Source organism: Pan troglodytes, chromosome 1 (assembly GCF_028858775.2).
Source record: "Pan troglodytes isolate AG18354 chromosome 1, NHGRI_mPanTro3-v2.0_pri, whole genome shotgun sequence".
Classification (NCBI taxonomy): Eukaryota; Metazoa; Chordata; class Mammalia; order Primates; family Hominidae; genus Pan; species Pan troglodytes.
Window position 1 is genome coordinate 52,384,838 of NC_072398.2, and position 144,179 is coordinate 52,529,016.

Consider the following 144,179-nt stretch of genomic DNA (forward strand, 5'->3'; position numbering starts at 1 on the left):
TCAGAAATGCAAAATTTACTGTCATTTAAAAGTAAGTTAAGTATATAGTCTACTTTTTGATTATATTCATGTTGTGATTTACATGTTGTGATTTACATGTTGCTAATCTTGTTGAAATATTAAGTTCATATTAATGTTAATTCGTTTTAGCAGCTTTCTTAAGGTATTATAGAAATAAAAGAAACTGCAGAATTTAAAATGTATTATTTGATGTTTTGATATATGAATCTATAAAAAATCACCATCTGTAAGATTATGAAAATATCAGTCACTCCCCTTGCATTACAAATAAGAAACTTCTGAACATTTTAAGGTTAGAATCTGTCTAGTGACATGTTTCCTACTTAAAGTTTCATGAGTATATTCACATATCTCCATAATCAATATTAAATGTCTTTTACACTGTAGAACTTATAAAACAAAGAAAATATTATTCATTGTTTAAGTTAAAATGAGATAATTTTTCATAAAATTAATTTCTGTTATAGTCTTACAAAATATGCTATTTCTACTAGCATAGTGAATAAATCCTCTTTGGTTCATAAAAAATTGTAGACATGGAGACATAGGAAGCTACATATTACATGAAGTTACATTTAAGATGGGAGTTGAGTGTTTAGATCTCTTTCAATTTACCTTGTCCATTAACATAGGAAACCCACAAGGTGAGAATGACATTAATTAGTAACAACATGTTAGATATTCTCAGTAGTATAGTAATGCAAAAGTTTCAGTTGTACTGTTTGGAGTTTGAAATCTTTCATTATTAGTTACCAAGGGTGATTCCGAATTTGAGGAAACTATCACGAAGCTAGGCCTTTAAGGTCACTTAGTAAATATCAAAGTTCAGAGAGTTTTGCAAAATGCTTCAATAATTCCAGTTAGTGGTTTCACAACCATCTGTGGAATTGATTCCCTGAAATGTACTTGTAAAATATTATTTAGGGACAGTAATGGACTGAATCCAAAAGTAATATAAAACATTAATTTATTTTATTTCTCATTTTTTGAGTAAAGAGAGTATCAATAAAGGGAACGAAAGGCTTCTGCAACTACTGGAAGAACTGAGGGAACAAAGGTCATAAATGCTATTTCCAGAAAATTCCGAAGTTCTGGAATCTTAGTGATGCCCCACTAATTATCCATTGTACTGCAGTGGATGTTTCTTAGGAAAACTTCCAGAAGCAAGGAAAGCTACTGTTGGTGATCTCAGCTGCTACCAGCAGCTGCTACCAGATAATGCCTTGTCTTTCACTTGGTCCAAGTTTTCTTTAGGTACATCTCATGGGGGAATCTAAGGGAGAAGCAAGCTAAAATACAAATACAGCTACAAATACAAATACAAGCTAAAAATAAAATAGCTTGTAAAATCAAATACAAGCTTAAATAAGAATTACTAATACAGATTGTATTAGGAATAAATAGAAAATCAAAACAAACAAATAATGAGTAAGTTGATTAAATCAGTAATAAAATTCACCTATCAAAAAAGCCCAACACCTGTTATCTTCACTGCTGAATTCAACCAAACAGTATAAAAAACTGGTAGTATTTTTTTTTCAAACTATGCATAAAATAAAGATGAGTAGACATACACAAACCAATAGATGTAACATATCACAATAACAGAATGAACAAAACTATATGATCATTTTCATAGAAGTACTAAAAACATTTGAGAAACTTTGACATTTCTTCATGATAAAGAGTCTCCACAAATTAGGCAGAGCAGAGCCAGATGGTGGAATAGGAGACACCAACCATTCCCCTTCAAAGATACCAAGTTAACAACTATGTACACAGAAAAAAAAAATACCTCATAAAATGTAAACATTAACAGATTAGCACTCATAGTACATGGTTTTAACTTCATATCCCTGAAAGAGGCACGTAAGAGATAGGTAAGACAATCTTGAGTCACTGACACTACCCTTTCCCCTCTCCCCACACTTGCAGCTGTGCCATGGTGTACAGAGCCTTGCTCTAGGCACTGAGGGAGGGAGAACATAGCAATTGTGAGGCATTGAACAAAATGCTGTGCTGTTAGAGCAGAAAGGAAAACCAAACCAAACTGAGCTAACCCCTTCCCATGGAGGGAGTATTTAAACCAATGCTAGCCATGACAGTATTGCTGACCGCAGGGGTCTGAAATCAAGTTCCCACAAATCTTGCCACCTAGGGCTACCTACCATGCATTGTGTCTCTAAATAAACTAGAAAGACAGTCTAGGACATAAGGACTACACACGTATGTGAGTCCTAGTGCTGAACTAGGCTCAGAGACTATGGATTGGGGGAAGACACAGAATATTCAGAGACACCAACTGCACCAGATGAGGCAGCCAAGAGCGTGCTGGCATCACCCAACCCCTAACCCCAGGCTTCACATTTCACAGCTCCAAAAGAAACCCCTTCCTTCTGCTTGAGGAGAGGAGAGGGAAGAACGGGGAAGACTTTGTCTTACATCTTGGATATCAGCTCAGACAAAGCAGGATAGGGCAACTGTCAAAGGAATGAGGCCCCTGCTTTAAGCCCTAGCTCCCAGATGACATTTCTTGACATACCCTGAACCAAAAGGGAACCCAATGCCCTGAAGGAAATGATGCCGTCCTGGCAGCATTCACCCAGCCTAACTGAAGAGCCCTTGGCCCTCAATAACCTGCAGTGATACCCAGATACTATGTTGAGGGCCTTAGGTGAGCCTCTGAGACCTGCTGGCTTCAGGTACCAGCATGGCCACAGGGGGTAGAGAACCACCTGGGCTCCCAGGGTCCCCAGTTCCTGGACTTGACTGGTGGGTGGCATTTTTGGACATACCGTGGACCAGATGGGAGCCCAGTTCCCAGAAGGGTGAATCCTAGGCTAGCCAGCATTCACCACAAACTGACTTAGGAGCACCTAAACCTTAAGGGAACATCAGCAGTTGTCTGGCAGTACTCCTCATGGCCTGGAGTGGTGTTAGACCATAGGGTGAGGCTCATCTGACTTTGGAAAGGGGAGGGAACAGTGAGGAGGATTTTTTTTTATTATTATACTTTAAGGTTTAGGGTACATGTGCACAACGTGCAGGTTAGTTACATATGTATACATGTGCCATGTTGGTGTGCTGAACCCAGTAACTCGTCATTTAACATTAGGTATATCTCCAAATGCTATCCCTCCCCCCTCTCCCCTCCCCCCACCCCACAACATTTTAACTTGCAATATGACTGCCAGCCAAGATACAGTACCATATAATATCAAGCAGACATCTAAGGTTTTTGAAACTGGTCCCCTGGAAACTACCCTGGTCCAGGGGCCCTCATCACCCTGAATTCTCTCAGATCATGTGCAAGAGCATCAATACAGTACCCCTAGAAGTCTGCAAGAACCACTGCATTGCTGGGATTTTGACACCCTGTAAAGAAGTTATAGCTTAGGTCACAACACCCAAGTCCTTTCAAACACGTAGAACATCTTGCCAAGAAGGATGGTTACAATTAAGCCCAGACAGTGACGAAAACAATAAATACCTAACTCTTCAGTGCCCAGACACAGAAGAATATCTGCTAGCATTAACGCCATCCAGGAAAACCCGACCTCACCAAATGAACTAAACAAAGCACCAGGGAACAATCCTAGAGAAACTGAGTTATGTCACCTTTCAAACAACGAATTCAAAATAGTTTTGTTGAAGAAACTCAAAGAAAATCAAGATAACACAGAGAAGGAATTCTGAACTCTATCAGATAAATTGAAGAAAGAGATTGAAATAATTTTAAAAAATCAAGCAGAGATTCTGGAGCCGAAACATGCAATTGACATACTGAAGAAGATATTACACGTGCTATTCTTTAATAGCAGAATAGATCAAGCAGAAGAAAGAATTGTTGAGCTTGAAGACAAGCTATGTGAAAATACACAGTCAGAGGAGACAAAAAAATAAAGAATTAAAAACAATGAAGTATGCCTACAGTATCTAAAAAGTAACCTCCAAAAAGCAAATCTAAGAGTATTCACCTTAAGGAAGAAGTAGAGAACGAGATAGGAGTAGAAAGTTTATTCAAATGGATAATCACAAAGAACTTCCCAAACCTAGAGAATGATATCTATATCAGGTACTAGAAGGTTATAGGATGCCAAGCAGATTTAACCCGAAGAAGACTACCTCAACTCATTTAATAATCAAATTCTCTAAGGTCAAGGATAAAGAGACTATTCTAAAATCAGTAAGAACAAAGAAATAAATAACATACAATGGAGCACCAATACATCTGGTAGCAGGCTTTTTAGAGGAAACATTACAGGAGTGATATGACACATGCTGACAGAAAAATAACGTTTATCCTAGAGTAGAATATCTGGTGAGAATATCCCTTAAACATAAAGAAGAAATAAAGACATTCTCAGATAAGGAAAAGGTGAGGAATTTTATTATGCCAGACCTGTCCTACAAGAAATGCTAAAGGGAATATTTCCATCAAAAAACAAAATTCATGAACAATAAATAATCACCTGAAGACACGAATCTCACTGGTAATAGTAAGTACATAGAAAAATACAGAATATTAAAACACTGCAACTGGGTTGTGTAAGTTAATATCCTAAGTAGAAAGACTAAATAATGAACTAATGAAACATAATAACTACAGATTTTCAAGACATAGTCTGTACAATAAGATAAAAATAGAAACAACAAAAAGTTTGAAAGCAGAAGGGAAAATTAAGGTGGAGAGTATTTATGAGTTTTCTTTGGCTTGTTTGTTTATGCAAACAGTGTTAAGTTGTTTTCTGGTTATAAGATAGTATTTGCAATCCTTATGGTAAGTTGAAACAAAAAAATTAAAGAATCTGGAAATTAAAGAATATGCCCCTGAATGCACAGTGGATCAATGAAGAAATTAAAATATTTTGTGAAACAAATGATAATGGAAACACAAAACCTATGGGATATAGCAGTTTTAGTACCAAGAGAAAAATTTATAGCTATAAGTGACTACATAAAAAAGAAAGGAAAAACTTCAAATAAACAATTTGGTGATTTATGTTAAAGAACTAGAAAAGGAAGGGCAATCCAAATCCAAAATTATTAGAAGAAAATAAATAATAAATATCACAGCAGATAAACTTGAAATTGAAATGAATAAAATACAAAGATCAATGAAACATAAGTTGTTATTTTAAAATATTAAACATGCTGATCAACCTTTATCCAGACTGAGAGAAAAAGAGTGAGAATTCAAATAAATAAAATCAGAAATGAAAAGGAAACATTACATCTGATCCTGGAGAAATTCAAAGAATCATTATTGGCCACTATGTGGAATGATATTCCAATAAATTGGAAAATCTAGAAGAAATGGACAAATTCCTAGACACATAAAACCTACTAAGATTGAAGCAGAAAGAAATCCAAAACCTGAACAGATCAATTATTAATACAAGTAATGAGATCAAAGCCAGAATAAAAAGTCTCATAGTAAAGAAAAGCTCAGGACATATTGGCTTCACTGTTGAATTCTCCCTAACATTTAAAGAAGAACTAGTACCAATTCTACTCTCACTATTTTGAAAAATAGAGGAGGAGGAGGAGCAAATACTTCCAATGTGAGGCTAATATTACCCTGAAAAGAAAATAAGACAAAGACACATGAAAAAAAGAATACTACAGGTCAATATCTCTGACAAAAGTAATTGTAAAAATTCTCAACAAAAGAATAGCAAACAAATTTAACAGCATACTAGAAAGATCATTCAACATGACCAAATGGGATTTATCCTTGAGATGCAAAGATGGCTCAACATACACAACTCAATCAATGTAATACATCATACCAACACAATGAAGGATATAAACCTCATGATTATTTCAATTGATTCCAAAAAGGCATTTGATAAAATTCAAAATCCTTCATGATAAAACACTAAAGAAAACTGAAGATAGAAAGAACACACCCAAACATAATCAAAGCTGCATTTGACAGACACACAGCTACTCTCATACTGAATGGAGAAAGTCTGAAATCATTTCCTCAAAGTACTGGAACATGACGAGGATACCCACTTCACCACTGTTATTCAACATAATACTGGAAGTCCTGGCTACAGCAGTTAGACAAGAGAGGGATATAAAGGTATCCAAACTGAAAAGAAAGAAGCCAAATTATCTTTGTTTGCAGATGGTATAACTTTTTTTTGATAAACGTAAGGTAATCACCAGAAAACTATTAGAACTGATAAACAAATCCAGTAAAGGTGCAAGGTATAATATCAACATAAAAAACCAGTAGCATTTGTATATGTTGACAGCAAACAATCTGAAAAAAATCCTAAAGGTAATCCCATTTACAGTAACCACAGATAAAAATAAATAATTAGATATTAACCAAAGAAGTCAAAGATCTCTATAAGAAAAACAGTAAAACACTAAAAATAGAAGTTGAAGAGGACACCAAAAAAAAAAAAGATATTTCATGATCATGGACTGGAAGGATCAATATTGTTATAATGTCCATACTACCCAAGGCAATCTACAGATTCAAGAAATCACTATGAAAATACCAGGGACATTCTTCACAGTAATAGAGAAAAACAATCCTAAAATTTTTATGGTACCACAAAAGCTAAAGGTACCCAAAATAGCTAAAGCTATCCTAAGCAATAAAAACAAAACTGAAGGAATAACATTACCTGACTTCAAATTATACTACAGAGTTGTAGTCACTAAAACAGTATAGTACTGGCATAAAAACAGACATACAGTCTAATGGAACAGAATAGAGAACACAGAAACAAATGTACACATCTACAGTGAATGCATTTTTGACAAAGGGACGCTGTGGAAAAGACAGTCTCTTCAATGAACACTTCTAGGAAAACTGGATTTTCATATGCAGAAGAATGAAACTAGACCTCTATGTTTCACCATATCCAAAAATCAAATCAAATGGATAAAGACTTAAGTCTAAGACCTCAAACTATGAAACTTCTACCAGAAAACACTGGGGAAAATCTCAAGGACTTTGTTCTGGGTAAAAATTTCTTCAGCAATAACTCACAAGCACAGGCAAGCAAAGCAGAAATGGACAAATGAGATCACATCAAGTTAAAAATGTTCTGCACAGCAAAGGACACAATGAACAAAGTGAAGAAATAACACTGAGTGGGACAAAATATTGCAAACTACCCATCTGACAAGGGATTAATAACCAGAATAATTAAAGAGCTCAAACAACTCTATCAGAAATCATCTAATAATCAGATCAAAAAAGGGCAAAAGATCTGAATATAGATTTCTTAAAAGGATACATTCAAATGGAAAACAGACATGTGAAAAGATGATCAACATAACTGATCATCAGAGAAATGTAAATCAAAACTACAGTGAGATATCATCTCACTCCAGTAAAAATGGCTTATATGGAAAAGAGAGAAAATAACAGACGCTAATGAGGATGTGGAGAATAGGGAAATCTTGTACACTGTTGGTGGGAATGTAAATTAATACAACCACTATGGAGAACAGTTTGGAGGTTTCTTAGAAAACTAAAAATTGAGCTACCTTATGATCCAGCCATCCTAATGCTGTGTATACACCAGCAGTGTACGGAAATCAGTGTATGGAAGCGATATCTGCTCACCTATGTTTGTTGCCTCACTGTATACAATAGCTACGATTTGGAAGCCACCAAAGTGTCCATCAACAGATGAATGAATAAATAAAATGTGGCACACATACACAATGGAGTACTACTTTGCCATAATAAAGAATGAGATCCAATCATTTGCAACAACATGGATGGAACTGGAGATCATTATTTTAAGTGAAATTAGCCAGGCACAGAAATACAAACCTCACATGTTCTCACTTATCTGTGGCATCTAAAAATCAAAACAATTGAACTCTTGGACATAGAAAGTTGAAGGGTGGTTACTAGAGACTGTGAAGGGTGGTATAGGGCTAGAGGGGAGATGGGGATGGTCAATGTGTACGAAAAAAAATAGAAAAAATAAATAAGTCCATCTATTTGACAGCACAATCGGTTGGCTATAGTCAATGATAACTTACTTATACATTTTAAAATAACTTATACAGTATTATTGGATGGTTGGAACTCAAAGGATAGATACTTGAGGGCATGTATACCCCATTCTCCATGATGTGCTTATTTCACATTGTATGCCTGTATCAAAACATTCTAGTACTCCATCAATACATACACCTACTGTACACCTATGATGTGCACATGAAAATTTAAAAACATAGATATAGAAGAAAAGTACCCCAATACCGTAAATAGCATATATGACAAACCCATAGGTAACTTTTATATTCCATGGCTGTCATCACAATGTTTTATTGGCATTGACCAGAGTAGAATAAAACACTACTAGATATGTAAAGAAGCAGAAAATTTGGCCCATATTTGGAAGAAAAAGATCTATCAATAATGCTAAAGACAAACCATATAATAAATATAGTAAAATAAGCAAAACCTCCTCCATAACTATAAAATAACTGCCAAACATAAGACAAAAATCTTCAGGAAAATATATACGTAAATGTTGAAGAGAGGTGGAATTTCAGTTGAATAATGACATTTAGCCAAGTATAACAGGTTACTGAAAACATTTTCAGTTATAATGAAATTTTACTCTATCTGTAAGTAGTGTTTGTAAAAACTTTATAAAAGTATTATAATTTTTAAAACTATTGTTAGTATTTTAAAGATGGTTGTTTTTGAAATTCTATAAAAAAAATAATCTTTTTGAAAATAATTTTATCTTTCCAAGTGTCCCAACCTTTTGCAACATCTGTGATTGGTCAGAAATATGGATAATAATAAACTTTAAAATACAGCACAAGGTGTTTTCAAAGTTCTTTGCATAAAATATAATCAGAAATTACTGACCAAGGACCTTAGTGAAGAACACCAGGAATCCACTAATATTGTTAAGTGTGCTATTAACAAAAAAAGTCAGCCCCTTCATTAATTACTTTTTAAAGTATAGCACAGCAAAAAACCTTGACTATCCAAAATGACACACAAAAGTAAGTAGGTTCCTCAGCGGATATTTAGGAGGTTATATGACTTTATGTATTACTTGATAGTATTTTAATTTTTTCAATATTCAGTGAATACAAAGTGAAATACCCAAACTGAACATGCTTCATACTTTTATCTTTTTTACATAAAATTTCTCCTATGGAATAATTTCAGATTTACATAAAAGTTGTAAAGAGTATTTAGATAAGGTCTTTGTATACATGTGCCATGCTGGTGCGCTGCATGTATACATATGTAACTAACCTGCACAATGTGCACATGTACCCTAAAACTTAAAGTATAATTAAAAAAAATAGATAAGGTCTTTGTTAATCTGAAAATCAATAAAACAAAGATTAGATTTATTACATGAATATCAAATGAACTTATTTTTTGTAAGATAAGCATACTTACAACAGACATTTAGCTGCTCTTTCTGTAGTAGTTAGAAAGGCTAGGCTTAAATATATTAAATAGAATATATGTACTCACAGCAATATTGAAATATATATTGTTATCACTTTTATTATTATTAAGTGTGATCACCATGCTGTGAAATAGATATTAAAATGTATTCCTCTAGTCTAACTGAAAATTTATACCCTTTGACCAACACCTCCTAGAAACACCGCCATCCCTTCAGCTTCTGGTAACAACCACTCTACTCTCACCTTCTGTAAATTTGAATTTTTTAGATTCCACATATCAATAAGATCATGCAGGATTTTTCTTTGTGTTGACTTTATTTTAGATAGCATAATATCCACTAGATTCATCCATGTTTTCCCTATTGACAAAATTGTCTTCTTTTTAGTTTGTATAGTATTCTACTGTGTATCTATACCACATATTCTCTTTTTGTAAACATTTTCATTTATTTTTTATTGGCAAATAAAATTGCATATATTTATTATGTAAAACATATTGTGTTGAAATATGTATACATTAGATAATGGCTAAATCAAGCTAATAAATATATGCTTTACTTCACATACTTCTCATTTTTGTGTGTGGTGGGACTGCTTAAAATCTACACTAAGTAGTTTTCAAGAATACAACATATTATTGTTAACTAAAGTCACCATATTTTACAACGAATTGCACGTATAAGTGCAATCATGTGGTTTTGTCTGTCTTATTCCACCTAACTTAATGTCCTCCCTGTTTATTCTATGTTCTTGAAAATGCAGGATTTCCTTTTTTCAAAGCTGAATAGTATTACATTGTGTATATAGACCACATTTTCTTTATCTATTCATCTGTAATGGATACTTAAGTTGATTCCATATTTTGGCTATTATAAATAATGCTGTAATGAACATGGGAATGCAGATAACTCTTTGACATACTGATTCCTTTTTCTTTGTACATATATTCAGTAGTAGGATTACTGGATTGATTATATGTTCTGTTTTTCATTTTTGACAAACTCTATAGTATTTTCCATAATGGCTGTACTAATATACATTTCCATTAACAATGTGCAAGTGTGTCCTTTTCTCCACGTTTGATAACATTTGATTTTTTTTGTATTGTTGATAATAATACTTGTTGGCCATTGGTACGTCTTCTTTTGAGAAATGTCCATTCAGGTACATTGCCTATTTTTAAATTGGTTAATTCCTTTTTATTAGCCATTGAGTTGAGTTCCTTATATATTTTGAATATTAACGCTGTATCAGATATATGGCTTGCAAATATTTTTCCAACTCATGAGTTGTCTCTTCACTCTGGGCATTGTTTAATTTGCTGTGCAGAAGTTTTTTAGTTTGATGTAATACAATGTGTGTATTTTTCCTTTTGTTGCCTATGCTTGGGGAACCAATCCAAGAAATCATAGCCCAGACCAATGTCATGTATTTTTTTCTCTTTTATTTTCCTCTAGCAGTTTTATAGTTTCAAGCTTTACATGTCAGTCTTACATATATTCTGAGTAGTTTTATGTAGTGTGAAACAGCAGATCAATTACATTCTTCTATGTGTGAATATCCCATTTTCCCAACAAGATGTATTGAAGAGACTATTATTTTCCCTATGTGAGTTCTTGTCATCTTTATTGAAAATATATTGAATTCTATTCTGTTTTATTGGTTTCTTGTTTTATGCCAATATCATGCTATCTTGCCTATAATAGCATTATATCATAATTCAAAATTTAGAAGTGTAATGCCTCCAGCTTTGTTCTTTTTAATGAAAATTACTTTGACCTTCGGGATCTCTTGTCATTTCATACATATTTTTGAACTGTTTTTCATTTTTCTGTGAAAAATGACATTAGAATTTTGATGGGGACTGCATTAAATCCTTACATCTTTTTGTGTAATATGAACATTTTACCCATATTAAATCTTGCAGTCCCTGAACATGGGCTATTTTTCTGTGTATGTGTGTCTTCTTCAATTTGTTTCATCAATATTGTATTGTTTAAAATATATAGATTTTTGAGATCCTTGGTTAAATTTACTCCTAATTTTATTTTTTGGTGTTATCAGAAAAGGAATAGATCTTTAAATTTCTTTTTCAGACAGTTTATTGTTAGTATATAAGAAAGAAAAAAGCAAAATCTAAGAATGAAGAAAACAAGTGAAAATTAATATACAACTCTATGGATTCGGTAATAGGGTGAACCAGAGACAAGAAGTATTTAAATCATTTTTGAAAAGAAGATTCACACTCAGAGTCAACTATCTAGGGGCAAAATAAATACAAAGAAATTTTAATTTTCACTTAGTAGTTTAACTACTAATAGCAATGTTTCATTACACTTTTGACATTTTCATGAATGAGTCAGTAAAGACAAATGAGAGAAGAATATATTTAATGAGCATAAACATATAGTTAGATAGAATAAATAAGATCTAGTATTTGATAGCACAACAGGGTGACTATAGTCAAAAGTAATTTATTGCACATTTTAAAATAAAAGGGATAATTGGATTGTTTGTAACACAAAGAAAGTATAAATGCTAGAGATGATGAATGCCTCATTTACCCTGATGTGATTATTACACTTTGTATGCCTGTATCAAAATATTTTATGTACCTCATACATACATAGACGTACCATATACTCACAAAAACGAAAACATGTATATACTAAAGTTGTTTTCACAGATGTATTATTAAATTTGAATTGTAAAATCCAGTGAGAACAACAAACTTTTATATTTTATTTATATTTCAAAGATTTTACCACCAAAAATCCCTGAAAATAATTATATTTCCAAAGTATTGGACATTCCCATCTATTACCAATACTTCATGGTTCTTGAGTTCTAAATTTTATTCTGCTTTAAAAAAATCAGACTTTCTAGGAAAGGTGTATGATTTTGAATGTTGGGCAGAGGAAATATAAAGTGAACTTAGAACATGTTATGCTGAAAAAAAAGAGAGAAATACTCAGATAAAATTAGGGCACATGAGAAGCAATGAGGAGCCAGTTTCCAGAGATATCCAGATTGAATAAATCAAAATACACGACTCCAAGGTGATACAAACAACTACAACAAACAAAAAACCTTTCTGTTTTTACAAAAAGACAGATTTATATTTCAAAACCTAGAAGTAATATTTTGGTCCGTTAACTTCCATTTTTACTGATTAATGTAATCAATTTTTTCACCTCTATAAAAGTATCATTGGCAAATACAAATTTTTATATTCACGTTATACAACATATTATTTTGATATACATAACATTTTATAATGATTATCATAATGAAGCTAATCAAATATCCAATATCTCACCTTGTTACCTTTTGTATGAATGACCTCAGAACACTTAAGAACTATTGTCTTTGTAATTTCAAATATATATTATTAATAACTATAGTCATCATGCTTTACACTAGGTCTCCAGAAATTATTTGTCTTATACCTTGTATCCTCTGACTGACATCTCTCTATTTCTCCCACTGTGCAACCCCTGGTAACTATACTTCTACTCTCCATATCTATGAGCTCAGGTGTTTTTTAGATTCCAAATATAAATGACATCATGCAGCATTTGTCTTTCTGTGTCTGGTTTACTTCACTTACTTAATATCTGCCATGTTTATCAATGTTGTTAAAAAAGGCAGATTTGCCTTCTTTTTAAAGGCAGAATTTAATGTGTTCCACTGTATATATGCACCACATTTTCTTTATTCAATCATCTTTGACAGAAACATAAGTTGTTTCCATATCATAGCTATTGTGAACAATCCTGCAAAAAACATGAGAGTGCAGATATTTCTTAGACATACTGATTTTGTTTTCTTTGTTTATACACCCAGAAGTGGAATTGCTGAGTCATACGATAGTTCTATGTTTAATATTTTGAGGAACCTCCATATGGTTTTCTACAATGGCTGTAACAATCTACATTCCCACCCATAATGTACAAGTGTTTCCTTTTTTCCACATCCTAACCAACACTTGTCATGGAGCTTCAGTGAAATTATTGAAAAATTTATGGGGACAACACCCCAAAAGAAATCAGCCATTTAGAAACAGATAACTCATTTTAGGCAGAGGCAAGACAATGTTAAGGATGAAGCCCACAGCGGCAGACTAGTCACACTAATTTGTGAGAAAAAAATAATTTTGCTCACATCTGGATTAAAGATGACTGATGACTAAGAGCAGAATCAATAGTCAACACCATAGTTATTTCACCTTACAAATTCTGATGGGAAAATCAATGTTAAAGCAAAATTTCCATTCAATGAGAGCCAAGACCGTTGCATTCAGATCAGGTGTAGTAGACAAGAGAAGAGTGTTTTGTTTTTGAGACTGAGTCTGGCTCCGTTGCCCAGGCTGGAGTGCTGTGGGGCAATCTCAGTTCACTGGAAGCTCCGCCTGCCGGGTTCAGGCCATTCTCCTGCCTCAGCCTCCCCAGTAGCTGGGACTACAGGCGCCCACCACCTCGCCCGCAGATTTTTTTTTATTTTTAGTAGAGACGGGATTTCACCGTGCTAGCCAGGATAGTGTCGATCTCCTGACCTCGTGATCCTCACGCTTCGGCCTCCCAAAGTGCTGGGATTACAGGTGTCAGCCACGGCGCCCGGCCAGCAAGGGAATAGTTTTTAACAGAAAGTGTATTAAACAAGTGGGAATAAGAACCTGAAACATTTCTTCAAAGATTTGTAACAAGAGCTGAAACATGAGTTTATCAGTATGATCCTGAATACAAAACATAATCAAAGCAATGGCATACCAAAGGTGGAAGTGGTCCAATGAAAGCAAAAGCAGGCCAGTCAGGAGAAAACATCATGGCAACAGTTTGTGAGATGGCCAAGGCATTTTACTAGTTGAGTTCTGGAAGGCCAAAGAGTAACATTTGCTTCTTAAGAGAATGTTTTGAGAAAGTTTTCAAAGCTTTAGCAGAGAAATGCCCAGGAAAACTTCATCAGATGGTCCTCCTCCACCAGAACAATGCTCCTGCTCATTCCTCTCAACAGACAGAAACAATTTTGTGAGAATTTTTATGGGAAATCTTTGAGCATTCCTACATTACAGTCCTGATTTGCCTTCTCCTGACTTCTTTCTTTTGCCTAATTTTAAAAAATCTTACAAAGGGTACCCATTGTTTCGGTTAATTATGTGAAAAAGACTGCTTAACATGGCTATATTCCCAGAACCATCGAGTCTTTAGGGATGGACTAAATGGCTTGTATCACTGTTTTCAAAAGTGTGTTGAACTTGATGGAGCTTATGTTAAGAAATAAAGTGTAGCTTTAAAATTTTCTTATTTTAATTCAATTTTCCATGAATATTTGGAAGTGCCTTTATATATGCATGATTTTATTTAGGAGCTTTTAATTCTGTCTATGTATCTTTTTTGTATCAGGACTAAACTGTTCTGATTATTATAGATTTGTAGTGTAATTTGAAACCAGAGAGCATGATAGTGATAGTGCGCTGTCTCTTCCTTTTTTGTCTTGTAAGACTGCTTTTGCTGTTTGGTGTCTCTTGTTCTATATTAATTTTAGAATTTTTTTTCCATTTCTGCGAAAGATGTGTTTAGAGTATTGACAATATTGCATGGAATCTGGAGTTTTAGGTATTGAAGACAATTTTATAATATTGATTCTTTTGATCCTTGAAGACAGGACATCTTTTCATTTATTTGTGTTTTCTTCAATTTCTTTCATCAATATTTTATAGTTTTCAGAGTACAGAACTCTCATCTCCTTGCTTTGATTTAGTCTCAAGTATTTTATTATGTTTGATGCTATTGTAAATTAGATGTTTGTTTTCAATTTCTTATTTCAATAGCTTGCTGTTAGTGTATAGAAATGTAACTGGCTCTGTCTGTAGATCTTGTACCCTGCAACTTTACTGAATTGGTTATTACTTTTAGCAAAGTTTGGTGAAGTCCTTGGGTTTTCCATGTATATGAGATCATGGCATCTGCAAACAGAGACAACTGTCTTCTTTTCCAAATTCCATGCCTAACAGCTCTAGCCAGGATTTCCAGCACTATGTTGAACAGAAGTGGTGAGAGTGAGCCTCCTTGTTTTTTTTTTTTTTTCTGATCATAGACAAAAATGTTTCAACTTTTCACTCTTGAGTATAATGTTAAATGTGGGCCTGTGATATGTAGCCTTTATTGTCTTGGGGTAATTTCTTTTATGGCTAATTTGTTGAGACTTTTTATCATGAAAGGATGTTGATTTTGTTAAATGCTTTTTCTGTATCTATTGAGATGAATATACAATTTTTGCTTTTCATTCTTTTAATTCGGTGTGGAACAGTAATTGATTGGTGTATGTATACTATCTTTACATCCCAGATATACATTACCTTTCATTATGGCGAATGTTTCTTTTAATATGTTGTCTTCACTTTGGAAGTATTTTGTTGAGCATTTTTACGTCTATATTCATGAAGAATATTGACCTATAATTTTTTTTGTAGTGTCCATGTGTGGCTTTGGTGTCGGTATGATTTTTGACCTCATATAATAAAACTGAGAGTTCACTCTTAAATTTTTGACAGAATTTGAGAAGGATTAGTGTTGATTCTTTAAATGTTTGGTAGGATTCCATCCATCATGAAGCCATGAGTTTTTTTTGTTTTGTTTTGTTTTTTTGATGAGAGACTTTTTATTACTTGTTCATTTTTCTTACTTATTACTGTTCTGTATTAATTTTGTATTTCATTATGTTTCAGTAATCTTGGTAGGTTGTAGATGTCTATGAATATATTTGTTTCCATTAGGTTATCCAACAGTTATATGTTGGCATATAACTGTTCATAGCGGTCTCTTCTGTTTTTTTGTATTTCTGTGCTATCAGATACAATGTTTCCTGTTTCATTTCTAATTTTATTTGTTCCTTCTCTCTTTTTTAGTTCAGCTAAAGGTTTGTCAATCTTGTTTATATTTTCAGAAGCCAACTTCTAGTTTTGTGGATCCTCTATTATTTTTCCAGTCTGTTTTATTTATTTCTGTTCTGTACCTTACTATTTTTTTCTTTCCAGTTGCTTTGGGTTAATTTTTTTCTTCATTTTCTAGTTTCCTCAGATACAAAGTTACTTGCTTTATTAGGATCTTCATGGAGTCATTCATATCTCTAAACATCCCTTTATACTGCTTTTGTTGCATACCATATGTTTTTTAGTATGTTGCTTTTCCATTTTTGTTTTTCTCAAGATATTTTTAAATTTCCCTTTGAATTTCTTCATTGCCCCATTGGTTGTTCAGGATCATGTTGTTTAATTTCCATGTATTTGTGAATTTCCTAACATTTCTTCTGCTATTGTTTTCTAGTTTCATATGACAATGTTAAAAAAATTTATGTAATTTCAACCTTTTAAAAATTTTTTAAGACTTGTTTTGTGGCCCAACATATGATCTATATTGGAGATTATATCTTGTGTGCTTGAGAAGAATATTTATTCTACTGTTGTCAAATGGAATGTTCTATATAGGTCTGATAGGTCCATTTGGTCTAACATAGAGCTCAAGTCCAATGTTTTTATTGATTTCTGTATAGACTGTCTATCCATTGTTGAATGTGGGTTATTGAAGTCCCCTACTATTACTGCATTGTTGTCTATTTCTTCCTTTAGATGTATTAATGCTTGCTTTATAAGTTTCATTGCTCCCATGTTGAGTGCATACATATTTGCAATAGTTATAATCTATTTGTGAATTGACTCCTTTGTATAATGACCTTCCTTGTTTCTTTTTACAGATTTGACTTAAAATTCAATTTTAGTTAATGTTAGTATGGCCCCCCTGCTTTTTTTTGGTTTCCATTTACATGGAACATATTTGTTTATCCCTATGCTGTGCTATGGTCTGCATAGTAGTACCCTTTCAAAATATGTATGTTACATCCTCATCACTATGGTGATAGTATCAGGAAGTAAGGACTTTTTAGGTGATTAGGTCATGAGGATTCCACGCTAATACATTGGATTAGTCTTTTTACAAAGAAGAGTCATGGAACTCCCTTGCCCCTTCCACATTGTAAGGACATAGTAGGAAGGCACCATAGTGGGAAGGCACCAAAACAGGGAGCAAGCCCTTACAAGACATCAAATCAGTTGGTATCTTAAGCTGGAAAATCTCAGCCTCTAAAACTGTATGAAATAAATTTCTATTTTTTATAAACTAGCCAGTTTATGGTAAATTTCTTATAGTTGCTCAAATGTACTAAAACAATTTAGGAATAAACGTATATTCCTAAGTGTTAACATTACTATCAACATAACTTGCTAAGTATAACAAATGTCCTTTAGATTTTTGAAATCTGGCTTTCCCGAACTCAAGCAATTTATCTAAATCAGGATCACTAACAAGGAGACAGCCTGAGTATATAAGCCACCTGATTTTATACAGTAAGAAGTAATAAGGTATCATTAAATAATATTTGTGTTGTATTATTGATATCTTTATTTTTCACATAATGGCTTCACCTCCTTTATAAGTTTAAAATGTTCCTAATCAAAAATGATTTTACCTAACTAGTGCTAATTAAAAAGAATGAATATAAAAATTACATTTCAGAACCTTACTATTGAAATTTCCAAAACTCTTCTACTCCAAAAATACTTAAGAGGCTATTTGATGTTAAGATCATTACTGATGAAATCTTTATCATTCTCAACATGCACCACCTTGCTTGTTAGACATCATTATTTTAAAATAAATTGTGCTTTTGTTTCCAAAGTGATATATGTTAAAAGTAGAAAAATCAGAGGATACCGATATATACAAAAGAATTAAACCCTAACTTTTACCCCTAGTATCTCTAAATACACACACACACACACGCACACACTCACATACATATACATGTATATATACACACACACACACACACACACACATTTATCTATAGTTTTGAATTTCCTGGCAATATTTTTTCTATAAACGTTAATTCAGGGCAAAAGTATCGTGTTTCTGTGTTTGCAAGTGAGTGCATGCAAGTGAGTATGTTATAACTGTTACTGTGTTTTTATTTTTTGTATGTTTATGTTGTAATATTTATATACCCAATTACGTTTTAACTCCTCTTTATGATTAGTTTGCATTATCACATGTGCTAGATTGACATCTTGTAGAAGTATCTACATTTCATCAGTTTTGGTGCATTTATGTATTGATATCACTTTTGGTGCATTTATATATTGATAAATAGTAATTACTTATATCTCATTACCAACGTGAGTTAAGACTTGACTTGGTTTTTACATCTTTGTAAAGTGATGTAATTTTGAAATCAGAGACAATGATATGTTTTCCATTTTCTGTAAAACAGTGAGCCTCAAAAGCTGTGGAGAAAGCTTTGGGAGATTTAAGAGTGATGAACAGAAATAAAGTCTGAAAAATTGCGTCTAATTTCTTGCCACAAACATTTTATGAACTGGACACAACCGTTAGTTTTCCAAGTTTTAATATGGTGCTTTTAAGAAGAGAGCCACCGGTCTCAGCTTATAATTACATTTTCACAAATTAATCCAAAATTTTACATATGAATAAAAAGGAGTAAAACAATACTTAAAAAATGAAATTAAGAACTGATTTAATACTAAAGTTCTGAATAAAGGTGTGCATTTTATGATTGATTCTATCTTTTTACACAAGTTGGATACTCCAGTTTCCCATCCCAACATGCTGTTCGCAATGCGTGAGAACTTGGTGAAAGACGATATCCATTTTTACATATAAATTCAACTGATTCACCTGTTCTCGAATAAATCTTCTCTTTGGCTTTCCACCTTAATGCTATGTTATACTTTTCCATAATTTCTCGGGATATTACACACGGATCTGAAAATAAAAAACAGTAAACATAAAACATTAAGTAGTATGCAAATCTTCATAGACTTTCAGGTTTTCAAGTAGAATGTTATATGATGGTTCAGGAATTATTTCTCAAAACACTATCCAAACCAACTATGTAGAAACATCATATTGATTTGAATAAACTTAGAATGGTAATCGATGTGAAAATGAGGTTCGATGTTTAATGTATGAGAATTAGGGGTGTATTATCAATGATTCATTACATCAGTTGTCATTTTAGGATCCCTGCATTTTAGAACTTATCATTGCTGCTTTTGATTAAGATATTGGTCAAAGAGTACAAACTTTCAGCTATAATATGAATAAGAACTTGGAATCAAACATAGAGATCTAGTGATATTTAGAGCTAATAATATTGTATTGTTTATTTGAAAATTGGTAAGAAAGCAGATTTTAAGTGTCCTCACCACAAACACACACACACATACTCACACATCCACCTACACCCAATGGTAAGCATAGGTGATGAAGAATGTGCTAATTAATTTGTGGTAATCATTGTAGCATAAATATATCAAAACAGCATATTGTCAAACATGAAAATATATTTTTATTTGTCAACTAAATGCTTTAAAATAAAATATAAATATAAAGAGAAAAATTACTTTTTTTTGTTGTTTTTATTGAGACGGAGTCTCGCTCTGTCACCCAGGCTGGAGTGCAGTGGCGCGATCTCGGCTCACTGCAAGCTCCACCTCCCGGGTTCCCGACATTTTCCTGCCTCAGATTCCCGACTAGCTGGGACTACAGGTGCCCGTCACCATGCCGGTTATTATTATTATTTTGTATTTTTAGTAGAGACCGGGTTTCACCGTGTTAGCCAGGATGGTCTCAATCTCCTGACCTCGTGATCTGCCCGCCTCGGCCTCCCAAAGTGCTGGGATTACAGGTGTGAGCCACCGCACCCAGCCCTAAAGAGAAAAATTTCTAAACTTTACTTTCTAAAAGAAATTTTTGGTAGGCAGGCATTCAGCAGAATGGTTGTTCAATAATCTGTGATTATTTTGTTACCAACAGCAAAATATCAGACTCATCACACTGATTTTTCCAGCCACGTGAATATTAAAGTACTTACGTAAGCATTTTGGTGGTTCTGACCATTGTCCATTTCTACATGTTATTCGCTTGTTACCCTCAAGTTCATACAAGTTCTGGCATTGGTACTCAACTGTTGAAGCTGGAGCATATACTGACAACGGGAATGAAGTAATGTCCCCATTGTCAATAGGTGGAGGGGGCCCACATTTTCCCGTAGAATCTAAAAAACATCATTTCATCACTTGATTTATTGTGAGAGCAAATCAAAATACAAGTTCAAATAAGGCAAATACAAACACAGCACTTTATATAATATCAACAGTTTTGTGATTTCTGGTAAAAGAAATGAGTCCTGGAAGAAATTTTAACCCTTTAAACTGAAAGTAATATATTTAAGTTCTTTTCTCCTTACTGAAAGAACACATAAAACATTAACAAATATTGCTGCTTATGGTAGATCAGGATTAAGAAATATCTTTCCAAATGAATACATGCTAAACATAGAAAACTATGACAAAGAAAGTTTCTTATTTCATATTCAACATTCTTTGGACTAACACTAAGAGGACACGGGTTTTGAAATTGATGATGGTTCTTAAAAATCCCGTAGGAATTATAAAATGGAAAAGTATGACAAAAATTTTTTAAAAACACTAAATATACTTAATAATACATGGGGAGCTGACAGACAAATAAATCCATGAACTTGAACATACAGCAATATAAATTACCCACTCTGAAAATAGACTGAAAACAAAAAACTGAACTGAGACATTCAGAAAAATACAACAACAAATAATGCAGATGCAGAAAAAGAAGAGAAAGGATATTGGGCTGGAAAAATGAATAAATAAAAGGATGCCTGAAAACTTCCCATTTTGACCATAAGGCATAAACTTATATTTAAGAAGCTGAGTGAACTCCAAAGAGGATAAAAACATTGGAATTTATACCAATATACATTAAAATAAAACTACTTTAAAAAAAGAAAAAAATACCTTGAAAGCAACTAGACAAAAACTATGCTTTTCCTCGAGGGGATCAACAATTCCAGTGATGCTGAGTTTTTCATCTATAACCATGTGGCACAGTTTTCAAGTGTTCAAAGAACTGTCAACTCCAAATTTTATATCCAGTAACACTATCTTTTACAAGTAAGGGGGTAAATACAGACATTCTCAGAGAAAGGGATACCAAGAGAATTTGTCTCCAGTAGACCTATGCCTAAAGATTAACTAAAGGAATTCTTCAAATTAAAATAAGAAAGATAAAAGAAAGAGCTTGAGACTTTAGGATCCTGAAAAAATAGAGAAACAGAATGGATAAACAGAGGAGTCAATATAACAGGATATCTTTTTCCTCATAAGTTTTTTCAATTATGTTTGATATTTGAAGCAAGTGAGTTTAATATTGTGCTCAATGTATGCAGAGAAAAATACTAGTGGCATTTATACTTACAACGTGGAGAGTATAAATGGATCTACATGAAAGTAAGGTTTCCATATTCCAGCTGTAGATTTAAATGTCAGTGCCAGTAGACAGTAATATATTATTACATATATATAGTATTAGCTAGAGCAACAACTTTTTAAAAGGAGGAGAAAAGCTATACAAAGAGATACAATGGAAAACAATACATATGAATCGAAATTAATCTCCTTAATAATTTTCCCTACAGGGAATGGAGGAATAGGGAAATAGGACTGAAACCCAGAGGAAACAGGCAGAAACAAATAAATGACAGAGATTTAAGTCCTATATATCAGTAATTATTTTAAGTGTAAATGGTCCAAGTGCACCAGTTAACAGGCCATGAAAAGATGAATGGATATGTAAACATGACCCAACTATACGCTGTCTACAAAAACTCACTTCAATAATAAACATAGGTAGAGTCTAAGTAAAATAGTGAAAAAAAAAGAACCACAGAAAAACATTAATTTTAAAACATAAAGGTGAGTAAGATACAATTTCCTTTTTTGGTTTCCCTTACTTCATCTCTTTATATTAGAATGACCCAGGACTATGTGCTCGGACTTCTTTTTATAAATACAGTCAGTCACACACCTTTAAATATAATCTATATACTGAAGATGCCCACATTTATATCACAATCTATGACCTCTCTTCAACTGCCTATTCCATATCTTAGAATGCACATCACTTATGGCTGTCAAATGCACATAATGTATCTTTTATTACACGTATTCCTGAGAAGGAACTAAGTGTTGTAATGCTTAAAAAGTATTTTTTTTCAGGTTCCAACTCTTAATTTGGTCGAATCTTTCTCGAAAATAATATACCCTATTACTTGTGTTCTGTTCACAGGAAGAATTGAATTTTAAGCACCGTCAGTCATTTTATTTGCATTTGAAAAATCTATTAATAAAAATGACTTCATTTTATTTAAATCAACATATTTTAACCCTGCTATACTCCCCCAAAATGTTAAAAGAAATATAATACTCTACCTTTGCATTGAGGTGGTTCTGTCCAGTTTCCATTTAAACACATCACTTCTTCATCCCCAAACATTTCATAAGGGCTCCTACATTGATAACGTACTCTCTCACCAGATGGATATTTACTCATCTGTCTCGACACTATATAAGCATTTTGTACTGTGGGCGGATTCACACAGGAAGTGTCTGAATAGAAAAAAAAGAAGTGGTTCCACCTAGTGTTCATTTTGAGTAGCAAATCAACTGATAACAGTTACAAATATATTTCAAGACGAATTTAAAATAAGTAGACAATCTCATCAAATATTTTGTTGATTTTAATAAATTTAAATGTAATATTGAGGAAAAGACATGAAACTATTTTTTGTCAGGTACAAGCGTTGATGTTTTAAATTTCTTCTTCATCCTTCGCTAGAACACTGATAGACCTTTTTTTGTTTTCCCTTCTGGAAGCCAGTGTAAACGAAAGTTTTCCTGGATATCTCTCTTTGAGTTTGAGTAAACAAATATTACTAGTTCTATTTATTTAACATTAATTTATAAAATACAAAAAGTCAGCATAGATTATGTGATATCAAATTTTTGTTTGCAATCATCCTGCTTATACATTTTAGCCTCTTAAAAATAAACACAAATAGGCATTTTCTTAGCGAATAAGCAAAGAATTAAAAACACGTTTTGAAAATTACCCAAGTTAAAAGAGAGGAAGAAGGGTTAATCAAAGGATCCAAATTGGAGATGTGAAAAAATTTTTTTAAAAAGCCTCTAATAATAAAAATAACCTCAGATAATTTAATTGCCAATGATTAAGGATATTATGCTGAACAATGCAAAATTCATCAGAGAGTTTCATATCCATGTGTAGTGAATAGACTATAGCAATGCTTCTCACTCAGAAGTGTAAATAGAATTCCCTGGAGGTGTTGGTAAAACAGTTTCAGGGTTCTACTTTGAGACTTTTGATTCTGTATGTCTAGAATGAGCTTATGGAATTTTATTTTCATTTCAAACAATCTCCAAGAAGATGATGATGCTACCGGTTTAGCGACCACACTTTGAGAACTATTGAGCTAAGATTAATCATCAAATACTCAGTTCCATCTTTTTATTTTTAGGCATACGACTACTTTGTCCTGCCGTAAAAACTTAATTTATGTCCATTTTAATGATGTTAGAGACAATTCTATATTTTATTCCCAAAACACTCTATATAAATAAATTGTACTTATATATTCATTTATTTTAGGTTTATTTATTTTTTTGAGACGGAATCTCATTCTGTCACCCTGGGTGGACTGCAGTGGCATGATCTTGGCCCACTTCAATCTTCATCTCCCTGGTTCAAGCGATTCTCCTGCCTCAGTCTCCCGAGTAGCTGGGACTTCAGATGCATGTCACCATGCCCCACTATTTTTTTGTGTTTTTAGTAGAGACGGGTTTTCACCATGTTGGCCAGGCTGGTCTCGAACTCCTGACCTCAAGTCATCCGCCCACCTCGGCCTCCCAAAGTGCTGGGATTACAGGCGCCAGCCACTGGGCTGGGCCCACACATTATATAAATAAATTTTAAAAATTCACCAAAGTACCTCTGCATGTTGGCCTTCCTGTCCATCTGCTATTAATGCATGTTACATTACTGGCTCCATCCATTTTGTAATATGTTGCACAAGTGTAAGTCACTTGCTCACCCGCCTTATACAAATCCTTCTTCTCTCCCATGGGTATGGCATTTTCAAAGCTAGGTAAACTGAGACAATCTGTTTCTGAAATAGGAAAAATATGTATTTGTTCAGCAAATCTTTAAAAATAGGTTACATACAATACATGTAATGGATTCTAAAATAGCGATATATAGAATCAATGAATACTGTACAACATTTTTCTTATAACTTGAGAAAATATATTAGCCATTTTGTCTTAATTACATTAAATTCTTCTAAATCTATTAAAAATACAAGATAGAAATGATATTAGAAGCCTGAAGAGATATTGGTAGCCGTAGCAATTGAGATTACACATTTTTTTGTTCACATTATTTTTTGTCCATACTTGCCACCTGATATGGTTAGGCTTTGTGTCCTCACCCAAATCTCATCTTGAATAATAATCTCCAGGTGTTGAGAGAGAGACCTGGTGGGAAGTGATTGGATCATGGTGGCAGTTTCCCACATGCTGTTCTCATGATGGTGAGTGAGTTCTCACAAGATATGATGATTTAATAACTGTTTAGAAGTTCCTCCTTCACTCACTCCTCTCTCTCCTGCCACCTTGTGAAGAAGGTGCCTGCTTCCCCTTCAGCGGTAATGGTAAGTTTCATGACACCTCCTCAGTCATGAGGAACTGTGATCAATTAAAATTTTTTCTTTTATAAATTACCCAGTCTCAGGAAGGTCTTTACAGCAGTGTGAAAACAGAATAATACACCACCTATATTGTGTGTGTATTTCCAAATTTTTTGCTTCTATCAAATGTGAAATACTTATAATGATTTTTTTAAATATTTCAGAAAATGTACTTATAGGGAGATTGTTGATAAACTGACAGAAGATTGAATAATGTGGAGATTGATGAGTAGAGGCAGCTGTGCCCTAAGAACAGAGATGAGAAGTCTGAGAATATACATCAGAGGATGCTTAAAGTTCACACAAGATGATGCGAAAATGAACTAATTTGGCTTATAATGTCAAATTTTTAAATTACTACAGCTATAATTTCCCACAACAGTCCAGAATATTCAAGAAAACCTTATGAATTTCTAGAGTCCCTGTTTACTTTCTTATTGGTACCACTTACACTTTGAATGAAGAATATTTATCATACATATAATAAAATTCAATGCACCATACTTATGCATGATGGAGGGTGAGACCATTTTTCTCCTAAGCATTTTGCAATTGCAGGCCCATCAATTCCAAAACCTTCAAAACATTTGTACGTAACTTCTTCTCCATACTGATAACTGTCTGACATGTGAGCTACAACACCATGAGAAATCTCAGGTGGAGATTTACAAGGAAGGCCTAAAAAAAAAAGAATGAATTCAGGTTTCACTAACTCAGAAATTTAATTTTATATGCCTGTTTTAATATTAAGTAGTTTTATTTGAAAATAAACAATACAGGAGCTACTATGACATCACAGAGAAGTAACACAAATGTTTCCTAAAACCAGCCTTCTGGTGTCTGTCTGTCTATCGGACTGTCACCAACTGAAGAAGGACTTGAAACTAAAAATAGCAATACATTTCAGAAAGAGATCATCTATGCCTGGTAAGCAATGCCTCTGTAAACTTACTAGTGATAATAAGATACACATTGAGAGTTAACGATTCCAGGTAAAACATAATATATTGTAGGAAATCAGAAGGGGCATTGTGGGAAGAATGTAAAAGAAGTTTTAAAACATAGTGGCAAAGCAAACATGACAACTTGCAGAACAGGTTTAGCTGTGTCCCCACCCAAATCTCATCGTGAATTGCAATTGCCATAATCCTCACGTGTTGTGGATGGGACCTGGTGGGAGAAAATTGAATCATGAGGGCGGTTATTCCTCTGCTGCTGTTCTCATGATACTGCATGAGTTCTCCTGAGATCTGATGGTTTTATAAGGAGCTTTTCTGTCTTTGCTTTGCACTTCCCCTTCCTGTCATCATGTGAAGAAGGACATGTTTGCTTACCCTTCCACCAGGGTTGTAAGTTTCCTGAGGCCTCCCAGCCATGTGGAATTGTGAGTCAATTACACCTCTTTCCTTTATAAATTATGCAGTCTTGGGTAGTTCTTTATAGCAGCATGATAACAGACTAATACAGTAAATTGGTACTGCAGAGAGTAGGGTGCTGCTGTAAAGATAACCAAAAATGTGGAAGCAGCTTTGGAACTGGGTAACAGGCAGGGGTTAGAACCATTTGGAGGGGTCAGAAGAAGACAGGAGAATGTTAAAATGTTTGGAACTTCCTAGGGAGTTTGACAGCTCAGAAGACAAGGTGTGGGAAAGTTTGGCACTTCCTAGAGGCTTGTTGAATGGCTTTGACGAAAATCTCACAGTGATATGGACAATGAAGTCCAGGATGGGGTGGTCTCAGATGAAGATGAGGTGAGGAACTTGTTGGAAACTGGAGTAAAGGTCACTCCTGCTATGCAAAGAGACTGGTGGCATATTGCCCTGCCTTAGAGATCTGTGGAACTTTGAACTTGAGAGAGATGATTTAGGGTATCAGGCAGAATAAACTTGTAAGTGGGAAAGAGCTCAAGAGGAAGCAGAGCATAAAAGTTTGGAAAATGTGCAGCTTGTAAATGCAGTAGAAAATAAAACTTCGTTTTTCTGGGGAGAAATTCAAGCCTGCTGCAGAAATTTGCAAAAATAATAAGGAGCCAAAGTTAATCACCAAGACAATGGGGAATATATCTCCGGGGCATGTCAGAGGCCTTCATGACACCCCCACCCATCACAGGCCCAGAAGCCCAGGAGGGAAAAATGGTTTGATGGACCTGGATCAGGTCCCTGCTGCTCTATGCAGCCTCAGGACATGGTGTCCTGTATCCCAGCTGCTTCAGCTCCAGCTGTGGCTAAAAGGGGCCAACATACAGCTTGGTCCATTGCCTCAAAGGGTGAAACCCCAAGCCTTGGTGGATTACACGTAGTCTTGGGCCTATGGGTGCACACAAGTCAAGAATTGAGGTTTGGGAACCTACAACTAGGTTGCAGAGGATATATGAAAATACCTGGATGTCCAGGCAGAAGTTTGCTGCAGGGGGGAGCCCACATGGAGAACCTCTGCTAGGCCATTGAGGAAAGGAAATGTGGGGTCAGAGCCCTCACATAGAGTCCCCACTGGGGCACTGCCTTGTGGAGCTGTGAGAACAGGACCACAATCATTGAAGCCCCAGAATGGTAGATCCATCAATAGCTTGCACTATGTTCCTGGAAAAGCCACAGACACTCAATGCCAGCCCATGAAAGCAACCAGGAGGGGGACAAAGCCACATCTGCCCAAGGCTGTGGGAGCCCATCTCTTGCATCAGCATGACCTGAATGTGAGACATGGAGTCAAAGGAGATAATCTTGGAAGTTTAAGGTTTAATGACTGCCCTATTAAATTTCAGACTTCCATCAGGCATATAGCCACTTTGTTTCAGCCATTTCCTCCCTTTTGGAATGGAAACATTTACCCAATCCCTGTACCCCCACTGTGTCTAGGAAATAACCAACTTGCTTTTGATTTTACAGGCTCACAAGCAGAGAGGACTTGCCTTGTCTCAGATGAGACATGAACTTGGATATGAACTTTTGAGTTAATGCTGGAATAAGTTAAGATTTGGAGGACTGTTGGGAAGGCATGATTGTGTTTTGAATTGTGAGGACATAGACTTGGGATAGGCCATGGTGGAATGATAGGATTTGACTGTATCTCCAACCAAATAACAATTTGAATTGTACTTCCCATAATCTCCACATTTTGTGGGAGGGTCTCAGTAGGAAGTAATTGAATAATGGGGGCAGTTATCCCCATGCTTCTGTTCTCAGGATAGTGAGTGTGTTTTCATGAGATCTAATGGTTTTATAAGGGCCTTTTCCCTCTTTGGTCAGAACTTCTTCTTCCTGCCATCATGCGTTTGCTTCTCCCTCCACCATGATTGTAAGTTTCCTAAGAACTCCTCAGCCATGCAGAACAGTGAGCCAATTAAACTTTTTTTTGTATGTATAAATTATCCAGTATTGGGCAGTTCTTTATGGCAGCATGAGAATAATACGGATAGGTTTAATTTCACTAGATATTATTTTTTAATGCCGGAATACAAAGTGACTCTATCATGAACAAATAAAATTAACATAAATAGAATAGATTCAATCGTGCAAAAAGTATTTTAATGGTATAATATATAAATTATTTTATATATGCAGTAATCTCAATTATTCTTTCCCTTCACTTTGATAACAAGAGATTATTTTTATGAATTCTACTATAAACAGAAATTGAGTATTCATATTGGCCTAACCTTCACACTGAGGTGGAGAACTCCATTTTCCCATGTAGCATGTTGTTTCATTTTCTTCAGATAGCCTGAAACCACCCTCACAAGTATAACTCAATTTAGTCCCATGTGCATAACTTTCTTGTGAAGACCTGGATGAATTAATGGTTCCGTGTTCTATCTGAGGTGGTTGTGAACATGGAATTTTTTCTAAATGAGGAATGAAAATCAAAGGGTCAAAAACAAATAAAATACTTAAATTGAAATATAAAACTAAATACTATTTCGGATTTTAAAGTGAGTATAATTTGAACAAATAAAATTATTTAAAAACAAAAACATATTAGAAACTCGCAAAGATATATTCCTCCACCATATCTATGTTACCATCCTCTTGTTCAATAATCATCTTCATTCATGTCTTGTTCATCATAAGGATTAAAATATGCATGAATGGAAATGTTATCTGACATTTACATAATATTCCAAAGATTTTGGCTGTATTTTGTTCAAAAAACTGAAAGAGCGGTGATTGATTAATGTGCCTAGGTCCTAATTTATTTTGTCAGGATAAAGTAATAGACATAGAGAAAGAACTTCTCTCTTGTTTACACGAAGCACAAGAGAATATTAACCTCATTTGAAAGAATTATGTAAAACAAATTATACACTACTGACCAACACAGAGTGGTATTGACTGCCATCTTCCATCTTTGCATGCAATTTCTTCTCCTTCCTGAATTAGAAAATTTTCTTGGCAAAGAACAGATACTTTCTCTCCATCCCGATAATTCAGTGTGGTTGTCATATTGTGAGAATTGGGAATCTGAGGTGGAGGTGGGCATAATTGTATTTGTGCCACTAAAAAATATTAAAAATATAATTAATTTTATAATAAAAAATAAAAATATTAAAATTAGGCTTTTTGATGAAAAATAATTTATATGATTAAAATAGAATAAATAGAAAGCTCAATAACTGTTTCATAAATTATCACATTAATTATGATGTTTTTGTATGCAAATATTATACTTTTCAGCTGTGTAACAGTTACATTAAACAATAGAACTTTTGGCTTGTATTCTCATAGACTTTCTTGTAGTTTTTTCATATATTCTTTGTTTAATAAATTTGCATAATTTATGTAATATTGATTTTAATTATTTTGAGCCTTTAGAATGTTTTAATGGAATTACACACTCTTAATTACATGCATTAAATAAAAATTGATATCTATAATCAAATGTATCAGGATTGGATTAAAACACTCACAAATTTTCTGCCAATGGAATCTGATTAGCCAGAAGTAGAATTATATGTAGTTAATAATCAATTTGGTACTGACACTTGACCAATATAAGCATTAAATATAATCACTAGTGATTTATAGTGTGCTATTTAAAACTTGAAACTCCGCTAGAGCTTTTATTTACTAGCTTACCTGTACTGTTTAGGGATATTTAAATGGATGTTATGCACCCAGTTTAATGCATTGCACAGCCTGGCTTTAGTTGTATAATCACATATAAAGACACCTTTGTAAACTCACAGCTAAGCTCCTGTTAAACTGCGATACATCAGAAATATCTCATTTTTTCATAATATGAAAATGAAGCATGTCCTGTTTGACTGATGGGGGAGTTTAGAAGCATCTGGGAGCATTCAGCATTCTATAATCCCTTGATTTTCCTTTCTCCTATCATAGTGTACGCTCTACTTCACCTAAAGCTTTATGTAATCATACTATAGGAAATCATGGCAATGATTTTAAGTGTCTGACATTTTGTTATCAATTCAGGGAGACGTTTGGGTGAATAAAACTTCATTAAAGGTTATTGATAATGTCGAGTTTTCTTTTTTCGCTTATGATAAAGTATTTCATATTTATCAAAAGTATTCTGCTTATTTCTGTTTTTCAATATTTTGACATGTTTTTAACATCCTCATCAATTTATTTTTCTTAAGATTAATGGTCAACTATTTATGCTTGAATGATTCTTTCCTTCTATTTTTGTTGGGTGTACATTCCTGTCTACCTTCTAGATTGTAGTACCTGTTGCTTTTATTTTTTTATTTGTTTTTTCTGATGCATGTTATAATGCTAAATACATCTCTGTTTCAGCTGTATCCCATTGATTTTAATGTGTACCACAATCATTATTATTTAATTTAAAGTATTTTCTGATAGTAAACAATTAAGAAAGAGATTATTTAACATTTTGTGACATGGCAAATAAATTTAAAGAACATTGTGACCCAGTATAGCCTAATTCTACATTTAGTGTTATGCATATTTTTATTTGTAAATAGAACCATCAGCAAGGTAGACTATGTGCTGAGCAATTAAAAAACTGAGTGTTTCAAAATATTGAAATTTTCCCAGTATTCTTAGAAACCAGCAAAAATCACTTATCTAGAAAAAAAACAAATATTTTGAAATTAAACAATAAACTTCCATATAATTAATCATCAACAGACAAACCGCAAGACAAATGAGAAAATATTTCAAATCAAATAAAAATGAACTCTCTCTCTCTGTCTCCCGACACATAAAACATACACACACACACGTGTGTAACATTTTTGGACACAGCTAAAGCAGTGCTTAAAAGAATAGAGCTTTAAAGTTTTATATTTTCAAAGTATGATAGTTTATGACCATGTTTTCATTTTTCACCCTAAGATTGAGAAAAGTGAAATTAAAACTGAAGTCATCAGAAGGAAGAAAACAGTAAAATCAGTGAAGAAGAGAAAACGGACAAAGAAACACAGAGATGGGAGAAAATTAGCAAAGCTAAAATCAGTAAAATATAAGAAAACTAAAAAATACAGAGCAAATGGAGAAAATTTAAAGGCATTACAATTGGTTTTTGAAAATATTAATAAAATTGAGGACAAAGTAAAAACAGTGATCAACATTTAAAAAATGATCAATATTGAGGATGAAAGAGGGCAGTGACATCAGCACGATGCCAGTATAGGAAGCCACCACTCTCCCTTCCCCCTACAGGCACACTGATTCAATGACGATACTGGAAACAATTCCCTTTATGAGAAATCAAGAAACCAGTTCAAAGCCTCCTGCAATCCCCTAAAGTAAACAGAGACCAATATATTTTGACTGCTTCTCCCTCAGAGAGGAAGGATAAGAGTGAACTAAGCATCTATCATCCTAGCTTTTGGGGGAGCATCCTAAAGTACTGGTTTCTCTCTTGCTTGTGTAGGAGCACTTAACGATACCTGCAATACTCTAGTTTCCTGGGAGTAAAATAAAGAGCTAGGTAGGGGGTGATGTCAGCAAAATGGCAGAAGTGGAAGCTCCTGACTCTTCTTCCACCCAAGAATGTCCTAAACAAACATCTATTCATGAATGAACTCCTCCTGAAAGAAAATGAAAGACCAGTAAAGGGACTCCTACTTACCAGGCAACAAAGACAACCTTCACATTGAACAAGTAAGAAAAGTTGCAACACAATGGAGCATGGACCCCAGCCTTGTTCACTGCACCACACAATTAGAAAAGGAATCTCAAAAACCCAGTTTCTCCTTGTGGAGAAGTTTTTGGATCTCACATAAAGCATCCTGTGTTTTGGCCTTTAATTCACTAATTTTGGAAGCAGAGGAGATTAAACACATGAGAGTCTCTCTAGATCACATGAAAAATGGTGGTATGATACAAGTGCTGAAGAGCTTCCAGAAACTTCATTCCTTAATAGCAGTTCAGAGAAGGGGCTGAAAAAACAGTCCCCTGTTTCTCCCGAGAAGGAGTTTTATGATATATTCTTCCTGTGGCTACTTGGAGGTCTGAATTCTAAAAAACTTGCAGTCTGGATTCTAATGAACTTGCATCAGGCACTTCTCTAGCCGGTTCCCGTGGCTCACCCCAGTGATACATCCAGGTACATTAATCACTCTTAGAACAAGTTTGTCCACACAAACTTGAGTGCCCTAACTTTTACAACTTTCATTCAGGGACTGTATTCTAAAGCTCTTAGTTCTGGGAGTAGAGGGCACAAAATATATCCAGAGTCTATCTAGACCACTGAAAAAAGAAATGGCGTTTTATATGGGTGTGTAAGCACTTCCAGGAGCTTCATTGCCCAAGAGCAGTGCAGAGAAAAGGTTTTTAAAATGCAGCTCCCCTGTTTATCCTCAAAAAGGTTTGTGTCATCCATCAAGTGCTACAACCTTTACAGTTACCTCCAAAAGGACTCCTCTTAAAACTCTTAACTGTCACAGCAGATATTAGAAAAATACCAGTCTCCATAGATCATAAAGCAAATAGATGGTCTTAAAATGCTATGTAAAAACTCCAGGCGCTATGCCAAATTGGAGCAGTGCAGAAAAGGAAAGAGAAAGTTCAATTTCCATTTCTCTGTCGAAAGGGCTTAGGGCACATACTTCCACTGGCTACTTAATGAACTGGCCTCTATCGAGCTTGCACAGGGTATCTAATGATGCAAACAAACAATAATCTTCCCGCAGCCAAAGCCAAAGTTTGGCACTTCATGAGTCTCGCCCCAATGATAAATTCAGATTTATCCATTCTTCCTGGACCAAGTTTAGCCATGCATTCAAAGGTCATCACTTCTATAGCTCCAACTCAAGAGATCATCTCCTTAACAAACTCACACTGGGAGATGATAGAGATCTGCATTCCTGAAAGGCCCTACATCACAGAATACAAAAAGCTGGTAATACAATGGACTCATTTCAAGCAGATACCTCTTCAGGATCAGAGCATGCAGCCTGAATATTAGTACAGTATTAGCCACAGATTCTTTACTTGGTGTAATACAGAGAGAGAGTGGGAGATAAACACGCACATTCACTTTCACTATGAAAATAGAAGTAAGTAAATACACAGCCAAGTCTTCAATATTTTCAGCTACATCTAGACCTCCTGGCTCCTAACTTGTTGGTCCCAGGTCCTGAAAAGATGTGGCACATTCTAACCTCCAGGGGGCCACAAAAAATAAGAGACAGCAGTCCGCACAAAGACTTGAGAGGCACATGAAAATCTCTGGCTGGAAAAATTAGTGAGGTCTTTCTCCTATATGAAGCCAGTCTGATAAGACTGAGAAAGGCCATTGTCTTATCTATTGCATAGAAACACTGTGAGTTAAAGAAAATAAAGAAACAAGATATCATAACTCCAAACAAAAGAACAAGATGAGTCTCCAGAAATTGACCTGAGGGAAGTGGATATAGGTGTTTTACTCAAGAAGGAATTCAAAATAATGGTCATAAAGATACTCACTGAGACCAAGAGAGCAATGCAAAAACAAATTAACTACTTCAACAAAGAGGTAGAAAGTATTTTAAAAATACCAAACAAAAATCACAAATTTGAGAATACTATAACTGAACGGAAAAGTTTTAAAGAGGTATTCATCAGCAGACTAGATGAAGGAGAAGAAGGAATTAGTGAACTTGAAGTCAAATTACTGAAAATCACCAAATCTGAGAACCAAAATAAACACATAAATAAATAAAAGTGAAGATAGCTTAACATCCAGATGGAATACTACCATGTGGAATAACGTATGCATTATCACCATGTTAAAAACAGAAAGAAACACAACGATACAGAAAATATATTCAAAAAAATAATGACAGAAAACTTTCAACAACTGGGAAAGAAATAGAAACCCACACCCAGAAATCTCAAAGGAAATCAAATAAGTTTAATGAAAGATAGTCACTTTAAGACATAACACAATCAAATTATCAAAAGTTATAGACGAAGTATTGAAAAAAGCCAATGAAAAGTGAATGGTTACATAAAATGGAATTTCCACAAGACTATCAGTGGATTACTCAACAGAAACCTTGCAGGCCATAAGGAAGTGGAATGATATACTCAACATTCTGAAAGAAAATAACTGCCAAGGAATAATTCTAGATTCCACTATTCTGTCTTAAAAACAAAGGAGTGATAAAGGCTTTCTGAGATTGAAAAAAAGCTGAGAGAGCATAAGGACACTTTCCTGCCTTACAAGAAATGTTAAAGGGAGTTCTTGAAGGTGAAAGAAGAGGATGCTAATTAGTAACATGAAGATGTTAAAGTATAAAACTTACTAGTAAAAGTAAGCACAATATGAAATTCAAACACTCTAATACTGTAATAGTGATGGGTAAATACAGCTAGCATAAAGGTTAAAAGGCAAAAGTGCTAAGAACAACTGAAGCTACAAACTTTGTTAAGAGATACGAATTATTGAAAGATGCAAAGCATGTGATCAAAGAGAAAACATGGGAGGAGCAGAGTAAAATTTAGATATTTTATATGTAATCAAAATTCAGTATCAGCTTAAAATAGCCTGTTATAAGATATGTTATGCAAGCCTAAGGATAACTACAACTTCAAATAGCCTTTTATAAGGTGTGCTATGCAAGCCTAAGGATAGCCAAAAGCAAAACATCTAATAGATACACAAAAGATTAAAAGAAAAAATCCTAAGCATATGGCTACAGAAAGTCATCAAACTATGAATAAAGCAAGCAAGAAAGAAACAAAGAATTTAAAAAACAACCAGAACACAATTAACAAATTACCACTATAAATCCTTACCTAAAATTACTGTAAATGGAAATGGAATATATTCTACAATCAAAAGGCATAGAATGACTACATAAATCAAAAATTAATACCCAATTATAAACTGCTTACAATTGACTTACTTCACTGTAACGTAAATTCACAGATTGCAGTGAAGGCATGGAAAAAAAACCTATAAAAATAAAAACTAAAAGAGAACAGGGGTAGTTATACTCATTTCAGACAAAATAGACAAGGGAAAAATTGTATAAAGGTACAAAGAAGGTTATTATATAGTGATAACGGGGTCAATTTGTCAAGATAATACAACTATTATAAACCTATATATGCACCCAACATCAAAGCAACTAAATATATAAAGGAAACATTTAGGAATCTGAATGGAGATGTGGACTGCAACACAGTAATAGTAGGGGATATCAATATTTTACTTTCAACATTGAGACAGATCATCCAGACAGAATATCAATAAGGAAACATTAAACTTAAACAATAATTTATACCAAATAGATTGGACAGACATATAAAGAACATTCCACATAACAAAAAAACACATATTCTTCTCAAATGCACACAGAATATTCCCCAGAATATGTTATATGTTAGGCCACAAAACAAGTCTTATCAAATTCAAGAAGACTGAAATCATATCAAGTCACTTTTCTGACAACAAAGGTATGAAATGAGAAATCAATAATAGGAGGAACTATGGAAAATTTTAAATTAGGTGAAAATTAGACAATATGCTCTGAAACAATCATAGGGTCAAACCATTTTAAATAAATTTAAAAATATTTTCAGAAAAGGAGAATGGAAACAAAACATAGCAAAACTTATGGGATGCAGCAAAAGTAGTTCTAAGATGGATGTTTTTAGGAATAATTGCCTATATCAAGAAAGCGGAAAGAACTCAAATAAACAGTCTAGTAGTACACCTCAAAGAAGCAGAAAAACATGAACAAACTAGTCAATTCCAAAATTAGTAGAAGGATGGAAATCATAAAGATCAGAGTAAAAGTAAGTAAAATAGAGCCCCCAAAGCAGTACAAAATATCAATGAAAATAGTTTTTTTTTTAGATAATCAAAAATTGACAAAGCTTTAACCAGAATAACTAAAAAAGAGAGATACGGCTTAAAGAAACACACAATCGGAGATGAAAAGGGTGATATTACAACTGATATCACAAAAATACAAAGTATAATGAGAGACCGTTATTAGCAATTATATGCCAACAAATTGGATAACCTAGAAGAAATGGATAAATTTCTAGACACACTGCCTATGACAATTAATTCAGAGGAAATAGAAAATCTGAACAGAGTAATCATGAGGCAAGAGATTAAGTCAGTAATAAAATGTTTCCCATCAAAGAAAATCCAAGACCTGATGGCTTCATTGCTGAATTATAACAACATTTTAGAAAGAACTAATACCAATTCTTCTAAAACGACTCCAAAAATTTGAAGAGGAGATCATTTTTTCTAACTCATTCTAGTGGCCCAACATTACTCTGGAACCAAAACCAGGCAAGGACACAACGCAAAAAGAAAACTACAGGCAAAATCCCCTGATGAACATAGGTACAAAACCCCTCAACACTATACTAGGAAAACAAATCCTACAGCACATTAAAAATATCATTCACTATGATCAAATGGGTTTAATCCAAGAAATGTAAAGGTCGTTTAACATAGGCAAATTAGTAAAGGTGATGCATCCCATTAACAGAAAGGACGATAACTATACGATCATTTTAATAAATCTATGTAGAATGGCTAAAACTATAAAACTTCAAGAAAAAACTGTAGAACATGTACACTTCACTGCATATATATATAATTTGCTTCTTTAAGGACTCTAAACATATTGAAATGTTGATAGCAGATTAGTTTTTGTATTGGTTGTCAATGCTTTCTGTATATCCTAGACTGCAGACATTGGTAAAAATATTGAAGCTAGTGAGGCAAGGAAACCCACAATTGGATAGCAAAATACAGATATAAAATATGAGAAGACTGGAATAAAACCTACACTATTCAAGTGAAACTGTATGTGTCAATATGACTAACTTTTCAAGATAGATAAACAATAAATTAATAGATAAATAGATGATTAGGTAGATGAACAGATAGAAGAATAGACAGAGAGATAGATTAAATAAATGAATCAACAGAAATAGATATAGATACATACATACATGCATACAGACATATACAAGCAGATACATAGTAGTTATTGGCTTAGACAGAGGTATAGGCACAGGAACATTGTTGACAAGAAAAGGAATGAGAAGCACTGGTCCTCCAACAGTAATGATGGCATGTAGTGCCTGGTTTATGTGTGTGTGTGTGTGTGTGTGTGTGTGTGTGTGTGTGTGTGTGTGTGTGTGTGTTTATACTAAAGGTAACTAATTCACAGGGCACAGTTAATATTAGGAACAGTGTTTTCATTAGTTTCTAGTTTACCTGCCTTATTCAGGAGCATTTGTAATAATAAATAGCTAAAGTTTTTAAAAGACACACATACCTATTACTTTTCCAAATGAGAAATAGAATACATTTCTGAAAACAAAATAAGAGCTTACTTGAGCAGTTCACTTCTGGATCCCATCTTCCATTTATGCAGACTGTGTGTATCCATCCTTCTTTTCCTCTACATCTGTACCTTATGTTAGAATTATGATCGAATTCCTTCTTGTTTTTTAAATGTTCCTCAAGTATAATTAAATTTGATGATTTGCACTTCTTAAGTTTATCTATTGCTATAAAATAAATATATTTTTATGAAAATTCAAATGATAAGAATCAAACCAACTATTACATAAAAATAGTTATAAAGTAAATAGTATTAGCATGGTAAAATTATGACTTAATCATTATAAATTTCACCAACCAAGTTATTCCTGATCACATTGCATCAAAATGCTATTACGTCAAAATATAAGCCCTGTATTCTGTCGCTGAAATGTTAGAGATACCTATCAGAAGACATTTTATTCTTTGGGAAATACAAAATATCATTGGATATTTCATTGGAAAAATAAGTATGATTGGACATTAGGACTCTTAGAATTCAGGACCCAGGAAAACTTTAGGAAAAATCTCAGTTTAGAGAAAAGTGAATGAGGGTCCCCAAGATCCTCCCGGTTAGTCATCAAAGAGGCAAAATGATTTTAAAGATTGTACATCTCAAGTCACACTGTAAGTGAATCACCTTGCCTTCTTGCTGATCAAGACATGAGATTTACAGTGTGAAGTCCGTCAATGAGATTTACGTCCTGACTCAGTCCCTGACTACCTCATGTCACTCAGCTATACCACTGACGTAGAGGGCCTGTGGCCCACCAACCCTGCAGCACATTAACTTATTTTGGCTGATATGGAACAAACTGAAAAATTATCACTTTTGGAAGCTTTAAGAGAGAAAAGAATCCTATGGGAGAGTAGTAAGTAGGTATTTTGTCAACTTTGTTTCTTTGCTTCTCAGGCCTAAAAAGGAGTACCATATAATAACAGTAATATTTATATTTTATATAAAACTGTTATAATTTCTCAGTAATTAGTACTCATATTTAATCATATGATAATTGTTTAATATTTTTGTTTTTTAAAGAAAGAGTCTTACTCTGTTGCCCAGGCTGGAATGCACAATAGAGCTCACTGCAATCTCAAATTCCTGGCCTTAAGCAATCATTCCTCCTCAGCCTCCCAAGTAGCTGGATTACAGGCATGCACCACCACACCTTAACTAATTACAAAATTTTTTTTATAGAGATGGGCTTTTGCTATATTGCCCACACTAGTGTCTAGCTCCTGGCCTCAAGCAATCTTCTTGCCTTGGCCTCCTGAAGTGTTGAGGTTATAGGCGTGAGCAACCACCCTGGCCTCACATGACAATTTTATAAGTAAAATGTTGCTTCACACTTTTAAATATAAACAATACTGTTATCAGACGCAGAAAGATTCATAAAATTATATTACTGGCTTTGTTTTTTCTTTCTAGACACATATTGAATTATAAGCAATATGCAAAAGATTGGTCTCATATTGAAGACTGGACATGTTGAGGCATATCTGTAAATTTCAAAAATATAGTTGCAATTATTGTTTTTACAATAAAAATATTAAACTTTGTTAAATGTTGATTTAAGAAGGGTATTCTCACCCACACACTGAGGAAGTTGGGTCCATACTCCATGAATACACGTAATTGATCTGTGCCCAATCATTGTAAATGATTCTGAGCAATTGAACTCCACTGAATCTCCATAGTAATAAGGAGGGGAAGAAAGCTGGGCCCAGCCATGTTCAAGTTCAGGTATATCTCCACAGGTACTCTCCTCCACTATGTAAATTTTACAAAAAAAGTTTATTGTGAAAACATGATGTATGTGTTTTAGATACAAAATACAAAAGTTTTGACAAGTTTAAATATTAATATTTTATACATTACCAATACACACTGGTAAAGTTGTCCACTCTCCATCAACACATTGAATTTTATTAGGTCCCTTCATTAGAAATCTAGGATTGCAATAATATTCCACCACTTCACTGTGTCCATATTCTTCTTTCGTTTTCTCCTTAACATCCCCATTGAGGAGTTCAGGAGGTGGACCACATGATTGTACTTGCTCTATAGTAGAAATACTATGTAAATAATGGTTAAATTGTCTGTTTTACAATATAAAAATTCAGTAAAATGGAAAGATTTTCTTCTTTTATTCATGTATTCTTCATTATGTAACTTATTATAGCATCCTAAACAATCAAGAATGGTGTTCATATTGTATTACTTATACTAAATTGTCATATTGAAGGTATATTAAAATGTTAAAATATGTTCAGACTTCTAGATATCTTAAAGATGCAAGAAAACCAATTAGCAAATGTGGTTATGAAAATCATGTTAATTTTTACATTTCGTGGAAACATTTTATCATAACATTTTGGAAAAATATCATAACTGAGGCAAGCATTTGATCAACATACTTTAAGTTTGACTAATCAATACAAGCAACTGAATTGAATATAAGCTGCTTAAATATTGTTTAGACACATCCGGTGAAACTTAAGTTACAGCCCACACTATATAAAATGTCCAGAATGGATGTTGACATTTCAAGCAAAATGAAAATTAACAAAGAAATCCCTCCATTGTCAGCCACTAGTATGGTTTAAATGTTTGTCACCTCCAACCCCATGTTGAAACTTCATCCCCAGTGTTTCAGGTGGGGCCTAATGGGAGATGTTTGGATCATGGGTATGGATCTCTCATGAACAGAGATCCCCCTCTCAGGTGGGATCACCTGAGATCACCCTCTCAGGGTGAGTTCTCACTCTATTAGCTCCTGGAAGAGCTGGTTCTTAAAAAGAGCCTGTCACTGCCCTGCTCTCTCTCTTGCTTCCTCTCTCATCATGTGTTCTCTGGACACAGTGGCTCCTCTTCCCTTTCTACCAGTATTCTGTGGCTCTCACCGAATGCAGATGCCCGATCTTGAATTTTATAGTCATGAGTATAGTGAGCCAAATAAAACATTTTTATAAATCATCCAGACTCAGTTATTCCTTTATAGAAACATAAACCTAAAGTAGACTAAGACCGACAACACCTGTGTGTCTGGGAATACTTCCAGCACATCGTTCAAGAAACAGTGGAGATTAACTTAAGTGACTGAATCTCAGGTATTCAGTACTCAATACATGTCCTTCACAGGCAAATATTTGACTTAATTCATTAGATTACAGGCAATGGGAGCCCAAACAAAATTAAGAAAAAAAAAGTTGGTATTCAAAGTTCTAATTCTTATTTCAGCAATTGTAAGATAAGCATTCACCTTTACATATTGGGAGGTCAGGAGACAATCCAAAGTGGTAGCACTGAACGGAATTAGGTCCAACTATTGTAAATCCTGGTTTGCAGGAGAATTTCAACACCTCTCCAACTTTATACTGGTCTTTCTTGCGATCAGGAACTAAGTGTACATCTATTTTAGGAAGTTCGCATTCTCTTTCTTAAAAAAGGTAAAATAATTTCATGAGAATATATAATTAATCTTTGCCAAAGTTAATTTTACATATGCCACAATAAAGTGAGGTTGATATTGGGTCATACAGAGGGGCATCAGATAAATCCTTTTCCCTGTAAAGAATGCTACATATTATGTTTTATATGCTGTCTAAATTGAAATGGAACTTTATTATAAATGTTATGGTATTGAAATATATCTGTTCTAAAAATTAATTTGTAAATTCAACTTATTTACAATGAATCTAGTTTTAATCACTGACATTAATGAAATTTAATATTACTTTTTTTACTCAAAACATGAAATTACCCTCTCATATTAAAAAAGAAAAGTGCATATAGACCAGAATTGGGGCTTTTTGAAAACAAGATGACTGACTAAGGAGTTTGGACACCAGTTCTCCTCAGAAAGAAGAACCAAAGTTACAGGTAAATGATCATGACTTGAAAAATATTTAAGAGAGGGTGCAGGAGCGTCATAGAGAAACCATGGAGAGAAGCCAAAGCATGGAAAAAGATAGAAGCAAGAGCCTGACAAAGGTTGACTAGGACCCTGTGGGACCTCATAGAAAGTGTAGGTAGGAGTCTTCTGGGCTCCCTGCAGCTCACCGTGTGGATCCAAGCCATCAGAGAGCTCTTCTGCCTTCGTGAACACACACACAGGTGTGAGTGGAGATTTGGGAACTTCTTTAGGGCATTACACCAAACTACTAGTTGAATAGGGTCATCTGCCTTCCCCTTGGGCCTGAGCTGCAGTGGTAGGTTTCATGCCTGCAGTGCACTCACGTGGGGACTGTTTCCTACCCAGGAACCTCAGCCCTCTGTCCCCATAACACCAGAGCCGCACAAATATTCCCTGTCACATGCTTGGATGTGGCAGTCACTCATAGCTGGCTGGACCCAAAGGAGTTACAGCATTCCCAATAGTTTAACCACCAGGGAGGCTATTCCTAATGGAAAGTGCAACAAAGGAACACCCCTTGTGGCAAAGAAGACTGTAGCATTCACTTTCCTGTGTGCAAGAGCAACCTGCTTGTGGGCTGAAAATGACTACGCCACTTCCAGCAGACACGCAGACGCGGTGTTTGGCTCTGCAAGGGAGGAGTATAGATCCATCCCAGGAGCCCAATGGTCCCAGCGCTTGGGCACGGATGTAGAGAGGGGAACATGTCCCGTGGACCCAATTCTGTGTTCATAGCTGTGGTCACTCGCAAAGGAGACTGGTGTAGACACACCAGAGGACGGACATTGTAGGGGTATTAGGGGTGGCTACAACTCCACTGGTGATGTGCCCAGTGAAGCCAGGCTTGCAAGAAAGACAAGCTACGGGTATCTCCCCAGGGTCTTCCCCTGACACCCCTGTCAGGGCTGGTGCTTGTGCTCATCCTTGGAGCATCCAAGGGTGAGCTTAGTGGTACATATCTATCCCGCTTTGTCCCCAGCTCCTCAGACCACTGTACCTTTCACAGATCAGTCCATTCCTTGGGGCAACAGAGAGTCTCCCATAAACAGTGACAAGCATAGGCTCATCTGCCTCTGCTGCAGCTGGCTCTTACCTGTCCGCGCCACCTACTGTCCTGAATGTTGAACTGCACAGCCCAGTGCAAAATGCTGACACTAGGGCATGATGCAGAACAAGGTTAGTTTTCTGCGAAGTCCTCCATACCAGCCCTTCAGGAGGCAGTAAGCCTCGTCATACACCCAGTACATAACTACTACAACCAGCAATTAAGAAAGCCATCATACAAAAGTTATCTCTAACCAATGTACTCAAACAGAGTCTTTACCACTGAAAGAACCCAGAACCTAAACCAAATAGCCCTATACAACATACATCGTAGTCATATTCTCAAAGGGGAAAAAAAAAAATCCTGTCTGTTGGAAACTGGACTTAAAAATAAGAAGGGATAGTTCATCTGGATGAGAAGAAACCACTGAAACATTTCTGGAAGTATGATTTAAAACAGCGTATTACAACACTCGCGAAGGATCACACTAACTCTTCAGCAATAAGTCCTAACCAAAATAAAATCTTTGAAATACCAAAGAATTTAAAATATTTATTTTAAAGTAGCTAAATGGAGTCCAAGAGAAAGTTGAAAAGCAACACAAAGAAATTAGAAAAAAAACTCAGGATATGAATGAAAAATGTACTAAAAATATTTTTTAAAAAACAAATAGAACTTATGGAAATTAAAAATTCATTGAAGAATTACAAAATATAGTTGAAAGATTTAATTACAGATTACATCAAGCAGAAAAACTTGCTCTCAGAGCTTGAAGACAGGTCTTTCCAATTAACCCTGTCAGACAAAAATAAAGAGCAAATAACATTTTTTAATGAGCAAAGGTTTTGAGAAAAATGACGTTCTAAAAAATGAGAAAACTTAAGAGTTATAGATATTCTTGAGGGAGAAGAAAAAGCTAAAAAAACCTTTTTGAGGAAAATTTATCTCCTCTTGCCCTCTTGCTAGAGACATAGACATCCTTATACAAGAGGCTCAGATAACACCAGGAAGATGCATTGCGAGATGAACTTCTACAAACATATAGTCATCAGGCTATCTAAAGTCAATGTGAACGGGAAAAATTATAAAATCAGCAAGAGAAAAGCATCTAATCAACTATAAAGGAAATCTCATAAGACTAACAGTGGACTTCTCAGCAGAAACTTTACAAGCCAGAAGATATTGGTGTCCTATTTTCAGGGTTCTTAAAGAAAGATTAGTTCCTATTTATTGAAAAAGCATATATTAGAGATATATTTTGTATTTTGCTAAACTAAACTTCGTAAATGAAGAATATATAAAGTCTTTCCCAAACAAGCTAATACTAAGGAAGTTCATCACCACTAGAAATCCACTTTAGGAATTCACCCCACAAGAAATGATCCAGGGAGTCCTGAACATGGAAATAGATGGTCAATACTCACTATCATAAAGACATGCAAAAGTACAAAACTCACAGGTCTTATTAAAAAATTACACAGTTGGGACTACAAACCAGCTAGGTAACAACTAACATAATGACAAGAACAAAACCTCACATGACAATATTAACTTTTAACATAAATAGATTAAATGTTCCACCTAAAAGATATAGATTTGTGGACCAAATTTGGAAAACAGAAACCAACCACATGCTGCTCACAAGAAACCCACCTAACTTAGAGAAACCTATACAAACTCATGGTAAAGGTATGGAGACAGGTATTTTGAACAACAGAAACAAAAAGCATTTGGTATAGTTATATTTATATATAAAAAAAGATTTCAAATCAACAAGAAAAAAAGACAAGAAGTTCATTATATAATGATAAAGGAAGCAAGAAAATATAACAATTCTAAATATATATGCACTCAAAACCTCAACACTCAGATTCATAAATGAAATGCTACTAGAGCTAAGTAGAAAGATAAACAGCAATATAATGAGGGCAAGCAACCTCCACACCCCCAATGACTATACTAGACAGATTGCCGGGACAAAAAAATAAACAAAGAAACCTTATACTTAAATTGGACTGTAGAACAAATGGACCTAACAGACATTTTAACGACATTCCACCCAACAACCTCAGAATATATGTTTTTCTCACCTGTGCATGGAACATTCTCCAAAATAGACCATATGCTAGGCTACAGCTACAAAGCAAGTTCCCAAAATTTTAAAGCTTAGAAATAATATCAAGTATCTTTTCAGAACATGGTGAAATATAACTATAAATCAATATCATAAAGAATTTTCAAAACTATCCATATACATGAAAATTAAATGACCTGCTTCTGGGTGATTGTGAATTAAACTAAAAATTTTCCGCACAGCAAAGGAAATAATAAACAGAGTAAACAGACAACCTCAGAATGGAAAAAAATATTTGCAAACTATGAATCTGAAAAAGGGCTAATATCCAGAATCTGCAAAGAACTGAAACAACACAACAAGAAAAAATAATAATAATCCCGTGAAAAAGTGGACAAAGGATATGAAGAGATATTTTGCAAAAGAAGACATGAAAATGACCAAGAAATATGAAAAAAAACTCAATATCAGTAATCATCAGAGAAATGCGAATTAAAAAAATGAGTTATCATTTTACATTAGACACAGTGGCCACTGTCAAATAGTCAAAAAATAATAAATGTTGGTGACAGTGAGGAGAAAGAAGAATGCTTATACGCTGTTGGTGGGAATGTAAATTAGTACAACCTCTATGGAAAACAGAATGGACATTTCCCAAAGAACTAAAAACAGAACTACCATTTCACCCAGCAATCCCACTACTGTGTATCTACCCAAAGGAAATCAATTATCATATCAAAATGATACCCAGACTCATATGTTTATAGCCTCACTACTCACAGTAGCAATAATATGGAATCAAACTAATTGTCCACCAACAGATGATTGGATAAAGAATATGTGGTATAGATATATGCCATAGAATACTACTCAGCCAAAACAAAAAAGAAAAAGAAAAAAAAAGAATAAAATCATGCCTTCAGAAGCAACATGTATAAAACTAAAGGCCATTATTTTAGGTAAAATAATTCAGATTCAGAAAGTAAAATCCCACATATTGTCACTTATAAGTGAGAGCTAAATAATGTGTACATATGGACAGACAGTGCTGAGTAACAGACATTGGAGACTCAGAAATGTGGCAGGATAGCAGGAGGGTGAGGAATAAGAAATTACCTAATGGGTGCAATGTTCAGTATTTGGGTGATGAATACACTAAAAGTACAGACTTCACCACTATGCAATATATCCATGCAACAAAACTGCATTTGGACCATCTAAACATATAAAACATAGAAATTAAAATTTTAAAAATAAAAGAACACATCATAAAACACCATGGAAATATCTTAAGAAGTTAAATTTATAATAGAACTGGGGAGGATCCCGAGAATAATGATTGTATAATATCTGTCATTGCAGAGTCAAGGATAACTTTATTTAACTGAAACTAAACAACCTCAAATGATTTCTGGTCTCATCATGTTTATAATTCTTGATGACTGACATATACATCACAAAAAGGTAAATTCTCATCAAAGATTTATTAATGAAGATGTATGCACTAAGAAATTAATTAAAATTGGTATTTTTGTTTAATGTAATCAAGGAAAAAGAACCCAAAATAGCATTTCTAATATATTTTAAGTTAGAAAAATATAAAAAACACATAATTAATATATTACAAATAAAGAAAACAAACCAAGATAAATTTTCAAGTTCACATGGAAAGGCAAATTCTAGGTATCCTGAATATTTATGTTAACATATAACAATTTTTGTTATATGTACTATTTATATCAATGTTTAATAAATTTGATAATTATTCTGATTCAGATAAGAAATGTGTAAAATTATCTCTTACATGTTTATAATTTTTAAAAATCAGCAACATTACTAAATATTATCCAAAATATTATTTTTCTTATTCAGAATCCTCCTTTCTTGCTAACCTAGAAAAGTACAAGCTAGAATTCATAAATTAGAATCATACTAAAAAGAAAATTAATTACATCATAACCTCAATTATTAAAATACAATTACAAAATTAGATTTAAAACTATTCTTAAAAGTAATGTCACAAAATAATAACTACAGAAATTTGCTTTTGTGTTTGTTTTAATGAGTTTTGCAGATTATTTGAGAAAATCACACTTGAATGAGAATCACTGGGATTTCTCTCCTAAAAGTCTATACCAATCTTCTACATAGCAATTCTTTTTTTGGTATGTGTGTTTGTTCACGTATTTTGTGATAATTTTATATAAATTCTGTCTGTAGTAATATTGTGAAAAGCATTATCTTAAAAAGAAAAGTTAAGATCTTGATTATTGGGTATTATTCAAATGCTGTATTTATATAGAGGTAATAACTTACAAAACGTGATTTAGAGAAGAATGTGAATGGACACTCCATGAATTAGAAATATTTTTCTTCATCTAAAACTCAAAACCCTAAGTCCTAGTACTAGATATGTGAAATGTTAATATGAATTTTTAACTCTGAGATACATACTCCTTATTTAGCTTAAGTGCTCCGTAATAACAATTCTGTGGAAACCTTTCCACAAAGAAGAGACCTCCTAGGACACTTGAAATATACTCAGATGTCTGTCAATCCACATGCAGTTTTCTGTTACATGGCTGAGAGAAGAATATTTGAAAAGAATACTAAGCTGGTATTTCTTCGTTTAATGTTTGGAGGCCTGTACTATACTAGCAAATTCCTAGTTATGTGTTCAAATGATCCTAAGTCTTTGTACAATTTGCAATAGAAAGACATTTTCTACATCAGCTTCTACTGCTATGTCCGCCACTCCAACTTTCTCTCCTTTAGGTTTTCATTTCATGTCTGGTGATTGGAAAGACTACTGAAGCAATATATTCACAATTTTGTGTTCTTTTTTGAAGAAGACCCCTCAAAATTGTAAAAGCTTCTGGCTTCATAAAACCTAAATTTACCTATCATCACAGAAAAGAAATTTATGAGTCTCTTAAATTAAGCCTCCCCCTCTCAATTAGAACAAAACTCAACCTCTTTATGATCCATGCCTACTCTTCCAATGTTATCAAATGTCTCTCTCCTCCACTAAATCCAGGATTGAGATTTTATGATCTTTGAATTTTATTAAAAAGGTCAAGTTCTTCGCTGCCTCAGCTGTTGCACATACCCTTCTCACTATAACGAATGGCTTTCAACCATTCTTTGCATAGATGACTTCCTATGTAAAACAGATCTCCAGTTCCTTCCCTCCTATTTTCTATGTAAATTTTTGGATTTTCTATTTCTCTGTACACAGTGATACATAAAATATATTTTAAATATTTTTATTACTTGGATATTTGGCTTATCTCTTTTTAGTTTTCCACTGTCTTATATTAGAATAAAATCTCTGGATAAGTAGACCTGTGCTTGTGTTTTCACCATTTTCTCCTGTCCTATGATAGGTGTTTACAACAGCAGAAATGAGTCAAATTTAACTGGACCTTTGACACTGCCTTTCATCTACAATGTACTCATTCTCTTTCTCAGCTGTGACTATTTCAAAACTTTTCTATTCTACCTAGTACTCTTCCTCCTCCTTCGCCCACACACTATTCAATCTCAGATGACCATGTCTCATACTTCAAAACAGAATCCATCAGCTTCTACCATTTTCCAACGTTACTGCTCATTTTCCTTCCCATCTCCTGTCACAAAGTTGTAAGCAGTCCTGTTGCCACCTGTCACAAGGTTGTAAGCAGTCCTGTTGCCACCAAAGCACAATACCTCCACAGTAGCTGTGAATCCTTTCCCCTCGCATTTTCTCAGGGCAACTATGTAAGTCATGTGTTCAGCCTTTGCAGCTCCCCTTTTGCTGTATCTGCTCTGGTGTCTTCCATCTTTTTTCTTTTAATTATCCCTTCAGTGCACAACTTTCCTCAAGCAATATTCTGATTTTCCTATTAGATTCAAAGCCAGAATCTTGAAAGAGTTATGTCTACAGTCTGTATTGAATGTCTTGCTCATTATTTTTATTGGCAGATTCTATGTAGGGTCTGTCTCTTCTACTCTATTAAAAACCATTTTTGTTACACTTGTCATTGGCCTGTACCTTACCTAATCCATCACAATTTCTGAACAGAATATAATAACTAAATTAGAAATATTTATCACTTTGATAATGATATTAATTAAATTACAACTTCTTTGACTTTATTATATAAGGCACTATGGCAATAAATATTTATAAATATTTTAGTCTGCTAACTAACACAATCCTTTGAAATATTAGAACTGTTTGTAAATATGTGACATTTTACCAACAAGAAAGAGTCAACAAAGCTTCAAATAGACTTGCTGTGTTGGCCAAAGATACATGCCCAGCAAGCAGTGGAATTAGAATTCAGACAGGATGACTTATTAAGCAATCTGTTACACTCCCTTTTCATTAATAATTTCCTTATTTTTATGTCTATGGCAACATTCTAGATTTTTTCTCCTGTTTCTCTGGGTCCTCCTTTTTCCCCCATTTTCTTTACTATCTATTGCTCTTCTGTCTTGTATATAAATGTGGTAATGTTTCAGGGCTTCATCTTGAGCTCTTTGCTCTTTTCATTCTGTATTCTTATCCAATTTAGCGTCATCATTTATATGATGATACTCCGAAATGCATATCTCCTCTCTAGATGCATATCCAACTCCACAGTTCACATATCCAGTTTTGATTTTCCATTGGCAACTCAATCATAATGTGTCCAAGTCAAAAGTTGCAAAGCCCTCTCAAAATGCTTTCTATCCAGTCAGTACCATTTTACAAAATGGTATTGCCATTTACCTACATACTTGTGAGAAAACAATTGAAAACAAACATGTAAGTCCCTTAATCTCACTCTTTTTCACACCCAACATTTAGTAACATCACCTGTACTTTTCATCACCTAAATGTTTTCCAAATCAGCCTTCTGCTCTGCACCTCCCCTATCATCACTCTCTCTCAGTCCCCACACTTTCTCACCCTACCTGGACTCATGGTGTCGCCTCTTGCCTACAAAAAGTACAGCATCCAGGAAAACAATCCAACAAAACTAGAAATCAAATTATACCATTCCTTTTCTTAAAACTCTTTTATGGGTTTTCATTAGTCATAAAATGAATCCAAATGATATGATGCCTTGAGCTGATCTGGATAATTGTTTCCTTGCCTCCCATCTAGCCTCAGCAGGATAGACTCTGCTTTACCACCTTGAAATATATTGTTTTGTTTTTACAGCTTTGCACATATTTTTCTTTGCCTTGGAACACTCTGCATATACTTGTTTTCCCACAGAGCCAATCCTTCTTCTAACCCTGAAAAATAGATGGCTGATTGAGAAACGTAAATGAGATTCATGTAATGGTCTTCAGAACTTCTCAAATTTAGAAAATAAAGAAATACACTCAGAAAGTACAGAAATTAACACACAAGATAGAAGATGTAAAGTAGAAATTAAAAAAACAAATTAGCTGAGGAAGTTGTAACCAACTATAATTTTGGTAATGAGTGCTAGGTTCTAAATAATTTGAAAGCTTTTATTTAGGGTAACAAAAGCAATTATACTATAATCACAAATCTGGAAGGTAGGTGGCCCATAGGAAGTATTAATTTAATGCACTACTTTAGAGATATTTTCAAAACTCCCTTCTTTTCCCAGTTTATGTCAAATCAGGAGATACCTTGATTTTAATCAACATTCCTTAACAATTCCTCTATATAATTCAAATTTTTAAAATTGGAACACAGATTTATTTTCATTTTGAAATTGAATTTCTGAAAAACCAGTACTTACCATAACATATGGGTAAATCAGACCAACCATTGTAACCACACACTATGGAACCAGTGGTGCTTCCAGTATTGCTTTCATAACCATCATGGCATTCATAGTCCAATGTGTCATTCAGCTTAAACCATGTGAAGTCATTTTTAGTTCTGGCATTCATAAATACTGGGATATCACAAGATTCTAGTGCATAAAAAATTTAGAATGTCATTTCTAATGTCATCTAATAAACAATCTGAGTATTTCCCATTCTAAGAAGAAAAAGCTTTATTGATTAGATATACTAATAAATAGGTACTGTATAAAAATAATCTATGACTGGTGAGAATTTATTGTCGTAAAATAGTTGCCAAAAGTGAAAGTATATCTTTCTACACAACATTTTTTTTTCATTGCTTAAGCCCCAAAATATATTTTAAAAACATTTTTCTTAATTCATTTATACTAAAGCATTTATGACAATGCTAGTAATAAAACAGGCCACTACAGGTATACATTATTTTTTAAAGAAAATCATAACAGAATTTTGTAAATTAAGAGTACAAACTAATTCGTAGTTGAGACATATGTAAAAAGGAGAAAAAGACTGAAAAGATGAATTCCTATGTTATACAAGACATTTTCTCTTTAATAATAAGAAAACCTTAAAAGAATAATTCATAAAAATTTAGTATAAAATGAGCTTTTTTATGAGGACTAACATTTTTTGTAAACTAGACCTCATATTAAGCACAGACATTAAAAAATGAAAACAGTATACATGAATACCTTAAATATTAACTTCACTTAACATGAGTATATTAAATATTACTTCAAATATATTACTGAGAGGCAGGAGGATCGTTTGAGATTAGGAGTTCGAGACCAGCCTGGCTAACATGGCAAAACCCTGTCTCTATTAAAAATACGAAAATTAGGCGGGCATGATGGAGGGTGCCTGTAATCCCAGCTATTCAGGAGGCTGAGGTAGGAGAATTGCTTGAACACGGAAAATGGAGGTTGCAGTGAGCCAAGATCATGCCACTGCACTCCAGTCTGGCCGACGACAGAGCAAGACTCCATCCATCTCTCTCTCTCTCTCTCTCTCTCTCTCTATCTATATCTCTCTCTCTATATATATATACGTATATGTGAATATATATATACACATATACGTATATATATATATACACATATACGTATATATATATATATATACACATATACGTATATATATACACACACACACACACATATATTACTGAGTGGTTTTGCAAAAAATAAGACAAATTGAACCAATTGTTCCTAGAAAATTTTCATAAATATCTAGATAGTGTGGTAGGGAAATCTTCACAAATATCTAGATAGTGTGGTAGGGAAATCATACAACAGAGCAGAAATTGGTACCATCTAGGAATATTTTGTCTCTCTACTACCTAAATATTTATGAAAAATTTCTAAGAGGGAAGATATTCAGTATTAGACATATCCTACAGTGTCAAATCTACAAATTATAGAGTTTAAATTATTTTGATGTTATGCACTAGGCATCCATATCTTCAATAAAAACATTGCTTTTATATCTAGGAGTAAAGAATTTGATGTAAAAGTCTAATCATATAAAACAGATATATATTAACAGTCATAAAGGTCTCAGCTAAAGCAAAATCAGTTTAAACCAGAATACACATAAAGCTCCCTAACTTGTTTCTGTAACACAGAATGCTTTAGAGTAGGAAAAGCCTGAATGGAAAGACAGACTAATATCTGAGTAATTAATGTGAAAAGGAAAAAAAATTGATGTCTGCTTTGTTCCTGCAGGTTTTTTTTTCTTATCTTTTCAAATGAAATTATATCAGCCCCCACAAAAAGACTAAAGTTAGTAAACTTTTGTGTATCATCTGGATAATCAATACAAACATAATAAATTACTTACTAATGCACGTGGGTTGAGCTGACCATCCATCTTTCCCACATGTAATTGATCCTGATGTTTCACCATCTGCTGTTACATATCCTAGTTTGCATTGATATTTTGCTTTTTCTTTTAAGGCATATGTATACTGAGATTCAGAAATAAACCCATTCTCAATATCTATACTTGATTTGGAACATGTTTCTAAAAGGGAAGAGAATAAGAAAAAGACAAGCATATGATCAATAACATTTTATAAGAATTTAAATAATATGTAAATATAAAAAATAATGAGTCATTTGTAACTGAAAACCTGGATAACCATAAGCATTCAAATACTTAAGTCAAGGAAAATAAGCTCAGAGTTGCCAAAGACATTACATCAAGACTCTTCATGACTTTTTAAAACAAGGCTCTATTTAAGACACTTACAATTATTTCTAAGAAATTATTGGAAATCTGTTTGTCTAATGGATTTGGAATTCTACAGCATGTCAGAACTCAATAGACAATGAGTATTATTTCTTAGGACTTTTGAATCTTGCCTATTTTAGATCTTCTGGCAATTCCAAATCTCATTTAGCCAATTGGAGTATCTGAGATCCTGTGATGATCTTAGAAAATCTGCCAAAATAATTGTCATAGCCTTTGGCTCCAAGAATTTGAAATGTCATTCTTATTGTGTGCTTCAAAGTAAATGGACATGTGGAGTTCAAAGAAGATGAGGAACAGTAACAGATTTATTTATCTTGAAAGGCCAAAATGATGATTCCTCAAATTATGTAGAGCTTAACTTGAAAGAGTGGAAGCTACTGTTTCTGTAAACTGATGATAGAAATTACTGTCGGTTACATGCACATGTATGTTTATTGCGGCATTATTCACAATAGCAAAGACTTGGAACCAACCCAAATGTTCAACAATGATAGACTGGATTAAGAAAATGTGGCACATATACACCATGGAATACTATGCAGCCATAAAAAATGATGAGTTCATGTCCTTTGTAGGGACATGGATGAAATTGGAAATCATCATTCTCAGTAAACTATCGCAAGGACAAAAAACCAAACACCACATGTTCTCACTCATAGATGGGAACTGAACAAGGAGAACACGTGGACACAGGAAGGGGAACATCACACTGTGGGGACTGCTGTGGGGTGGGGAGAGCGGGGAGGGATAGCATTAGGAGATATACCTAATGCTAAATGACGAGTTAATGGGTGCAGCACACCAGCGTGGCACATGTATACATATGTAACTAACCTGCACATTGTGCACATGTACCCTAAAACTTAAAGTATAATAATAATAATAATAAAACCCCCCAAAAAAGGAAATTACTGTCGGTTACTAGGTTGCTTCCCAGAACTCAGCTTCATTTTTAAATAACTCATGGATAAGGAGAAAATCAGAAGAGGAAACATTAAATATTTTGAATTGAATGATAATAAAAACATATTAAATAAAACTTGGTGAGATGACACTCGAACAATCCTCAGAGGGAAATTTATCATTATATAGCTATAAAAGAAAAGAATAAAAACTGAAAATAAATTATTATTTATAATAAATTATAACAAAGAAACCAGACAAAATCCAGCATGAGTATAAACTTTGAAACAAATCCAAATATGAGCAGAAACCAAATAGAAAACAAACAGTACAGACAATTTAAAAAGGTAAAAGGCCAGGCAAGAATAATCAAGTAAAACAGAGTTCTTGCCACAAATAAGGAAATTGAACCAAGTAGATGAAAATAACATTTTCAGACATTGGAAAGCAGGAAGCACCTAATTCCAGAGAAAAAGTGACAATGAGATGAGTTCCATCATCAAAGTGACTTTATGCTGGGAGAAAATTTCCAAACAGCAGCATGGAGAAGGAGAACTCAGCAGAAAATGACACACTTGCTGAGTAGAAGAAACAAAACTCAGTGTTCCCAAAGAAGATGAGTTCACTAGAATCTGCAGGAAACAGAGTGAGAAAAGAAGAAACTATGGAGTGAAAGGGCTCTACAAATTTCCACAGCAACTCCCTAGATTATTTGGCTGAATATTGACACTCTGGAGAGTAGAGCAAAACTCCCCAAGAATGGACAAAGGATACCTATCAGATGAAGAACACTACCAGAGAACAAAAAGGTAAAGGATTCCCAGAGCACACACACAACACAGGGAGACATTTAAATGGAACCAATCAGAGTAGAAAGACTCATTTGAACATCTAGGTCACGTAGTAGAGACATCAGAAGCAGCTTAATATTCTGAACAAACTATCTCTGGGGTTTTTTAAGCTTTTTAAAAGCTTAAAAATAAGCCTTGAAAGAACTAAGTTGACCCATAACAAACTTAGACTTAAAAAAAAATTAAAACAAGTAATCCTTGGGGTCTCACAGATGTACAGACTTGAGAAGTTCCAAAGCTGCTTCTCTTAGCCAAAATACAGAATGGAGTTAAAAAAAAAATCCACATTTTGGCAATAATACCCTCTTCACACCTCCCTCCAAAAATCACAGTAAATCTTTTAAGGAATACTCACCCTACTCCAGCCAAACACTGATTGATATACTACATATCAAAAGTTGTGGAATGGCACTAGAGCAGTATGAAATAAATTGGTGTCACTAAATACCTGGGATAGAAAGTGACGGTGTTCCACTTCAATAACCTTAGCCTCTACCATTAGATATTAGTAAAAGTAGAAAAAATTAATCTCAAAGTAAGCAGAAGAAATACTACAATAAAGATCAGAGATGAAATAATAAAGAAGTAAATATGTATATAAACAAGGAAACCAAAAGCTTGTTATTTTAGATCTCTATAATTGAGAAACCTTTAGACAGACTAAATCAGAAAAAAAAAAACACAAATTGCTTATAACAGCAATGACAGAAATGACATCATTATGGTTTTTACATATATTAAAAGAAAAATAAAAAATATTCTGAATAATGCCATGTCAATAAATTCAAGAACTTGAATGAATTAAAAAATTACTGAAGCCACAAACTATCATGGCTCTCTCAAGAAGGATTAGGTAGCATTAATAAATTCTGTCTATTAAACAAATTGAATTTTTAGTTGATGGATGACATACAAAATATTTAGTTATAAATCTAGTAAAATACAGGATCTGTATGCTCAAAATCACAAAAAAACTAGGGTAAGACTGTATGATCTTACTAAATCAAAGGATATATAATATTCATGGATTGAAAAATTTAATACTATTACATATCAGTTCTCCCCAGATTCATCTGTGAATGTGTCCCAGTTCTAGTGAATAACCAAGCACAATGTTTTGCACATACGAACATGCTGATTCTAAAGTCATATGGAAAGGTAAAGGGGCTAAAACAGCTAAACAATTCTTCAAAAGATAAGAGAAGTTGAAAAACTCACATTATCAAATTTTAAGACTTAAAAAAAGCTACAGTGAGTAAAGGATCTCGTGATACTGGTTAAAGGACAAACACGTGGAAGAATAGAAGAGAAAACGGTGTCCAGAAATAGACTCACATGCATGGATCGATCCTATAAATAGCTTCTATTCTATTTTGTTATAAGACTATCAGGTTCACATGCCCACTGTTTAGCAATAGACCAATACGCTGAGACAGTAGGGTTTGCAGCAAAGAAAGCCTTTAATCAACACAAGGGCACCAAACAAGGAATTGGGAGGATTCTCAAGCCCCAGATCTGTTCTGAGAAGGGGCTATGTGCAAGAGACCTTAAGGGGATCATGGAGGGTGACGGGCTAGAAAATTTGGGTTGTCAATTGGTCAGGGTAAGGGGGATGAAGTCACCAGGATGTGGAACCTGCATTATTTCCTGAGTCAGCTTTTTGCTGGGCTCTTTAGACCAGCTGATGTTTGTGTCTCTGTGTGTCTGTGTGTGTATGTTTGTGTGTGTGTGTGTGTGTTTTGTTTTTGAGCAAGATGGTCTTGCTCTGTTGCCCATCTGGATTTCAGTAGCGTGATCACAGCTCACTGCAACTTCTGCCTCCCAGGCTCAAGTGGTCCTCCCACCTCAGATCTCCTGAGCAGCTGGTACTACAGACCTGTGCCATAATGCCCGGCTAATTTTTTAATTTTTTGTGAAAATAAGGTTTTGCCTTGTTGACCAGTATGTTGCTAGGTGTTTTTTTTTCATATGCAGAACCTAAAGGAGAAACTCATGCAGAAAGATTATCGTCTCACAATGTCTTAGATTTTATCTATAGAAAGGAAAAGGACCAAAATGTCTTGTGACAAGGGCTTCTTTATCCTAGGGTAGTAATCAATGACCAGCTACAGAGAAGTTGGACAAATGGACAGCTGATTTAGTGATTACTGCTGATTTTCCTGAAATCATAGTTGAATTTTTCCCCCTTAATCAATTTTATATAACTTTCCTAGGGACAGTTTCAGTTCCTTCCGGGCTTGATCCCTTCTCAATTCTGAGGTGTAACAGCTAATATGGTATGAATCGGGCAATGGCCATTCTAGCTTCTTTTTGCTGACACGAGGCACAGAGAGAGAGTCAGGATTAGAGGAATGAAACTGTCTTGTAACAACCTGTAAGCTGTTATACCCAGCTTAGGGTGCTGGATGAACATGTTAGTACTTCAGTCTATGGTTTTATTGTAATATTTAATTGAATGATGTAAATTATAATCCCTATAAACAGAATTGTGAGATTGAACTTCAAGAGTCCTTGAAAAATGGACTGGAAAACATGGAGTATGCAGGCGGAAAGCTCAAAAAACTATTCAGACATAGGGTCTGTGGTAGAGACATATGGTCTCCAGCGAGACTGCTGAAATATTTTCTTTAGCTTGGTTTTTATTTTACCAGAAGCATTGATATAAGTACAACAGGTGGTATTGATCACTGTACAGACTCCTCTCTGTAAAGCCAAGAGAAAATCAAGTGTAGTTCCATTGTCAAGAACTATCTGGGCAAGTAAATTTGAAGAGTTTTCTCAGCCTCAATGTTCTTAGCAGCCTCTTTTGCAATTATTTCTGTGGTTGCCAATAAGTTTCTGATCATGTCCCAGTGAGTATATACTCCATAGCTAGGACTCGTGATGCCTAGAAGGCTCTGCCACGAGATATATTGATATATGCCTGGCAGTCCCTTTTGGAGTCTGTGGGAAAATGGGCAGAATATTTTGTCATTAGGATGGACTGAGAAGTATCTCAGTAAGTGAGAGCCCTTAATATACAGGTTATTGAGACACCAGTGGGCTTGTCCTAACAGAAGAGGGTCTGATCCTATGCCACAAATAAACATGTACCAAGGGGGCACACAGGTAAAGCCCTCAAGGGTGCATTTATTGATGGATTTTTTCATGGAGAATATAGACAAATGGAATTGAACTAGGGATCTTTTTTTACAGGCTCCCCAGAATTTGTGTGATATTCCCCACTGTAAATATTTTTGGCATAGTAAGGAGAAACTTTTAGTTTTATTTCCCTTCTCCTAGCTGCGTTTGTCTGCCCAGTATGCCATGGGCCATGGAGGGCCTATGTAATGGAATGACTTTCCATTTATGATAGGCAGAGAGAGATTGACACATGGGGTGGTGATTTCTTGGTGTACTATTACTTGGACCTGGAAAGTAGCCATGGAAAGAAGCTGGTGCAGATAGGTAGTCATATTTGGAACATCCAGAAAGTCAGTGACAAGTATGACTAACAGAAAATGCTTATTTTGAATAGTTTGGGGGAGTTACTGACAGATCCAACATTCTGGTAAGTTTCTTCCAGTGGCAATACCTTGAAACAGTTGAACTACAGTGTTGCTATGCCTGTCTAGGCACTGTAGTAACAGGAGAGGTATAATTAGAAGTTTTAAAACAAGAGCGACCATTTCTAAATTTTAGAATGTCCACATAATGAGTGGCATGAGACTATGTTAGCATGGCATAGAATGTCTAGAAAATCTATAAGTCTAACAATTGTATTGACCAAGGCAATTATGAAGTAATGTCTATAAGGGTAGCAATTGTAATTATCTAGGCAATTATAATGACCAAGTAAATATATGGCTTAAGCATTCAGTAAGGCAGGGAATAGACAGGAAGGTATCTCATCTTTTTATATAAAATAATTATAATAACAAACATTCCTGTTATGCTCAAAGTAACTATTGTAGTAGTCAAGAAGACGTATGTTTTGTCTAATTTCATTAAAGTTACTTATCTGATATTTTTCCTCAAAAGATATTTGAGGCCCATCAAAGATTTACTTATTCATTCAGATAGGGTTGAGACAGTCTCTGAAGTTGAAGTGGCCTCTCTACATTTCTTGATAGGACAAGAATCTGGCGGGGCGGGTTTTATATGGCTGTGGTGAATCCAGGGTCAAAGTCCTTCAAGCTGAACAGAGGAATGGGTCACCAGTCATGCTTTGCATGGCCTCTTTCACTGTGTTTTAAGTGGTCCCCAGGATGTCGACTTTTCCTGGTCTTGAGCAGAACCCAGTCTCTGGGTTGGATGGGATGAAAGAGAATGTCAGTTGGATACCACAATCTGCTGGAACCACAAACTCGTGAATAGTAGTTAAAGTACAACCTAAAGATTGTGTATATTTGATAATATCTAATTTATTTATGTGTACGTTATTGACATTCCTTAGTCTGAGAAGGTAACGGAAGAATGATCTCCCATGTAAAATTTTTAAAGGGCTTAATTTAAGCCCACTTTTAGGGACCACCCTTACTCTGAGCAGGGCAATGGACAGAATGTTATTCCAGGTTGTTAGTTTCTTGGCAAATCTTAGCTAAAATTTGTTTTGTTTTATATAGTATGATTTATCTTTCGAGTTTTTTCAGTAGACTTCAGTCTGCAGGCTGTATGAAGATTCCAGATTATGCTGAGGGCCTGAAATATATGGTGTCCTAGGCTACAGAAATTGCACTATGGTCACACTGGATGGAGACAGGCCACCTAAACCTGAGGGTAATCTTCTCTACCAAGGCTCTCATAACCTCAGACATTCTCTTGGTCTTGCAGCGGAATGATTTTGTTTATCTTGAAAATGTATCTAAAAATACAAGCAAGTATTTAAAATTTCCTGCTACCCTTGGCATCACGGTAAAATCAATTTGCCAGTCCTCTAATAGCCCTGCACCTCTTGCTTGAATCCTTGGTACTGGGGGTGGAGGACCAGTCTTAAGATTGTTCTGGGCACCAAGTAGGTATTTTAAAATTATTTTTTGGATAGTCTTCTTTAAGTGTGTCCCAAAGACGTAGTCCTGGATCAATTGAAGGGTGGCATGCCTGCCATACTGTGTGGTATCATGTATGTGTTTGATGATATCTGTCACAAGATACTTGGGCACCAGAACCTTTTCTTCCGTGTCACATATCCACTCATTTTGAGTTCTTTGATTGGAGTCAAAGCCTCAATCGAATTCTCTCTTTACATCTTCTTCCATTAGGTAGGGATTTTAGGCTGAAGTTTATTTCAGGGATTAATGGCATTAGGAAGGCTTTGGGCACTTTTTTCTCTGTTCACCCCTTTAGTGGCCTGCTCTGCCTAGTGATTTTTTTTTTTCTTGCTACCAAATTGTCCATCCACTGATGTCCATGGTAGTGTATTATAGCTACTTTCTTGGGTACCAAGACTGCCTTTAGTCAGGCTAAGATTTCTTTAGCATGCTTAATTGTTTTTCTTTTTTAATCATCAAAGGTTAAGAGCCCGCTTTCTTTCCAAACGGCCCCATGAGCATGGACAACAATAAAAACATACCTGGAATGAGAGTAATCGGTGACTCAGGAGTCTTTACCTAGTTGGGATGCCCTGATTAGGACTCTAAGTTCTGCCTTCTGTGCCGATGAACCCAGAGGGAGTGTCTCTGCATCTAGGATCTGTCACAGGGTTACAATGGCATACTCAGTCTTCTGTTGTCCGTGGTGCATAAAGCTGCTTTCCTCAGTGAATATTTTTAAGTCCAGGTTTTTAAAGGGAATTTTGGTCATGTCTGGTTGAATAGAACACACTTGCTCAGTAATTTATATGCAATCATGTATAGGTTTATTTAGCAGGATTTAAAGTAGAAACAGCTCTCAAAGTAACACTAGGATTATCCACGAGGATGACCTGATACTTATTCAGTCTTCTAGAGGTAAGTCAGTAGCTCCACTTCTGTTCCAACAAATAGCATACACAGTGTGGGGTATGTACAGTGCTAGGTTAACCCAAAGTGAACTCTTCTGCCTCCTGGAGAAGATCACAAGTGGTGCCAGTGGCTCAGAGATAAGAAGTCCAACCCATCATAACAATGTCCAGCTGTTTTGAAAAGTAGGCTACAGGCCTCATGATATTGCCCAAGTCTTGGGTTACTACTCCTAAACCCATCCCTTCTCTCTCATGTATGAACAAATCAAATGGCTTTCTTAGTTCAGGGGATCTCAGTAGCCAGATCCATTAGTAATTTTTACTTAATGGTTAGAAAGGCCTTTTGACATTCCTTGTCCATTCTAGAAGTCAAGTGTCTGGTCTTAGGGCTTCATAGAGACATTTTGCTATAAGCCCAAAATAAGAAAATGAAATATGGCAACATTCAGCCATACCTAAAAACCCCTCACAGCCGCTGCCATGTCCTGAGTCTGGCCACCCTGACAAGAGCTTCTCTCCAGTCCGGAAGCAGTTTACTCTGCTCCTGAGAAAATTCAAACCTAAAATATATAATTGAGTGTTTCAATATTTGTGATTTTTTTCTTGGATACTTTGGATCCCCATCCAGACAAAAAAAAAATGTAAAGCCAGTATAATATTCTGGTCAATTTGGCATAGTTGTGCTGGCTTCTAATATGCCATCAACATATATAAGCAAAGTCTCATTTTTCAATTGGAGGTCCCAAAACTCCTTAGCATGTATTTCCCCCAGACGGTTAGTGAGTTTTTGAAGCCTTGATGGAGCATCATCCAGCAATACTATCATTTAGCTTTAGTGTCAGAGTCATCCTATTCAAAGGCAAACACTTCACGGGACTCTGGACTCAGGGGAATACAGATGAAGGCATCCTTCAGATTCAAGACTGAACACCAGTACAACTCACTGGTTAAAGTCATGAATAATGTATAAGCATCAGGTATCACCAGATAAATGGCTTTGAAAATTTGCCTAGTAGCCCTCAAATCCTGTACAAACCAATAATCCTCAGTTCCATGTTTTTGTCCTGGCAAGACAGGTATGTTACATGAGAAACGAGGAATTCTTCCTGTATTGCAGGAAGGCCATTAGCAGAGGCTAAATGCATTGCTCTGCCTTTTCTCTCAAAGGATGCTGCTTTAGATTTGGCAGCGCCACTCCTGCACAAAACTTGACTTGTACTGAAGATGCAGTTTTTGTTTTCCCTGGCCTCCCATCTGCCCATGTTTCCGGACTAACCTTTTGGAGTATCTCTTCAGGGGTGCGGGCACTTTCAAGGATCTCCAGTTGTAATAATATGGCCTGCAGAGCACACGCTTGGTCTGAAGGCACCTGGATGTCCAATCATCTCAGAGAAAAAGTAATCTTAGCATTTAGTTTGGTTAAGAGTACTGCCCTAACAGGACGGGAGCAGTGGCTCACACCTGTAATCCCAGCTCCCAGCACTTTGGGAGGCCAAGGAGGGCAGATTACCTGATGTCAGGAATTTAAGACGAGCCAGGCCAACATGGTGAAACCCTGTCTCTACTAAAAATATAAAAATTAGCTGGCCGTGGTGGCACACGCCTGTAATCCAAGCTACTCAGGAGGCTGAGACAGGAAAATTGCTTTAGCTCGTGAGGTGGAGGTTTCAGTGAGCCAGAGGTTGCAGTGAGCCATGATCGTGCCACCACACTCCAGCCTGGGCGATAGGGCAAGACTCTGTCTCAAAACAAAACAAAACAAAACAACAACAAAAAAGGAAGACTTTCCCCAAGAAAGGTATAGGACATTCAAGGATGTATAGGAAAACTCTGTCTTTTTTTTTTTTTTTTTTTTTTTGACAGAGTCTTGCTCTGTCCCCCAGGCTGGAGTGCAGTGGCATGATCTTGGCTCACTTGCAAGCTCTGCCTCCCCGATTCATGCCGTTCTTCTGCCTCAGCCTCCTGAGTAGCTGGGACTACAGGTGCCCACCACCATGCCCGGCTAATTTTTTGTATTTTTAGCAGAGACGGGGTTTCACTGTGTTAGCCAGGATGGTCTCGATCTCCTGACTTTGTGATCTGCCCATCTCAGCCTCCCAAGGTGCTGGCATTACAGGAGTGAGCCACCGCGCCCAGCAAAAAAACTGTGCTTTAAATGATCTTACTCTAGCTGACAATCCAAAATTTGGAGGAATGATCTCATCAGCATTTTTTCTGAGATTTCAGTCACCTTCATTATTTCTGAGGAAAGTTTAGACCACCAGATATTTAACACCAAATAGATGGCACCATGTCTACTAGAAAGCCCAGAAGCTGATTTCTCACCATCATCAGGATCTCAAGCCCCATGTGGGAAATATGGAGGGTGTTGTCTGGGTCAGGAGAAGCCCCTGGGTGCTACCATTTCTGGTCTTTTTCTTTAGTATCTCTCTCAAGCTCCCCAGCTATCCCAGGCATTTGGTGGGCAGAAGGCTGACTGTTTAACATCAGGCTTTGTAAGGCATGAGAAATTTTCCATTCAGTGTCCCCCCTGTTGCAGTAAGCACACTGGTTGGGACCTGCAATGGGATGTCCGTTTTTATTGGCTTTTGGGGGCCCAGGTGGTTCTACCATAGATGGAGTGTCTGATGACGGCCCTTGTTGTGGTCCAGGGACTACTAGGGTCAGAGCCACAGATAACAAGTCAGCTTGCCATTTTCATTATTCCTTGTGTTTTATTTTCCACTCTTTAAACTTGTGATCAGTAAATACATTAAAAACAATCTTCACTAATTGAGACAAAAACATGTCCAATGCCTCAGCTACGTTTTGCAACTTTCTCTGAATATCTGGGGCACTTTGTTGGATAAACATCATGTTAGCTATCATCAAATTTTCTGGGGCTTCTGGGTCAATATCCATTTATTCTCTGAAAGCTTCAAAGACTTGTTCTAAGAATTCCAAAGCAACCCTCATTAGGCTTCTGCTTGACCATCCTGGACCTTATTGAGACTCCTTTGCTTGGGCACTCCCTTGCAGAGGCTGATCAAAATGCAGTTTTGATAGTGTTCAAGGTTAGATCTATCTCCAGTGTTTATATTCCATCCCAGGTCAGAGGTGGGAACTGCAATCTGAGCAGCTGCCCTTACTGGATTACTGGGAGAGTCAGTGTGAATAAGATCAGCCTTTTCCTTAGCTTTTTCTAAAACCATTCTTTGTTTCTCTGAAGTCAACCAAATATTGAGCAAATTGGGGGTGCCTGCTCAGGTAGGGTTCTGTGTGGCAAATACAGAGGAGAATAGATTCTTCATATGCTTTGGATGTTTTTTCTTTTCAATCCTGTTCCTTCCATAAGCTTTAGATCTTCTGAATAAATAGGCATATTATTTTTCTAATTAAGTAGGTTGGAAGTGGAGAACAGAGAATAAACCAAGATAAATCCTATAGGCTGGCCTGTGGCAGCAACACCTCCTGTAAGCAGTTGTTATGGGGAAACTGCCTCTCAGAACCAGAGTGACTCCCCGGCTAAATGGAGTTCCCTGTTGGGTATAAGAAGTGACACCCTGCCTAAATGGAGTCCCCTGTTGGTTTATAAGAAGTGGAGATCATACCTGTTGCCCCGGATTTGTGACTTTTTGGTGGTGGGGACTCTGGAGAGGCGCCAGTAGTGCTGCTGCAGCTCCCCCATAAAGTGGAGGGGGGTGAATCATAGGTTCCTTTAACTGAACCATCATAGCATCATCTTTTTCTTGTAAATCAGTCGAAACAGTTTTTAATTTCTTGCTTTATCATGATTTTACCTTTTTCTACATTGTTGTACTTTTCCAAAGCAGCATAAAACATTAAACATAGGGTATTTCATCTCATTCCTCTTCCTTCTTACAAAACAAATCTAGCTACAGGATCGTACTGTAAGCATGAGAACAATGCAGTGGCCACTGTTCTCCGAAATCCAGTGGGTATTAAGGTTAAGCCATGTTAAAAAGTAAGATAATCTTTTTTTGTTTCATGGAATGATAGACAAAGGCCTTTCAATTTTGGAAGATGCAGCCCATCAGGGTTGCATTGTGGGTTACTTTGGGAGAACTAAGGGACAGCCCTTAGTTCATGAGAGCTAAGTAAGCTGCTAGGGCTTGTCTCTGGGTCTGCCCCAGTGGAAAGGGGGCACTAGGCAGTGAGTAAATGCCCTCAAAGAGAGTGACCTCGACCTGGCTTGCCACAGATAGTTACGAGATTGTCAGATTTGTATGCCTGCTGCACAGCAACAGAACAATACACTGAGACAGCGGGGTTTGCAGCAGAGAAAGAGTTTAATAATCTCAAAGCCACCAGCCCCATTGGGCTGCCTGGAGGAGCTGAATTAGCATTTCCCATTCTGGCTGGAATAATACACACATAACAAAACAGATACTAGTCACCATACTCAGGACCCAAGTATTGACCTGGCAAGACTCAAACTTGGTTCCATTGGCCCTTGTCATCTTTGATCCACTCAAGCTGGAGAGGGATGAATTTCGATCAGAAGTTCAGAGGGTAAAGCCTGGGAAAGATTGAAGAGCAGATGATTACCCTGAGTTAGGCTTGCTGAGATTCCACTAGCAACTCCTTCAGGACTAACTGAATGTGACTGACCAAACAAGAAGAGTTCCCTGAGTCAGTAATTTCTTCCACTAGTAATTTCTTCAGGGATCCCCTCCACAAACATAAATACATATAACAAGACAAAGACAAACAAAAGACCTTTCCATATAAAGTTTCAGATTCCAAAATCCAAGACCATTTCTCCCAAGCAATGCCCTCTAGTCTTTTTCCATCTGAAGGGAGATCTCCTCAAATAAGTTCCTACCTAGACTTAGGGAGTGTCAACAGGACCTCAAAAGAGGCCACAAGACCTCTAAGATGAAAACAGGCACACACACACAGAAGGAAATGGGGTGCCAGCTGCTCTGAGAAAACTCACCTAAGACTTCTTCTGAGACCAGAAATGGTTTCTCTGCTGCAGACAAGGTTATGTGCTGAAAGTCAGCACTGCCCTGCCAACACAGAAGGCCCCAGCTAAGGCCCTTAGTTCATCATAACTAAGCAGCTTCTTGAGCTTCTCTCTGGGTCAGCCCCAGTGGCATGGGGGCACTGGACTGTAGGTAAATGACTGCAAGGAGAGTGGCTTGCCATGATTTTTTCTTTTCTTTTTTTTTTTTTTTTTTTTTTTTTGAGACGGAATCTCAATCTGTCTCCCAGGATGGGGTGCAGTGGCACGATCTTGGCTCACTGCAACCTCTGCCTCCCAGGTTCAAGTGATTCTCCAGCCTCAGCCTCCCAAGTAGCTGGGATTACAGGCATGTGCCACCATGCCTGGGCAACTTTTGTATTTCTAGTAGAGACAGGGTTTCACCATGTTGGCCAGCCTGGTCTTGAACTCCTGACCTCAAGTAATCTGCCCTCCTTTGCCTCCTAAAGTGCTGGGATTACAGGTGTGAGCCATCATGTCCGGGTGCTTGCCATGAATTTTTATAAGATTGTAAGGTTTGTATGCCTGCTGTGCAGCAACAGAATATACCAAGACAGTGAAGTTTGCAACAGAGAGTTTACCAATTGCAAGGTCACCAAACAAGGACATGAGAAGAATTCTCAAGACTCAAACCCATTTCACTGAAGCTTTCTGGGCAAGAATCTTTGAAGGGGGAGTGGCTGGAAAATTGAGGTCATCAATTGATTCGGGTAAGGGGGCTGAAATCATCAGGATATGGAAAGTACATTCTTCCCTAAGTTGAGTTTCTTGCCAAGCCTTTCAGAATGGCTGGCATCAGTAGTTTTGTTAGTATGCAGAACCTAAAGGAGAAACTCAAATGGAAAGTTTGTCATCTCATATTGTCTTAAATTTTATCTAAAGAACAGAAAAAGAACAAAGATTCTAGTGACAAAGATTATGTTATCCTGGACTAGTAATCGGTGACCAGCTATAAGGAAGTGGGTCAATGGAAAGCTAGCCTAATGATTACCATTGACTGTCCTACAAGCCTAGTTGAATTTTACTTTTTCCTCCTTAACTGTTTTTACAAATTTTTTGAGGATGTTTTCAATTTAAAAAAGGAGCAAAGGCAATTCAGTAAAGAAAACATAGTCTTTTAAACAAGTGATACTGGAACAGTAACGCATCCAAATGCAAAATAATAACCCTCTACATATTCCTCATACCTCATACAAAAATTAACTCCTATAACTAAGTGTAAAATGTTAACTTCTAGAACTGTATATGGCCTTGGTTTAGGCAAGGAAATTTTAGATGACACAAAGAGCGTAATCTATAAATGAAAAATGTGATACATCAAAATTACATACTTTTGCCCATGAAAAGAGACTATTAGAGAGAAAAGTAAAGCTACAGATGCAAGAAAAATATTTGCAAAATATTTACTCAGTGAAGGGCTTGTAGCCACAATATATCATGTAGTCTCAAAATTCCGTAATGGAAGAAACAACTCAATGGAAAGTGGGCAAAATTTAGACAGTGTTCACCAAAGGAGGTACATAGGTGGTAAATAAGTATAAAGAAGATGCTAAGCAGCATTAGTCACTAGGGAATGCAATACCATCACACACATATTAGAATGGATAATTTAATGGAAAAAAAACACACTATCTCAAAGGCTGGCAAGGTTGCGAAACAACTGGAACTCACATACACTGAGTATGTGAAGGTACAATGTATGATCGCTCAGGAAAACAGTTTGTCTATTTCTTATAAAAATGAACACATATTTAGTATGATATTTGCTATGGGTTTTTAAAAAATAGCTCTTATAATTTTGAGATATGTTCCATCAATACCTAGTTTATTGAGTGTTTTTACCATGAAGGGGTGTTGAATTTTATTGAAGGCCTTTTCTGCATCGATTGAGTTAATTATGTGTTTTTTGTCATTACATTTATTGATTTGTATACGTTGAAACAGCCTTGCATCACAGAGATAATGGCGACTTGCTCATGGTGAATAAGCTTTTAGATATGCTGCTGGATTTGCTTTGCCAGTATTTTATTGAGGATTTTCGCATTGATGTTCATCAGGGATATTAGACTGAAATTTTCTTTTTCTGTTGTGTCTCTGCCAGGTTTTGGTATCAGGATGATGCTGGCTCCATAAAATGAGTTAAGGAGGAGACCTTCTTTTTCTATTGTTTGAAATAGTTTCCAAAGGAATGGTACCAACACCTCTTGGTACCTCTGGTAGAATTTGGCTGTAAATCCATCTGGTCCTGGGCTATTTTTGGTTGGCAGGCTATTAATTACTACCACAATTTCAGAACTTGTGTTTGGCCTATTCAGGGTTTTGACTTCTTTCTTCTGCTTTAGTGTTGGGAGCGTATATGTGTCCAGGAATTTATCCATTTCTTCCAGATTTTCTACTTTATTTGTGTAGAGGTGTTTATAGTATTCTCTGATGGTAGTTTGTATTTCTCTGGGATCAGTGGTGATACCCTCTTTATCATTTTTATTGTGTCTATTTGATTCTTCTATCCTTTCTTCTTTATTAGTATGGCTAGTAGTGTACTTTATTAATCTTTTCAAAAAACCAGCTCCTGGGTGCATTGATTTTTTGAAGAGTTTTCATGTCTCTATCTCCAGGTCTGCTCTGATCTTAGTTATTTCTTGTCTTCTGCTGGCTTTTGAATTTGTTTGCTCTTGCTTCTCTAATTCTTTTTTTATTATTATTATACTTTAAGTTTTAGGTTACATGTGCACTACGTGCAGGTTAGTTACATATGTATACATGTGCCATGGTGGTGTGCTGCACCCATTAACTCTTCATTTAACATTAGGTATATCTCCTACTGCTATCCCTCCCCCCTCCCCCCACCCCACAACAGGCCCCGGTGTGTGATGTTCCCCTTCCTGTGTCCATGTGTTCTCATTGTTCAATTCCCACCTATGAGTGAGAGCATGCAATGCTTGGTTTTTTGTCATTGCCATAGTTTGCTGAGAATGATGGTTTTCCAGCTTCATCCATGTCCTTACAAAGGACATGAACTCTTCCTTTTTTATGGCTGCATAGTATTCTATGGTGTATATGTGCCACATTTTCTTAATCCAGTCTATCATTGTTGGACATTTGGGTTGGTTCCAAGTCTTTGCTATTGTGAATAGTGCCGCAATAAACATACGTGTACATGTGTCTTTATAGCAGCATGATTTATGATCCTTTGGGTATATACCCAGTAATGGGATGGCTAGGTCAAATGGTATTTCTAGCTATGGATCCCTGAGGATCTAGACAATGACTTCCACAATGGTTGAACTAGTTTACGGTTCCACCAACAGTGTAAAAGTGTACCTATTTCTCCACATCCTCTCCAGCACCTGTTGTTTCCTGACTTTTTAATGATCGCCATTCTAACTGGTGTGAGATGGTATCTCATTGTGGTTTTGATTTGCATTTCTCTAATGACCAGTGATGCTGAGCATTTTTTCATGTGTCTTTTGGCTGCATAAATGTCTTCTTTTGAGAAGTGTCTGTTCATATCCTTCACCCACTTTTTGATGGGGTTGTTTGTTTTTTTCTTGTAAATTTGTTTGAGTTCATTGTAGATTCTGGATATTAGCCCTTTGTCAGATGAGTAGATTGCAAAAATTTTCTTCCATTCTGTAGGTTGCCTGTTCACTCTGATGGTAGTTTCTTTTGCTGTGCAGAAGCTCTTTAGTTTAATTAGATCCCATTTGTCAGTTTTGGCTTGTGTTGCCATTGCTTTTGGTGTTTTAGACATGAAGTCCTTGTCCATGCCTATGTCCTGAATGGTAATGCCTAGGTTTTCTTCTAGGGTTTTTATGGTTTTAGATCTAACATTTAAGTCTTTAATCCATCTTGAATTAATTTTAGTATAAGGTGTAATGAAGGGATCCAGTTTCAGCTTTCTACATATGGCTAGCCAGTTTTCCCAGCACCATTTATTAAATAGGAAATCCTTTTCCCATTTCTTGTTTTTCTCAGGTTTGTCAAAGATCAGATGGTTGTGGATATGTGGCATTATTTCTGAAGGCTCTGTTCTGTTCCATTGGTCTGTATCTCTGTTATGGTACCAGTACCATGCTGTTTTTGTTACTGTGGGCTTGTAGTATAGTTTGAAGTCAGGTAGCGTGATGCCTCCAGCTTTGTTCTTTTGTCTTAGGATTGACTTGGCAATGCGGGCTCTTTTTTGGTTCCATATAAACTTTAAAGTAGTTTTTTCCAATTCTGTAAAGAAAGTCATTGGTAGCTTGATGGGGATGGCATGCTGCCAAAGGTAATTTATAGATTCAATGCCATCCCCATCAAGCTCTATTTCTTTTAATTGAGGTGTTAGGGTGTCAATTTTAGATCTTTCCCACTTTCTGATGTGGGCATTTAGTGCTATAAATTTTCCTCTAAACACTGCTTTAACTGTGTCCCAGATATTCTGGTACATTGTGTCTGTCTTCTCATTGGTTTCAAGGATCTTATTTACTTCTGCCTTACTTTCAATATTTACTCAGTAGTCATTCAGTAGCAGGTTGTTCAGTTTCCATGTAGTTGTGTAGTTTTGAATGAGTTTCTTAATCCTGATTTCTAATTTGATTGCACTGTGGTCTGAGAGACTGTTTGTTGTGGTTTTTGTTCTTTTGCGTTTGCTGGGGAGTGTTTTACTTCCAATTATATGGTCGATTTTAGAATAAGTGCTATGTGGTGCCAAGAAGAACGTATATTCTGTTGACTTCTGGTGGAGAGTTCTGTAGATGTCTATTAGGTCCAGTTGGTCCAGAGTTGAGTTCAAATTGGGAATATCCTTGTTAATTTTCTGTCTCGTTGATCTGTCTAGGATGGACATAGTATTGGGAGTTTTGGACCAGACAATCAGGCAAGAGAAAGAAATAAAGAGTATTCAAATAGGAAGAGAGGAAGTCAAATTGTCTCTTTTTGCAGATGACATGATGGTATATTTAGAAAACCCCATCGTCTCAACCCAGAAACTCCTTAAGCTGATAAGTAACTTCAGGAAAGTCTCAGGATGCAAAATCAATATGCAAAAATCACAAGCATTCCTATACATCAGTAATAGACAGAAAGCCAAATCATGAGCGAACTCCCATTCACAATTGCCACAAAGAAAATAAAATACGTAGAAATACAACTTACAAGGGATGCGAAGGAACTCTTCAAGGAGAACTACAAACCACTGCTCAAGGAAATAAGAGAGGGCCCAAATAAATAGAAAAATATTCCATCCTCATGGATAGGAAGAATCAATATCATGAAAATGGCCATATTGCCCAAAGTAGTTGATACATACAATGCTATTCCCATCTAGCTATCATTATCTTTCTTCACAGAACTAAGAAAACTACTTTAAATTTCATATGAAACCAAAAAAATGTCCCATATAGCCAAGACAATCCTAATCAAAAAGCACAAAGCTGAGGCATCATGCTACCTGATTTCAAACTATACTACAAGACTACAGTAACCAAAACAACATGGTACTTGTACCAAAACAGATATGTAGGCCAATGGAATAGAACAGAGGCCTCAGAAATAACACCACACATCTACAACCATTTGATCTTCAACAAACCTGACAAAAACAAGCAATAGAGAAAAGATTCCCTATTGAATAAATGGTGCGGGGAAAATTGGCTAGCCATATGCAGAAAACTGAAACTGGACCCTTCCCTTACACCTAATATAAAAATTAACTCATGATGTATTAAAGGCTTAAATGTAAGACCTAAAACCATAAAAACCATAGAAAAAAACCTAGGCAGTAGGTTATTCAGGACATAGGCATGGGCAAAGACTTCATGACTAAAACACCAAAAGCAATGGCAACAAAAGCCAAAATTGACAAATGGGATCTAATTAAACTAAAGAGCTTCTGCACAGCAAAAGAAACTATCATCAGAGTGAATAGGCAATCTACAGAATGGGAGAAAATGTTTGCAATCTATCCATCTGACAGAGGTCTAATATCAAGAATCTACAAGGAACTTAAACAAATTTATAAGAAAGAAACAAATTTATAAGAAAGAAACACCCATCAAAAAGTAGGTGAAGGATATGAACAGACACTTCTCAAAAGAAGACATTTATGCAGTCAACAAATACATGAAAACAAGCTTATTGTCACTGGTCATTAGAGAAATGCAAATCAAAACCACAATGAGAAACCAATTCACGCCAGTTAGAATGCCGATCATTAAAACATCTGGAAACCACAGGTGCTGGTGAGGATGCGGAGAAATAGGAAAGCTTTTACTCTGTTGGTGGGAGTGTAAATTAGTTCAACCATAGTGGAAGACAGTGTGGCAACTCCTCAAAGATCGAGAACCAGAGATACCATTTGACCCAGCAATCCCATTACTGGGTATATACCCAAAGGAATATAAATCATTCTACTATAAAGGCACATGCACACATATGTTTATCACAGCACCATTTGCAGTAGCAAAGATTTGGAACCAACCCAAATGCCCATCAATGATAGACTGGATAAAGAAAATGTGGCACATATACACCATGGAATACTATGCAGCCATAAATTGAATGAGTTCGTGTCCTTTGCAGGGATATGGACGAAGCTGGAAACCATCATCTTCAGCAAACTAACACAGGAACAGAAAACAAAACACCACGTATTCTCACTCATAAGTGAGAGTTGATCAATGAGAACACATGGACATAGGGAGGGGAACATCACACACCGGGGCTTGTTGGGGTGTGCGGGGAAAGGGGAGACAGAGCATCAGGACAAAGAGCTAATTCATGCAAGGCTTACAACCTAGATGACGGGTTGATGGGTGCAGCAAACCACCATGGCACACGTATACTTATGTAACAAACCTGCACGTTCTGCACATATATCCCAGAACTTAAAGTATAATAATAATAAAACACACACACACACACACACACACACCATTTATCTAACAAACCCAGTCTTAGATATGTATCCATGAGGAATAAATTTGTGTTTATATAAAACTGTAGATGAATATTTTTCTTAACAGCATGATTCACAAATGCCAAAAACAATGCAAATGCCCTTCAACACCTGAATGGATTAACAGACCGTGATACATGATACAATGGAATAATACTTAGCCATAAAAAAGGTGTTCTGGGTAGTGTGATGAAATCCTATGCCATTCAGCCCCATTCTCCCCAGAGCCTGAATACTTTCTTGTCTAGTGCATCCACAGTTTATACTACCTGCCTGTTAGTCACTTAGTAGTCTTTGATGAAATCCTATGCCATTCAGCTCCATCCCGCCCAGAGCATGAATCCTCCCTTCGTCTAGTGTATGCACAGTGTATACACCAGCCTGTTAGTCACTTAGTAGTATTCCAAGTTATCAGGTGGAAAAACATAGTCTACTTGGGTTTTATACTATTAATCATTTCGGGCATTTACTGGGGAGCCTGGAACATATCCCACATGAATAAGAGGGACTAGTGCAGCTTTTTTCTCTCACAGGTAAGTAGAGACTACTCTGTCTATCTTCAGAAGAATCATTCAGATGGCACTAGTAATTCAAGTTTTACAAGTCAAGAGAAATTGATATTCTGTGATTTATCTGGCAAATTTTTTATTTAAATGACTATTTTAAAGGAAACTACAGCCAGTTTGCATTCATACAGGATACACTCCAATATATATCTACTGTACTCACTCAAGTATGTTTAATTTTTTCTGCATATTTTCACAACATGGTTATGAGGAATTCAGATTTTATTAAATTGAAAAACAATGTGATTCACTGACAATTGACTGTACATGAAAATATAACGTTGATATCTCAATCTGAAGATGAAGCTAAGACTTGTTAATTATATGACAACCGTAAAGTAGCTAAATAACCTGACTAAAGTACAGGGTCTAGCATGAAGAGTAAAATAGTAACATTCTTAAGAATAACTTGAGCCAGACAAACTTGGGACAAAAGGAAGGAAGGAAGGGAGGGAGGGAGGGAGGGGACAGAGGGAGGGAGGGAAGGGAGGGAGGGAAGGAAGAAAGAAAGAAGGAAAGAAAAAGAAAGAAAGAAAGACAGAAAGACAGAAAGAAAGGAAGGAAAAGAGAAAGAAAGAGAGAAAAAAGAAAAAGAAGGAGAAACGTAGACAAAGAAAGGAAGAAAGAAAAAAGAATGAAAGAGAGAAAGAAAAAGAAAGAGAAGGAAGAGAAGGAAAGAAAGAAAGAAAGAAAAAGAAAAAGGAAGGAAGGAAAGAAAGAGAAAAAATAAGTAGTTGATTCTACAGTCAGCTCCAAAATCAAACCAAGAGGCATAAACCTTGATTGAGTTGTTTGATATCAGGAGAAATTGCATATCTAATCAAGGCATATTATTAGCCTCAATTAATCTGTGAAGAAAAAAATAAAAGTAATGGGATCATCTGACACTGAATGATGAGACAAAAAAGAGACTGATGAAGCAAAAAGATTTGGGTGAAAGGTCATGATTAGGGTGAAAAGTCATATCCATACTTATTAAAAACCTATATTAATTAAAATTCAGGGAGTGGAGGTTGCAGCGAGGCGAGATCGTGACATTGCACTCCAGCCTGGGTGACAGAGTGAGATTCTATCTCAAAATAAAATAACAAAATAAAATAAATAAATAAAATTCAATAGAGGGTCACTGCAATGCTGGTTAAAAAATTGTTTACTAATAGTGCAGAATACTCAGAGTAATAGTGATTGTGTGTGTGTATACACACACAATGTACAAAATATACAATAAAAAATATACTGTTTGAGAAAGGTACTATAAAAATTGTTAGGGAAATGTTGAGTTTACCATATTTCATTTAAACATGAAATACAGCCATTATCATGAATAAAATCAACACAAAATATTTTTAAAATATGAAAAGAAAAGGTAACATATAACTTTTTAGAATAAAGAATAGTATAGTGGCTCTATGTTTTTGAAGTATTCCTTTAAATAGAAACAAGAAACATTCGTCATGAAAAAAGATTGACTATTATGTAGTAAAATGAGCAACTTATGTTCATAATGCAGAAAAAAGGAAAGAAAAATACTAGCCACAAAGATAATACATTTGCATTACATATAATTAAAAGAGATTTTATATTCAGAATTGTTAAGATGATTCCAACTAATAATACCAAAACTCTCAAAAAGGTAAATAAAGAAAATCAAACTGCATTTCCAAAGATTAGAAGCATTAAATACCAATTAAACTGTGAATATATATTCTAAACCCAGTTAGTGGTAAAAGAAATGCAAATTTACACTATAATATTATAACATTTTATAGCCATTCAATTTGTAAATATTAAAATGTGACATCACCAATCATTAACATGTAAAAAAAGAAGTAACTGTTGATATAAATGTATGTTGGAATAAATACTGTAGGAAACCTTCTAGAGTAGAATATGCACAAGATCCCAGAATACCCATTTGTACTTACATATACTAGAGAAAGTCAAATAGCTTTACTGTAAAAATGTCGTATCACTGCTAGAATATATGAATTATTGGGTATCATCGTATTTACTTTCTATTTTAAACTATAATTGTATAATTATTTTGAGTCAAATGATTGATTCCAATGTACATATTAATATTGATATAGGAGTTGAGAAAAAATTGTTTAGGCAGATAATGAGGGTACAGCAGTCCTTGATAAGGTTTTTCCTTTTAATGAAAGGCAGCCCCCAAATCATTTTCTTTTCTAACAAGAGGAGCCTGTAAAATCGAACTGCAAACATAGACAAGCAAGCTGGAAGCTTGCAAGGTGAACGCCAGCAGTTGTGCCAATAGGAAAAGGCTACCTGGGACTAGGCATGTTCATATGGCAGGTGCATCTTCCTTTCTCTTTGCCAGCCACGTGTACAGTAAGGAGAAAGCAACATGGCGCTGGCCAGACAAAGATCCCATTTGATTAATAAGATTAGGGTGGGGCGGCCAGCTTCCTGGCATATTATGTAAATGTCCCACCTAGTTTAACCAATCTTTGGGCCCTATGTAAATCAGACACTGCTTCCTCAAGACCGTTTATAAAATCCAGTGCACTCCACCAGGGGCAGGGATTCACTTTCAGGTGCCGCTGTCTCTCACAAGAGAGGAAGCTGTTCTCCTTTCTCTTTCTTTTGCCTATTAAACCTGTGCTCCTAAACTCACTCCTTGTGTGTGTCCACGTCCTTAATCTTCTTGGTGTGAGATAACGAACCTCAGATATTTACCCAGACAATGATGCCGCTTCTATACGACTTCATTTAACCAACAAGTATTGTGTTCAAATTCTTTTACTGTATTCTTGACTAATGCCCATTAATAGGAGAATTTATTTTACTATGTACTTATCAAGAAATTTGTATATTCATTTATACACAGTTGAAAAACCAAAAACTAAATAGGTCCATTGGTAAAACAAGGTGACATAAACATTTTGCCACAATTAATATAGATGAGTCTTAGAATGTCATCTATGTTACTTAGAAAGACATGGACATGCTAGGATTTCAGAGTAGTGTACTTACTGACACGGACGCATCTGGGAGTAGGAGACCAGCCATTCTCCATACATGTAACTGTGGTCTGCTCTTTTGGAAGAGCGTAGCCAGGATGGCAGGCAACGTCTATAGATTTACCCTGTACAAACTTTCTTCCATAATTTTGATTATATCCATTTTCCAAATAAGGAAAATAACATTTTCCTAAGGACCAGAACAATGATAAATAAATAAAGTAAATGAGAAACATAAATTTGCTCAAAATAGTATATTACAATTATTTTTACAATATTTAAATAAGATTGCATAAACATCCAAAAATAATGTATAACTGAAGACGAACTAAAGTTACTAACAAAGGTTTGCACAAAAGGAAATATCAATATTCAATATTACTTTTCTTTAGTTTTTATAATTAATAGATGTATAAATTATATAGATATTCTCATAAAGTCCCTATATTTATTTCTCCTGTGATTTTCAAGAAATCCTCATAATAGAAAAGATCTATTTTGGTCACTTTGCTTGAACAACTCTTTTCTTGGCCCTATTTCTGTTACATAAGACAGGTGTAATCACTTATGTGCTCTCCTTTCTTCGATCTTTGAAAGTTTTATACATATATATAGCAGTTCAGAGGTTTACTTACTGAGGCATGGTACTGCTGGCGACCATCCATCTTGTGTGCAATGAATGTAATCCCAGTAACTTCCTGATGCAGTCTCAAAACGTTCATCACAGTAATAGGAGTAATATTTTCCTACAGCTACTGGAAAGTATGGTCTACGCATATTCTCATGATATAGACCTCCATGTTTAATGTTTGGATAATCACAAGGTTTCACTTGCAATAAAAATTTTAAAAAAAGGATAAAGAAATTTTACTGTAATAAACAATCATATTAGAGATAAATTTTTATCACTGAATTATATTCTCTTCTTAGTATAATTACACATTCCATTAGGGTTTCTAGGTCAAAACAAATGATAGAACTCAGATGACTGAGATATGTAACAAGAAGGTCTTTGTTAATGAAGATGAAATTATGTCTTGTGGATCACAAGATGCGTAAATTTGTATGAAGGCTCTCCAGAAAGAAAAATGCACAGACCTATTTAATATATTTCCCTTAAATACACATACCCTATCCCTGGTTAATTAAATAAGCTTTTCAGTTGAGAAATATGCCAATTTTACAGCTTAGCTCATGTATTTCTTTCTTTCTTTCTTTCTTTCTTTTTTTTCTATTCTCATCAGTAAACAAGAGCCCTGCATTTTCTTCTCAGAACAATTCAATGTAAGAAGGTAGTATTTTGAGGGATTTAAGGTTTTTATTTGTTTTAGATTGAATTCATGAGCTGGGCACAGTGGCTCACGCCTGTAATCCCAGCACTTTGGAAGGCTGAGACAGGCAGATCACTCGAGGTAAGGAGTTCGAGACCAGCTGGGCCAACATGGTGATACCCCGTCTCTACTAAAAATACAAAAAAAATTAGCCGGGCCTGGTGGTGCGCCCCTGTAATTCCAGCTACTTAGAAAGCAGAGGCAGGAGAATCGCTTGAACCCAGGAGGCAGAGGTTGCAGTGAATTGAGATTGTGTCTTTGCACTCCAGCATGGGTTACAGAGTGAGACTCCATCTCGAAAAATATAAATAAGTAAATAAATAAATTAGGCTCTTTCCTATTTATTGCAGACAATGTAAAAATATAGAGAAACACAAAAATTTTTCTTTGATGATACCGCACAGAAAAATAACATAGTTAATTCATGCCTCAAACGATTCATTAAGCCAAGTTCTCCAGTCTGTATTTAACCAGAGAAACAGACTAGAAATATTTCTTCATATCCAAATAGTTAAGATTTTGATTAACTTTTTTGTTTGTTTCTAATTTTAATTGGAGAGAAAAATAATTTTGATGTCATAAAATATATTTAAGTAAGGTACAATATAATTACATTTTACTGAGTTATTATATATTAATTTTGACAAATACATTTGAGTGCTATCTTGTTTATTATATTAACAGGTTTATATATTTTTCAGAAAATTTTCTCTTTTCATGGGATTATTTATAGATTATCTAGTACTTTCAATAACAAAATGGTATTAATGTTTTCCATGAAATATGTTTCCATTTCAATAAACCTTATGCAATAGGTTAAAAAGAATTTCAATACACACATACACACACACACATATAAATATTCTTTTACATCTCCATCTTTCTTAAATTCTGTGATTTATTTTCTTTTGTATTTGATTAGAGAAATTTTCATGTAGTTTCTACATTTATTATGTGGATTATAAACTGAATAATTGTATATCTTAAATGTCTTTCTCTAATAAAGACTAGTGAATGATACTTCTTTCAGTATAGTTTCTTGGCCTACAATCCATATATCTTATAATTGATAGTTTTTTTCCCTATTTATCTGAAGCTCCCAGTGTTGAAATTAAAACATTTACTTAGTCTTATTTCTTTTAAGTAACATTCTACATTTTTCCTCACCACTTTTTAAAGATTTGGAATATTTTCTATTTACCATTGGATTTTACAAATTTCATCATGATTTGTTGAGACGTATTATTTAACAATAATTCTGCATTGGGAAAGCTTGAGTCTTGGATTTGTGGGAGCTGTGCCTCAAAGATCTCAGTTGAATTTCACATTAAATGGTAGAGTAGAGATTTGAAAGCTTGTGGTTGATTTCAAAGCAAGTATGAGTATCCATCTTATTATGGTATTTCCCAGAAGGTCATAAAATAAAATTGTCCACCGAGATTTCTTTCCAAAAGGAATAAAAAGGAGGCATAATTAAAAACATATATCATTACCACAGGCTCGAGCTATTTAGCTATTCTCTAATTTGGTCACATTTACATCTGTTTTTATCCCTTTTACAAATTGATTCCTTGAAGCAAATATTAGTACCCACAGAGGGTCTCATCAGCGCTGAGAATAGAAGGACTTCAAATAGCTTCATTCTACTTGTTACACTTCTACAAATGTAGTTTTTGGTTTCACAGCATTTATGGTGTTTCCATCATAAAGTTGGCTCAAACAGATCTTAAAATTGATAAAAATATTCACTAATTTTTATAACTGCTGCTAATATATTCATACTGTAATTTATTTGACCCAAGTCCAGGATCTTAGAGTCAACATTGTTAAATTTCATCTTATTAGATTCAGCTTAGCACATAAGATTCTCTTTGAATGCTGAACTGCCCTAATGCAGATTCCTTATTATCATCCTCTGTATCATTCCAATTGTGAATTTGTACTGCACTTCCCCTAAATCATTAAACTGTTCAATGACACAAGTGAGTAATGAAGCAGGCCTGAGAATAAATTCATGCATCTGATAATTAGATATGGTTATTTAATGAAATTAAAAACTGATAAACCATATAACTCATCAACTCCTCTATCTTGTCCATGAGAACCCTAGATGGTTCATTGTCAAACATTAATAATTGAAATCCAAATATAGTTGGGTCTCAGTTGGTTTAGATACATTTGGGCTGAACTACATTGTCATAAGCCAACCATAAAATCATTAAATATTTTCCTCATAATTCTTATGCACACTGAAATCTGTTCCATACTGATAATAGCTTCCTCTCTTAGGGATTGGAATTATGCCAGGAATTAAAGTTGAAGTCATTAATCAATCATTTGTATCATATTTTTCTTTCATGGAATATATAGTTTAAGTGTAATACTTCTTGTCTATGTACTTCTAGATAGAAAGAAAAGAAATTTGATTGTAGAGATAGAAAAAACATTAAAAAGGGGTAAAGGAGCATCCCAGAAATAAAATAGTCTGTTGACTTGAGTGGTATTTTGCTACATGTGATGATTTTTGGAAATTACCTCCAACACTAGGAAATGACTAAGACTTGGAGTCCTTCAACACTCCTCCCTCCAAATAGTGGTGCCTAATTTCTCTCCCCTTGGATATATGCTGGACTTAGTGTCTCACTTCGAAAGAATAGATATGGCTGAAGTTAACAGTGTGTGAGTAGATAATTGATATGGTTTGGCTCTGTGTCCCCACACACATCTCATGTTGAATTGTAATTCCCAATGTTGAGGGAGGTGATTGGATCATACAGGTGGATCTCCCCCTTGCTGTTTTCATGATAGTGAGTGAGTTCTCATGAGACCTGGTTGTTTAAAAGTGTGTAGCACTTTCCCCTTTGCTCTCTGTCTCTCCTGCTCTGCCATGGTAAGATGTGCTTGCCTCCCCTTCACTTTCCACCATGATTGTAAGTTTCCTAAGGCCTCGCAGCCATGCTTCCTGTACAGGCTGTGGAACTGTGAGTCAATTTAACCTCTTTTCTTCATAAATTATCCAGTCTCAGGTAGTTCTTTCTAGTAGTGTGAGAACGCACTAATACATGGTATTGTGGCTTCCTCTATTCTCAGATTAGCAGTGCTGGAGAAAGCTGCCATTTATCAACTCATGGAAAGGCCTATGTGGTAAGGACCTGAGGCCTCCTGACAACAGCCATGTGTGTCAGCAATGTTAGAAGCAGATCCTCCTGCCCAGCCAAGCCTTCTGATCACTGTAGCCTGGGCCATGATCCTGATTGCAACACAAGAAGACAGTCTGATTCACAACTACTTATATAAGCCATTTTGAGATTACTACCGATAGAAACTGTAAGATAATAAAGGTTAGTTGTTTGAAGTAAATATGTTTTTGGGGTATTTTGTTACAATGCAATAAATAACTAATATAGTATGTGTTAGATGACATTATTTTTATCTAGTGTTTTAATTCAGATATTGGAAGAATTTATTAATTAGGGAAACATACATTCATAAACACACATACACATTTAATTTTGAGTAGCAAAAAATATGAGTTTCGGCAACTTCAAAAACTAAAGAATGCTTCCAACAGCCTTACTTTGTATATACAATAAGACAAATATTTGGTTTTATTGAGTCCCTATTTTTTATGTGTTTAAAAGAAATTTCAGAATTAAGAAATGGGTCAAGATATGAATGGAACTTACAGGTACATCTTGGAGCAGGTATCCAGCCAGTACTTGTGCATTTTGCTGTATTTCCCTGGGTTGCAGGATAAAAACCATTTCTACACTGGTACGTGATTTCATCTCCAGTTCTGTGTTTAATCCTTAAAGGTGAGTAGTCACCATTTGGAATATAAGGATTACCACATGTTTTTTCTGAAAAGAAAAAGGATATGTGGATAATGCAGAAATAAGTATCCATTAAAATTAATCATTTATATAAACATTTAAAAGTAGGTGTTATTTATTTGTCCTTAGCATAATATAAAATGGCATTAAAATGAACATATCATAGTATCCTTTCTGGTATATCACTTATTTTTGCCTTCACTATATTCTCATCTGACATATTTGTACCTCCTGGGCTCTTAATCCCTTCTTCTCCAAAGTCATCCCATACTTCATGATTTTCCATAACTGGCAATGTTCTCATCACATATAACTTCAATTCTTACTTTCACTTTCCTTCTATTCTTTGGTTTCTGTGGTTCTCATAAGGATTGTTTACAAATATTCAGTGTTTCTTTCTTCTGGACAATTGATAGGACTGCACAACCCTTCCTCTTTGAAGTAACTGTGGCCATGTGATTGCATAGGAGACTATAATAAAAGTGGAAGTAATATCTTCCACTTTAGAGAGAAGTTTTAAAAGCCATTGTGTGAATTTTTATGTTCTCTTTCCCAAAGATACTGCGATTAAAGAAGGACATGAAAAAAATGATGTTTCTGTCACTTGATTCTTACAATTAATACAATGAGTAAAGTCCCTTCTGATCTACATTGACGGTGAACATGAATGAAAATAAACTTCAGTCTTAATATCTTAAACATTGAGATACTGCATTACATTTTTCTTACTATAATAGGATAAAATAGCAGAGGGTTTGGAAAACCTTTTCCGTAAAGGGCCAGATAAAAGGTCTCTGCTGCAACAATTCAACTCTGCCATTATAGTACAAAAGTAATGAAAAACAATACATAAACAAATGAACATGGCTGTGTTTCAATAAAACTTTGTTTACACAAAGGGGGCAAGTTGTATTTTACCTGCAGCCTATAGTTTGCCATCCTTTGGCCCCGTGTATCTTAATCTATAAGGCACCTTCTCACTCCTTTCCATTAACTCTGCTATATCTCAATATTGGATCCATTTGCAAAATTCATTTTAAGATAAAATACTATGCATTTTAAGTATTGTAGAAAAACTATATGACCACTTATATTGGAGTCATATTTTATTTTGGACTAAAAAGCTGTGGCAAACATTCAGCATTGCTTGAAATCCATTTATATACCCCCAAATTATTTACTATTTGATTTCCTATGGTAAATGATCCATAGTCTCCTCTCTTTTCTCAAGCCACCTGAAACAATTGCCTCTTCATCAACAGATAATAAGTCTCCATTCACACAAAACAACTGAGACCAGCAGTAGTGAGTTTCCTATACTTCTTTCCAGCACTCCTCAACATTATCTGTATCTATACTGATTTAAGTCTTTAGTTTAGTCTTCAATGGTATAGTGTTGCTTTCAAATTCAGGTTAGCTTTAATTCTTTCATTTTCCTCTGTATTTTAAACCATTGTTTATTCCTTCCCTCTTTCTTACCTTATCAACCACACTCTTAAATTGATATGGAAGCTTTTCCAATTTTCAGTCCCTTCTCTCAATCCTTTGTTCAAGTTTAGCTAATGTACTACATTTCTCCTCCCCTTCAAAACCAAAATCCTTAAAATACCATTTTATAATTGCTGTCTCCACTTTCCCGTCTCACATTTATTCTTTAACTCACTACTACCTAGTTTCTGACCTCTATTTTGTTGCCATTGCTCTGATAAAAGCTACCAGTGAGCCCAATGTCCAAATTCAGAAATGCTTTGCATTTCACATATTCCAGTCACTGGTACATATTACGGACTTCTTAATTATTTATTGAACTGAACAGATAAATCTCTGTAATATTTGACTCTGTTGATTACATACTTTTTGGTGTTCTCCATTACCTTATATATTTATGTTCTCCTGCTTCTCCTTGTCTTTGTCTAAGTGATGCTTTTCTTTTATATTTTATTATTTTCCTTTACTTTATATTTTTTGCTTCTCCTCTTGTACTTTACATAATTTTTTAATTTTTAGGCCCTGCCTACTTGTCACATCTCATCTCCTGCCATTTTTCTACTTCTTCTCTATACTACCACCATTCCTTTCTCATAAGTTGTATATTTAGTCAAACATAAAATTTTATAAAGTTTTAATTATTCATTATATATTTCCTCTTCTCAATACCGTACTTCCACTGTGTCCATTCAGCTCCTAAGTTTATACTTCATTCTGACAGAATAAGCTTTAATATATCTCTATAGCTAACAGGATAATATATTTAGATTAGCAATAATTATATGAGAAACAATATGTATGTGACTTAATATACAAGTTTTAAAGCTTTACTATTTAAAAATTTTACTATTTTATGTAAAAATATGTCTTCAGTGTTTGATGTTGACACTAACTTCAAATGAGTCCTAAATGTGTTCCTTTTTTCTTTTTTTCTCTGTCACTTCATTCTTCTCTATCATATTTTCATATACCCATTAAAGTTCAGTTTATGTATCTTCAATTATTTTTCCTTATGATATAGCTCAATTTAATACCAATTTTTGAAGTCAAAAGCTATGAGATGCAAAAAACAAGAGTTTAACTAAGAAATCAATAAAATAATATGGAACAATTTTGTTAATTAAGAATAGAAAGACTTCTGGTGATTATGCTCAAGCAGCAGACATAAATCCTGTGATAAACCTTAATTTCCTACACTCATAATCTTTTTAAAAATACATCATGTTATTAAAACATTGCCCGAACCTGTACCTTTATCCAAAATAATACTTGAGACTATCCATATTTTCCTACTATTGGAAACAACCATTAGTCATTTGAAGTTAGAATACTAATTCAAGGTTAGCACTCTATGCTTTGAACCAATAGAAAATCCAATCTGTACAGGGAAGAGATAGATTCGGATCAAAGATAGCTTTCCTTTAGCAGTTCTTCGTACCTTTGATTGTTTCTATAAATAACTTTCTGTTACAGATTGTCCCTATTGGACACAGAGACCAAAGTTTTGACAATTCACCTTCAAATCAGTCCTCTGACGTGTATGTGCCATAGACCAGATTGAAGAAAATTAAAGTATTTAAAATTTAAGTAGATTATTTCACTTTAATATTATCTTATTATTTAATTCCAAACTTCTTATAGATTTAGAAGCAACAAAGAGAGTTTGAAGTTACCTGATTTCAGAGAAAATGATGTGTATAGATTTTGAATTCATCTTATATCAGCAAGTAGATCCTTGCTTTGTACCAAGAAAATAGTCGTATTTATGCTATATTAGTTGGCATACAAAGAGTGGAATTCTTTTATTAAGAAAGACTTCTCTATATCTAATCAGCGTAAAGTATATTTCAATAAAATAAAACGTGGTGAGAGAGTGTATGCTTAACTAATTTGGGATGAATCCTCCTTTATTTATATCGATTATTAGTGAACTGTCTTCTGAAAAGGAGTACCCAATCCCAGTGCCTTCTCTTGGTATCTCTTTTCCTAAAGAAAGCAGGACCTGCAAGCATAGTATTGAATATTCAGGTTTTACTTGTACTTGTGACTGAGAAATGGAAAAAAAATTATAAAAGAAAAATGTTTTATAAATGTAGAGTCTTTGAGGGGTGTGTGTGTGTGTGTGTGTGTGAATCAATTAGTGTTTAAGAGAAGCAAGAATAGAAATGCAGTAATACATTTGGGAAAAACAGATGGATCTCTCATTGTGAAAACAAATATGTGCTAAGGAAGAGTTTTAAGTAGGTATCAAAGTGAAGAAGTAAAAGAGATGAAAAAATCAGATGACTACAATGAGGTAGTAATGCTACAGAGTCACATATTCAAATAAAACTAAATTCCCAGAGTCTTATTTTGAATTCATTGAAAGCTGGAATGATGGTTTATTGTAATGTTTATCTTCAATACACAGCAAGGTCCTGATGTAAAATAAGAGGTTTATAAGTTACATTTTGATTACTGCATGGATAAATTCACTATAGATTTGAGAGGGGCTCTGGAAATAATATACTTCAGGTAGAAGTTAATGCCAAAGGACTTGTGCATGCACTTCCTTTGCTTAGGAACTACGAATGCCATGAAGACAAATAGTTGGACCCCACACACCATTAGCCAAACATGGATCTGATGTGGGTTATTACTGTCTCATGTTCATTAATTTCTTTCTAAAATATTCTCTTAACAGTGCCTAAAAGTAGAGATCACGCAATTGTGAAGAAAAATATGTTTTCCAAGGAGACACTTGTGGGCTCAAACCAAAATTTTTTTAGTGTATAAAATTAACCCAAAATTAACTATTCTTTTGTAAAAGAGGATTACTAAAGCACAGTTTAAACATGTATTTATGAATCATGGGATTTAAAGTTCAGAGGGCTCTTAAGAGTTCAACTCTTCTTTCTCTCACAGTATGGCAGTATCACCCTCTTAGATTTCTGGACCATATGTGGTAACACTGTTCCTTGTTTCACTAATTGCAGCAGACCTCATCAAAAGCAAACCCACTTATTTTATAAATGTTTGAAAATATCTCAAAACAGTTATCAACACACTATAACTGTGGCTTCTTACTATACATCTTATGGCATAATTTCTTAAAAGTCCGCAACTGTCTATATTCTCTCTTCTTGGCCATGATAGTTTGAAACTTTCCTGTTTAAAAGGAAGTAGGTTAAGTAGAACACTCTATTCCAGATATATTTTTTGGTGGGCAAAGAGCACAGTTGAGATGAACTCTTTGGCTCTGTGTAACATCCCTCCATCATGAAAGTTGAGAGGTTTTTTTTTTTTTTGGTAATTTTCCAGCACCATCATCACCGTTGAGTCATACTGGGCCTGTTGTTAACAAAAATATTAACTTCCTTCAACTTAATTCCATTGTCAGTTGAGAGTTTCCTCACCTGGTATTAATACAAGTTACTTTTAAAGTATTTTAAAATATTCATATAATTTAAATAAATTCTGGGCATTAGTGGAGCAATCTACTTGTTTGAGAATTGTTATGTTACTGAGAATTAGGAAGTCTATTATAGTCCTCACTCTGATCCAGACATGGTTTTTGATGATAGACCAATGACTTAATAAGCTACTGAACTTTTCTGGCCCTGTTTATGTCTGTTTTCAGAGTGTGTGTATCGTACGAAGTGTACTCAAAATGAACCTTGAACACAGAAAATTCTATATGTTTTTTATAATAGTTTATTTACATAAATTAGCACTCTACTTTTGATTAAAATAAGTGGATTTATTAAAAGAATTAATTAAAATATGTGATAAATTTATAAAGATCCAGAAAATAAAGGTAACATTACCTTCACATGAAGGCAATGGACGCCATCCAGATTCAGTGCATACAGCATCTCCTCTTTCACTGTATTCATAACCCATGTTACATTTATATTGAAATCGTTCACTCTCCTTATAAATAATCTTCTGAGATATAGGAGATCCATTTATAACATCTGGGGATTTGCATGAAATTTCTAAATAAAAGGGATTAAATTCCAAAATGTTTATTGCAAATTAAAGGACTGTGACCAGGACATAATTATATGAAAACAGAAATGTTGTTTCCATCAGGTAAATCAGTCAACCAAACAAAAGTTCTGTTTTGACTTGACCGCTTAATAAATGATTTATCTGAAGAAAGTTAAAATTCTGATTAAAATTATGCTTCTGATTTTATTTAGTTTCAGGATAAATTAGCCTTCTTGAAATAAATAGTGACCAGTAACATTCATCAACTGTATAAATAAAATTGATCATAAATATAGTTTTATTGTGATGTTTTCACTGAATGACCTGCAAAAAATAACACATCTTCTAGTTATTGATAAGACAGGAATTATCAACAGGACTTTTTGTCAAAGGCATTGATTTAACTCATTGTCATTACATCTCTGAAAAGTAACTGACCTGTTTTTGTGTCATCACTATTTAGCCAAGATTTCCTCAGAAAAAAAAAAAAATGGCCATTATCTTTTATAACTTTTATACCCACTTCTCTCAAACATTTTTACCTGGGATTGTGCCAATCATAAGTAGTTTCCCAAACTCTGTTCTCCCACTTTCTAATCCATTTTCCTTGTGTATAGCTTAATGACCTCTCAGGTAGACACATCGTAACTCCACTTGAAATCCTTCATTGATTCCCAAATCAATCTGAATAAAAGATGCGTTCTTCAGCATGGTGCATGCAGCACCTCAGCACTATGTATTGGCCCACCTTCTATTTATCACTGACTCATTCCCTACTTGCATCCTAGACTAAGGTGCCTAGGAACAATGGACAAGAATCAGTGGTGCTTCATGCTCCTTAAAGCCTCACTGCCCTTCCACTTCCCTTTCCCTGAACTCTGGTATGCTTTTGCTCTCATTTTCATCTACAAAATCTAGTTTTTTTCTTTAAGACTTAATCGTAGGCATCAGCCATTCCAGGAAGGTTTCACTAACCACAGGAATCTAGTTGTAAGGATGTAAATTCCATCCATGTACTTCTAAAGTACATAATATTTGCTATGCTGAATAAAAATATTAGATTTAACATAAAGAACTATTGTTGTTACAAAGTGTTCTTAAGAAGAGAAATTCTTTTATCTGTATCTAAGATAGAACAGACTTTAATAGTAAAAATAATTTAGATATTTTAGATAATATTAAAATATAAATATGCCAGAAACTTCTGCCAAACAATTATTGGTAAAATGAACTTGAACTATGGTACTACTAAACAAATCAACCACAATGTTTATCACAGAAGCCAAAATCTTTGATTGGTCATGATGCACAGGTTGGCAGTATTATGACTAAAAAAATCCTGGCTTACAGTTTACTATAAAACTTTTTTTAAGAGGCAACAATTTATTTAGTGGATTCTGTTCAATTCAGCAACATTTATAGTAAACTTGCAGTGCAAATATAAAATAGGTCTGCTTCCTAAAAGTGTTATTCAAAAACGAATGTCATTCTAATGTATCTCTGGAAATACATAATGAATCTTTGGCTTTCAAAATAAAAACAAATGTCTATTCCAGAGGTCTTACAGCTTGCAGCAGAAATACTTAGCATTCTATTTCAGCCTAAGAGGCAACTACAATGGAGTTATGGTTAAAGCATGGACTCTGGTGTCAGATAACCTACATTTAAATCCTAACTTGACTCTTTATGCCATGATAATCCAGGGCATGTGATTTAACTTCTTTGCACCAGTCTCTTCCATTATAAAATAGAAGTGATAAGAGTAAATAAATCATGGAGTTTTTTGAAAGTTAAAATGAAATGATGCATGCAAAGAACTTAGCTCAATTACAGGCAGATAGTAAGTGCTCAATAAACATTAGCTATTGTTAATATTGCTGATATTCCTTAGAATGAACGATGTTTTAAATGTATATTTACATTTAAAAAGCTAAAAATACTAAAACAGTAAGTGTATCTTACCCACACACTTTGGTTTCTCTTTACTCCAAAAACCATCGTCTGAACAATGCATTTCTTCATCTCCTTCAATCTTGTAGCCTGAGTTACATACAAACCGTACTGCTTGTCCAAAACGGTATTCCCGATCTGGTTCCATTGCACTACTGACAATTTTTCCATTCTCTGGTGCTGTCACTGGTAAACACTTCACAACTGAAGAAAATACATGTAATGTTTTCTAATGGAATTTTAAAAGTTTATTGTGAAAAATATGTGTATGTATAAAATCATCCTCAGGATAAGATTGGAGGAAATTACTTAAATTATTTTTAGAAGCATTTGATATACCTGTTTGCTAGAGATACTTTCCTCTAAGAAACAAGCAAATGGAATGTTTATTCCTGATTCTTTTCTATGGGAGTGGACAATGAAAATTACTACTTTCAATGCTAGCTTGTATTTTTGTAGTAACAAACAAGTATTTTTAAATAATTAAGAAATATAAAGCTTGAGATAATTAAATACATTTTCATTTATGCCCTAGAATAATATAACACCGTGTTCCTAAAAGATGTAAAAGCAAACTTTATGACATTAACTTCAATAGAGAAATCATCGTTAATTTTCCATCCTCTTCGACCTCAGTGTTTAAAATAATTTGAGTAGTTCTTTTGATTCTACTTAATATTTTCCAATTTCTCTAACGTTGTGGTCAAACTTTATTGTACTATAGAATGACTCAGGATGCTTGTTAAAATAAAAATTTTAGGGCTATCTTCCTGCGTGCTCACCCCAAAGATACTGATTCAGTAGGTCATTTTTTAGTAACCAAAGATTTTAGTTTTTAACAAGCATCCCAGGTGATTCCAATGTAGATGTTCCCTAGACCATTAATCTTCTTCCTCAAATTTTCATAGATGAAAAAACCTTCCATTATTTTCTGTAGTTGACAGTTTTTGAATGATTATCACATTTCTTCTGTATCTCTCTCCACTTGCCACTCACTGTGGAATTAGGAAATACTACTCTGGTTGATTTCTTTTATTTCCATAATGACTAGAGATTTGGATTATTAGCTCAAAACATGAAAACAGGATCTACATTTTCTCATTTTCACTGTTTGCTTTACAGACCAGTGAGAAATAACAGAGCTCGCCCTTAGTTTATTCCTCTTTTCAGTAAAGGTAAGTCCACAGGCAACCTCCCTTAGTGGGAGGTCTCAATCACGTTCTCCACTTCAGCTGTTACCATATATCCCTGCATTTGGGTGGTTACTGGGTGAGTTCTTCTTCATTAATAAAGGCAAAATTCTGGTCTTTATTTAGCTAATGATGCTTATATGCGTTTCTAGTCATTAGAATCCAAAAGGAAATAAAAATCAGTTTTAGATTCCTTAATGTCTAATACTTCAATTATTAGATCATATCAGGTTGCATTCGTTTTTGGCTTTTGAAACACCAAGAATGTAGTAATAAAAAGACTAGATTCCCACTCTACATTGTATGAGAAACAAAAAACATTAAATAAAAAATATTTAATAGAGACTTTAAGATATTTTAATGTAAGACATTTTTTAAAATCTTAGATATTTATTTCAATATACTTGTAAATACATTTTATGTCTACCTTCACATATAGGAATATCATTGGTCCATCCATCTGTGTCACATTCACGGTAATTAATCTCACCTAGCAATTGATACCTGAAAACCCAAAAATAACAGAACGTTGAGATAATGTGTGTTTATATGCAGTTTTAAACTCGATGCCATTCTGAGTGTCCAGAAACTCCATATTAAGGAAAATGAACAGCATATGCATTTTCTTGTTTCTTGTTTGTTTTTCCTTCCTCCTTCTCCTCCTCCTTCACTCTCTGTCTTAGATTTCTTAATGTTCTCTAGAACATTAATCTTCTTCCTCTAATTTTCATAGATGAAAAATCTCTTAACCTCTCTCTCCCTTTATCTTTCTCTCCTTCTTGGTGCAGGGACTGAAAATAATCATAATCCTTGGTTCATGACAAACTCATTATTGTTTCATATGAAGTATTCTTATTTTTCATTGAATTATCTAATTAGCTAAATTCAATAATATAGTAAGCTCCATGAACTATCACCAAAACAAAAGCTAAAAATACCATAGTAACCAACAACTAACCTTATGTTTCCCTCTCCTCCAGTCTTAGACCATATTTCTGTCCTCCATGATTCTGATATTTTCTGAACACCTTAGGGTTTCTACATAATAAAGATAGTGCCAGCCAAAAGTTGTTAGTGTGTGATTTACTTTTAGCACTTGCCTCCATCTCTCCATCTCTATCGTAGAGATTTTTTCCTGAGAACACCCAGTGAGTCAAATCTGCTCATCCAAGCCATCTAATGTTGAACTTAAGTAATTTTAGTAACCCATCAAGCCTGCCCTTAGAATCTAAAAATGCTATACTTGAATATGAGTTCCCTGGGACATGTGCAAAATGTGCAATCATTGCTAGAGGCTTCAGATCTATACATTTTTATCTCCTTAGCCAAGTCAAGTGCTGAACTTAAAGAGAGGACACAAGCCTGTGATAAAAGAAATATTTCAGAGGTGAGGAAGGTAGCAAATTAAAAAATTCAGCCCCAGGATATTATAACCTATTTGGTTATGTGTGATAAGATCAGCAGTAATGATTGAAGGGCTAAAAATGTATTTGAAAAACCTCCCTCAGGTAGTGACTAAGGAGACAATAAATTCATAAGAAATTATACTTATTTGGTATCTACAATATCTCAAGGTCTCTTCTAAGGGCTGCAGATGTGTGTCTTATTTATTTTTCCTGCCAATCCATGATGCACATAAAATGTGTCTGTTTTGTAGGAGAGGAAATGGTAGCGAAGAGATATATTTTTAAATACCCATAAATGTTAAGTGGTAGAGTTATGAAAGGCAGGCTTACTCCAGTGACTAAGCTTTAAACTATTATATTTTATTGCTTCAAATTAAGGAAAAAATGAGGAAATAATAATGTTATTCCATTTGTAATATTTGGTTACATTTATATTTATGAAGTATACGATTATAGTGATCTAATCCTGGTTTTCCCATAAATAAATTTTTCTTCAAAATAATTTTTGATCTAGCAGAGAATAAGCGGGATAAAATAACACTGAGGATATACAGTGATGATTTTGGCAATGAAAACCCAGTAGTTGGTTAGAAGGAACAGAGTCAATGATTCTGAAAGAGTAGTATTTTTAGTCCATGTGGTAAGAATAATTTGTAGACCTGGGACATTAAGTAACCTTAGTTGTAAGTAAAACTTATAAGCAGGTGAAAGTCTTGCTTTCCTTAAATTTTATAAAACCTGTCAAAACAGTTACCATACAATATAAATTGGTTACAATTCCTATTGTTCCTGACACATTGAACTCCCATGATACTCTGCACAAAATAGAATGTCGTGAAGACTTGTTGGGTGAATACTTATATATGTGCATACTGTTTTCCCACTCTCCCATAATTATACTCTATCAGAGAAGTTATACTTCGTTTAAATTTTTCAATGTTAAGGAGATAATATGGTATCCAGATTTAATTATTTCCATCATAGTTAAACTTTCAGGTACTTGTGTATTACTTTTTTAAATGCTCATAGAAAAATATAATAACCTTAAAAATATATAAAGTAGTACAGTTCCTATTTACTATCTTAATTATAAACCTCTTTTTGTATGGACTACATACCCCTCATTACATGTATACACAGCTTTTACACCATATTCAAACACATTTCCTCCTGTGAGGGTAAAAGTACCAAAGGGAGTATCTCCAGGATGTCCACAGGGCCTTTCTAAAACGAAAAAAAAAAGTTATGAATTAGTATGTAATAGCAAGGAATGTATTTTATGTAGGACTGGGGGAATAAGTATATTTGATATTATATAAGAAGACAGATTGAATATAAGGAAAATTAAACATAGCAAAGCCATTATTTCATAATTGAACTTAAACTATATGCTTGCTTTTTTAATTTTGGAGGATGACCACCCCTTTTTGAAAATGATGATGTATTGGCTGGGCACGGTGGCTCACGCCTGTAATCCCAGCACCTTGGGAGGCCGAGGTGGGTGGATCACGAGGCCAGGAGTTCGAGACCAGCCTGTCCAGCATTGGTGAAACCCCATCTCTACTAAAAATACAAAAATTAGCCGGGCGTGGTGGCACGTGCCTATAGTCCCAGCTACTCGGGAAGTTGAGGCAGGAGAATTGCTTGAACCAGGGAGGCAGAGGTTGCAGTGAGCCGAGATAGCGCCACTGCACTCCAGCCAGGCGATAGAGGGAGACTCCATCTCAAAATTGCGCCACTGCACTGCAGCCTAGGTGACAGAGCCAGACTCCATCTCAAAACAAAAAAAAAAAGATGATGTATTATCTTGTATTTGACTGGCAATAGTGATATAATTCAGGCATAATTGCTACAATATTAAATCTTAAGTATTTTTACACCTAAAAGTTTTCATAAATTTCACAAATGTATTAAGTACTTACTCTGACATTTCCTTAATGGATTAAGAGCAACCCATTCTCCCTTCCTGCATACCATTATTATATTTCCAAGAGATCTATATCCAGGGCGGCATTTATAGATAGCCTGAGTGCCTTCTGGATATGTTTGGTCAGACCAGGAACCTATCAGAATTTCTGTATTTCTTCTTGGAGGAAGTTCATTGCAATCTACAAACAATAAAAACAAAATAAGTGCATAAAGTATCTATTTAAATGTACAGTATATTTAGGTAATTGTTGCTTTTAAAAATGCCTAGACAGTCACAGGTCTATCTAAATTTCTCTCTCTCTCTCTCTCTCTCTCTCTCCTAACCCCATATCTATGGAGTAAACATACATTACATGCATGTAGTGTAACTATACATTTCACCTTATAAAATTTGTATCTACATAATTTTATAAGAATGTTCACTGTGGAAAAACACCTAAAAAACTTTGCAAAGCAATAGATATATTTTGTTATATTACTCTTAATTGCTGGAGAGCATTCTACTATTCTTCCATTAATTTGGGAAATATTTATTGAGCACTATTCTAAGTTATAAAGAAAAAACAATGAAGAAACAAACTATCTGTTCTCAAAGCGTTTCCATTCTATTAGGGAAGCCAATTATTAAATAAGTAATCAAAGAGATGTATAATATGCATTACAGGTAGAAAAATTATATTTACAAAAATGAAGCATGATAAGTTAATACAGAATTATACAGGCACTCCAAATAAGATAGAATAGGATGGAAAAGAACAATGTTTCTACTCCAAATTGGAACAACAACAAATTGTGTGTGCATGTGTATGTTCAAAGGTAAGTTGTGGGAGCAAAGAGGATTAAATGAACAAAACACAAGTAGGAAGGACCTGTTTCAAGTAAATATAGGGTCTCTGGCCATTTTTTACCTGGTTATGTTTGTCAGCTCTGGATATGGATTGAAGATCAGGCCTCTATTTAGTCTGAATGGAAGAATGGTGATGAGGTAAGAAAGAACCAAACATAAGGAGGCTATATCTAGCATGAAAAATTCTGAAACTTTGCCAAATCAGGTTGCTTTGCTAGAGTCTAGGTAGCTTCATACGGGAAGACTGACTTTCCCGTTGTCTCATAGAAAAAAAGTCTCAATGAGAAAATGGATCTGACTCAAATACATAACTAGTATTCTCATCAAAACATGCCATATTTGAAAGTCACTCTGGATGATATTTAAGAGCAGATGTAAAAACAGCAGAAAAGTTGTATACATATATATATTATTTATATATAATAAAAGCTCTTATTATATATATGTTCACTTTTCTGCTGTTTCATTTATATATGAGCATTTAAGATTATATATATATAAGAGCAGAGTCAAAACAGCAGAAAAGCAAACATATATATAAATGGCTTTTATTATATATATATCATATGCTCACATACATAATATATATGTGTTGGCTTCTTCTATCTCAAAAGTCTAATATATGTACACATATATATAGTATATATATACACATATTTATATTTATGTATATATATGTGTATATGTATATACTCTGTGTGTGTGTGTGTGTGTGTGTGTGTGTGTGTATTAGTCTTTTGAGATAGAAGAAACCAACCAGACTCTTGACTTTAAAAACCCAAGAGGGTTTAATCTTTAAGACTAGAAACCAGAAATGGGACTGACTCAAACTAAAAGTGTTACCTAGGTCCCTCTGAGTTAAATTTTTGAGTGGCTCAAGAAAGAGCAAACAATGTTGTTGATGAGAGTAAGTTATATAAACTTTTGTCATTACATGTTTTTGTTTAAAAATACGATTTTGAATAAAAATTAAAAGATACACAAAGAAGCAAAACAACTGTGAACAAAAAGAGAAAATAAATATTCAGTAGAACTAGACACTCAGATTCAGATGTTAGAATTAGTGTTAAGGTCTTTATAACAGCTATTTTAGGAACATTAAAGGAACTATAGAAAATATAGAGACAAAAATTTAAAAAAGATATTCAAAATAAAATTGACTCATGATAAATCATGTGCTATCTTAAAATTGCATAAAAATCAGAAATAACAACTTGTCAGATGGTTTTAAGAATCAAATGGACACAGCACAATACAAACTTATTAAACTTAGAGGAAGTTTAATGTAAAAATAACCAAAAGGAAATATAGAAAGACAAAAGTGTATAAACAACAACAAACAAAACAGAGTATAAAAAAATGTGTGGTGTAGAGTCAAGTTATAAAACATGTTTAACTGGAATTCTAACAATAGAGAAGAAAATGAACATAGGCAATATTTGAAGAAACAATAGCTCAAAGGTTTCCAAAATTGATGGAAGAAATCAGCTCACAAAATCAAAATTTCTAAAACCCCCCAAAATGCTGTATACCAAGAAAACCTATACTGATACTCTGCTGAAAACCAAAGATAAAGGCAAAATCTTAAAAGCAGATTGTATTAGTCCATTTTTGCACAGCTATGAAGAAATACTCAAGACTGGGTAATTTATAAAGAAAAGAGATATAATTGACTCACAATTCCACATGGTTGGGGAGGCCTCAGGAAAGTTACAATCATGGTGGAAGGGGAAGGAAAGACTTCTTCACATGATGGCAGGAGACAGAAGTGCAAACAGGGGAAATGCCAGATGCTTATAAAACCATCAAACCTCATGAGAACTCACTCACTATCATGAGAACAGCATAGGAGAAACTGCCCCATGATCCAAGCACGTCCCACTGGGTCCTTCCCTCAACACACAGTGATTATGGTGATTACAATTTAAGATGAGATTTGGGTGGGGACACAGAGCCTAACCATATTATTCTGCCCCTTGCCTTTCCGAAATCTCATGACCTCACATTTCAAAACACAATCATGCCTTCCCAACAGTCCCCCCAAGTCTTAACTCACTACAGCATTAACCCTAAAGTCCATGTCCAAAGTCTCATCTGAGACAAGGCAAGTCCCTTCCACATATAAGCTTGTAAAATCAAAAGCAAATTAGTCATTTTCAAGATACAATGGGAATACAGGCATTGGGTAAATGCTCCCATCCAAAATGGGATGAATTGGCTAAAACAAAGGGACCAAAGGCTCCATGAAAGTCAGAAATCCAATAGGGAAGTCATTAAAACTCAAAGTTCCAAAACAGTCCCGTTTGATTCCATGTCTCACATTCAGGTCACACTGATGCAAGAGGTGAGCTCCCACAGCCTTAGGCAGACCTGCCCCAATGGTTTTGCAAAGTATGGCCCCCTGCCCTGGCTACTTTCACTGCTGGCATTGAGTCTCTGTGGCTTTTCCAGGCACAAGGTGCAACCTGTCAGTGAATCTACCATTCTGGGGTCTGGAGGATCTGTGGCCCTCTTCTCACAGCTCCATTAGGTAGTGCCCCACTGGGACCTCTGTGTGGGGGCTCCAATCCTACATTTCCCTTGCTCATTGCCCTAGTAGAGGTTCTCCATGAGGGTTCCTCCCTTGCAGCACACCTCTGCCTGGACATCTAAGCACTTCTATACATTTTCTGAATCTAGGTGGAGGTTTTGTATTCTGTGTACCCACAGGACCAACACCATGTGGAAGCTGCTAAGGCTTAGGGCTTTCATTCTCTGAAGCAATGGCCCAAGCTGTATGTTGACCCCTTTTAGACATGGCTGCAGCTGGAGCAGCTAGGATGCAAGCCACCAACTCCTGAGACTGCATACAGCAGTGGGGCCCAGGCCTGCAAAACCATTTTTCCTTCCTAGGCAACCGGGCCTGTGATGGGAGAGGCTGCCTTAAAGATCACTAACATTCCCTGGAGGCATTTTTCCCTTGTCATGGTGATTAACATTTGGCTCCTCATTCCTTACACAGATTTCTCCAGTGGGCTTGCATTTTTCCCAAGAAAATTCGGGTTTCATTTCTGTTGCATCATCAGGCTGCAAATTTTCCAAACTTTTATGCTCTGCTTCCCTTGTAAACATAAGTTCCAATTTCAGACCAACTTTCTCAAAGTTCAAAGTTCCACAGATCTCTAGGGAAGGGGCAAAATGTTGCCAATCTCTTTGCTAAAACACAGTTAGAGTGATCTTTGCTCCAGCTCCCAATAAGTTCCTTGTCCCCATCTGAGACCACCTCAGCCTGGACTTCATATTCCAGATCACTATCAGCATTTTGGTCTAAAGCATTCAACAAGTCTCTAGGAAGTTCCAAGCTTTCCCACATCTTCCTGTCTTCTTTTGAGACCTCCAAACTGTTCCAATCTCTGCCCATTACCCAGTTCCAAAGTCACTTCCACATTTTGAGGTATCTTTATAATAGTGCCCTACTACCTTGGTACTAATTTACTGTATTAGTCCATTTTGCACTGCTATAAAGAATTACCTGAGACTGGGTAGTTCATAAAAAAAGAAGTTTAAACTGATTCATACTTTCACATGGTTGGGGAGGCTTCAGGAAACTTACAATCATAGTGGAAGGTGAAGAAGAAGAGAGGACCTTCTTCATATGGTAGCAGGAGAGAGAAGTGCAAGTTGGGGAAATGCCAGATGCTTAAACCATTAAATCTCATAAGAACTCACTCACTATCATGAGAACAGCATGGGGCAAACAACCCCCATGATCCAGTCACCTCCCACTGAGTTCCTCCCTTGACATGTGATGATTATGGAGATTATAATTTAAGATGAGATTTGGGTGGGGACACAGAGCCAAACCATATCACAGACACAGGAAACATTTTTTTTCCAGGAGAATAGTAAAAATAACAGCCAAGTCTGTGGAAGTAAATACTGAAGTCTGAATATATATGTCTTAGCATTACTAAAGTGCTGAAAATTAAAAGTCAGCAGAGAACTCTATAAATGGTGAAAATATACTTCAAAAATGAAAGCGAATAGAAACACATTCTTAAGCAAACAAAAGCAGAAAGAATTCAACAAGAGCAGACTCAACTCTAGAAAAATACTAAAAAAGTTCTCTGGGCTGAAGGAAACTGATCTAAAATATAAGCAAAGAAGTACAAAAAGGAATAAGCAGAACTGAAGAAAATAAATAGAAGAGTAAATAAAAAAGCTATTGAAACATGATAAACCCTATGCTATGTATATTTTACTCAAATAAAAAAGAGACTTGACTGTTTAAATCAATAGACCATGTTTAATAGTGTTTTTAATAAATTCAAGAGTATAATATGAAACAATAGTAGCAAAAGTGTCAGGAAAAGGTAAAGAAAGTAAAAGTGTTGTGATGTTTTCCCCATAGTCTTGATGTGGTAAAAATATTAATTTAGGATAAATTGTAATAATTTAAGCATGTTTTGTTGTAATTACTAAGTTAGCCACTAAACCAATAATATTGAGATGCATAAAATAACTAGAATACATGATGTAATGAGATAGTCAAGACTATTTGATTAAAATAAGAGAAGGCAGGAAAAGAAGAAAGAAAAAATGAGGCAAAAATAAATAGCAATATGCTAGACTTAAACTGAACTGTATCAGTAATTACATTAAATGTAAATGGATTCATCACCACACTAAACATACAAAGATTGTCTGACTGGATAAAAGCATAAAAGAAAACTCAAATATATGATGATTACTTTTAATAAAATTGTACATATAAATTGAGAGTAAATGATAAAAACCAATATGCTAGAAAAGTATCAACCAAAGTAAGAATGATATTAATGTATTAATATCAAGCAAATGATAATTTAAGTTAGAAAGTATTACTAGATAAAAAGAGAGTCATTTCATATTAATAAAAAGGCTACTTTAACAGAAAGATGTAATAATTGCAAATGTGTCTGAACAATGTTTGCTGGAGCTGGCTCATACTGACTCATAGGAGCCAATTATACACATCTTTTGCTAATACAATGTCTCCTGATGACACGTTGGTAACTTGAAATTGACCATATTGTGAGAATTTACACCATGAAACTCAGCAAATTTTACAAATCATGGTTGTTCCCTTTCCTTTTAAAAAAGAGCTGGTTGTTTTACATTTACCAGCATGCCTCTTTGCATAAAACTATTAATATATCTTCAAAATATAACAGAAATAAAAGAAGTAAGCAATCCACCATCATAGTTTGAGATTTAAGCACACTGTTTCCAATATCCAATAGAAAAGAAATAGAAAAATAAGGATATACAAGATATAAGCAACATTATTAACCAAATTAAGTTTTTTATATTAATAAAACACTGTCTTCAACAATTGCAAGATGCATATTCATTCCAAGCAAATCTCTACCAATTTCAAAAAATTAAAGTCACTCTAAGTATACTCCCTGACCACTAGACATTGCTAACAGAAAATAAGTGGAAAATTCACAAAATTTTTGAAGTTAAGCAACCCTTTTTTTTTTTTTTTGAGACGGAGTCTCGCTCTGTCCCCCATGCTGGAGTGCCCAATCTCAGCTCACCACAACCTCCACTCCTGGGTTCACGCCATTCTCCTGCCTCAGCCACCTGAGTAGCTGGGACTACAGGCACCTGCCACCATGCCCGGCTATTTTTTGTTTTTTGTTTTTTTTGTATTTTTAGTAGAAACGGTGTTTCACCGTGTTAGCCAGGATGGTCTCAATCTCCTGACCTCGGCCTCCCAAAAGTGATCCGCCCACCTCGGCCTCCCAAAGTGCTGAGATTACAGGCGTGAGCCACCGCACCTGGCAAGCAACACTTATAAATAACTCATGAGTTAAAGAAAAATATAATATAAATTAGAATATGATTTGAAATAAACAATAATGGAAATATATGTTAAAACTTGTGGGCTGATGCTGAAGCACTGATTAGAGAGAAAAAAATATAACTCGAATGAATTAGAAATAAAAAACTGTTGGAAATCAATTATCCAAATTTCTAATTCAAGAAACTAGTAAAACATTAAATGAAATCTAAAGAAAATAGAAAACAGCAAATAATAGTGATGATCACATAAGTCACCCTCCAAGTTCAAGGTGACAACTAAAGTATTTAAACTAAGGATACCCAATTCTGTTGTTACCGGGCATGGATGTGACCTATACTGGCATCAACTTTCATCCTTCATCAGCAAAATTATCCTGGGCGGGGGGGGGTTAAGATATTAGAAGCTGAGTTTCAGCGCCTGAAATCTCCATCAAGCTGTTCTTGTGCATACTGCCTTTATCCTTATTCTGTATTTTCCTTGAAGCCAAGTAACCTTGGCAATGGGTAAGTGTATTGTACTGTGTAAACTTGGACTACCTCAAATTGAAACTCACTCTGGCAGTCTTGCAATTAAAATCCACTGGGGCCGGGTGCGGTGGCTCACGCCTATATTCCCAGCACTTTGGGAGGCTGAGATGGGTGGATCACCTGAGGTCAGGAGTTCGAGACTAGCCCGACAAACATGTCGAAACCCCGTCTCTACTAAAAATACAAAATTAGCCAACTGCTGTGGCACATGCCTGTAATCCCAGCTACGTGGGGGCGTGAGGCAGGAGAATCTCTTGAACCTGAGAGGCGGAGATTGCAGTAACCCAAGATCGCGCCATTGCACTCCAGCCTGGGCAACAAGAGCGAAACTCTGTCTCAAAAAAATATAATAATAATAAATAAAAAATAAAACCCACTGGAAATGAAATGGGATAAATTTGAATCCTTACTTTATTTGCACAGACACATGCACACAAATGCCAGGTAGACTAAAGAGTTAGGTTTAAACAAATTTAAAATAAATACACATATGTTTCTTTCTTTTATAATTTTTTAATTATCTGCTATATATGATGATATGTCATTTTAACTTACTATTATCTTAGTGCCATCTATCTATAATTATATTTATTTTATAAATATATTTATTAAAAAGTATGAATAAATATCAAAAAAGGAAGGCTTAATGCATAAAGCAATTTGCAAACAGAACATATACACATTAAAACTTTTTTAATTAAAAATTATATTTGTGAAAAAATCATATATACAAAATGTAGAGAAAATTTAACTGAAAAATTATTCTTAACACAAACACTTCTTGCAGTAACAAAAGCACTAAACACTATCTAAAGAAAAATGTTAGAGTAGGATAGACCATTTACTTAAGAACAGGCATTAACATGACCATTACCAATAATTAAAAGAGATAAAAATTAAAAGAAAATTATTTTTTGACCAATTTTAAGACAAAAATGTAAAGGAGATGATATTCAATTTTGCTGGAAAATTAGGTAATATAAATATTATTATTAAATAAAACTGAAGTATAAATGACTATTACTTCACTAAAAAGCAACTTAGCAATAAAGAATCTTAAAAGTACTCATACGTAAGTTGACAAATAATTTCAAGTTTTTAAAAGTAACAAATAATAACTAAAGATTTTGTGAAATATTTAGGTACAGAGTGTTTATTCCAGCATTTTTAATAATGGATATAATTAGAATATTTATGAAAATTGTCAAATTATGCTACACCCATTTGAATTAAAAATTGTGGTTTTGGTAATATTTAATTATGTGCATAAAATTTATAATAGTAAGAAGGAAAGTCAGTATATATTCTCTGTTATAGTGAGATACATTAGGTCGGGGCCAGAAAACTAACCTGTGGGCCAAATCCAATCGCTGCTTGTTTTGTAAATAAAATTTTAGTAGAACACAGCTATGCTCATATAGTTATATATTGTCTATGACTCCTTTTATGTTACAACAGAAGAGCTGAGTAGCGAGACATTATGGCACACGAAGTCTAAAATATTTATTGTCTGGCTATTTCACAAAAAATTTCAGTGCCTTGGGATTCATTATTTCAGATTAATCTTATCACTTAGGACACCTACACAATAAAACCAGGTGGCCAGCCATGGTGGCTCACACCTGTAATCCCAACATTTTGGGAGGCTGAGGCGGGAGAATCCCCTTGAGCCCAGGAGTTTGAGACCACCCTGGGCAATATAGCAAGATCCCATCTCTACAAAAAATTAAAGAAACAAATTAGTTACCCATGGTGGCACACACTTGTTGTCCCAGCTATGTGAGAGGCTGGGACAGGAGGGTCTCTTGAGCCCAGGAGTTTAAGGATGCAGTGAGCTATGATCATGTCACCGCACTCCAGCCGAGAGACAGTGTGAGACCCTGTCACAAAAGGGGAAAAAAACAGGAAAACATATGTTTTGAAATAAATACTTTCATAGAGGCATTTAGAAAACTGACAAGACAGTAAAGAATTACCATAACATATCTTGGTATAATCAGAACCCAGAAAGGAAAACAGGCAGCCAATTTTTTTCTGCACTGAGGGCATTCACCATTTGGGGAAGACACAAGCTTGCTTTTTGATAGCCTTATTAGGCTAAAGCAACAAAATTCAAAGTTGGAAACCTAAATGAATTCACCCACAGGATAAGGGAGAACTGGAAGTAAACCACACTCTTCTTACAGGAACCCAGCTTTGAATTGCTTAGAGGACCAAGGAATTTTAAAGCACAAATTTGGCTTAAGATAGTCTCACACTGAAAGTTCTTCTAGCCACCCAGAAAAGATAAGTTGTAACTTTAATGTGAGGAAGATTTTTTTCTTAAGCACCAAATTATTATTACAAATGTCAAAGACATTATACGGGAGAAAAAGCACCTAGTTACTATAAATTTCATAAGGAACAAAATAGATATTTGATATTGGAATAAATATATACGGACTATAATCAACAATACTAATTCTGTTGTTTAAATGTAAGAGAAAAGTTTGACTAATGATATCTGAGGAAAGAAATTATAACAAACTAGTAGCAGATTTTAAAAAGAACCAAATATAATTTCTAAAAATGAAAAAACCCATTTTAATCATCAATGGACAGCTTAATAGCAGATAACACAGTTGTAAAAAGAATTCGTGGACAGGAGGGCAGGTCAAAAGAAATAATACAGGATGCAACATGGAGACACACATGTGTGGAAAATACCCAAGATGAGCTAAGAGTCATTGAGGATAGAAAAGCCAGAGCAATGTTAGAAGAGAATTTTAAAAAATGAATGGAGCATACCAATTAATAAATCCAAGAATTAAAAAATTCCAAGCAGTAAAAAAATACACCTATATGCATCATAAGGAATATGCAGAAAACCAAAGGAAAATATCTTAACCTTGTTAGAGAAAAATATTAATTTAAAAGCAGTAATGGTTAGATTTACAAAGACTTCTCAATAGCAATAGCAGACGCCAGCAGGTATTAATCACTTCCATTTTCAGGAAGAAATAACTATCTATATAGAATTCTATATACAGAAATAATTTTTTGAGAATAAAGTTTTGATTCATAAAATTTATTTTATTTTATTTTTTTGACAAGATCTCTATTGCCCAGGCTGGAGTGCAGTGGTGTGATTTTAGCTCACTGCGACTCTGACCCCCTGGGCTCAAGTGGTCCCCTGCCTCAGCCCCCCAAGTAGCTGTGACTACAGTCACAAACTACCTCTCCCAGCTAATTTTTGTATTTTTTGTAGAGACAAGGTTTTGCCGTTTTGCCCAGGCTGGTCTCAAACTCCTGGGCTCAAGCAATCCACCCACCTTAGCCTCCCAAAATGCTGGGATTGCAGGAGTGAGCCACCGTGCCCGGGCTGATTAATAAAATTTGAGAGAATTTGCCACTATAAATACACATTAAGGAGAGAAAAAAGATATATTTCAGAAAACTGAAACTGATCCTAAATATAAGGTCTTAGGATGAAAGAAGAAATGAAAAACAAAGAAAATGGTAAATGTTCAAGTAAATATAAATGAATACTGACTATAAAATAATACAAATATTACCTTACATGGTTTTAAATACAAACATGTATGTGTATACACCCATATACATAAAACACATGACAATAGCAGATAAACTGTGAGAAGGATTAATAAAATTAATGTCTTTTAAGTTCTTCACAGTGTCCAGAAAAACCGAAAGGTATTAATGAGCTGTGACAGTTTTCTTAATAAGTCATCTTGCTTAAGTCAGCATTCCCAGTTATTGAGTCAAACTAATCTAAATGTTGGTGAGAAAATATGTTGCCAGATACACTCCCAATCAGTTTACTTTAAACAAGCTGATCATTCTAGGTAATCTAGATAGGCCAGATCAAATCATTTGAAAGGTCTGAAACACAGGGCTGAGGCTCCTCTGAAAAAGTGAGGGAATTCTGTGGAAAGCAGCTTCCTTTCCTGTGAGTTCCATCCTGTCTGTAATCTTCCTTTTCTGACTACCTGCCCTGTGGATTTCAGACTTGCTTATCTCATGCTCACAATTCCTTGAGGCAATTTATTTAAAAAACAAAACAAAACAAAACAAACAAAACAAAACCTCTTTTTAAGTAGCTAGATAGGAGATTGGTATGTCAATCAATTAATTGACTGATAGATAGGTAATCTTCTACTTCTACTTGAGCTTCCCGCATTGAATCCTGAGTGATAAATTATTATTAGACTTTAGTAAGTTAAGAAGGCGTACGCTATGCTCTGAATACATGCAACCTCCCCACAACCCCCAATTTATATGTTTAAACCTAATTACCAATGTGATAGTATTAGGAGGTGGGGACACTGGGAAGTGATTAGGTCGTGAAGGTGGAGCTGTCATGATTTGGGATGTGTGCCTTTATAGAAGAGGCACCACAGAGCTGCCTTGTCCCTTTCATCATTGGAGGACACAGCCAAAAGGCACTGTCTATGAACCAGAGAGCAGACCCTCACCAAACACTGAATCTGCTGGTACTATCTTGCTGTTAGACTTTCTAGCATTCAGAAGTGTAAGAAATACATTCCTGTTGTTTACACGCTAGGCAGTTAATAATATTTTGTTGTAGCAGCCCAAAGAAAAAAGTTTTAGAAGTGCCCATTAACATGGTGGAACAAATCCATGTGAAAACATTTTGCAATATTTCATAAGAAAGAAAACACCATATAAAATTATATTTTACAAAATAAAAAAAAGCTTGTGAAAGTTTTTATGGGCACTAATTTTCCCTTGAACTTTTTGCAAATTTGTATTAGTGAACTCATATAATATGTGATTCCACATTGCACTATTTCAATGTTTATAATTTAAGTAAACATATTCTACTCCACTAGATGGTGCTAATACTCTATCATAACAACACAATCCCCGGCCCCTTCCGCACAAAAGGAAAACTGATTAATTATAAGCTGATATGTTTGTTTTTCACTTTGAAAATTTAGATCCATTTGATGATGTTCAGGTTATTGGAAAAAATAAATAACTAAAGTAATCCATTAACACAAAAAAAGTTTAGCCCGCTCACTTCCTAGTGAGAAGTAAATGCTTTCCCTTCTGGTTATTATTATATTTCCAGGTGATACGTTTGTGCCCCTAATTCTTGATTTCCAAATATAGTTCATTGCTTTTAACAACCAGATGTAGAAAACAAGGATACATCTCTTCCACAAAATCTTCCTACCAACTTCTCACAATATTTACTCTGTGAATATGTTTACTATATATAAAGAATTATCATATTGATTACCTTTTCTCTTCAAATAGTACTTAAAATTCTGGTGCTTTTTCCATCAATGTTAAATGGCATCTTTTGATTCTGCTTGTAAGAAAAAGATATGGCCGCCCCTGTTCTATTTTCCCTTGCTCCTACTACCATCTTCAAAATCTTAGTTCAGATCATCATCTGTCACTTTGGTCATGAAACTTGCCTGCTAACTAGCCTCCAGTCCTCTACTCTCCTGTTACTTCAGTCTATTCACAGAGTGACAAGTGATTCTTGCAAATCTGGTCATGTCATTCCTGTGATTAAAATTCTTCTATGACTTCACTTTTTACTTATCCAGCATTGCTAACTCCTTCCCTTGGTTTGGGAACCCCTTTTCTGGCTCTTGCCACTTTCTCGGATCTCATCAAGTTAAATCTCCCATGTATTTACTGTGCAAAGTCACGCTGATTTATTTGTTTATATTTTGTTGAGCATTTCAAACTTATTTTTTCTCTTAGATCCTTTACACGGGTTATTTCCTCCTCTTAGAATAATTTTACGACAGATTTCTGATGACTGGCTTTGTCTCATCTTTCAGGCCTCTACTCAAATGTTCTGTCCTCAAAGTGATCCACTCATTCTAGTCCCCAAGACCAAGCCCACCTAATGTCTCTACATACTACCATCCCCATCTCTATTTTCTCTTAGGCCCTACTTTACCTCCTTCACAAAATTGTTCACAATGCTATAACTATTTTTGTTCATTAGGTTTTCTCTCTATCTCCCCACGTCAAAATGTAAGCTCCCCACAATTGAAGAACAATGTTTTTCATAGTTCGTGGAAGAATTTTCATTAATGTCTAGGTCTTCTCACTTCAGATACACTTTCCTGTCTGCTTTTGTTCTAGCCATTATTGTATTGAGTATTATTGAGATAGGAGATGGGACTTGGACACTGGACCAAATTGAGGATTATCCAAAACAGGTCTGAGTGGAAGCCCCTCCCTGTAAAGAAGACACACAGACCAGTGTGCTATGACAGTTTACCATTACCATGGCAACACCCAGAAGTTACAGGCCCTTTCCACAGCAATGACCCAATAACTGGAAGTTACCATCCTCCTCCTGGCAATTTCAGCATTAACTACCTCTTAATTTCCATATAATTAAAAGTGCATATAAATATGAGTGCAGAACTGCTTCTGAGCTGCTACTGTGGGCACACTGCCTATGGGTAGCCCTGCTTAGCAAGGAGCGGTGCCTCTGAGGCTGCTATACACTGCCACTTCAACAAAAATTGCTGTTTAACACCACAGGCTCACCCTTGAATTCTTTACTGGACAAAACCAAGAACCTTCCCAGGCTAAGACCCAATTTGGGGGCTTGCTGTCCTACATCATTATCAACTCATGCCATAGCAAAAGTATTTAAGGTAATGATTCACTGCACTGAGTTCTAATAATAATTAGGTATATCTTGTGACATAACTTTTATTTGCCTGAATTGACTAACAATCTAATGTTCAAGCTCAGTTGAACCACCTTCAAGTAGACAACAAACAGTTATTTTGGCCCAAGTAGTCAAACTCTCAGCGTGTATGTACAACGGCCACATTTGCTTGACTTAAATTGGCAATTCTTGAAGGAAATAGGGCATGGGCTTATCAAATAGGACGCATACAAATTTGAAGGCACAGAAACATTTTTTGAGATGTGATTTATCTTAAAACTAAAAAAAAAGCCATCTCATTTTTCTCATTCTAGATTAATGAGTAGACTAAGCCATCATATCTAAGTATTTGAGTTTAAACAATGAATACTTCATCTTACGTTTACAAGTCATTTAATTGCCAGTTAATTTTGTTTACAAAACACTACATTGGTGAAGCTTTAATTCATTTGGCTTTATTTTACAATTTAAAATTAGTTTTAGTCTGGATGCAGTGGGTCATGCTTATAATCCCAGCACTTTGACATGTCAAGTCAAGAGGATCAATAGACCCCAGGAGTTCAAGACCAGCCTGGGCAACGTGGTGAAACCCTGTCTCTACAAAAAATTTTAAAAATTACCTGAGCAGGCCGGGCGCGGTGGCTCATGCCTGTAATCCCAGCACTTTGGGAGGCCAAGGCCGGCAGATCACCAGATCACGAGGTCAGGAGATCCAGACCATCCTGACTAACACTAACACGGTGAAACGCCGTCTCTACTACAAATACAAAAAAATAGCCAGGCTTGGTGGTGGGTGCCTGTAGTCCCAGCTACTCGGGAGGCTGAGGCAGGAGAATGGCGTGAACCCGGGAGGCGGAGCTTGCAGTGAGCCGAGATAGCGACACAGCACTCCAGCCTGGGCGACAGAGCAAGACTCCATCTCAAAAAAAAAAAAAAAAAAAAAAAAATTACCTGAGCAAGGTGGCTGTAATCCCTGCTACTTGGGATGCTTAGGTGGGAGGACTGCTTGAGCTCAGGAGGTCGAGGCTGCAGTGAGCCATGATTGCACCAGTACGCTGCAGCCTGGGTGACAAAGTGATTCCCTGTCTCAAAAAAATAAGAATAATACTAAACAAAATCAAGTTTTTTTTTAGCCCATGAATTAAGAGTGTGAATACGTTTAACTACTGGTAAAGAGTAGGAATGTTTTTAGTATAATTTGAGGAAAATAGTTATATAACTTTGGTCAAAGCTAAAAATCAATGTTACTTAATATTTTAATAATCTTAATTTACCTAATTTTTTCACTTTCAAATTTTAAGGGGGCATTATTGACATACAAACGCCAAGCTAATTACTTATTATTGACATACAAACATAGAACTAATTACTTATTTTCAATGTCAATATATCTTTTAACTGTTAGTTGAAAAGTGTTTTTATTCAAATGAAATAAATCATGATAAAATTATATATTTGGGAAATCCTTAATCAAATTTGTGCCAGATTGTTTTGGTAGACTAAAGTTGGTCTCTTTGTTCAATTATTCTATTTTTCTAAAATTATTTTGTGCATAAAAAACAGTAGATATTATTTTTTAAATAGCCTACTTCTAAACTTAGTAGGTATCAGAATATATTATAAAGCAAAGTTACAAAATCAATTTGGAAAAAAATAAAGCAATGAACAAAACAGAAATAGCAAAAATAGGTATTTTGCATTAAATTTCTTTCTTATCTTCTCACTGATCTAGAGTAATACTATTTATTCAATCATCCTTTGGCTTTGGTATACACAGGGGATATATATTCCAGGACTCCCACACAGGCCAAAATCTGCACATACTTAAATTCTACATTTGGCTTTGTGGAAACCGCATGTACAAAAAGTCAGTTTTTCCTATGCTTAAGTTTTGCAACCCACCAATACTGTATTTTTGACCCAGGTTTAGTTGAAACAAATTCACATAGTAAGCAGACCCCTGAAGTTCAAGCACATATTGGTCAAGGGTCAATTCTATATGCATATATACGATATGATCTAATTAGCTTTTCAAAATAAGAAATATTCAAATTATTTTATAAATAACATGAGAATAAAGATCATTTCAGAAGTAACATATATACCTTTGTAAACAGAGTAAATAATTGTTTAAAGAAACAAACTCTAGAGACAAAGCAGAATAGAGATTATGTCACACTTAATAGGCATTTGAGAAAGAAAAAGAAAAAAGAAAAGAAAAAAATTTAGCTAGGTGTGGGAGGCTGAGGCAGGAGGATTGCTTGAGCCCAGGTGTTGGAAGCTGCAGTGAACTATGATCGCACCACTGCACTCCAGCGTGGGCACTCCAGCCTCAGGCAACAAAGCGAGATCCTGTCTCAAAACAAACAAACAAACAAACAACTTAACAGTGAAAAGAGCAAGAAGAAAATTCCAGAACCATAAAAAGCAGATAGGAGAATAGACGATAGTCACATGAAGTTGGATAGAATAACAAGTATGTCATAATTAGAGATAAAACAAGATACTATCAGAACATGGGTTGAAATTCCACAACTTTCTTGAAATGTGTAGTATTTGAATAGCTAATTTCTAATGCCAGTTATTGTTCCAGTCACAAAAAAGGAACTCAGCCACAGAGACAGTACAATTAGGACCCTGAAAATAGAGGAAAAAAAAAAAAAAAACGCAACACACATTGTACCAAGTATTACTAAGTAGTACTTGTGGAAGTTAAAGCGATGGAAAAATGAATGAGGGAAAGAACAGATGAGTAACAATGAAACTATCTGGAAGCCTTTCCATTATATCTGTAGATTATGGACAGCCTGTGGAAAAAGCGTAGTAGACAGTAGTGACTAGAAAATATAAGAGAAGACAAGGTGATAACTGTTTAGTGCACTTAAAACTCTGTTGCAAGAACCCAGGAAACTCTAACATTTGTAATTCCATTGTACATCTGACCTATGTGTCCTAAGCTTAAATTTATGTTACAGTTCAGGAGTTTCTGAAAGAATATTGCTTTTTCCTTTTCTTTCTTTCTTTCTTTTTTTTTTTTTTTTCTTTTTGAGATGGAATCTCCCTCTGTCGCCCAAGCTGGAGGGCAATGGCATAATCTCAGCTTACTGCAACCTCCGCCTCCCGGATTCAAGCAATTCTCCTGCCTCAGCCTCCTGAGTAGCTGAGATTACAGGCACGCGCCACCACGCCTGGCTGATTTTTGTATTTTTAGTAGAGATGGGGTTTCACCATTTTGGTCAGGCTGGTCTCGAACTCCTGACATGGTGATCCACCCACCTCGGCCTCCCAAAGTGTTGGGATTACAGGTGTGAGCCACTACGCCCGGCCTGGAAGAATAATCACTTTTCTATCTATTACATTTCCAGTTAACAAGGTTTATGAAAAACTTGGCTAAGTTAAAATGTCAGAAGAAATAAAAGTGTTCTGTCAAATGTTTTTTCTTTCCTTTTTATTGTTTCATTTTTTGATGTTCAGTTACTTTATTTCCTCTGAGCTATCTTTTTATGACTCCTTATAATTTTAAGCTAAAATGCAATACTTTTTTGTCAATTACATCATCCCCTTTCCATGTACTATGGTTTTGTGAAGAAATGGGTAAAGTACACGTTAGTTAACTGAGCACGGGATAGATTGGGTGGCAGAATCTCAAAGGCCTAGGCAGGTGGGGGATGGTGTGTGTGGGGAGGAGGAGAAGGCATAACTGGGAAGAATGAAAAGTGGCAAAAGACTGCAGAATAAACAATCGAGGACTAAGCAAATAAAAGTAGGTCAATGTAGACTGGCTCAGATCTTAGAAACCAAAGGCCACACATGAAGAACATTTACCAATCTGCTTTTGAACTTATATTTGGGAACTTACTTCTACCTAAGAATAATTTTAGTTAGCAATACTTAGATATTTCATTTTTAGTTTAAATTATATGTAGGCAAAAGAGTAGCATATGCATTCCCAGGATATGCCTAAATTTAAAATAAGCAAAGCTTGCCTTGGCAGACGTCTCAGGCTCGTGCCATTTCTGTGGGCATTTTCTCTACCCCTTCTCTTATAGCACTCACTATAGCACTTCAACCAGCAGATCTGTCCTACCTGGGAAAACCCCATCTTCCAGAATCACTTTGTTCTATTCTTATCCTCATCAACATCCATTTCTACCCTCCCCCGCCCACTGAAATTGTTTCAGGGAAGTTGTCAGATGATAATAATTCAAAGTAAATTATGAATAATACTAAATTTAACTATCCTAAAATATGTATTCAGTGTATTTGTCATTCCATGTAAATGACAGATTGGTTGAAATTATAGTAATATTAATATCAACACGTAAAGTATTTTAGGAGGAGATGAGATATTGAAGCCAATTGGGCCATCGCACAATTTAAATCACACCATATAGATAACTACACATACTACTATCTCTGAAAATATGGGGGTTTGGGGGAGCAAAGGGGAATTCTTATTTATCACACTGAAATTCAAACATACAATTTAGGATTTTAGAGCACTATTCTCCTTTCTCTGATTGTAAGGGAATCCATCAATCTTTGATCTATAAAGTCTTCTGGGACCTGAAATAACGTTTCTGCACTCTAAATCTCCAGGATTAAAAAACATGTCTCCCAAACAACACAGCCAGTATTTACTTGGACATGTTTCAGTAGAGTTTTAATTTATTCACTTTAATCATCTTGGAATTTCTGGGCTGTGGCCTAATTTCATATAGTACACAATTGTTAGACCCTAAATCTAAAAAATCTGCTTGGTCATAATATATTCAAAACCTTGGTCATACTATATTTCAAAAAGGTGAAATTAGGTGGTACGATTGAGAAACTGTTATTTTAAACTTTGTCCTGTAAATCTGACCCAATTCTTAGTAGCCTGCAGTGACCCCCTGAGCCAGACTGTTAAAACAAGGAGGCAATTAACGTTCCTACACAATTGGAAATGTTATTGTAGACAATATATTGCATTAGAAAGGTTCTATGTAGTACCCAATATATTAAAAAAAGAAAACAAATAGAAAGCTGAAATTACAAATTATTCCTGCTGGCTATAATTCTTTCTTAGTAATGAATAGTGTTTTTTTTGAAGAAAGTTCACTCTTAACAGAGCAGAAGTAATGCTAAAATGTTATGCTGTTGAGTAAAGCAGATTGTGATAGTATTCAAACTATCTTCTCAATTTGGTATTCAGTATTCAATGTGGAAAATATAAACAGAAGCAAATATTGAAATATATGTGAGTATTTTTCATGATCAAAGCTACTCTGTTAAGTAAAAATTTTTTAGATATGGTAGATTAATAGAACTGATGGACATCTCAAACTAGTTTAGTTTCAGAGAGTATTTGGGAAACAAGGAATAAATTAGGAGTCTGATATCCACTGAAAATTCATGTAGTTTTTCTCCATTGGCTTTTGCATTACATGTGCTTTTATGAAAATTATGAGGCTGGCCTAAGCATTGCTTTAAATACAAAGTTGTGCTTTATCTTTTAGGAAATAATCAGATTTATATCATTTTCACCATAACATATATAGTGCCGATGTTCAATTCACCAGTAGAAACTGATACCACATTTAAACACACATTGATGAAAAATAAAATAAAAGTGAAACAAGTCAGCAATAATCAATTATGTAAATAAGATGTTTAAATCACTATTGTTTAATTATCACATATACTTTGATGTACTCTTTTAATAATATTTCAAATTCAACTTTTTAATAACTTAAACTGTTTATTAAACTTGCCATTGATTCTTGATTTTAAAGATTAGAAATAAAACAAATCTCCCTTATATGACAAATGGTAGCTATGTAAAACTGGAGCCAACAGTATGTAGGTATGAAACATTAGAAACATTCCCATAAATTTAGTAAGAAAAGACAGAAATATTTACACAAAGAAACAGAAAAAGATGTCTGTTACAATAGGTAATATTAACATTGTTCTGGAACTGTTTGTAAATACAAAAAGGTTTCATTTTAAAATACTAATTATAATATTTATATGTACAAGGAAATAATTGTCTTCTTCATTTAAAAAGTGGCTACGTATAAAGTTTACAAGCCAAAGAACAAGCAATAACATTAGAAAATATAACTGAAAATAGTTCAACCTTTCAAAAGGTATTAAACATATTTGAATATTTTTTAAATTACCAAAGTATATAACTATAAGAATATATCTGCTTTTATTTTCTAGATTGGAAGACTCAAACAGAGATTTGTATTATTTGCTAATATTCTTCAGTTCCTAGAGGCTATGTAATGGTCACTCAATCAAAATTTCTTTACTAAGTGAAAATATTTTAGAAATTATGAATAATATGTAATTCATTCAGTTTAAAAATGTTTACCAAATATCTATCACATAAATGGTTACCTATCAAAAACTAGGAAAGCAAACCTCCTCCAAGAATAAGCTTTTTACTCTATCAAGAAGCAGTGATATAATTAAATTTTATTATGAATCCAGAAATTGTCTTACTGAGGTCAGAAAAAAACTCCTACATTCATATTCACTACTCCAAAAGACTGCTCTTCAAGAATATATGTTATATACAACTACAGGAAAAAAATCTCTATTGAACAACTTAACTGTTACAAATATTGTATATTCAATTGGGTTTCAAATTTATATAATATTTTTATTCTGATAATACAAGTAATACTTGTCTACAAGAATTCTAAGGTCATGACAATATCAGTTGTAAATGATAAATGAATTTTTATTTAGGAAGAGTTAAAATCATATTTGAAATAAATCTAATCATTATGATTTGATGGCTTTTATTGACTATGTATATTCACATCCTTCTTAATGCTTTCACATAATACATTTTGGTTATACTCCTAAGCAAAAAAGTAAATTACATTTTATGATAATTACAAGGGAAATGATTATTCCAGATCATAGTTTTTCAGAAATGATTATTAAAACATTTTATTCTATTTTATATTAAATATAATTATGATGAATATTTAGATATACCATTCAAATAAGGTTCTTACATTTTTTAAACTCAACAATGTCAAAAGCCACTCAATTGTCAAGTTACAGAATACTTAAGCACATTTTCTAAATCAAATTTTTATTACTCCTGTGAAAAGCATCATTAGCAAATGTTTCATAATACAGTTTTCAGAAAAGAGTCTCTTTTAATCTTACCTTCTGCTACACAAATAGCCCATAACATAAGGCAAATAATCTTTGCTAGAAGTCTCATTTTTTGGATCTTTTATGAGGACATTTACCAGCTAATCTGTTCACAACGTCCAGTTCTCCTCTTCCAAGAATTGTGATTAGTGCAGGAAAGAACTTGCTGCAAAAGGAAATTGAAACTAGATGCTCCGCCTATCAGAAACTTTTGCAAAGTAAATAAAAAATCAACCACAAGCCACAAGCCCAGAAATGACAGAGGTTAAACACAATTCTCACTGCACTCCCACTAAATGTTAATGCTGTGACCGGCTCTTGGACTTTTTCTTATTAAGCTAGGGAAATTCTCCGTTGGAAAATGTTCATGTTCTTGGTATGTGCAAATCAGCAGCTGGTGATATCCTCTGGATTTCATAAACCCTTCAATTATTCAAACTCTATTCGGGTCTGTTGTGTATAAACCTCAGAACAGGAAATAAGAGAAACTTTAAAAGAAATCACATACAAAACTTTGGTTTAGGCAATGTTTTCACAATCAGCATCCAGACAATGTGTACAAACTTTGCCAAGAATGCGGTGCTTGATGAATTTGGGGGTCTGCTTTTCTAGCAATTCATGAAATTAGTTTTCTAAATACTTTTTGTATATGTGTATGAAGCAACTGGCTCACTCTCATTTGACGTAAATAGGTTTAATAATCCAAAAATCAACAAATTGAAATGCTGATTTTTAAAACTTTGTATTGTAGTGTAATATGTATAAGGAAAACATAAATCATATGCTGGATATTGAGAAGGTAAAGATACCTGTGAAACCACCACCAAGGTCAAAACACTGAACATTATTACCTCCCAGAAAACCCCAGTACTCTTTTTCAGTCAATACGCCTCTCAACCCTCTCCCACACCCCCCACACACAGAGACCACGATTCTGATCTTCAAGAACATGGAATATATTTGTCTGGCTTTTGTACTTCGTATAATGAAAAAGAAGCAGTTTATTCTTATGTTTAGAGTTTTTCACCAAAAATTGTGTTTGGACCATTCAAACACATTGTTAGTTGTAGTTACAGATAGTTCATTCTTATTGCGATTTAATACTCCATTTTTTGAATAGTTCACATTTTATTTATCTGTGTGCCTGTTAGTGAGCATTTGAGCAGATTTTAGTTTGGAGCTGGTATGAATAGTGCTGCTATGGGCCTTATATTATGAGGTTTTTGGTAAACACAATCCACATTTCTGGTAAGTGCATACTTGGTAGTGAAACACTGGGACATAACTTTTGTTTAGGTGTAATGGATAAAATTAGACAATTTTCCAAATGGATTATAACACTTGACATCACTTGACATTTCTATCAGCAGTGTCCAAGTTGCTCCATACCCTCAGAGATACTTGGTAATTTTAATCCTTGTAATTTTAGCTTTTCTGGTAACACAAAGCAATAATTCTCCGTGGTTATAATATGAATTTTCCTGATGACTAATTGAAATGTGAGAGATCCCTGATTCCCCTTGAAGGACATGCAACAGGGGTGCGGCTTGCCAGTTAGGTCGCCCTGCAGCTCAAACCCCTTACGGGGAGGGGGAGCACACTGATGCACAGGTCCGGGAACCGGGGTGAGCGCTTTCGGGCTCTGGCCTCACAGCAGCATCTAGGGGTGGGTGTCTGCGATTTCCGAAGCCCAAGTGGGCGTATGTTACAGTGTGCTCCTTTAGCTTTGCCATCTGCAAATGGTTTATGGTTAATCAGCTCAATAAACCCTCTTCCTTATCTCGTGGGCAGTGGGACAGTGAAATAGCCCTCTGTATCCCCAGCTGTTGCCCAGTGTCCCAAAAGAATCGGATCACACGGGGGCTCGAGGGATGAGGGCAACTTTTTATTGAGTGGTGGAGGTGGCTGTCAGCAAGATGGAGTGGGAAGGTGACCTTCGCCCAGTGTCAGGCCTCCCAGTGGCCAGACTCTTCTCCACCCGTCCCTGGCCAAACTCCCCTCGGAGTCCAGATGTCCCTCCTCTCTTTCTCTGCTGTGTCATTCTGCCATCGCAGGCCTGTTTGTTGGCTTGCCTCTCGGTCTCCTCACTTGTAGGTCTCTTCTGGAGCTTGGAGTTTGGGATTTATATGGGGGTACGACAGCGGGGCATGGCGGGCCAAACGGCAACTTTTTGGGTGTGAAACCTGAAATGCCTGTCCTCATTTAGGGCCACAGGTCTTCAGGCTTGAGGGTGGGGCCTTTGCTTGGGGACCACCCTCTTCTACCGAGTATTTCCCTGTCTCCTGCCCTTAACATGAAGTTGAGAAACTTTCCTGTGGTAACTGGTCATTTAGATACCCTCTTTGGTAAAGGTTCTATTCAAATCCTTTGCATATTTTTTTCTTATTGAGTTGTTTGTCTTTGACTTATTGGAGTGTAGGAATTGTTTATACATAATTACTTATATATTCTAGATATGAAAATAATCTTATAATATGTATTATAAATACCTTCTTCCAGTCTGTGGGTTTTCTTTCTATTCAGTATTACATGTCTTTTATAATAATAAAAAGAATTCCTTAATTTAAAAATAGAGCAAATTTTCAATTTTTTTCTATGACTAGTGCATTATGTGTCCTATTTAATGAAAGCTTGCCTAGTCCTAGAACACAATGCTTTTCTTCTAAAAGAATTATTTTATCTTTCACATTTAAGACCTTTAGAACAACTGTAATTGTCTTTTGTGTATAGCATAATAAAAAGCTCCAGATGCATTTTTAAAATAGAGATATCCAATTGTTATAGCATTATTTAACGAAAGTATCATTCTTTCCTCTGTACTGACATGCTTTCACCTTTGTCATAAGTCAGGTGCTGGATATGTGTGGGTCTATATCACCAAGCTCTTCTTACTGTAATAGTTTATTTTTAAAACTTTTCTAAAGTGTAAATTTCTGGGAACTTTGGCTTTCTAGTTATCTTTTAAATTGATTTCTTATTTAATTTCATATTCTAAATAATTATACTGTTTTAAAATTTGATGAGTCTTTCTTTATGGCCCATTATAGTCAAAATTCTACCTATGTCAGTAGGTCAAGTTTGTAATTTGTTAAAATCTTTTGTATTTTTATTATGTTTTTGTCTGATTATTCTATCAGATATTGAAAGGGTGTATTACATCTCCCATTATAAATATGGATTTGTGTATTTCCCTGTTTAATGCTATGAATCTTTATATATTTTAGGGCTATGATGATGCTTGCATACGTATTTAGAATTGTGATATCCTTCTTTTGCATTGGTCATTTTCTCATATTAAATGGCCCACCTTAACTCTAATTTTGCTTCCAATGTGAATTTTACATTTATTTTATTTTTATTTTTATTTTTGTAATAAAAATATAAGGATTAAAGAGTTAGACTTAGTCATTTGTTCTGAGAAAAATAAGAAATAAAATAGCATGGATATATGAATAATCAAGCAAATTCGAATTCTGAACTATCATTCTGAAGTTTAATTTGATTTAACTGATAACACATATGTTGACATACTAGATCATTTAAACTTCTTTATTCCTTCCTTAGTTTTATCTGTTTGAGTATGAATCCAAACATTTTACCTGGGGCTTAAATTTCCAATAGTGGTTTCTATTCTAATAGCAATATTATCACTTGGAGAGTATTCCAGAAACTTACTAAGATTAATATTATTGAGTGTTAATTATATACCAGGCACAGATCTAAGCACATTTATTCAATACTTAATGCAACACAATGAAATGGGAGACTATTACTCTTTCAAAGGTATAGATGACTGAACTGAACCACAGAACATTTTAGCAACTCCCTTAAGGTCACAAGACATTGCTGGAGCCAGGTATCAAATCCAGTGGTCTGTGTTTAAAATATGTGTTTAAAAATATAGTAAAATATTCACATATGTACTCTAGTGTATGCTTCACATTTATTTATTTTACAATTATGCATATACTGTAAAAGTATTGAAGGTACACACACATATATATATGTTTGTGGATAATTTAAAGTACATACAGGAATGATTTTGCTATACAAATCTTCACCTAATTTGCAATTGTTGAATGTAAAATGCCACTCTACTATCCAAGTAGAAATAATCCTCTTGAATTAATTTCAACAAATATCTTTCAGATGTATTATTTTTACTATTTTTTCTTTATCCTACCTTTTTTCAAAGACTGATGGCTAACGTCAATTGAGTGTTTTTGTTTCCCTTTTTTCATCAATACTTTTCAAAACTACAAAAGTCTATTATAAAGAAATTTAGAACATAAGAAAATTAGCAACATATTATGCCTTAAACTCATAAAATTATTATATAGTATTAGATTACCATTAGAAAGACCAGATAGCAAATATTTAACTATTAATACTAAGTTAAACGTGAAATGGATCCAATTTATTTTCAATATTCATGTTGGCACATTCTCAGCAAATACATACTATGTATATTTGGACATTAAAAATTTAGAAGAGTAAGGATATAAATTTGTATTAGAGAAAAATCCATATTTAAAAAATTAGAAATAGTTAATATCTATGCTAAGTAACAAATGACTGTTATGATTAAAATTTTCGAAGAAAGTTTACAAGAAAGAGAAATTACTGAACACTGGTTTTGATCAGGGATGATTTTAAGAACACTTGGATATTACACTGTAGTTTAAGGGAAGAGTACCACTGAGACTGTGAAGAATAGGAAAGTGTGGGGACTAATCTAGAATTAATGAGAAGACTCACATTGGAGCAATGGTTTTGCACAAGGAAATTGTGGAAGAAGTAAAAGGAGCTTTAAATGAGGAATGGTTTGAATTCCAGATCAAAAACTTGCGAATTATTTTACAGGCAATAAAGAATCTTTGATAGATCTAATTGAGGAAGAAATGTAAGCCATGCATTATTTAAGTAATGGTGCTTTGGCGGTTGTATTAAAATAGATGGAGGAAAAAGGACTCAGAGAAATGACAAATTAAATAAATTACTGAATGAATTCATAATACAACAATTACACAGCATCTCAATGTAAAGAAAAAGGGTAAAAACTAATATTTATAACAGAGCTTGATTTTTCTATGAAGCTAATGAAGTCTAAGCTTCAGGGCTCCTAATTTGAACAGACACCATCAAGGACCTGAGCTGGCCATTAATAACGTTTCTGCATGGTCATCTATTTTTGTAAAAAATTGAAGAGAATTAATCTCTTAATTGCAAGAGAATGAACGGCTGTCTCTCTTATTCTATGCTGATTTCCCCTTCATTGCATTTCCACTGATTCAGTTGACATTACAGTTTCAGGCATTTGAAGGATGCAAGAAAAAGTTACACATAGAATGCTATTAGTTTGAGATTTATGTGGTATATTTTACAGTCTCAATTAAATATAATTTGATAACTGATGGTCCTCCAAGTGTAAGAATGCCTTCCAGGAATACTCCTACCATCCCTGTGCCAAATCAATTTGCATCATAACACAAAACTTCAGTGTCTGAAGACAGCACATATGAATATGCCTGACACCAGAAGTCTATGTGTAGTGAAGGAGAAACAAGATTAAAAAGTATAAAGACTATGATCAGCTGTGTAAAATTTTAAGTGGATGATTCCATTCTCATTGATTCTTCTCCTAGTAAAAATGAAAACTTGCTCAAGTCATTCACAATATATTGGCATCAATAACAATACCATAAAATTTACAACGCTCCTTTGAAATGAAGACATTGAGGTCAAACTAGTTTTCAAGGTTTCAATTCAAAGAACATTTAATATTAATTATATCATTAGAACTCTTTTAATGTCCTGAAACCTTGGAGCTTATTATGTCAGGGAAATCTGACAGGATTTTTTCCGAAATTTGATGACAATCTTAAAAATGTTTAGACATAAGTGGTGAACTTGAAATGACTTCAAATATTTCCACATAACAAGAAACAAATTTAAATCAAACATACTAAAAGAAAGACTGAATTATTTTTTCTATTTTATGTACACTGAAAATATTATAAAATTGTGTCATATGAAGGAAAAGTCAAAAAAGTATTCAACAAAAACGTAGAAATTCAAGGTAACAAAGACTTTATCACACAATGACTATACCTATTATATTTTGTGTTTCTATGATATTTCATTGTGGTTTTAATTTGCATTTCCCTAATAGCTATTGATGTTGAGTATTTTTTTCATGAACCTGCTAGTTATTTGTATGTTTTCTTTTGAGAAATGTCTGATCAGTTCCTTTGCCCATTTTTAAATTATGTTATTTGTTTTCTTGCTATTGAGTTGTTTAGAGTTCCTTATATATTTTGGACATTAACTCCTTATCAAGTGTATGGCTTACAAATGTTTTCTCCCATTCCATAGGCTTTCTCTTCATTCTGTTATTTGTTTCCATAGCTGTACAGAAGCTCTTTAGTTTGATGAAATCCCATTTGTCTATTTTCACTTTTGTTGCCTGTGCTTTCAGAGACACTAAAAAAATAAAAATAAAAATAAATTGCAATATTGTGGAGATTTTAACTCATTTCTTCTAGATTTTACAGTTTTTTGTTTGTCTTTAATCCATTTTGAGTTGATTTTTGTATCTAGTGTAAGATAAAGATCCAATTTAATCCTTCTGCATACAGATACCCAATTTTCCCAATACAATTTGTTGATGAGTCTGTCCTTTCTTCATTGTGTGTTCTTGGCACCTTTATTGAAAATCAATTGGCCGTAAATGCATGGGTTTATTTCTGGGCTTTCTATCTTGTTTCGTTGACAAATATGTTTGTTTCTATGCCAGCACCATGCTGTTTTGATTACAATAGTTTTATAATAAATTTTGAAATCAAGGAGTATGATGCCTCCACCTTTATTTTTTCTATTCAAAATTGTTTTGATTATTTGGGAACTTTTGTGTTTCCATATGAATTACTCTGGGCTTGTCATATATGGTGCTTATTGTGTTGAGGTACATTTCTTCTATACTTAGTCGGTTGGAATTTTTATCATGAAAAGATATTGAATTTTGTCAGATGGTTTTTCTGTATTTATTGAGATGATCATCTGGTTTTTGTCCTTCATTCTGTTATATTGGTATATCAGATGTACTGATTTGCATATGTTGCAACATCCTTGCATCCCAGAGATAAATCCCACTTGATCATGGTGGATGATTCTTTCAATGTGTTGTTGAATTCAGTTTGCTAATATATTGTTGAGGCTTTTCGTGCCTATGTGATCAGAGATACTGGCCTGTAATTTTCATTTCTTGTAGTGTCTTTGGCTGGTTTTGGTATCAAAATAATATTGACTTCATAGAATGATGTTAGAAGTACTTCTTCCACTTCAATTCTTTTAAAAAGTTTGAGAAAGATCGATATTAGTTCTTCTTAAAAGTTTGGTAGAATTTAGCTGTAAAACCATACAGCTTTTGGCTTTTCTTTGACAGGAAACTTTTTTTGATTCAATCATTTCATTTGTTATTGATCTATTCAGATTTCTATTATTTAATGATTCAGGCTTGGTAAGTTGTATATGTCTAGGTTGCATGTGGATGTGTCTTGATATGTTGTATGTGTATGCATGTAGAAATTTATACATTTCTTCTAGGTTAACCAAATTATTGGTGTATGATTCTTCATAGTTGTCTCACAACCTTTATTTCTGTGGTATCAATTGTTAGGTCTCCTCTTTCATTTCTGATTTTATTTATTTCATTCTCCTTTTTAAATGCAGCTAAATATTATTATCTTTTCAAAAAATCAACTTTTTCATTGATTTTTTCCGACTATTTTATTTTTCTGCTCTGTTCTTTGTTATTTCCTTCCTTTTGCTAGGTTTGAACTTTGTTCTTCTCTCAGTTCCTTGAATTTTACATAGTTCATTTGATATCTTTTTTTAATATAGACATTTGTTGTTATATATTTTCTATGAAGAACTTTCCACTTATAACTTTTTTTGCTGCATCCCGTGAGTTTTGCAATGTAGTTTTTTCATTTTTATCCTGTATTTTTTATTTTCCTTTTGATTTCTTCTTTGACACATTGTTGAAGAGCATGATGATTAATTCCCACATATTTGTAAATTTTTCATAATTTCTCTTGTTATTGATTTCTAGTTTCATGTTACTGTGATTGGAAAAGATTGTTATGATTTCAATTCCCTTAAACCCTAACTTATTTCATGGCCTAACGTACGATCTATCCTGAAGGATGTTCCTTACGTGTTTGAAAAGAATGTGCATTCTGTTGCTGTTGGTTAGAATCTTTGGTATATATCTGTTGGGTCTATTTGGTCTAAAGTGTAATTCAAGTCCATTTGATTTTTTATTGATTTTCTGTCTAGATGGTCTGTTCATTGTTGAAAATGGGGTTTTGAAGTCCTTTGCTATGTTTATGTTTCATTCTATCTTTCCCTTCAGATTGCTTAGCCATTCTCCTGTTTGACCCAAGAATACTAGCTGGTGGCATTTGTGACTGCAGCATTTACCCCAAGATGACTTTGCATTGAAATACCTTGGTGTTACTATTATTTTTACATTGCTCTAGTATATCAACTTTGGAAACAAAAGACGTCATTCTATTTATAGCATTCTGTTTTTAGTAGTGATATTTTCGTTTACAAAATATGTTAATTCTTGATCACTGAAAATGTCAAATCCTAGAAAACGTAGCATTCCTACATGTTACGTTAACATAGTTCTTGAACAGATGTTGGCTGAAGATTCATTTGATGAATCTGATTGTTCTCAAATAGATGATTCTGATGTCGATTCTGTTTAGAAATAACTCCAAGAAACTTTCATATTTTATTTTCACATTGAAAATCAGTCATATTTGCTTCAACTTCAAAGACTTTGTTTATGTAAAATCAAGTGAATGTTGGCAGCAAGCTTTACTTTTTTTCCTAAATGGGAAAAGAGTTAATAACTGCTTTATATATTTAGGTGCTCTGATGTTGAGTGCATATATATTTACAATTGTTATATTATCTTGATGAATTGACCACTTTATCATTACACAGTGACCTTCTTTGTTTCTTTTTACACTTTACTACTTAAAGTCTATTTTGTCTGATACAAGTGGAGCTACCTCTGCTCTCTTTTGATTTTCATTTTGCGTGGAGTATCCTTTTCTATCCCAGCAGTCTCTGCGTGTCTCTAAAGGTGAATTGAGTTTCTTGTTAACATAGTATACTTGGATCTTGTTATTGTTTTTAAAAAATATTCATCCTGCCACTCTTGATCTTTGAATTACGGAAGTTAATTCATTTACATTTAAGGTAATTATTGATAAGTAGGGACTTGCTACTGCTACTTTGTAATTTGTTTTCTGGCTTTCTATTTCTGCCTTCCTCTCTTGCTGTCTTTATTTGTAGTTTGATAATTTTCTCTGGTGGTATTCTTTTAATCCTTTCTTTTTTGTTCTTTTGCATCAACTATAGGTTTCTGCCTTGTGGTTAGTTACCATGAGGAATACATAAAACATCTTAAACATTTAAATCAATTAAACATTTTAAATCACTTCATCAGTCTCACTAGTCACATTTCAAATACTCAATAGCCACATGTAGGTAATGGCTATTACAGAGCATTTTCATCATCATAGAAATTTTTATAAGATAGTGCTAAGTGATACGGTAGTCCAAATCAGGTGCCCATTATGCTCAGAAAAAGGATGGAAAGGAAATGAGTATTTTCCATATGGTGATCTTGATATATAGTCAAAAGAGCAGGATATTAAACATCATGAATTATTAATAATAAAACTACTAGTTACATCTGATTGGTAAACCAATTTAATTTTTTTTTTTTTAAGACAGAGTCTCGCTCTGTCACCCAGGCTGGAGTGCAGTGGTGCTATCTTGGCTCACTGCAACCTCTGCCTCCCAGTTTCCAGTGATTCTCCTGCCTCTGCCTCCCCAGTAGCTGGGATCACAGGCACACACCACCACTTCTGGCTGATGTTTTTGTATTTTTTGGTAGAGACGGGGTTTCACTGTGTTGCCCAAGCTGGTCTCAAACTCCTGAGCTCAAGCAATCCACCTGCCTCAGCCTCCCAAATTGCTGGGATTACAGGCATGAGCCACTGCACCCGGCCAATTTATTTTTAATAATCACAAATATAAGTGTTATAATTCACATGTGAAGATTCAGTCATCAATTACTCAGTCTGTGTTTTTATTTTTTCAGTTGTCATGGTTTGGGCTTTTCTGTCTGTACCCTCACACAACCACCAGCACTTTGAAAGTATAGCTAGTACAAATTAAAGCACAACACAAATTAAAGTTACAAAAAAGAAGAGAATTGTGCAGAGTCCATTGTCCTTTCTCTAATTAATTCAAATCATGATCAGCTTGTCATTTTCTTTCACTTTTCCTGATTTGAAATCAAATTTTCCTCCCCTTACTGACTCAGACATATACTGGTCTCCTTTCTCTCCCAAAAAAGAGTTTTAAAATCCTGAAAAGTGTCCTTGTTATAGTTCCCTTTTAATTGCAGGAAAAAAATAATGCCCCAATACCCTTATATGCTTATATGCATTGCCTAAGATAAAGGTCACCTTTATGATTTATTTTAGAACATTTTTTCGTTGCATGAAGAAACCCTAACATTCAAAGTTTCCTTTCCCACTTAGTAGCTTTACTTCTTTCTAAAAGGACACTGCTAGCACAATTCAATAATTTGGACAAAAGTGAAGAATGATGACTTTAGATTTTGTTTAATTTTAGTTGTAAGGAAGTGAAAACACACATGATCCTACATTTATATTTATTGCAATTATTTTATTAGGTGCATTATTAAAGCTAGATTGCAAGCTCTTCAAATAATTTAACCGTCTGAAGGTAAAGGAAAAAAAAATACCATATCCTTGGCAACTTCCTCAGTCATCTAAAATCGCATGCAAAATCTTTTAAAATCTTCAGAGAAAATTGATTTTCCTCCCTTCACTATACCAGCTGCCTTTTAATGTTCTCTTTCCCAGGTTCCCAGGCATTTATCCCAGGGTACAACACACAACACAACTGCAAATTTCTGTCTTTTAAATGGCATATTAGAAATCTGTGAGCAAAGTCACTTTTTTGGCCCAGCACTGGCACTGCATCAACTTTCCAAGCTCTACTGACTCAATTTTAATTGCTATGTAATGATTAATTTATATGTGTCAGGTGCTGTATTAAATGCATTATCTAATTTAATTCACTCAAAAACTTTATAATATACTTTTATCATTGTCGTTTTCTGCCTAGGGAATCTGAATTCCAGAGAGGTTAAAATGACTTACTTAAGTTAGTAGTGAACTTGAGATTTGATCCCTGGCTGTCTGGTTCCTCAATTGAGCATGTACACAATAGCCTCGCTGCCTTTTTGACTCCAAGTGTATTTTATTCCAAAGCTTTGTTATCAATTTTGGTTTTGGACAGAGGAAACTCTTAGAGCTGATATTTTCCAGTCTCTAATGAAGATTCATAGAGACATAATTTAATACGTTGTGTAATGATCATACTTAAGTAGAGTGTATTTGCTTTCTGTAAGTTAATTTTCCAAGATATCTAACAAATTATGTACTGCTACATATCAGATAGAAGTAATCATTTCTTGGGAAAAATAAAACCAGTCTTACCTATGATGTATAATTAGTAAATGACTGAAAGTAGATGGTTAATTGTCATTTATTAGTTGTAAGTAAATAATTTATAACCCAGTTAATATAACTAATTAGATTAGCTTATACATATCATTTAAATGAAATTCAAATTCAAAATGATGCCTGAGAATTCATATATGTTTACATTTTGATAGTTATTATGCTATCTCTATTCCCCCCCCCCAGAAAAAGTCTATTCCTTAACCCTAATTAATTTTTAAATCAACAGCAAAAAAAAAAAATGTAAAAATTAATCTGGGTACATGACCAAGTTTTAGTAGATTTGATAAAATATTTTATTGATATATCAGAAAACAACATAATTACTGCTAGTTCCATTGTTAAAGTTTTAATTCTAATAAGAAATCCTATTTATTAATCATTAAACATTACATTACTAATAATATTCGTATTTAATGTCGTCACTAAATTAACAAAACAGCATTTGATTGTAAAAGAGAAACTTTTTTCCATTAGATATTCCCAGGGAATAAAGTTCCACTCACAAAGTATTCCTCAAAAGTGATTTTAAAGTAATCTTTAAGGTAATCCCAAATTCTCAATAGCACATAAAAGCATGCATTTTTTACAAGTAATCAATAAACCAAAAAAGATGAAGTAAACTATTAATTCCCTGGGAGATTTCTTAATGGTATACAAATGTTTATTTTTCTCTGTCAGGCGAATTATTAGAAATAAATTTGAATGCCAAGGTGATGAAGATTCCTTTTGATTACATATGAAAACCTTCTTTAAAAATTACTCACAGATAAAAATTTTCACTTCTCCATGGTTTCAGTGCCAGGGTATTATATACAAAAATGGTTAAACTGCTAAATAAAATATGCAATTCTAGGTGTCTTATTTGTAATCCTTAGTCCTGTTTCAGCAGTTGTCCAAGGTCAGGCTAATTGTAATGATCACTTTTGTAGAACACAATGGTAAGGATGACTTTTTGTTGTTGTTGTTTAAGATGGAGCCTCCCTCTGTCACCCAGGCTGGAGTGTAGTGGTGTGATCTCAGCTCCCTGGAACCTCTGCCTCCTGGGCTCAAACAATTCTCTCGTCTCAGCCTCCCGAGTAGCTGGAATTACAGGCATGTGCCACCACAGCCCTGCTAACTTTTGTATTTTCAGTAGAGACGGGGTTTCACCATGTTGACCAGGCTAGTCTCAAACTTCTGACCTCAAGTGATCCACCCACCTCAGCCTCCCAAAGTGCTGGGATTACAGGCATAAGCCACTGTGCCCAGCTGAGGGTGACTATTTTTATAATGGCATCTTAAAATGATTAAACTATTTAAATTTAAAAGGTCATTAATAGTGTGAAAAATTTCCACTGAAGTAATTTCCACTTCTACAGTGAGATTTGTAATAGATGCCTTCTTTGTTCTTAAAAATGAGTCGTATACATTAAATATGTACAGTTTTATGTGTTAATCATACATCAATAAAATGATTTGAAAAACAATGTTCAAAGTCAGTTGAAATCTATTCTTAAGGGAATAATGGTAGCGACTAGTTGTTGTAAACCCCGTACTACCAGTATCTAACTAATAGCCAACACAATATGGGCTTCAGGGCTAGTTGGAGCCAGATAGAAGCATTTCTCTGGCCTTTGTGTTATTTTAAGATTGAACTACATATTGACCTTCATAACATGGAATGAAATGGTATCCTGATTCTTTGAACATAGAAAAGCTGAGTTAGATTACACGGCAGGGAAATAAAAGAAAGAGAAAAAATACCTCTTACTTTCATTTGAATGTAACTGTGAAAATGGATGTATGTAATATTGGCTAAAATACGCTTAGGAAGGAAATTTCTAAAATGAGAATACATTTGCAAAGCCACAGATGCTATGAATTTTTATGTTTCAAGACATTACAAATTGTTGTCCAAGAATGTTATCCTAATTCCCAAACTCCCAATTGCACATAAAGGCAGGTATTTTTCCACAGCCTTGCAAAATTGCTTAATATAAAACTTTTACGTTACTGTTAATGTAAGTGAAAAAGCATAATATATTCTTGTTTTGATCACTTCAGACATTTTTGGAAGAATGGTTTATGACTATGGCATTAATTTATTAATTACTCACATACTTCCTAGCTATTTGCTATTTGATTTGTCTCTCACTGTTTTTCTAAAACTATTATCTTGACACATCCCCTGGTCAGCTCCTTAATCATTTAGTCCTTTTCTTTTCTTTTTATTTTCTTTCTTTCTTTCTTTCTTTCTTTCTTTCTTTCTTTCTTTCTTTCTTTCTTTCTTTCTTTTTTTTTTTTTTTTGAGACACGGTTTCGCTCTTGTTGCCCAGGTTGGAGTGAGGTGGCATGATCTTGGCTCATTACAACCTCCGCCTCCCGGGTTCAAGTGATTCTCCTGCCTCAGCCTCCCGAGTAGCTAGGATTACAGGCATGCACCACCATGCCCAGCTAATTTTGTATTTTTGATAGAGACAGGGTTTCTCCATGTTGGTCAGGCTGGTCTCGAACTCCCGACCTCAGGTGATCCACCCACCTCGGCATCCCAAAGTGGTGGGATTACAAGCGTGAGCCACTGTGCCTGGCCATAGTCCTTTTCAATGTATTAGTTTCCCAGGGCTGCTATCACAAATTATCACTAACTGGGTGGTTAAAAATACATTTTCTCACTTTCTGGAGGTTAGAAATATTAAGTCAAGGTGTCAGCAGGGCCACGCTACCTCCAGAGATGCCAGAGAAGAATCCTTCTAGCATAAGGTGATTGCTGTCAATTCTTGTAATTCCTCGGCTTTCAGTTGCATCACTCTAATATCTGCATTCATCATCACATAGACTTTTTCATTGCGTGTCTCTCTGTTTCTGTGTGTAAATCTCCCTCTTCTTTCTCATAAAATCACCAAATCAGTATGACCTAATGTTAACTTGATTATATCTGCAAAGACTCTATTTCCAAATAAGTCACATTCATAATTAGTGGGGGTTAGGGTAGTCAGCACATATTGGCAACCACATATATTTATGTTTGGTGGGCATTGATTGTATGGAGAAAAGTTAAGTATAATCATCGACTTAGAGAACTTAAAGTAGAACAAAGAGGCACATATAAATATGCCAATAAGTGCAGAACTGAGTAGAAAAGAAATACAGGTAATGGAAGGAGAAAGCTGTCAAGCTAGAGAAGACACTCAAACTGGATTTTGATAAAATGAGTAAGTGTTCGACAGGCCAGCTTTGTGAATTTCTGCTCTGCTATTTTTTCTCTTGGTGGGAAGGTTTTAATCATGAAGTGTATTTCTTTAATAGATATAAAATATTCATATTTTAATTTCTGTTTGTGTTAACCTTTTAATAAACTTTTTATTTTAGTATAGTTTTCAATTTATAGAACTGTTGAAAATAGAATACAGAGAATCCTGAATACCTCATATAGAACTTCCCCTATCATTAATATCTTATATTACTATGGTACATTTGTCACAACAAATGAAGAAATATTGCCACATTATAATTCATTAAAGTTCATGGTTTACAATTATTTCCTTATTTTTACCAAAATCTTTGTTCTGTGCCACGATCCCATTGGGGATATCACCTATTTAGTCATCATGTCTCCTGTGGCTCATCTAGACTGACAGTTTCTTACACTTACCTTGTTTCCTTGAAAAATTTGAGGAGAACTGGTTAGGTATTTGAAATAACATCTCTCAGTTGGAGTTGGTCTGAAGTTTTCCTCATGATTAAATAAGGGTTATGGGTTTTTGGAGGAAGATCACTCACATGAAGTGTCATTTTCATTACATCCCATCAAGGGTACATGATACCAACATACATCACTGATTATGTTAACCTGAATCACTTGGCTGGAGTAGTGTTTGTCAGGTTTATACAGTGTTTATTTAACTTCTTTCCCTATTTCCATACCGTGTTTATTTGGAAGAGCATTACTAAGCACACCTTATATTCAAGGGGTAGGACATTAAGCTTCACTCCTTTGAAAGGGGAATACTACATATATTCTTTGTAATTCTTTAGTGCTGGAAACTTGTTTCTTCCCTCCCATTAATTTATGCATTCAATCATTTATGTATATAAATATGGACTCATGGATGTTTAGTTTACATTTTGGGTTATGATCCAAAACTATATTATTTATTTTGTCTTTCAAATTATTCCAGATTAGGCCATTGGGAGACCTTTCAGATTGACTGTTGTATGCTTTTGACATGACCCCATCATTTTATTTTTTTCAGTGCTTCCTTATTTCTGACACTACAAGATAATCTAGGTTCATCTTGTATATTCCCTGCCTCAGTCCTAGAATCAGCCCTTTCTGCAAGTAACAAGCCCTTTCTGCTTGTTTCCGTCTATTGGAGGATAGTTCTAGAAACCAAGATCTGGGTGCTGAATGGGTTTGTTGCTTTGTCGGTACTGAGGTGTTATTTCTCATAGGTCCTCTCAGCAAATAGAGCTAGGAAATGTACCTATGTATACTAATCTATGCATGCACATATTTATAATAATTTCCATTTGTACCTATCCATATATTAAGCTAGCATGAGTTCAGACCAGTGTCTCTGACTCTAACCCAATGCTACAGGGTTTATTCTAGATTTCCTCCTGTTTGATGTAACCTCCCCTTCCAACAGTGAGAAGCTGGCTCCTACCATGTAACATCTATTTACTTTTGTTTAATCACAGTACACATGTATAGAATTTTGAGAATTATTCATCCACACCCACGAGACATAACTTTGCCAGCTAGAATAGTACTTACGTACTGTTCCTTTTGCCTTCAGACTTACAGTTTCCAATAATCATCAAAGTTACTTAGATAAGCAACTTTTCCCCTCTTCTTTAAGTGAGGTGATATCATACATTTAATAGAGTTAATTTTTATAATCTGAATTCCACCCAGAGATCCATCATCTTCCTACTTGATTATTTTTAAATTTGGATACATCAATATTTACTCTTTGTGCTATGAAGTTTTATAAATTTTTGCTGAAAGCGTAATGTCCCATATTCACCACTATAGTAACATATGGTACTGCCAGCTTATAGAGTTGATCAATTACAAATAAGAGAAATAGAATATTTTCCTTTACATTCATTTTTTTCTTCTCCAACATTATTTTCTTTATGTAGGTCCAAGTTTATGACCTAGATCATCTTCCTTCTGCCTGAAATAAATCTTTTAACATTTCATGCAGGTCTACTGGTGATGAATTCCTTCGTTTTTTAATTTCTCCTTCATTTTTGTAGGATAATTTTTCTGGATATAGAATTCTATGTTGATAGATCATTCTTTCAATACTTGTGGTATTTTACTCCACTCTGTTCTTGCTTTTGTAATTTCTGCTGTACTTCTTATCCTTGATTCTCTAATGGGTAAGGTGTTTTTTTCTTCTGGATTCTTTAAGATTTTCTTCTTGTTTTGTCTTTGGTTTTCTTAAATTTGAATAAAATATTAGGAGTACTTTTTCAGTATTTATTCTGGTTGGTGTTGTCTAATCTTCCTGGAACTGTGGTTTGGGTCTGTCGTTAATTTTTTAATGTTCTTGGCCGTTAGTAATTCAAATTTTCTTCTGCTCCCTTCTCTGTTTTTTCTTCTTCTAATATTCAAATTATACGTAGTCACTCCAGTTGAATTTTTTCCAGAGTTCTTAAAGGTTCCTGACTGAGCTTTTTTTGTTTTTCTTTACTTTATATTTTTCTCCTTAAATTTAAGTTTGGAAAGTTTCTATTGACCTCTCTACAGGCTCAGTGATGCTTTCCTTAGCCTATTCCGGTCTACTGATGAGCTTACCTAAAGTAATCTCCGTTTCTGTTACAGTGTTTTTGGTTTCTAGCACTTCTTTTATATTCTTTCTCAAAATTTCTATTTCTGTTTACATTATCCATCTGTTCTTGCATGTTGTCTATTTTTTCCACTAGAACCCTTAACATATTAATTATAGTTATTTTTAAATATTCTGTCTGATAAGTCCAAGACTTGTGTCATATAAGTGTGGTAAGTGTGGTTCTGATATTTGTTTTCTCTCTTCAAACTGTCTTTTTTGTTTCCTTTTGGTGTACCTTGTAATTTTTTGTCAAACACCAAACATGTTATATCAGATCATAGGAACTGAGGTAAATAGAGTTCTACTGTGAAGATTTATGTTCTGATTAGAAACTGAATTTTATTTAATGCTTGCTGCAGCTATGGATATCAAAGAATTCATATTCCTCTAGTGTCCTTGACTTTCCCTCCTTGACTTTGGGCATTCCTAAGTATTTTTTTCTCAAGAGTCTGTGTCTTGCAGTTCTTTCATCTGTAATCAACAAGAGCTCTGTTGATTTGATGGTAAGGTGTTAGGGGAGGGGGTGTTTTGTAATCATTCAATTAAATCTAATTGTGGGGTGGGGGGCTGTATATTTGGCCTGTGATCTTCACAAGTGTTTTTTCTCATATATTTTTTTGTTTTGTTTTGTTTTTAATTATTCTTCCCAAGGTGAGACAGAAGGAGTAGAAGAGGCTGGAGTGATAAGAATACCCTTCTCCATGGCTCTGGGACAATGCTCTGTTAAGTTTTCTCCCTGGAGAGTTGGGATTTGTTATGGGAAAGGTTCTTGGCATATTTCACAGGGATTACTCTTCCAATTCCTCATGCCAGAAGCAGGTGTTTCTTGGTTCTTCATTTTGAGAACCTGGTGCTATGTCTGGAGGTAAAGCATACAAAAGTGTGTGTATACTAGGGGGTGTGGGGTCCTGCTAAGTCTGTGGACCCTGGAGTTTCTCATTCTCATTCTAGTCCACACTTAGTCTCTAGAAATTTGTCAAAATTATCATTTAATTCTTATTAGTTTATGGCTTCAGCTACTTTTGCTTGAAATAAGCAGACCTGGGCTGTGACTCTCTGAATTTACTTCTCCAGATTTCAGGGTGGTGGTTTGCCTGCAAAATCAATTCTTTGTTGGGCTCAAGAAAAGTCACTGATTTCTAATTTATCCATCTTTTCCTTGTTGTAAGAATAGGAGTGCCTGCTTCTTAGATTTTGACATATGAGAGCTGAAAGTCCTTTATATTATTGACATGAATGTCTCAGTTGCTCAAATGCATGGGTATCTCTATTGGGTTATAGTCATCATGATCTTTGTCTTTGGCATCTAAAAAAGCTAGAGGAAGGCATGACAGAATGGTCCAAACCTAATATGCTTGCCTAGCTTGCACAATTGAAACAATGTTTCAGACCAGGAGAAGAAATGGTGTTTGGTCTCCTCACAGAAGAGTTAATATAAGTAGGGGCACTATCTCAGGTTACTTTCAAGTTTAACAGTCCTGACAAGACAGTATAAGCCACCGAAGACTACAGAGGCTTAGATAAGAAAGGGCCATGTTCTCAAACTGACATAGAAATGACAAAATGTGGCCCTGGTATGTTGTCTTAAACATTGCAAGTGCTTTTTAAAAATAACCCTCTAAAGGAAAACCAAGTCATGCTAATATGCTAATGACAAATCATCAGTGAGTTTATTGACAAATCATCAATAAATTCTAGGACAATATTGTCAAATTTATTGGCGAATCATCAATAAATTCTAGAACAATATAAACTCTTGATGCATGTTCAGATTCTGTTACAATGATGACTTTTGATAATGGCTTCTACTGAGAAAACTGCCTATGTATCACATTGCATACCATCCTAGCACAACTGACAAAAACAGGCTGACTTTGAATAAAGCCAAAATCCAAGGCATCATCCAAGGTACCTTGTTGGGAACTATTTGGACCATAATTCAAAGAAATTGTAAAGATGAGCGTTGATTCATCAGCCATTAAGTACAAAAAAGGAGCCTCAACACTTGACTGATTGTTTTGGATATTGCAGATAGCACATACCACAATTAAAAATTTTACTACAGCCTCTAGACTAATCAAACAGACTACCAGCTTAATATCTACAGCTCATGGATTTGAAATCAAGCCAAATATTAGTAACTCAAGGCCTGAAGCTCGTATCTCCTTCAGACTCCATGACATTACAAATGTTTCTAGCCACAGGGCTGATTGAAACCTATGGCAAAAGACCATGAGTACTCCTCAGCCTCTAGGATTCATACTCAAGGACTTTCTCCTGCTACAGAGAAATGCTCCTACCATTTCTCTTACAGATTTAGATTATCGCACCTCAAAAAATGTCGTTACTCCTTAGCAGAGCCCCCAAATAGAAGCTAGAACTGGTCCTTGAGACCTTAGCCAGGCTACCAATTCCACCTTTACACAAAGATATCATGGCTGTCTATAAAATAGTCTGCATACAGAGAAAACAAAATCAGTGCAAAGAAGCAGCCTTCCAACATAATAATAGATTGCCAATAATTTATGTCGTTGATTGCTCTTCGGAATGAGTTGCACATCAAATGGTGTTCCTAGACATCCCAATATTAACTGAAATTTACCTTTACACAGACTTCTGGGCCAACACTAATAGCCTGAAAATATACGTACTCAGGACTGTGGTTGTGTGATAGCATAGGAAACACCTGGCCCACTAGGAATGCATGAGTCTTGGAGTGGGGAATGAGAAAATTTTGAGAAGGAACAGTATCCCTCCCTTCTTTTAATAACAATATTGTTAAATATATGTGCCACCTCCCTTTTCTTTTTTTTTTTGTGCCTACCATGACCTCTGAAGATATATAGAATTTTTTAGATGCTTTTTTAAACTTCAATATGTGAAAGGAAAGATCATATTGTTCAACATAAGGATAATTGAGCAGACATGAACTTGGACATTGACTTTGCTTCAAGTGGTTTTACACACCCCCGCTTCTGCCCCCATGGACTGCTTATGAGAATAATATGGTGACTTTTGTTTCCCTGTGAAACTCACCATCCTGGAGAAAGAACATTCAGTCTGTCTCAGTCCCAAGAGGGAATGTAAACTTTGATTGGTTGGGTGTAAACTACCCAACTCTGAGAGATGGATGGGAGGGTGAGAACTCATAAATAATTTTGTCTTTTGCTATTACACATATGTAAAAATAACCTGAAATACTCTTTTACAAATCTTTTGGGCAATGTCTTGTAATATAAATCCTGTACAAATTTGGATATGTTACATTCCACTGGATCCAGCTTGTGGTTTCTCACTGATGCTCCATTCTCAGAAAATACTGTGCAACCCTCTCTACTCCCAGACATACTGTGAAACCCACTATGAGTTTGTGTCAATCAGAGCTAAATTACTTACACTTAATGAGTGCCCCCAGGGGATGAGAGAAAATTATGAATGTTTTGGAGGCTCATTTCCTTCTCTCTCTCTCTCTTTTTTTTTTTTTTTCTTTTTTAGTAGTATAGCAAGGATCTGGCCCAGCTTGAGCCAATCTGGGGAGAAACAAGGTCTTTGGCTGACATCAGCATTCTTGTCATTCAAAGTCTTTCCAAGTGCACTTGCTTTGCAGACCTTGGCTGTAAGTATGCCTAGTCCCTGGTATTGCTCCTGAGATTCCTTGAAACATGTTTTATTAATTAAATTATCCACTTCTATATTCATCCTAAGCTAACTTAAATATTTGTAACAAGAAGATAGGACATATTCTCTTTTTTTGTGATTCTCATTTCTACATCCATCCTGTACAGGTAGGCTTCTGCCTGACGGAATATTGGTAATGGTCCACATAGACATTCAATGTTTTGCCTGTACTGTGAAATGAGTGTTCAGGGTATTGCTTGGAATCAGGTTTTAAGTTTTACCTGAAGACCGAATGTCTTTAGTAGTTGTATGACTCTTCAGATTTTCTATTTCTCTTTTAATCAGTTTTCTCAACTTCTAATTTTTCTAGAAATTTGCCTATCTCATATGCATTTTCAAATATATTGGCATTAATTTGTTCATAATTGTCTCATTGTTTTAATCTTAATATTATTTAATGCTGTCTGTTCTCTTTTTAGTTCTCCTTAATCTTAATCTTATCTGAGGTTTACCTATTTTATTAGTAATTTCAAAAAAATCAATTCTTGGATTCGTTAGTTAACTAGGTTTTTCAATTTTATTATTTTTTCTTTATTATTTCCCTCCTTCCACTCTTGTTGGATTTATATCATTGTTATATTTTTAATTCCATGAGATAGCTGTTTAGCTCATTGATTTTAACACTATTTTTTTCTAATGTAAGAATTTTAGGCTATCCATTTATCTCCATATGTTCTTTTAATTTAACACTCTATTATGATACATAGTATTTAAGTTATTCTAATTTTCCAAGTTTTGCCTAATTTCCTTAGTGCTTTTTCCTGTGATTCACGAGTTGTATGCTTTTTCTTGTATTTACAAGTATAGTTTTATTCTAGTCATATTTTGTTATTATTCCTTAATTGTGTCATCATCTCATGAAGTTACTGTGTTAGCAACTATTTGAAAATTTTAAAAACTAACTTGATGACTTGGCACACTATCACTTTTCATAAATATTCTATATGTGCATAAAAATGCATATTCTTGAATTGTTATGGTACACTATTTGATATATATTATTACTTTAGGTTTAGTAATGGTGTTGATAAAATTCTCTAAATTGTTTCTGTTTTATAAAAATTTATTTATTCTACCAACCACTAAGAGAGGTATGATAAAATAACACAGAATGTTGATAGATTTGTCAATATCTCTTTGTAGATGTGTGAATTATTTCACTCTCTTTTCTCCCTCCTCTTTTTCTTTGTCTCTCTCTCCCCTCCTTTCTTCTTTCTCCCCTCTCCTGTCTCCTATGTTCTTAGATAGATAAAATTGTAAAACTGTTACAGATTGAGAAGGGAACATTTTACCATTATGCACTGATCCTCTTTAATTTAATAACATTTTGTAATCTAGTGGATTTTTTTAGTTTAATTTGACAATTTTATCTTTTCACTGCAGAGTTTAGCCCAATTAGTGCAATTGTGATTTTCAATTGTTTTAATCATTTTCCTGTCATCTTACAATTATTTCCTCTTTTACACTTTTTACTTTTCTCCTTTAATGACTTTTTTGTTTTTATCGTTCCTATTCCATTTTTCATTTTTATTTTAATTGTTTAAATCATTATCTTAAGATGCATTTAATTGTATAAAATAAATCCATATTTTCATCACCCTTCAAACAATAAGAAATTATAATACTTGTCTGTTTATGACTTTCCCAATTTACATGATCTTATTTCTTCGTATCTTAATCCTGCCCTTTCTTTTAACACCACTAACTAAAAATTATGATTATTAATTTTTAAGGAAATAATATTTACTTAAATTTACCTCAAAATTAATTGTCTCTTTGACTATCCCTCTGTTGTCATTTATGAAAGCACAACTTCTAGAAGCTTCTTTCTTTCTTTTCTCTTTCTTTTTTTTTTAATATGGGTTTCTTGCTCTGTCACCCAGGCTGGCATGCAGTGGCATGATAATGGCTGACTACAATCTCAAACTCTTGGGTTCAGGGTGTTGGAACTGCTTGTTCCCCAGTGCTGCAAAGAAATAGCATTCGAACATAAATTTAATTCTCTCAGCAAGGCAGTTTCTACTTTCTGCAGAAAGGGTGCTCTCTGCAGATATACAAGGGGATCCTCTTGCCTCAGCCTCCCTAGTAGCTGGAACTTCAGGCATTTATCATCACACTTGGCTAATTTTTTCTTATTTTTTGTAGATGCGGCATCTCATCATGTTACTCAGGCTGGTCTTGAATTCCTGGCCTCAAGCGATCTTCCTTCTTCATCCTCCCAAAGTGCTGAGATTAAAGGCATGAGCCACCACACCCTGCTAAAAGCTTCTTTAACAAAGTCTGTATTTAATAATTATTAGCTTTTTCATACAAAATTTTTCTTCAAAGAGAGTTTTCCTGAGTACTCCATTGGAAGCTGATTTTTATTTTCTCTTGACAATGTGAAGAGACTATTTCACTATCTCATAGCTTCCATCTTGGCTTAAAAGGCTTCTTACAGTGTAGCAGTCTTTGTTTTGTTGGTGAGCTTTCTTTTTTCTCTGCTTCCTTTAGGATCTTCTTCTTTTCTTTAGTGTTCCTCATTTTTACTAATGTATGCCTAGGTATGCATTTCTGTTTACTTGTTTACAACCCTTCTGTACTCATTGCTTCCTATCTATTTTTTATTTGTTCTGAAAAATCCTCAGACATGATCTCCTCAAATGTTTTCTCTTTTCTTTTATATATTCTTTTTCTGGGACTCAGAGGTATACGATACCCTCGCTTATAGCCTCTGTTTCTCTTTCATGTGATTTTGTCTGTTTTGTATTTGGGGCTATGTCTTCAGATTTATATATTTCTTTTATATTCTGTGCCTGATAATTTTAATATCTGATGTGTGTGTCATTGTAAATTTTTAGGTCTCATTTTTTCTGACTCCCACTCTTGAAGACAAGATTCTCTGTGTGTTCAGTGATCTGTGTTTGTCAATTCACATTTTCTTCCTATGTGGGAACATATGAACATATGAGGGCCTATTATTTTTCATAAGAAAGAGGAAATTTTCATTTGGTTCTGCCAGGTTCCAGAAGTCAGCAGTGAGCCATGCAACATTTTAGATAGCTCCAAGCATCCCACTAACTAAAGTGGAAGTAATAAATACACTCAGAATCTCAGTGGCTTAAAATGAGTTTTTATTTGCTTTTATATGTAAAAACACAAATGCATAAAATATAACATACAAAATATTGCATTTTATGTGTATAATATACAACATATTGTGTTTGTATGTACAATATACAAAAATACAAATAATTTTAAACAGATTTTGGTTTAGACATATTTTTATAGAACACTCTTTAATATTTGTTTATTCTATTTCTCACTCATGCTGCTTGTTTTTAAGGGCCACCCATGGACTGACAGTACATGTTTTTCTCTCCCTGAGATCAATATGAGATCTCAGTCTGAGATCTAGGCTATCTGAACGCTATCAGTCACGAAGAGAAAGGAAGAAATCTGGTAAATTGTACACTATTTCTTAAAGCTTCTGATTAGAGATCATATAAATCAATACAACTCTCATTTAATTGTCCTAAGAGGGTTCCATGGGTGTATTTAGTATCAAAACTATGAAGTACAGTCTTACTGTTAGTCTCAAATACTCTCATTTCATTGTTTCCTATTTTTGTTAGGTTTAACATTTATTCTGAGTTTCCAAACTTACATTCAATTTCATACTTAATTTTTCAATTTTCTTTAAATCTTAGTTTTGTTTCTAAGTGGATTTATTTTTTGCCGCGAATCTTTCCAAATGTTGCTCTTCTGTTATTGAGATCTTAATTTTGATTCATCTTTTTTCTCCCTGTATTTCATCATCAAATTTTTAGGATAAGCTGTTGTTGGACTCTATTCCTTGATTTCCTGCACATTCATAAATTTATTTCTTTTATACTAAAATGTCAACTTGACTAAATATAAAAAGTATTGAGTCACACTTCTTTTTTTCTAAGGACTTTATAAATATTATTGCACTCATTTTTAGTCTGTGATTACGTGCAAGAGTCATTCAGATTTTTCTCCTTTCTATGACTTTCTCTGAATACCTATAGGGTACTTTTTACTTTGTAACCAATTTTAATTTAATTTCATTTACATTGTTAAAATCACAAAATAAGATATACTGTTTTACCAAGTCAGGTAACACCGAGATATAGAAAAGAAAATATCAGTAGTATTTATATATCCCCTCCTTAAGCTAGTTTTTCCCCTTTTTAAATATAAATATTTATTGCTTACAACACAGTTAGAGAAAATGTGGAAATTGTATGTCTAGGATGAATTACTATTTTAAATGTAAATACAACCATGTAAGTAACATGCAGATTAAGAAACACTACAAGAGTAGTAGCATTCCAGAAGTTCCTGCATGCCCCCTTCCATTAGCTTGAGTAACCGTTAACTTGACTACTAACAGCTAAAATAGTTTTGCTTATCTTTTTTGAATAAAAAAACAAGAAGTTTTTTGCAAAATTTAAATACGCATAGTCAGAAATATAAATGGGATATAATATTGTTTATATTTTGTATTAATGAAAGCATTGTATACAGATAGTGTAGCATCACACAAAAAGGTATGTGTATATTCTTAATAATAATATTTGAATTAAATTTTGTGAGCTATGTGAAGGGAGGCTAAATTTTTCTATCTGCAGGTATCAACGGTTGTACTTATGTGAAATCGTGGGCATTGAGAAAGATTTGGAGAAACCAGAAATTTTGTATATTGCTAATGAGAACGAGCATTGGTACAATTACTTTAAAGAACTCTGTAGCAGAATCTACCAAATTTGAAAATATCCACATGTTGCAGTCTGTCGGTTCTATTCCTAGGTATATACTTAAAAAATTTATAGACATGTTCACAGACAGACATGATATGTATTAAAATTCCAATAGCTCTTATGATGGAATTGGTGCCTTTCTAAGAAGAGATCCAAAAGAGCCTTCTTTCTTTCAATCTCTCTCTCTCCCCATTTCTCTTTCTCTCTCTCTCTCACTCTTTCCCCACCACGTGAGGATATTACAAGAGAGCAGCCATCTGTGAACCTAAAAGAAGGCACTCACCAAAACCCAGACCATTCTGACATCTTGATCTTAGACTTCAAACCTTCAGAACTGTGAGAATTAAATGTTTGTTATTTAAGCCACACAATTTTTGGTATTCTATTTTAGCAGCCCAAATTGTCAAGGAAAATAATTACCTCAAACTACAATGCATTATTACCACTCACCCACAAAGAAAAAAAAAAAAGCTAAAATGAAAAAAATCACATCATAAGGGCTCCAGCCCCAGGCCCATGACCTAATTACCTCCCAAAGGCCCCGTGTGCTAAAGTAATTCCATTGCAGGGTAGGCTTTCAACATGAATTTCGTGGGACACAATCATGCAGTCCATAGCACTTATTTAACAGTTTTATAGTCTTCTACAGCTTTTCTTCTATGTTCATATATAAAGATATACAGATGATTTTTTTCTACTTTATCTTCATTTGTTATTTAACATTTAGTCATGCAAATAATTATTTATAACATGTATAAGGACTTACTGTAAAATAAACCTACCTCTGCTTAAGAAATGGAATGTTATCTTTGCAGAATTCTTGATCTATCTTTGAAATTCAATATTTTCAAAAGGATTGTTTTTTGCTTTTATTTAACCATCATTTTAAATTTATTATTAATTTTTAATTAATTCGGCTCCAGAAGCAGTGAGTTGAGATAATCATACTCTTTAGTTCAAAAGCACCTTAGTTGTTTCATTTTATTTTCATATCCTCTCTTATCGCCACTCCCTCTCCGATTTTTCTTTCCTCCTACTAACTGCCAAACACATTAAAATATTTGATGCATAAACATTTGTGTGCATGTTCTTCCAAAACATATGTTTCACTTTTTCATAGAAATTATTTTTCTTACACATCTTATACTAGGTCTTAAATTTTTTATTCTGTATTATATTTTAAATACCTATCATGTTTATATATATATATATTGCTGCATAGTTTTCATAATGTACACCAATCACAGATGACTTTTCTATCCCCTCAGTGACAGTCACTTTAACTGCTCCAACTTCTTTCTATCCCAACAATAATGCAATGCATCCCTTTGTACATGTGTCTTTATGGGTGATTGTGAAGACATCTCGGGGTATAGCTTTTGAGCTGTATTCCTTTTCCAAAAAGTTTATGTATCCTAAATACGATTTTATACCAACTAATTGCTCTCTGGAATGTCTACATCAGTCTATATTACAATACAGTATACAAAGGTTCTTATATCCTTATATCTTACTATTGTTTTAAAATTTGTATATCTCTAGTTACTAATCTAGGTAAACATTTCTTCTTAAACTTCAGATGGTTATTAGCTTTTATTTCTTTTCTGTAAAATTCCTCTTCATATCCTTTTCTATGAGAAGCCATACTTTTAAATTATTGATATAATTGATATGCATAAATTTCTTATATATTTCTTACTTATTCTCACCTAACCCCTAATTGATTTTATATATTGTAAAAGTCAGATTTTCCCAATCTGTCATTGGTTTGGTTTGTTAACTTTAACAGTTGTTCTTTTGTTCAGAAAAGGCATTGATTTTGTAAGTTTATTTTGTATCCAGCAATCTTTATGCACTCTATGCACTCTTTTTTTTTTTTTTTTCTGTGACCAAGTCTCGCCCTATCACCAGGCTGGAGTGCAGTGACGAGATCTCCGCTAACTGCAACCTCTGCCTCCTGGGTTCAGGCGATTCTTCTGCCTTAGCCTCCTGAGTAGCTGGGATTGCAGGTGTGCACCACCATGCCCAGCTATTTTTTGTATTTTTAGTAGACATGGGGTTTCACCATGTTGGCCAGGATGGTCACTATCTCTTGACCTCGTGATCCGCCCGCCTCGGCCTCCCAAAGTGCTGGGATTACCAGCGTGAGCCACTACACCTGGCCTTCATGCGCTCTTTTATTATTGTTAATAGTTTGCCTATGAATTCAGCTCCTCCAGTGTTTTTCTTAGTTTTATTGTTCTAGATTGTTTTCTTAGAATACAATATGCTGTCTTAACCTATCAATAAAGGATTCTCTTCTTTTCAGAAAAAAAACAGTAAATTTTTGAATTTTTAAAATATATTTTCTATTATCATATATTGATTACATAATTGTTTTTTCCTCATACTCAGTAACAGCAATTATGCGTATATTGTATTTGTCTTTTATATCTATAATTAGATCTCTAATCTGCTTTATTTATCATTTTTAAGAATTCCATGTTGATTCTCTCAAGTTTTTCTTTCATGTCCTAAAATATAGAACAGGGATAAATGTGTGTGTGTGTGTGAGTGTGTCCATGGTGGGGGGTTTATGTATGTGTATATGCACACAATGCTGCTAATGTTGCTTTTATTTCTGTATTTGCTTTGTTTCTCTCTTTTATCTTTTTCTGAGCTCTGTGAACTTACTTTTCATTTCTGGTCTTATAATTGGTTTATGTTTTCTTTAAGTCTTTTGAACTCAAGAAGATTTGATTAGAAACTATATTTTGGGTTTTGGTAATTGTTCTAGTGATATTTTTAACCCTCTTTTATTTCTTATATTGCTTTTTTCTTACTTATTTAATTTTTAATCTACAAGTATGTCATCCATGCTTGTTTCTTTCTGATTCTTACTTATTTTGAATGGGATGCACATATCTAGTTTAAATATCTGCTGAAATAAAATTAAAGGTGAGAGATGTGAGCTAAAGCAGTGAACACTTAGGACATATCCTCATCATCTTTGTTTTGTCATCTCCTTGGTAATAATCTCCACTCTTATTTACCTTTCTCATGTCTGCTGAGCAGAAAATCTTTGGAGTTTTCATTTCCACAGTAAAGTCCTATGCTCCAGGTGTCTGTGACATTTTTAGAATTTATTAATTTATTTTCTGCTGGCTTTGATTAGCTGTCACCAAGGTGATTGGGGTGTATGTACTCTCATCTTGACTGATTTCTGAAAAGACGGCCTATATATGTGGCTTCTTATTCAGCCTTTCTACACTCCTCAATCTTGCTTTATAAACACTGTATCGTATTCACATCTTCCATGTAAGATATCTTTGATCCTTTCAGAGCTGTGCTATATATTTTGAAGAACCTCTGCACTATTTAAAATATCTGTAAGTGTTTGCACTTACTCTTGACACTTTTTCCCATTTTGGTCCCAATAAATTTTTTTCTTTTATTTGGAGTTTGTGATTTAAAATGTGGTTGTCTCCTGGTCCCAATGATGACACAGCAGTCCATATTTCTTTTATATTTGGTGGTTGTTTCAGTTGGCAATACAGAAGGAGATGAATAAAATTGCAAAAGTGAAGAATGCTCAATTCATGCAGTTAAAAATGATGTAAAAGTAATATATTAAAATTAGGTAAAATATTGGGTAAAATTTTTTTTCTTTGTTCAAAACAGAGTCTCACCCTGTTGCTCAGCCTGGAGTGCAGTGGTGTGATCTCAGTTCACTGCAACCTCTGCCTCCTGGGTTCAAGCCATTCTCCTACCTCAGCCCCCTAGTAGCTGAGATTACAGGCATGCGACACCACATTGGCTAATTTTTGTATTTCTAGCAGAGACAAGTTTTCACCATGTTGGCCAGGATGGTCTCAAACTCCTGACCTCAAGCGATCCACCAACTTCGGCCTCCCAAAGTGCTGGGATTACAGGCATGAGCCACCGTTCCAGCCTGGTTAAAATATT

The 144,179-nt window shown here is 34.6% G+C and overlaps 1 protein-coding gene across 5 annotated transcripts; it reads right to left on the bottom strand.

Moving 5' to 3' along the window:
- Positions 1 to 18,895: 18,895 nt before the first annotated feature.
- Positions 18,896 to 114,541, bottom strand: CFH (complement factor H). Of its 5 annotated transcripts, none has more exons than XR_010151351.1 (22): positions 114,339 to 114,541; positions 93,282 to 93,467; positions 92,478 to 92,583; positions 90,381 to 90,457; positions 88,776 to 88,967; positions 86,648 to 86,818; positions 81,207 to 81,380; positions 76,825 to 77,019; positions 76,203 to 76,379; positions 52,628 to 52,810; positions 50,719 to 50,895; positions 41,199 to 41,375; positions 39,815 to 39,997; positions 39,527 to 39,706; positions 37,947 to 38,123; positions 29,477 to 29,659; positions 28,823 to 29,008; positions 25,619 to 25,845; positions 24,412 to 24,588; positions 22,835 to 23,011; positions 20,401 to 20,583; positions 18,896 to 19,289 (listed from the first exon to the last, which is right to left on the bottom strand). XR_010151351.1 is itself a non-coding variant. In XM_001136531.5 (22 exons), exons 1-22 carry the CDS (start codon positions 114,394 to 114,396, stop codon positions 19,087 to 19,089), a joined length of 3,696 nt encoding a protein of 1,231 aa, XP_001136531.3. In that variant the 5' UTR covers positions 114,397 to 114,541; the 3' UTR covers positions 18,896 to 19,086. The 5 variants fall into 5 exon arrangements, 4 of the variants coding, with proteins under 4 accessions (XP_001136531.3, XP_063650140.1, XP_016790252.2 ...); XM_001136531.5 differs by having other exon boundaries at positions 25,672 to 25,845; XM_063794070.1 differs by lacking the exons at positions 90,381 to 90,457; positions 114,339 to 114,541 and having other exon boundaries at positions 25,672 to 25,845.
- Between the last annotated feature and the right edge of the window lie 29,638 nt (positions 114,542 to 144,179).

Excerpts from the sequence above, each read along its gene's own strand:
- CFH (XM_001136531.5), bottom strand. The coding sequence starts at position 114,396 with ATGAGACTTCTAGCAAAGATTATTTGCCTTATGTTATGGGCTATTTGT. Across the intron at positions 81,381-86,647 it reads TCCATTGCCTTCATGTGAAG|AAAAAACATGTGGTAATCCT; the intron begins GTAATGTTACCT and ends TTTTCTTTTCAG. Across the intron at positions 25,846-28,822 it reads TTCTCCACCTCAGTGTGAAG|GCCTTCCTTGTAAATCTCCA; the intron begins GTTAGGCCAATA and ends TTTTTTTTTTAG.